The sequence below is a fragment of the Rissa tridactyla genome, chromosome 3, assembly GCF_028500815.1.
Source record: "Rissa tridactyla isolate bRisTri1 chromosome 3, bRisTri1.patW.cur.20221130, whole genome shotgun sequence".
Classification (NCBI taxonomy): domain Eukaryota; kingdom Metazoa; phylum Chordata; class Aves; order Charadriiformes; family Laridae; genus Rissa; species Rissa tridactyla.
This window is the reverse complement of record NC_071468.1, coordinates 96,645,532-96,789,710: the sequence shown is the minus strand read 5'-3', so window position 1 is coordinate 96,789,710 and position 144,179 is coordinate 96,645,532.

Genomic DNA, 144,179 nt, shown 5'->3' with positions numbered 1-144,179 from the left:
GAACTTCAGTGTTTCCTGACATGCAACTTCAGTTACTAGGTATGAATGTAGAAACAATAAGTGTTTCTGAGGTAAAAATGATGGACCTTCTAAGCAGATGAACTTCTGCTAAGGACACACAAGTTTTGCTTTGCTTAAATCACATCTGAGTTTGACCTCAAGACTTTTAATCTGTAAAAAACTGCCACTGTTGCTGCTGTGCTTTCATTTGATCCACAGGCTGTTACAACTCCCCATCCTAAAAAGGAAGTGCTATGTGTGAGGTAAATGTTAAAACATGAAACTGCAATTCAAAGGAATTCTGAGTATGAATCCCATGGCACCATGGCAGCGCTTAAAAGCCTCTGTTCTAGAGAAGGGGAAATGGTAGGATGAAAGATACAGGATGGTGTAATATTATTGTGCCTTTCTATAGACCAAGATCTAAGCAGAACATGTTTGCTTCTCCCAAGAGGCTTAATTCTCTTATAGCTAAGGGAATTGATGGTTATAAAAGTCAGCAAGGACAGGAAGGAGTACCACAGCACACTCATCAGGGAAATATATACAATGATATTTGTATTCCTGGTGCCAATATCCAGTAAGAAGTGAAAAAAATAACACGTGCCAAGCACTTATTTATTGTGCTGTTTCCAGAGCTAATGCATAAATCAGTGAGCACGGCGCATCAATAAGGGATAGAAATCATTAAGGTGTGATTGTAATCAGACAGGGAACTGTGAAAACATTACGTGGTACTTCACACTGGCTTGCCCTCAATGGCATCTCTATCAAATTTACTTCTGTTTGAAGTCGAACTGCTGAGCCTGTATTCCTAACTTGGAATTTCACCTTTGTGAGTTTTATTTCATTCATAACCTGCACAAGGTTGGCAGCTGTGTGGAAGATGTGCTAAGAAAGTACCCACTTCCTTTTCCACATAGGTCTTGGTCTGAAGCGCTGCTCTTAGAAAAAATGTGTCTTGTCACCTAAATTGTGAGGCAACTACGCAAAGCCTTTGTTTTTTCATTTAATACAGAAAATAATTGATTTAATCTAGTCTTCAAGCACAATACAAACATTAAATAAGAACTGGTGGGAGCCAAACAAACACAGCAGTAGGGAATATAGAGAAAAAAATTCCACATCTACACAGTAATTTTTATGACTTTTAAGCTAATTCAACTTCTGGGCCACCCATAGGTTTACCAGAACCAGGGCAACGGTACATGGGCCACAAAGTTTGGAAAGGTTAAGTGAGGTGTACTCTGCCTTTTTAGTTTAGTCTAATTGCAATGTAGTACAATGTATGCGACCTTGAAGCCCTGTGGAAGGTTCCCTCACAGCAGATGGAGGCAAGAGGGGTACGGGTTATGCACAGCGATGTCACTCACAAAAGGCTGTGAATCTTTGTCGTGGAACTTGCCTGAGCGGGAAATATCCGTGATAACTGTCGGACAGCCGGGTGCAGATGTAACTGCAGTTCTTTCTGGAGCTGTACGGGGTGACAGTGCCCAGCCGCTGGCGGGGGGTGGGGGGATGGGGGGAGATCGACCTTCAGGGCGGCTTCTGTGAGGAGAGGCCGGGGCTGCCCCATGCCGGACACAGCCGGTTCCAGCCGGCTCCGACCGACCCGCTCGCGGGGCACGGCTGAGGCCCGCAGCCACCGTGTGGGCACCTTGGGGAAAGCATATGTAAGAAAGGACAGAAAACGCCACAGGGGGAGAGCGGGGGAGCAAAAAAGAGTGAGAAACAAGGGAGGGAACACCAAGGTGATGAAGGGAGGAAGAAGAACAGCAAGGACTCTGCACTGGAGGAGAGGGAGGGAGAAGGACAGAGGTGCAGAGAGAAGCTGCTGCCCCCTGACCGCAACAGCCCTTGCACCGCTGGACGCCTCGAGGGGCTCTGTGTAACTTGTCCCTTGTGCGAGTGATGTAAAAGATGGGACAAGAGGTACTCGGAGTGATAAAAAGCCTGGGAAAGGAGGGGAAATGTGTCTTCCCCAAGCGTGTAATGTTTGTTTCTTGTTTCCCAATACCCAAAACAGTAATTAAACATTTATATTAATTGACAATAAATGAAGCTAATTTCCCAAAGTTGAGCCTGTTTTGTCCGTGGCAGTATCTGGTACTTGCCTCCCTGTCTTTACGCCCTGTCTTTATCTCAAGCCACAAGCTTTTTCGGTCCTGTTTTTTTTCCAATTTTCTCCCCCACCTGACTGACGAGGGGGAGTAAGCAAGCAGCCGGGTGGGAGTTTGGCTGTTAGCCAAGGCTTACCCACCACAGGCGAAAACCTCGTATCTCTGTATAGTGCAGGCAAGTAGCAAGGCCAAGAAAATAAATTAATTTGAGTGTAAATATTAATATATAACTGTATGTGTTTGTACATACTCTATATATAGTTAAGGAAAAACCAGAATGTTAAACCCAGGCTACGTTATTTAAATCAGTAGAACAGTTTTACAAATGCTACTACCAACAGGAATAATTTATTTATGTTTTAGTAGAACCGAGAGAGGAAAGCAGTAACAAGTATTGAATCTAAAAAACAAGATAAATGATTATTTTTATTTTTTTTTTACAGATAGGGTAGATTAGTTGGTCTAGGTTCATGGTATTAAAGACCACATGAGAAATATCACTTAACTTGTGAGATGGTATCTTCTCAGCAAATGTTACTTCACTTTGGATTATTCAAATATTTGCTTCTTTCCTGCTAGAAAGATTATATCTTTTATTACTGAGCCAGTATTTATAACTATGAACAAATTCAGAAAAGTTATCACTTGTTCAATTTAAATTGAATTTGTGTTGACTGTGGATGTACTTAAGTCCAAAGTTTGGCACAGTTCTAGCTGTTAGCATACTTTCTAATAAAGCAAAAAAAAAAAAAAAAAAAAAAAAGATAAACTTTGAAGCCGTTGTAAAATCAAATGAGAGTTTAACCTTATCTCATTGCATTTATTGTCATAAGGATGTCCGCATTCCAGAAACAACTATTCTGCAGGACACCAGAATACTTTCTGACTACACATGGTTTAAACTCAGGAATGTAATTAAAATAGCTCTTAATTCTTTCTTTTTAACTGAACAAAAAAAAATATTTCTGGAGCTAGAGGAAACTGCTGGGTATTAGAGGAAAAAGAAGTTTTCCAAACTACTATAAATGTGTTTACTAATCAGATTTCCTTTTTCAATATAAGTGCTTAATTGCATAAATATTCCTCTAGTACATCTTTGCTTTAAGGCCATAGGAAGCAAGATTAAATTACTTTTCTCAGTAATCATTTGACAATTTAAACATGCTAAGTTAACAAAAGATTATTCAAAGTTTTTGCTCAGATATGTAAAATATCATATTATGAATCATTTTAATCTGACCCCAGGGAGGTGGTGGATTCACCATCCCTGGAGGTGTTTAAAAAAAGGGTAGATGGGGCACTTAGGGACATGGTTTAGAAGTGGCTTTTGTCAGGGTAGGCTAAAGGTTGGACTTGATGATCTTAAAGGTCCCTTCCAACCTCAGCAATTCTATGATTCTATGATTTAATGCATGGCATTGTTAAGTCCCAGTGCATGGTATAAAAGACAAATTTGAAAGACTTTACAGTGTTTGTATTGTAGTTGACAAAATCTTCCCACATACTAAACTGATAAAATAAAGCTTTTATTGGAACTCTTAGTTAATGAATGGAAGAATCCATCCCCACTCAAATAGTATTTAAAAAGCAAGAAACAGAAATGTCACATGCTTCATGAAACCTCTCAATATAAAATAGAAAACTTCACCTAGGTTGAGAGCTGTCTTTTCCTGAAGTGAAAAATTTTGGTTCCACAAAGAAAATAAAAGCTTTAGAAAAAGTTTTGTTAATTAAAAACTACTCTATAGTCAATCTATGACTGTATGAACAGTGTCATAAAACCATTTGACATCTCTGCATGATAAAAGGAGAAAAATAGTGAACACAGGGTATGACGAAAATCTGTTCTCACTTTTAAAATCTTTACTTTATTCTCCATGCAAGCTATATCATTGTCTGTTCTCTAGATTTTTATATATATATCTAAGACTATTTATATATATATGCCTAATGTCACTTCGAATCTATGAAGAAAACTGGAAATTTTATCATATTTTACTTGCATAAACAAAAGCAGAGATGATGAGATCCAGAGAGAGTTTTTGTGTAAATGTTTTTCCACAGTTCATAGCATAGAATACTAGTTCATTTTTTGGTTGTTAAAAAAAAATCTATTGCTTATGTTAGTAACTCTGAAGACGGGTGCATTATTTGGGCACTACATCAGTAATTACAATTTTTATGTGAATATTTCATTTTTTCTAAGAAGTGAAACAAATTCCATGGAGTAGATAAATGTGCATAGTACCGAAAGCAGAAGCCACAAAAAATTCAAATGCAAATGTAATTTATTTTAGATATGGAAGAGTGGATGTGATCAGAAAGACTGTCAAAGAAGTGGCCTGTTTAGAAAGGTGATAAAGGTCAGAGGTAAATTAGGCAGATGCGGATAATATTTGATTTTTGTTGTTTGAGTCACTTCACCAGAGCTCAGGTAAGTGTAGATTGAAATGTGTTTGTTGATTAAAGCAAACACCAAATAGTTGCAAATACACCAGCCTCCGTCAAGCACTTCTTCAGCCAAGGGGTGGAGATTTACTTCTAAGCCTGGTTTGGAGGCTTTGATTCTCACAGTAAGAGTTGTCAGCTGGAGGAAAGGCCTGCTTGGAGAAGCGTAGAGAGACAGAAATTATTTCTCTGAAATGAGGCTGGCTTATTGTTTACCCACGCGATTCAAATCCAGTACAGACCAAATAAAAATCTTGGCACATAATTATGGAAAAAAACAAAGCAACACAAATATAATTGGTTTTGGCTTAGGATGCAGTTGAACCGAGTCAGACACCATCCATCAAGCCTGGCTTGAGGTCTGCCCACGTGAGTTTGCTTAAACATTGTCCAAGTAAGATCAGAGCTGTTAGCTGAAACAACCATTCAGTGATAGGTAATTTCTCTGATGCTGCACAGATCTTGGTCGTTGCTTTTTGAGCTATAGCTGACAGTTGAAGAAATGGTTTATTTGCTACATCGTGCATGCTTCCTAGTACTGAGTTTCTTAACTGCCATCCAGATTGCAATTAAGAAGTTCAAGATCTGGGGAGAGGATTGGTTTTCCTCTTGCTCCTGCTCCTGGAGGGTGCAGAAAGAAAGCTCAGAGTGCATCTCTGATATCTCCCTGTAAACTACCTCAGCTCTACCAAGCAAGAGCATGCGCATGTGTAGTTACTCTATAAACTAAGGGACAACTTTCATGGGATTACCTGTTATTCTCCAGTAACTTGCTCAGTTATCAAAACTATTGACATTGTTCCTTAATTCGTCATCTGCAAAATGCAGTTAACAGTATTTATTTACCTTGTGGAAGTCTTGTGAAGGTAAAACACTGAAAACTTGTTGGTAGTCCAGATAAGTTTAAAACCAGAATCTGTGACAGAACCTAAGATAGCTAAATCTTTTCCCAGCAAATCCACTGTTACAATGGGAGGACACTCCAACTGCAAGAAAAACTGCATTTAACAGCATTCCTTTGTTGTATTTACATTAGTAAGTAAAACAGGCCAGCAACTATTTGGCTGAGAAGCCCATGTGGCATAGCACACCTATACCTCTATACTCCTGAAAGCAGTGTAGACATGTCCAAAAAGCTGTTCACAGTTTATGTTAATATCCATACACAGACTGTCTGGACTGAGCTGACTGACCTGCATCAAAGCTGTGCTGGAGACCACCTTAACAATTGAACAGTATGACCAATTCCATTTCAGTTTTTAAGCCTACACCCTTGTCTTGTTCAGTTTATTTGTATAGATGTAAGCTCTCTGTGCACTTTATTCACCTTTCCTAGTTCACTAGAGGGTGCCTTACCATTTCATATCATGTAAGAGCCTATCTGAGTAGGACTGCAGCTATCTAGAAATTTATTTTGACAAGACAAAAAGAAAATGTGAGTGAAAACTACAGAATTTCATGGAAACATGCAATTTTCATGGTGGAGAGGTGAAAGAGTTTGTAGATAAAAATGAGGGCATAATCCTTTGCAACTGATGTTAGACTGTGGCACTTGGCTAGGGAATAAATGGCCTGTATCAAGCCTCGCTACTTAATACTACATTGAAAGTAGTTACCCCTTAACACAGGCATTGACATGTGGCCTTCTGTTTGCTTTACAATGAAAATAAATTGCAAAAGCTCTTAATTTTATTCAAGAAACCAAATAAATGTAAAATCTCAAAAAGTCTTCTAGGGTGAATTTTTTTCTGACCCAGTAGGTTAGTGAATGCCTTCTAAAAATGTTACTAGATGTTGCACATTAACTTGTAAGAGCAAATATACCTTCATTGAGGAGCCTTCTTGGGAACAGTTAATCTGTAACCATCCTTGAATCTAGAATGGTGAGTGATCTGAGCCTGGAGAGCAATGAAATAAAAAGGAGAAACAATTGTAATTTTAAAGCAGCATTGGTACCAAAACTAGAGGAAAAATACTCTCACAGGACAAAATGTATTCAGAATACTTCAATTTAGATAGGAAACTGTGTAAAGGTTAAGAAAAAAAGGGAAAAAAATAAAATAATCAAAATATTTAAATACTGAGATTATTGTAAATCAGTTTCTGAAGAAAACATGAGAATATAAAGTCCTACATAAGATACAGAAGTACAGATATTAGTAGTATGGCACATGTAATTAAATGCTTGGGGTATATTTTCAAGTCAAAAGACAGTGGAGATATAACCCGCTCATTTTAACTAAGGTAAGATGGTAGTTTGAGAGAGCATTGATCCAAATCCATAACCATCACATTAAATATCCATAGAAAACAAAATGTGGACTCAATGGAAAAAAAAACACTTTTAATGTTTAATTAATTAAACTTTTGTGGCACTGTAATTTGTAAGGAGAATTGAGATAGCTATTCTTAATTTCCCAAGGATCTGAAACGAACAGAATCTAAACCAAACATGCATGTTTCAAGTAACTTTTCTTTTAATAGCTACTTGTTTAAAAATATGAAGGTAGAGCATCACATAGGTTTTTGCAAGGTCTCTATGGCAATAGCAAATCCTGCTAAATTCTAAAATACTTCAGAGAGAGTAAGTTTTCAGTGATCCCCAGCTCTTCAAAGAATAAGCCTTTCCTGACCTGAAAGCTCTCAGAAATCTTCCCTGTAATAAACTAGCCAGTTTTTGAGGAAGCCCCTGGCAGCAGAATGTGGTTAAAAGAAGTCACCTTCATAATATGAAAATTGCCAAAATTCAAAATTTGTTTGAGTAGCAAGAAAGTCTTCAAAAAAGCCCTTAACTTATTAAATCTTTGAGTAGAAATTCCTCTCCCTTTCACAGTAACCCACTCACCCTCTTAGGTATAAGGAATATTTGCGTGGTAATGAGGAAGAAATAGTTTCCCCAGGGCATTCTCAGTGACAGTATTCTTTATGCAGTGTGAATTTTCAGAAAAGTGCTCAGTCAGAATAAGGATTGTCCCATATTTATACACCTGATAATTTTTAAAAATACAAGAGTATCTGGAAATGCATGTTGAAAATCCACATAGATGGCAGAATAATAAACATAAGCATATTTTAAAAGCATAAATATAAACATAACTTCTATTGTCAAGTTAAATGCCTGGGACTTGCACAATGAAGTTTTTAAAGAGTTCCTAGGTAATGAAAAAGTAAAATAAATTACCCTTACTCTCTTATTACCAAAATTATCTAAGTATGCCGGTAGGGAAAAAAGAAGTCCCTAGTATAAAACAGATTTTCGTGGTAAAAGAAATAGGATTGAGAAAAGGGGTTTAAAAGTATTAGAAATTCCATTTGCTGGTAAGAATTATATATTCCTTATTTTCTTGTTCTCTTATTATGCTTTTATGAGGTAGTCTCTTAGAACAACAAAGGTAATCTCTTAGAACAACAACAAAAACAAAACAAAGAAGGAACAGAAACATAAGACTCAGCTTAATACCAAATGTGCGTAACATTTGTCACCTCTGGAAACTTGAGGTGGATAAACAGCATAGATTATTTTAAGAGAGGAGGGACTGAAGTTGGAGAGGTGTGATCACTGCACAAAACTACATAGCAGGTCAGGAGACAACCCATCAGAGAGAAAAGGTATCAGATTTTTTGCACTGCTTCAATATCAGCCTAATTTAATTTGCTCAATTCTGATTTATAGCACTCCATATAAGAGAAGAATTAGGACTTCTGTCTTTTGATGGACAGTTCTTTTTCTTATTAATCATAAAATAGTTCCCTCAGTCTTAGCTTCTGTGAAGCAGAGCTCCAAGTCAATGTTCTGTCCTTCCTGGAACAATCCTTGCCAGAATGCCAAATATTCAGCTGATGAACACTTGCAAGTTATAAAGGTGAAATTTACCATACAGAATATTTGAAAGATTTAGGTAACTGGAAAATGTGTCTTGATACACTGGAGGAAATCCCTAATCTCAATAGAAGTGTTAAAGCTACAAAAGTGAAAAATCCTCGTAAGAACTGATATTTGCATTTTAAGAAGAAATTAACTAATTTTGATCTTAGCTACCACGTTTCTCCCTTGTGTTAGCCTATTCACTTCTACTAATACCCAAATTATTGTACACTAACACCATAAATATGAAAACTTTCTTCAAATATATCAGAAGTGTTCTGCCAAGAAGTCTGTGGGGCATTAAGATGTTCAGGGTAAGATAAAGAATAGTCAAAAAAGATAAAACCATGATAATTAAATGTATTCTTTGCCTCTGTTAAGTGTGGAAGAAACTGATGAAGTTCCCATATTGGAAACCTTTGCAGGGAATTTAGAGGAGATATGGAAATAAAATGCTTCTGAAAGTGAAATGCTAAAATAGAACTTACAAAGAAAATTTATGAAATGAAAAACAAATCACCAGGACCAGATGCTATATGTCGATGAATTCTAAAGGATTAAATGCTTTCTCTTAATTGTGGTGAGTGATATCTTACTTAAACTGGCCTTTCAGATCTGGAGGGTGGCAAATATAATGCCTCTACAAATTGAATATAAAGGGTTACCTTATAGCAAATCGTCATCTTTGCTTTCCAAGGGTCTGGTGGGAGAAATAAAGCATGGATAAAGCATCTGCATTTTGGTGCTAGAGTAGTGCCTTGTGACACAGTAGATGATTGCACAAAAACTGAAGAAAACTTTGTCTGCTGCAGAGTTTACAGATTGAAGAAAAAAAAGAAGAAAAAAACCCAAGAAACCCAGGAAATTGTAATGTGGGTTTTCCATGAAATGGGGAAAAAACAAAACAAGGATTTTCCACTAAAATAAAAAATAATAATAAAAAAAACATTAATAGAGTTTTTGACAGAATAACACATCACAGAATATCTCAGTCTGGAAGGGACCCATAAGGATTATTTAGCCCAACTCTCTGCTCCTTGCAGGACTACCTAAAGCTAAACCATATGACTGAGTGTCATCCAGATGCTCCTTGAGCTCTGACATATGGAAAATATTTGTCAAAAGACAAGGATTAGTAGAAAGAGCATATAGTTGTTAAAGACAGCCTACAAGAAGACATTAAAAATCAGTATCCACAGGAAAAGTTTTAGGCAGAGGAAGCAGCCTTTGAGGATTCAAAATGCATCTCAGCTGATGTTCTCCCATCACTAGCCTCTCTGTCTTTCATCCTTAGTCAACTTCTTAGTCATTTGTAAAATTTGAAGGTAATGTTAAACTACCTAAAATTTGCTCAGGTATTTGCTGACTACCCACACTTTCTTTTCTTTTTTTTTTTTAATTCACTGAATCATTTTAAGTAATCATTCTGTTCTGTAAATGTTATTAAGACTTGCAACAAGAGATAAGTTTTGAATGTCTGAAATAATGTCTGAAGGAGGCAAATACTGAGTTAGTTTCAAGAGTTATGTAAGAAGTGTCAAGCTTCTTAGACCCTGTGAAAAAATAAAATAACCTTTAGACAAAGTTACTCATGACACAGTCCTTGTTACAATAATAATTGCAGGCAAAGTTCCTTTCTCTCTCCACACCATTTCTTTTTTTAGTAACATTTCTTAGAATGAGTAGCTATGAAGTAAGACAAAGAGTCAGGAAAGAGTCCAAAGCTATTCTGAAAGGAAATTCAATTTAAAGAGAATTCAGAAAGAGTACAGGCAAAAAGAAATCATCTGATGATAGGTGTAGAAGAATAATAGAATCACGTATACTGTGTAAACAAGTTTGGCTATCTTGCTATGTAATGAATATGCAGCTGCATATACACTGCTCTCATCCAAAAATTTGCAAAGACACATTTGTGAAGCGTATCACACAATCCATGCTATATGTTCATGTTAAAATTTTAGTATAAGATACAGTTCATTTTTTTCTAGTGTGAAAATAATGATTTAACGTTAAGAACCACTATCAGCTACACGGAATCTCGCTATAACTTTGCATCCACATAACTCCCGTTGGCTGATAAATAAAACAGGCTTATATTAGTGTCATATGTGGAAATGAACTTTGCTAAATTTTGAGTACATTAAAGGTATATTGAACTATTTGAAAGACACTGATGTAATTCTCTGAAGATCCTCATAAGCTGATTTTCAAATTATTTTTTTTTTTGCATAAACCAAAGACATCTGTGGAATATGAAATTATAAATTTTCTTTTACATAAATTTTAAAACATGGCACAAAATGGTGGGATGTGTGCTTTCTGTCACAGTAACATTATTCTGTGTACCATTTTCACTGTGCCCATTTTAAACTTGAGTGGACTTTCTGCAGGATCCTGACTTGTAATGTGTATTTAAATCTCAGTATACCATTGTCTAACTTTTCATACTTCATTAGTAAGAAAAATTTCAGGTTCCAGCTAAATTTTTGCCATGTTTGCAATTTTCAATTACTTTTAATATTTTTATTTAAAAAAATCAGCGTAATAATAAATCTTGACCCTTCCAAGTATTCCTCACTGAGGACATTTGTTAGGAGCTTTTGTATGGACTAAGAAACTGGGTCTTTATATCAATTTGTTTGTCCCAAAATGATTTTACCATTGAATTAATGATCATTATCATAACCTTAAAAATAAAATTGTTTGTAATTTTCCTCATGTTTTCCAAAGGCTGGGTATGATGACCCTTATAAACAATGTGAGGGAGCTGATGCCCTTACATGACTATTCAACACTGAAATACCTCATATGATTATGTGAAACACTGAAACATTATTCTTTCCTTTCCTTGGACACCACTTGCTTGTCCCATACGTCCTACAGTACAGACAAAACGAGGCTTTTAATGTGTGGAATAATGCTGGGATATATGGCCATGACCAAAGGAGAGATTATGGTTATTTTCCCTCAGAGAAGTGAGAGAAGAAATTAAGTAAAGTGATCTTTCTGTTTTTACTGTTGTTCATAGTTTTAGATGATCTTCAGACTGCAAAAGAAATATTCTCTTACCATTAACAATCACTAACAAAAATCCCTGGAGAGGGCTTTTCTGACTGAAAAGGCTGCATTTACATGGAAAGAAGGTGCGTTTGTTTTTTTGGTGGCTTTTTTTTTTCTTTTTTAATGAAAGCACAGATAGATGGAATTAATCTGGGGAGTCTTTTCCTGCCTGTCAAATGCAATACCACAAATAATAATGTTATTTATCTTCTAAATAGGGTAAAATTATTGTTTAACTTAAGTTTGTGACAAAACCAAATATTTTGCATAGCATGGAGTATCTTAAGATGATACTAAATTACCCATGCTAAAGAGAAGAAAGGGGGATAATGTGAGGGAGTGATCTTTATATAGACTCAGAAAAAAAGAGATTAAATTAAATGATTTCCCAGGCATACTAAAATATAGATCTATGTGACAGGGTCTCTATGGAATGATGGTGGTTTGGTTCCTAATCAATAGAGAATGTTAGTATCTGATTGATTTACTAATCTCATTCTTGTGAAATCAGTTTTAGTCTGCTGAGAATTTAATTGCATTTACTGTATGATTAATTGTGTCAGGGTGCTTGGAGCCTTGGTCAGGGTTTGTAATAATTTACATCTGATTTAAACCAAAAATATTAAGCATATTTTAGGAACTTATAATAAAAGAAAACAATTCTTGAAATCTGGGAGAAAAATTATACCTCTGCTGTAGGATATGCATCATTAAAGACTGATTTTTAATTATTTTTTTTTTAGTGCAGAGAAAGTAACAAAGTTTAGGTTGAAATGTTTGCTGTAGAAAGGCTATTGCTTCTTAGCTGCATGATCACTGAATTTTGTGTAATGTTTTCAGGAGCCATATGCTTGCTTAGTCCTCTTTCCATGTATTTATTATTCCTCCCAGCACTTTAAATTGCCTTTTAGTAGGATGTCTCTGCCAAATCAAGCATGAATTCACAAATATGCATAGACTCAGTTGTAATGGATCTAGCTGGGATGGGGTTAACTTTGCCTATAGCAGCCCATATAGTGCTGTGCTTTGTAGCTGTAGCTGGAATGGTGCTGATAACACACCAATGTTTTAGCTGGTGCTGAGCAGTGCTTGTGGAGCATCTGTGCTGTCACACACACCCCCACACACACGTGCAGGTGTGCCAGTAGGCTGTGGGGGAGCAAAAGGCTGAGAAAGGACGTAACCAGGAGACCTAACCCAAACTGACCAAAAAGATTTTCCATACCATATGGTATGCTCAGCAATAAAAGCTAAGGGAAAGGGGCACAGACGATTTCATTATTAAGGTGTTTGTCTTCTGAAGAAACTGCTACATGTACTGAGGCCCTACTTACCAGGAAGTGGCTCCCACTGATGGCAAGTAACGAGTAAATCTTTTTTTCTTTTACTTTGCTTTTGTGTGCAGCCTTTGCTTTTTTACATTAAGCTGTCTTTATCTCGACCCATGAGTTTTTCATCTTGTTTTCTCCTCCTGTCCTGCTGAGGAGTGAGAAAGTGGCTTGGTGGGCATCTGACAGCCAGCCAAGGTTAATTGAACACATCAGTGAAAAAAATAAACCAAAAAACCCAAACCAATATCCGCCTTTACTTCCTGTATGAAATTCACAGACGTCGGATTACTTGTGATATCAAAAAATTGAGCCCTTTATAGTCCCATTATAGGACCAGGGGGCACAGAGTGGCCACCTACATTGTTCTGTACACTAAAACATATAACCCTTAAAACATCAGAAGCAGCCATTTGTGGAGGGGGAAAACTACAGGACGCTGCTCAAGATACGAAAATTAAACATGAGACTGTAAAATCCCTGCCCTTTCAATTCTCTTGTCATACCCCAGCTGCGATTTCTTCAGGGAAACCAAATATGTTTGTCAGTCTGTTTCTCACCTCCATCCGTTATCTGTGAACTCTTTCCGACAGACAGATGAGACTGATTGTGTAATCTCTTCCCACCTGAATCAAATGAACTAACCAGACTTTTCAATTATTTCGTAATTTCCAGCCCAGTGAAACCTCATTTTGAATGAGTATCAAGTCTGCATCAATCCATACAAAATCTAGTTTAAGTGTCCCTTCCACCTCTAACCATTCTATGATTCTCTGATTTTTTTAATTATTCCTTTGCAAAAGTAAATAGTACATACTTCAGTACAAAAATCCACAGAAAAACCTACATACATGTATAGAAATCCTGATGAGGAATACAATGTTTTATATTCTCATGTCATGTAAAATCTCTGTACCGTCTGATTTGTGAACCAAGGCATCTATAGTTTAATCCCTTGGACAGTAGAGACAGAACGCACTCAGAGAAATAAACACATCTCAAGATCTCCTGTTGTGCACATTCAATCACTCAATTATTCTTCCTGTTAAACCTTCATAATTTGACTCGTTTTTTAATCTTTTCATTTTTAATAAAAAATGTGCTATGACACAATGTAAGGCTACAATTTTATCCCAGTCTTCCTTTTATTTATAAGAATAGCACTGTCTGACATGTCCTTCCGACAGATCTCTTTGATGTGAGTTACAGATCACACCTGCCACCAAAATCACTCTTCCAGTGATCTATCTTGGTGTTATATGTGGACATCACATGTAGAGTTAGTGTAAGAGGGTAACAAAGACGATTCACTTTGGTGATATTTCCCTCCTGTATCCCAGTCAAAAATAAAAACAAACAGCCCTCCCCCCTCTCCCCCCCCCGGCAAAATATCAAAAGCACCAGAGTAAAAATATTCTCTAAATGAACAAAACAGTAAGTAAAGAATGCAGTTTTTTTTTCAATGCAATTACCTGCTGTCTTCTATGCACTTCATTGTGAAAACAGTTTTATCATAACTTTCTCTGTCTTTGGTGATGTTCTTTTTCTTGTTTTTTCTTTAACCACATTTTACCCTAAAATCTGCCTGCTTTTTTAATTAATCATTTTGCACAGCATTATCATAAGCCTTTAACTGTGTGTCAGCTTAGGCTTGGGCTTTTCTCTAGATTCTCACATCCAAGCTATTCAAAGTTAGCCAGTTTCTTTTGCATAATGGCTCAAAGACATCTTTTCTATGAGTCCACATCACTAGTAACCTTGTGCATCATCTCTCATCTTGATTATCTAAAACATTCTTTCCACTTACCTTCATGAAATGTAATCATGGCTGTCTGATAGCTAGCCAAAAAGCTAATGCATAGCTTTTTTTCTAGTCTGTCACTTTTAACTTTATAACCTTTTTTTGAACTCTTCTGTTGGCTGCTTTTCTGACAGCAGAATAGAAATAGATTTCTTATCTTCACAGTCAAGGATCTTTTTCTATCAGCTATTGATCTGTTTCTATCAGCTCTCAATTATTAATCAATATCAAGAGAAGGATTCTTGTCTTTGACCAGCAGTTGAGTCTAGTTTCACAAGTTTTAAAAAAAAAAACAAACAAACCAACAACGATAATTATTATGAGGCAGAAACTACATGAGTTCCAAAAGGAGGTGGGAAATTACCTTAACCTACTTTGCTGATGTTTTAACAAATGATTCCCATGAGCACTTGCCAGCACATCACACAGACTAGCACAGTAATGGATTTGACTCTCCTTCTGACTAATTCAGTTTTCATGAAATGGGAATTAAGTCATAAGAAATACGCAAGCTCTTTGACAAGTAGAAATAGTTTAATCTTCAACTACTTTTAAATCAACTGTGGCAGTACATGAGCTATAAGATAATGTTTGCTGAAAAATGCTTCAATTTCTAAGTATACTCTGTGAAATGGAAACTCTTCCTTCCTACTGCCACCTTAAAGAAAAAGAGTTCCTTGAGGGATTGCTCTAGTTCTTTTTTCCTATCCATTAGATCTTTTATAATAATATTATACATTTAATCACTTATTTAGAGAAATAATTCTTTCTTTTTCACTTTGCAGACTTAATAACCTAGTATAAAGAGCTCATGCCCTTTATCCACACAGGCAAAGTGCTAGTTGTTCACCACGATCGTGTTCTAGAAAATAATCAGTTGCTGAAAGTATTTTCCCCTTGAGATGTACACTATCAAAAAACTTTATCATCTGTGTATCAAAAAGAAAAGCCAATGAAAAAAAACCCACCCAAACCCAAGCCCCCAAAACTAACCCGAAAACCTAGAAACCCTCTGGCATAAGATTTCCCGCAGAAAATATAGAATTTTAGACCATTTGTCATCATGGTGACTGTACAAATAAGGTAACTTTAACAAAAGCTATTTAACAAAGGACTACTGTTAGATAAGGGGAAAGAGTAATAATATTTAAATATTGGAACATAATGTAAGAAAAAAAAACATTCTTAGAAAGAAAAAACCCTCTGGACTTTTCTTTATTCTGGAAATCATAGAATCCTAGAATCCTAGAATATCTCAAGTTGGAAGAAACCCATAAGGATCATTGAGTCCAACTCCCTGCTCCTCACGGGACTACCTAAAACTAAACCGTATGACTAAGAGTGTCTTCCAGACACTCCTTGAACTCTGACAGGCTTGGTGCTGTGACCACTTCTCCTAATGCCCAAATGCGCATAGTGTAGCTGATATCCTTGTGTTAAGCTCTATAAAATATTCTCAGATGTTCTTCTTTTCTTAACTAGATATTAGCTGATGAAAGTAAGTTGCATAGTGCACAGAATGCTTTCCAAAATACCCTATTTAATTTGTAAAGATTGTCACCCTGCTAGCTGTTCCAGATCACATGACTGACAAGTAGGCATCTGACCTTTTTGGAGGAGAGAAATGTCATTTTGGTAACTGCTGAAAAAATACAAACTTTTTTAAAAAAAGGGTTGTTTTGGGAATTACACATGAATTATTGTAAATAATTATGAATTTTAATGCTTTACTGTAATTGGAACACATCTTTCTTAAAATTGAAAAATAGCTGGAAAATGAATAAAAAACATCTGGGGATGGTGTATGACAAGAAAGGGGGCCTAAAGGGGTGTGTGATGGAATTGTCTCTATCTCAATCATTAATATTTAAAATCCTCATAAAAAAATCAATGTACTATATTTATTAAGTGAATAACAATAGAATGAAAACAACATGTGTCATTATTTGCCTTGAAGTTAATTCAGAAATTTTCGTTAACCTTGAATTTCAAATAATTTGAGCATCAACAGTTAAAAGTACATAGTTGGTTACACTAATTATTTTTAATAATTAAATACCAGCTACAGTACCAGAAAGGTATCCATAGGGAGTTTTTATAATAAAAAAGACAAAGAGCATAATTCTGTATTGGAAAGTGCTGTTGCATATTTATAATAATTCTCTAAAAATAATTTTGAATCATTACAAGTTCTATGCATGTAACAGATGAAGTACACAAAAATTTGCAAGGCATCAGAGTGCTCATATTTTTTCTTTAACTCTTCCATGCTACATCAATCGTTTTCATGCCCTTATCTATCAAAAATCAATTTTTTTGTATAATAAGTAGTCACTAGCCCATTAGGGTTTCTGCTGTAAACAAAGATGCTTTGTAGTGTGTCTTGCGTATGTTGTAGCAATAAAACTAAACTGCATTTTTTAAGAAAGTACCGTAAATGTTGCCATAAGCATCAGGTTCAATGAGCATGTATATACCATACAAGTCTAAGGTCCAGGGATATAACTGGAATTCTGATGTTTTGCTTGTCATTTGCTAAGTCATCAAAGTTGTTTTGAACCACGAGAATTCTTCTGAATCCTGTTGAATAATTCACCATTTTTTATCTGAGTGATGGATTCTCTGACATTATCAGTCAAGCAGAGATACATGATCCCGTACTGCAGCTTCATGAAATGTCAGATGATACTTCAGCATAAACATTTACTTCAAGATGGGGTGGGGGAAAGTACTCATAGAGTGCCTAGTTTCAGGAAGTGAAAATTTTCCAGGTTCAGGCTTGATGTTTCTCTACAGGTTTCTCTACAACTATTATAGAATCATAGAATATCCTGAGTTGGAAGGAATCCATAGGGGCCATAGAGTCCAACTCTGCCATAGGGGAACTTAAACCATATGTCTAAAAGCACCGTCCAAGCACTTCTTAAACACTGAGAGGCTTGGCACCATGATCACTTCCCTGAGGAGCTTGTTGTAGTGCTTGACCACTCTCTCAGTTAAGAGCTTTTTCCTGGTATCCAACCTGAACTTCCCCTGATGCAGCTTTAAGCCATTCCCTCATATCCTATCACCTGACATCAGAGAGAATCACAGAATCACACAGAATCACAGAATGGTTTGGGTTGGAAGGGACCTTAAAGATCACCTTGTTCCAACCCCCCTGCCATGGGCAGGGACACCTCCCACTAGACCAGGCTGCTCAAAGCCTCATCCAGCCTGGCCTTGAACACCTCCAGGGATGGGGCACTGACAACTTCCCTGGGCAATCTGTGTTCCTTACACTAAAGAATTTCTTCCTGATATCCAATCTAAATCTAGCCTCTTTCAGTTTGAGGCCATTACCCCGTGTCCTATCATTACACTCCCTGATAAAGAGTCCCTCCCCATCCTTCCTGTAGGCCCCCTTTAGGTACTGGAAGGCTGCTATAAGGTCTCCTCGGAGCCTTCTCTTCTCCAGGGTGAACAACCACAACTCTCTCAGCCTCTCCTCGTAGGAGAGGTGCTACAGCCCTCTGATCATCTTCGTGGCCCTCCCCCACGTTCCAACAGGTCCGTGTCCTTCTTGTGCTGAGGACTCCAGAGCTGGACACAGTACTGCAGGTGGGGTCTCACCAGAGCAGAGCAGAGGGGCAGAATCACCTCCCTCGATCTGCTGTCCACGCTTCTTTTGATCCAGCCCAGGATGCGGTTGGCTCTCTGGGCTGCAAGCGCGCATTGCCAGCTCATGTTGAGCTTCTCATCCACCAGCACCCCCAAGTCCTTCTCCTCAGGGCTGCTCTCAAGCCATTCTCCGCCCAACCTGTCTTTGTGCCTGGGATTGCCGTGACCCAGGTGCAGGACCTTGCACTTGGCCTGGTTAAACTTCATGAGGTTCATACAGGCCCACCTCTCAAGCCTGTCAAGGTCCCTCTGGATGGCCCCCCTTCCCTCCAGCGTTTCGACTGCTCCACACAGTTTGGTGTCATCGGCAAACATGCTGAGGCTGCACTCTATCTCACTGTCCATGTCACCGACAAAGATGTTAAACAGCACTGGTCCCAGTACTGACCCCTGAGGAATGCCACTCATCACCGGTTTCCATGTGGACATTGAGCCATTGACTGCAACCCTTTGACTGTGGTCATCTAGGCAGTTCCTTATCCACCGAGTGGTCCATATATCAAATCCATGCTTTTTCCATTTAGAGACCGGGATGTCGTGCAGGACAGTGTTGAACGCTTTGCATAAGTCCAGGTAGATGATGTCAGTTGCTCTCCCCTTACCTACCAATGCTGTGGCAACATCATAGAAGGTCACCAAATTTGTCAGGCATGATTTGCCTTTGGTGAAGCCATGTTGGCTGTCACCTATCACCTCCTTATTTTCCATGTGCCTTAGCAGAGTTTCCAGGAGGATCTGCTCCATGATCTTGCCAGGCACAGAGGTGAGACTGACCGGCCTGTAGTTCCCCGGGTCATCATTTTTTCCCTTTTTGAAAATGGGGGTTATATTTCCCCTTTTCCAGTCAGTGGGAACTTCACCAGACTGCCACGACTTTTCAAATATAATGGAAAGCGGCTTGGCGACTTTATCTACCAGCTCCCTCAGGACCTGTGGATGCAGTTCATCCGGTCCCATGGACTTATGCACCTTCATGTTCCTCAGATGGTCCCAAACATGATCTTCTCCTACAGTGGGCAGTTCTTCATTCTCATATACTCTGCTTTTGCATCCTGCAACTTGGGTGGTGAGGTTGGAGCCCTTGCCGGTGAAGATCGAGGCAAAAAAGTCATTCAGCACCTCAGCCTTCTCTTTATCCTGCGTGACCAGATCTCCTGTCTCCTTTCTGAGAGGGCCCACATCTTCCCTAGTCTTGTTTTTACCCCTGACATACTTACAGAAGTTTTTCTTGTTATCCTTGATGCTCCTAGCCAGATTTAATTCTATCTGGGCTTTAGCTTGCCTAATCTGGTTCCTGGTCGCTCGGACAGTTTCCCTGTATTCCACCCAGTTAACCTGTCCTTGCTTCCAGCCTTTGTAGGCCTCCTTTTTGCTCTTGAGCTTGTCCAGGAGCTCTTTGTGAATCCACGCAGGCCTCCTGGCACTTTTGCCTGACTTCTTCATTCTTGGGATACACTGCTCCTGAGCTTGGAGGAGGTGATCCTTGAATGCTAACCAGCTCTCTTGGGACCCTCTTCCCTCCAGTACTTTTTCCCATGTTACCCTGCAAAACAGGTCCCTGAAGAGGCCAAAGTCTGCTCTCTTGAAGTCCAGGGTAGTGAGCTTGCTGCGTGCTCTCCTCGCTGCCCGAAGGATCTTGAATTCAACCATTTCATGATCACTGCAGCCGAGGCTACCCTTGAGCTTGACACTTGCCACCGGGCCCTCCTTGTTGGTAAAGACAAGGTCCAGCATAGTTCCTCTCCTTGTTGGCTCCTCTACCATTTGAACAAGAAAGTTGTCATCGACACATTCCAAGAACTTCTTGGATTTCTTATACCCTGCTGTGTTGTCCTTCCAACAGATATCAGGGTGGTTGAAGTCCCCCATGATGACCAGGGTCTGTGGACGCAATGCTGCTTCTATCTGTCTATGGAGGGCCTCATCCACTCTGTTGTCCTGGTCAGGTGGCCTGTAGCAGACCCCCACCGTAATGTCCCCTGCCCCTGCGTTCCCTTTAATTTTGACCTGTTGTGTCTTCATCTGTGCCCAGGTGGAGCTCCATGCACTCCAGCTGTTCATTGACACAGAGGACAACACCCCCTCCTCGTCTTCCCAGCCTGTCCTTCCTGAAGAGTCGGTATCCATCTATCCAATGCTCCAATCATAAGAGCCATCGCACCACCTCTCTGTGATGCCAATAAGATTGTAACCCTGGAGGCACGCGCACATGTCCAACTCTTCTTGCTTATTTCCCATGCTCTGTGCATTTGCATAAAGGCATTTCAGCTGGGTGCCCAATGAAGCTGTCTCACTGGCTGGAGCGTTTGCGTTTCCTTCATGCTGCTCTTCAGGTTGTCTTCCTCTGGGGTGTTTTATCTGTGACTCCCCAGTTCCTGTCTACACAGGGGCCCCTGTCTTGTCCCCATAAGACTTTGAGTGTGATGCAGCATACCCAGTACCTCTCGGAGCAACACGTTGAGGGCCTTCACTAGAGAGCCACCTCTCCAACCTTGGAGCATCGTCCCTTGGCTTGTCACAAGCAAGCCGGGTAGCATTCCCCTCCCCCAACAAGCCTATTTTAAAGCCCGATCAATGAGCCCTACTAGCTCAATGAGCCCTACACACTCTTCCCCCTTTTGGAAAGATGAGCCCCGTCCAATGCCAACAAGCCTGGTGCCATGTAGGCCATCCTGTTGTCAAAAAACCCAAAACTGTGGCAGTGACACCAGCCACAGAGCCACATGTTGATAGATTGCACATGTCAAAGCACCTTCCCTTCCACTCGCCCTCATGACAAAGTTGTAGACATCAGTCTCCTGATGTCTACATCAGTCTCCTTTTCTCTAAGCTGAACAAACTTAATATCCTCAGTCCCTCCCCAAAAGTCTTGCCTTCTAGTCCTAGTATGATAAAATGTATTATCATACTATGTTTCTCAAATACCCTAAATGTAGTAAGTACTCCATAGAGAACATACTTCCTGAGAAAATACGCAAAGCACAGTCAATATGGCAAAACTTATATTGGAGAGATAAACAGAGGAGAGAAGAATGGGACCGGTAGTCATGAGATCATACCATTCACAGAAGGCCAGAAGGCCACCCGCATTCACATCTCCATGGCTGCCACGATAACTGCCATACATAACAATTATCAGATCAGAATTCCAGGATACTGTGCATTCTTTTCAGTATAGTTCCTAGTTATTCAATGACTTCTTGAAATAAAGGAGAGAAGAGATGATACTCAACAACTAGAATGACAAAAATGGCATAAAAAACCAATTACAGTCACTCTTTCAAGCACTCCATTTCTGATCTCTCAGTCCTGGCTCCTCAAAGGAGAACCCAAATCTGGAAAAGCAGACTGAAATGCAAGACTATTTTAAATGAAAAAGGATTCAACATAGATTATCTTTGTGGCATATCATAATTGTCCACAATATAATTTGCTGCCAAATTGTCGGTGTTTCACAATGCTACTCCATAAAGACTCACATTATATCACAAACTTCATTACTGTCCTCATTGCCACATAATCTTTTGCTTTACAGGTGTGAAAACCCCTTTGTCTTTTGTTGTCTAATCAATTGATATTAATGAAATTAATAAATTATTTTGAACTATAGCCAGAATGCCTTATGTATCTGAAAACATGAGAAGTAGCTGGAATATGGGACTGGAATATATAGTATGTGAAGATCTAAAATGTCCTATGTGATTAACTTTACTTTATGTAATTTCTACAACACTGGCAGGAAAAAAAAAAGATGAGTAGTTTTAGAAGCTTTAGAGGAGGAGAGGAAAACATAAAATATTTCTGGAAGCTGATCCATGTATAATGGAAGGAATCATAAACAATTTTTTTTGATAGAAATAAACTAAACAGAAGGTGAAAAGAGGAAGTAAAGACAGTGTAAACAAAAATGACAAAATATAGAAGCAGCTTGTTCCAAAAGTGGCCTGTCTTGTCAAATTCAAAAATTAATCAAGATGGATTGAAAATGCAATGTAAGAGAAAAAACACAACGTACTGTAAGACGGAGGGATATTGCCGTAAGCAGAATAGATGACAAAAGAAATATCTGGCAAAACTGTTTGTCCAAAAAGTGGAATGTGAAAGGTCATTATCAGAACCCTAGATACAAACAACAGAATTGTATCAATATTGGGCATTAGCAATATCTCTAACCAAGGAACCTCCTGATGCTGCTACACAAACCACAGCAGAATCTGTCCACATCCACTACTTTATTTTTATTGCATATTCTGTATTTCATTCCACTTTCTTTGACTTCATTGTTAGCTCAGTTATGCTAAGATTTACATTAGCCAAGGATCTGGACCCGAACATTTTACAGCTGGCATATGACCAGCATAGGTGAATACCATAAGATGTAGAAACTTGTCCTGTTTTCATTAAATAGTAAAACTGTCACTGATTTTAACAGAGCCAGGGCTTTGGTCACAGTTCTTAAAGTTTGCCAACATTATTTCTATGTATAAAAATCACTGGAGTGTGACATAACAATACCTGTTCAGCGATACCTTACAATGACTGATAAAAGTATGGCTTTTTTTTTTTCTCTCCTTTCCTACAGTGTATAGCCAATCAAAAATAAGTATCTTTGAATTACATAGACAATTTGTTGGGAAAACGGTCTTATTTTTTTGAAGTGATTTTACTATCTGTTCTGGAAGTTTCCCTTAGAAACCACAAAATAAATGGTGCTGCTCCATTAAGAAAGCTCTACTTGTATTCTGCAGGCACCAGTTTTGTTTTACTCTCAAATTCCTAATGGAGTTTAAAATTAAAATTAATGTTTCTGTTTACTTTCTAGTGTATTCAAAAGCCTAATCAATGATGTCAGCACATCTCGGTAATAGTGTTTCTCTATTAATGTCTGATATAGGCAGTAAAGGAAGCATGGGGCACTGTTCAGTAGGCCCATCGCTGGAGGATTTTTTTTATGTTGTCAGCTGTGAACCAACTGAGCTGTAATAAATAGTACAATTAGTGGAAATAAAATAACACTCTGACAAGATTGAGATGATATTGAGCAGGACACTTTGCCAGTGCGTAATCTTTTGCCTGAAATGATTAGAATCTGAATAGAAAGGGGAAAACAGCAGTCTGCTCAGAAACTAAAGACATTCCTGGTCTCTCAATCTCATTTTAGCTTTGTGTCTTCTAAAACTCTTTATCTCACTAACAGTGCAGTGTTCTACCTTCTGTGGGTGCCCATGTATTCATATATTACTGAATGCCTGTTTTTGATACATTCTAGCATTCACAAATATTAATCAGTTATCACTTAAAGCTTTTCTTAAGATAATTTTTCATATGTACTTCTGCCCCTGTAGCTGCCGCTCCATCATTTAATCTTGATAGCTCTATATGTGGACCATTATGTCTCCTCCATTGACATTGCTTATGCAGCGGCTGTTTTATACGAATCTCTCTTGTTCTCATAGTCTTTGCTATCACTAGCACAGCTGTCTTAGTTGTACACTGGCTTCGTTGGTTTCAGGTTAGTGAGCCTATTTAAATTGGTTGACGATCTGGATCTAAACCTTTGTGATTAACATAAGACAAATATTTTCCAGGGAGAAACAAATAAAGGTACTTGAGCATAAGTCTTCCTTTAAAAATACAGTTTAAAACATAATTTATTGATGACTTACCTTTGTAAAACAGAAAAAAAAAGAAAATCTTCTAAATCTTTTCTTCTGGACAGCAAATTTAAAGCATGAATCTCTGGGAATTTGGATATATTATACTATATGCACATAAGAAGCATTGTAAATTCAATGTTACTTCATCGTTTTATAAACTAAGTATTTAAATTCCCACCATCTATAAAATACTAGAGATTACAACTGTAACTGCCATTTGAAACAGATTCCTCTGTTAGTTTTAGCACATGTGCGTTATTTTTCCATGAATCTTAACTTTAGAGATCTTTTAAGTTACATATGCAGGTCTCTTAGAAATACTGCATGAATTCACACTGTACATCAGATTCAGTTTGCGGTATCATTTCCTGAGATTTGAATATTGTGCAACACTTTCATGACATTAACAGAATTTACGAAGTCAGAATACTATTGAACTGTCATGATGGTTAAGAAAAACAGTCCCCATTGATGTACCCCTTAAAAGTAGCTGAGAGCCAAACAAAGAATTAAATTAATACAGCATGCTCTTGATCAATATACCTGCTGGCCATTAAGCCTTTATTATGGCCACTAGTACATTCATTTCCTGCCCTATTGTGGTATTATGAAGTTGTCTTAAATTTTACTTTAGTGGATTACAAACCGAAATAAAAAAAAAGAAATTAAGATATAGCACATGAATATTTGGCTTTTAATGCTGAAGAGTATTGATATTCTGATTAAATTTCATTAATAACTTAACCTCACTTAAAGCACAGACCAACAGATTTGTACAAAGAACCTCATTACTCTTATAATATACAAGTAATTGATGAATATTTTACACTATATATTAAGAAAAAATATTTATAAAGGTATATATAAAGTTCAAAATATATTCAACCAATGTTAAACTAGTATTAAATATCTACTAAGATAAGAAATTTATTCTGAAAGAACACACTGCAGTAAAATATGAAACACATCACTAACACTTTTTAGCAAGGTATTCAGTATAACTGGGTTCTCAGTTGTCATGGTTTAGGCTGGGCCGGCCAATAAATGAACAACAGATGCTCTCTTTAACCTCTATCCCTTCAGAGAGAGAAGAGAGAAAGAGAGAGAGAAGTTCTGGGTTGAAAAAGAAAGTAAGCTACTTTAATTACTTAATAATAAAATAATTAAAAGATAATAATAAGAAAATAATTAAATATATACAATATACAAAACCAATATTGAGCTCCCAGGATGACGATCACATCACCGGCAGGCACTGGGAAAATCCCAGGCTGGACTCAGTGATAGATGGGAACTGATTCCAGATCTAGATTCAGGAACATACAGATGGGAATCAAAGGCAGACAGACAGACAGAGCCCTCCTTGGACACCAGCCATTGGAGAAAGAGGCTGACTGCTTTGATCCCTCAGCTTTTATACAGACTGTGATGCAGATGGCATGGAATACCCCATTGGACAGTTTTTGGTCACCTGTCCTGTCCGCTCCTTCCCACAGGTGTGGCCCATCTACACTTTTCCACTTCCGATCCTCCAACTTGTTACACAACAAAGTTAGCTGACCATTTTTACAGCAATAAGTGTAAGTAGGAGCCTCTCTGCATACCATTCCTTGGTATTAACTATAAATATCAGACTTTATCTGCTAGAAGCAGACACTGTCTGAAAAATGCGCTGTTAATTTCAGTGAGTGCAGTTAGTTAGAAGAGACTTAAGTGAAAAGTAAAATTACTGAAAAGAAAATTGATTCTGTTTTACCTCAAACCAGACATCAATATAACTCATCAGCTCACAGTTGACAGAAGAAAATAATACCAAGGTTGTCAAACCCCAGAAAAGAAAGTTAGAAAATGAATGTTAATAGGAAACAGTTCTGTTTCTTGCACACGGAATTCTTGTTTCCTCATTCTGATTTATTTTTACTATTTTCTGTTACCTTCATATCTGGATTAAATCTATTTTATCTGATCACAAGCAAATTAGAAAATTTGTTCTGATCAGAAGAATGCCGTATCTTATCAAAACAGGAGTCAAATTGGTGCATGATGTCATCAAGGGACAAATAATTCCACCTATGTCTTTATCACCTGGAGATAAACTGGTGCAATAATTAGCTGGGAGACTAGTGTACAGTTAATTGTGATTAGTTGCATAATTGTGACTTTAGTCCTCCATATTAATACTAGGATTACTTTGCTTGGTGTATAACTACCATTACTTCACAAGGAAGAGAGTATCTGTCAATATCCTCTTCAGATATTTCATCTGAACTCTGTAACGATGAGTTCTACTCATTCTTTTGGGCAATAAAATGTGCAACTTTGCAACTCGCATCAGAGATGCCTGGGGCTCAGCACCTTTTCTTATTTTACGTAGATCAAAATCAGTCAATCTGTATCTTATAGCCAAAAAGAATGTAGTAGAGGATTTACAAATGATTAAATCCTCAGCCAAGTTCATGGATCAATGATTGGCAAGACCTAAGGTGGATAATGCTAGAAGGTCAGATCCACCTAGGCTTACATGGTTATTTTTTCTTCTCTTCCATCTCTTGCTGTAAAAGCAGTAACTCTAAGAAATAATCTTGAAAAACCCTCTGGTCTTGTACGCACAATGTTTTTGATTTACATTGGCAATAAATTTTGATCTTAAAAAAGAAAAAGTTTGTGCCGTTTACACTAAGTTTCAGGAGGGATAATAAATGCTTGCTTTTTAATACTAGTATGTGATTTTAAAATCTCAACACATTAAAATATAAAATATGAAGTTAAGTTATTTGTTAAAGCCTTTATTGAGGAAAGACTGAAAGCCCACTACTCTTGTATGCGCATGCTTGGCAGAGATTTGGGGCTGAGACAGTGGACATCTGTTCTAATATTAAAATGTCCTGAAGGAGATACAGTTGTCAATAAGGATTTTGATTTTTTTTTTCAGTTTGCAATAACAGGGCAGTGACCTGGGTTGAATATCTGAAAGGTAAACTGGTCTTATAATAATAATAAAAAAAAATCTGAATGTCTAAATAAAGAAACATATCAGTCCTGTGAATTGCAGGTTGTTTTAAATTCTGATTCAAACAGTAACTGTATGATCGACTTAATTCTGCAATCCTAATTCTACTGTTCACACATATTTATGCTTGATATTTCAGAAAGATGACTACTACAAGATTTCCAGAATATCTTACTACTTAAAGTTACTTGAATGCTTGTTCTTTGAAGATCATCTTTGATTGCATATACATTACTTTGATCAGCTTCGTATTCAGATAATAGACCATTTAGAGATGAAAAAGGTATGGTAAAGCTACGTAAGGTTGAATTGTTCTCACAAACGTCTGGCAATTTGTTTTTCTTGCTTGCGAGTTTCTTTTAATACAGTGATTTATGTCAGTAGTTTTAGAAATCATATTTTCATGACACTACTACAGGATATGTGTGAAAACTATAAGAAAATCATAGTTAAAGATTGTAGCTATTAAAGTTAGCTATTAACTGTTAAAGAATCATTATTAAAATGAAGTCTCAGTAAGATTCCTTAGGGGCCTGTACTGAATCCAGTGTTAGTGGATTTTCAGTAATCTCAGTAATCATATAGATGATGGAATAGAGAATAAACTCATTAAATTTGCAAAAAATATTAACCTGGAGGAGGGGAATATTTTTTGTAAATAAGGGTTAGAACTTTAAATGATTTAAAGAAATTGGAGAAAAAATCTGAAAAAATGTAAGTTACAGTTCAACAGGGACAAAAAATGACTCATTTTGCACTTAAGAATAGTCATCTCTATAAATGTAGGATAAGGACAAGTAGCAGTTTCATAGAGATTAATATGGGGAAATAATCAAGCTCCACATAAATCAAACTGTTAGTCTACCACCAAAAAAAAGCAGACAGTGTATTGGCAGATAACTGAAAAACCCGTCTACAAGGTATGGAAAGAGAATCTTCTGCACTACGCTACATTGCTGAGGTCTGTGCTGGGGAACTGCATCCAGATTTGGACACTGCACTTCCGAAAAGAGCTCAGCTCGTGGATCAAAATGTGAATAATGTAAATTAGTAGTTGTATAGGAAATGGAGTGCATGAAGATGGGTTTATAAAGGGACTTATATAATTTCTAAAACTTAAGACTGAGCACAGAAATGTTAATGCTCTCCAAATTCATCAAAAGCTACTGCTGGGGGGAAGGGAATAATATGTCCATATTAAGTGGGTTTCAATAAAAGCAAGGGAAATTCAGGTTACAGTCTAAAAATAACTTTCTGATGGTAACAATAATTAAACACTGGAATAGTTTAATAAGGGGAGACTGTGGATGCCTTTAAAAAGAGGTTATATAAACATCCATTGGGTGATTCATAGCTAGAGATAATATTGCCTTAGATCTGTCCTTCTGTGTGAAACATACAGAAACCTACACAGAAAAGAGAAGTTTGCCTAAATGTATTTAAGACAGCTCGGTGGGGGGAGGGAGGTGGGGAGAAACCTAGCGGATGTATTGATGTATACTGTATTTAATGCCTCACATTTCATTATCATATTTTTACATTTCTACTAGCACAAACTCTTTGTATTAGTGACTTGTTTGAATCTTGTTTGAAATGTATGTTTATATTTATATGATATGCATGTGATGATAAGAAAAAAATGTAGCTTCAGGAGCTACAGAAGAATAAAACCAATTTGAAAAGACAAGTTCCATTGTCAAAGGGTGTAATGACCAAATACTTATTTCTTTGGTAGGTGTTCCATGTTCTTACATTCCCATAATTTTTTAAAGCACTGTATTCCATCATTCATTTCACTTTCCATTCATTTGAAAGATTCGTTATTTTTCCATAGAAAAGTGTTAGACAACTGCATTTCCCGTTTGCTTTATGCCTTTGAGGATTTGGCCCAATCTGAAAATACATATAAATCTTTCCTACATGATGTTTATAACAGCCTAAGCAGAAGTTAGGGCCTATGCAACAGTAACTTTCAGATGTTTTTCAAATGCTTCAGCACTGAGCTAGACTTTATTTCAGGTATAAAATAGATAGAACAGGTGCTATCAAACAGTTTTATTTCCTTTGTGACATAAAGCATCCATCCCATGAATGAAAGCCTAGGTCTTTTCAAACAGTAAACTTTCTGAAAAATGGATTTAATAGCTTTATAATGATAACCTCAAGGCTTAAAGGAGACAGCACTATAGAGAGAAATACAGAAGAAACTAGCCAAACTTAATGGGGAAACAAAAAGGGAAAATTCTGTGTTTTGAATAGGCTGAAGGGTAGGAAAATTTCCCTACCATATACTTTTTCCTTATAAGGAGAACATTAAAGAAAGCAAAACAAACTTACTAACCAACAATATTTACTTCAAAACAAAACTCTAAATGTTATCACAGAAAATGTTTAGAGTAAGAAAAATAACTTTTCTTCAAGTAATTCTGTTTTGCTCTTTATTTTGCTACACCTTTACAGAAATGTATAGAATAAGAAATTAATTCATCAGTTCTTACTGTTATTCTTGATCTCTTTGATTAGAAGGAAATAAAAGTAAATTGAAAAATATCTTGTACTTTTTTACGTCTAAAACTGCATGGTTCTACACTAGATCAGAGTCAACTGCCAGATGTCATGGAATGAACCATTTGAAGTGTCATTTTCCTACTAGGAATTGTCTATATTTTAAGTTGTCTGTGTAGACAACCTAATATAAGGTATCTTTGGTTTTGGTCAGTGTTCTAGTCAAGGATCTATTCAACTTAAGCAATAACAACAAATTAAAAAAATGAAGGGGCTACTGTGTCACTCCTTCTAACATACTTACTTGTATGTGACATTTATTGATTAGCTGTATTTTTGAACCAAAATTTTTTTCACTTGATCAGTTCTAAACATTTATTTCAAAAAACCAGAACAAATAAATTCCAAAAGATAGCTGACAAAGTCTAGAAACCAGTTGCCTTTAAGAGCAAGGGGAGCACATTCTGTCACATTGAGTAAAGTTTTTAATGCTGTATTTGATGAACTAGAAAAACAAATAGGGTAAGAACCAAATCTGGAAAAAAAATAAAAATCATTGAAGTATAATAATTTATTCTGGAGTTTCCAGCCAAACAATTGAAAAGGGTAAGTAGTGCAAGACAGGCAAGATAGTGAAAATGAATACAGGGGCCCATATTCATCGTATCTAATTTTTGGTGCATAAATAATGTACAAAGTTAAGAACTTACATGCCTAAGGATCTGTACAAAGTCAATGTAGAAAAATAGACTCCTCTATACGGTGCTTCACTTCATCCCAGATCTTAAAACACTTTATGAAAGTGCTGTCTCTCGCAAGCTATATAGAATAAATTTTGAAGAGACAAAACTGGGACAACCAATATTATCTCAGTATAATGAAAAAAGAAAGCCTGCATGCAAATCAATGACAGCAAAAAAAGAAGGCCAAGAAAAGGGTATTTTGAACATCTTTCTCGACAGGAATGAACAGAAATTATTCCCAATGAAAGCAAAAAAAAGTAAAAAAAAAGTTTTACTGAGACAAGCTTCTGTGGCTGTCTGAACATGACTTTCAACTGTATAGGTATGCAAGATCTAAGCATGCAGAGTTCCAGAAGTGTGGCCCTATTGGTCCAAGACAATTAACCTGTAAGTAATTAGTCTGCATATTCAAAGCTTTTTGAAGTTTTCTAGGCGTTCCTTGAAGTGCCTCAGATGTCTCACACCTTAATTTAGGAAGTCTGAAAATGTGGGAAAAATGCGATTCAAAATAGTAGGGAAAACACTTGTCAATATTTTATATTCCAGATTTATATTAGTTTAGAATATAAAACTTATCCACTAATTTATATTCTTTGCAAAGAATACAAAATCAGAACTAAAAAAATTTAATCTTCATCCATTAACATTTTTCAGGGAAATGCTTTTTTCACGTTTATAGGCAATAGTAGTATTGGATCTGCTTTTCTATTCTCTTCAGTTTACAGTGACTCCAGCAGAATGTTGGACTGTTAAGTAGATATCTAGAACTCCACCATTACTTACCTTTATTGTAGTTCTGGTAAAGAGGAGGGTATTTTAGAGACTGCTCTACTGTCATCTGCTGTCAGAAGTTCCCAAGAAAAAGTCTTAAGTCTTGTTTCAATTCATATACATTAAATTTCTTTTTTTTTTTTTCCTCTAAAATGTATCATAATTAATTGTTGAAACATGCTCAGGATTGTGCAAAGTGGAAGAATCTTCATCTCCACTTCCTTTGTACTGCTGGAATATAAATAAATAGTAAAGAATACTTCTATAGCACCTTTCATTACAACAACGTGTATACTGTAGAAGTACATACTAGATTATTTTACAAATTTACAGATCATCTTACCAGTTTACCAACTGAGGAAAGGGGAAATCTAATCCCAGTGGTATCAAATGGCATTTTCTGCTGGAACAGCAGTTTCCCCAAACAAATGAAAAAGAACTTTTAGTATGTAGTCCTAACTTGACAGAATAATTGTCAGACCATAAGCATTTCAATGCATATTACCTATGCCTTTCAGAGTCCTGTTTCTTCTGATTTTACCTGGTTTCATAACAAAGAGGATAAGACTATTCCCAAGTTTACAAAATTATGATAAATCAGTGAATTATGATAAATCCAGTGAATTCGATTTAATAAATTAGGTTTATATTTGCAGTGATTTCACCTTTTGTTTTTTTAATACATTCCATTCTGATTTAATTTTACACTGATGTGTTTTAAACATTTCCTACCAACATTAACAACTTGACCATTAACCTTTTAGGTGAGTGTGACCAAACTTATGTGGCTCTCAATGCAGTAAGATTTTTAAAAGTAGGAAGATAAGAATTTTTGAAAAATCCTGTTACTTCTTGTGAAGACACAAATAAGTCAGTACTTCTCTCTCTCTCTCTCTATATATATATATAATGTTTCAAATGGCATATTTCATATTTCAAACAGTTAATATTTCAGATGTTTCTGACAGCTGAAGAAAAAAAAAAAGTAGTAGAGTATGTGATAAGTTTAGGTAAATGCAGCAAGCATAAATAAAAGGAGAAATATAGTGCTTTTTTTGTCTTGATAGTACTGTGTTTCTGTATATGAAAAAAAGCCAGCAACAAAACAACCTAAACTTTCTTTGATTGCACTGTTGAATATAAAATACAGTGAACTAAACTCTATTCCTTCCATGAGTAAAACTGTCACTAAAGTCAATAGGAATCCTGTTGTGTGTGGAAAGGGGATATTTGGCCCTTAGTGTCTGTGAGCAAAGTACTGTGTGGCAGTAATGCTCAACAAGCGTGGAAATGACAGCTGGAAGATGAATATAAGAATATATTGGAAGTGACAGTGAGTCTGACTATATGTACAATCCTTTTTGTAGAAATGCGCTAAAAGTAACATCTCAAGTACTGTCACTCTTCTTGCCACTTGCAGCTATTTTTATAAATCCAGAATAAGCAAAGTGGCCTATAGGCCACATGTTTCTATAGAGAATAAAAATTTAATTATTTCCTGAAGCTGAATACACTACCCAATTTACGGTACCAATAGCAAAACATTGATGCAGAAGTTTGGGAACTGAGACTCTCAAGAAGGAATACTCACTAACACTATCCCTCATTTCTTGCTAGCTGTAAGCAGACTCTTGATTTCATTTTGGAGGAAGAAAAAAGATATACTTAAGATACATATACATAAGTAATGGCATAGAATCAGAATTTGAGTAGCTTTAGACTGTGCCATTCACATCTTTCTGTCTGGAAGTAGAAATTTTTATAACATTTGGTGTTCCTGAAAATGCCTGAAGGGAAAGGCATTTGAGTTCTTCAGACATCTTTGTTATTTTATAATTCAAGTGTATATAAGTTTAAATTAGTACAATTGAACTTCAGACAATGTGTAAATAATTTTAGTCCCATTTAAGTCCCCTGTATTGATACTCAGATTAATTTTAATTTAAGATTATTTTTTTTTTGGGTGGAAAGATAATGTGTCAATTTTGTAAAAAGGATTCTCTCCTTGGAAATTAGGTATACATAAAGATATCTAATGCTGTTGAGCATCTGTACCCATCATATCATTTTCAGTGCATTTTGCAACTAAGCAAATTTAACTATTGTCAAGAGAAACAGCAATATAAATTTGGGTGGGACTAAAAGTCTGAGACTTTTGGTCTCAAGATCTCATACCTCTAAAGAGCACTATTAAATTAAAATTTGCCTAGGGCTTTTTACATGCTGGTCATAAATCTTAAAAAGAAGAGGCATTATCTACTTCATGGATAACTAGGGAAATCTGCTTTTGGAAGGATATTTCAGAGAGGGCCTTTTAGACCTGTTCCTTGTGGGGAAGGGCAGACATTAAAGAACTTTGTATATAGAGAGGTTTTATCTTCTTCCTTAAAGAGGAAGTCCTTAAAGTGCTTTCTAAGACTATAAGGCTAACACTTGATAAATGTTCTTATTTATATATATCTGTATTATTCAAATTGGTTTTACACATTTTTGAATATATCTTCTTATTTTCTTGTAATTACAGTAAATCCTGAGAAAAACATTTCACATTTCATTCATACAGAACTGATGTAGGTACCTAAACAAAGTAGACAGAATTTAAACTTGGTTAACTTCTATTACCAGTATATGAGAAAGGAGACAGAAAAACAAACGAACCAAAAACCCAAAACAGCCAACCACCAACAAACAAACAAAGAAAGAAAAAACCCAAACAAACATACAAAAAAAAAGCAAGCTAGATACTGTGTTTCCAAAGTGTTTTCAGGAAGTAATCTCAGTAGCAAAATAATTTCCTACACTAATTTTGAATGTTGAGTCTTTCTGCTTTTTTAATAAAAATTGAAGACTTCTGGTAACTGTTATTGCTTCAGCTCTTCCTAAAATACTGTAATGTGTGCTCTTTAATAAAAGAGCTCTGGAATAATATTCCTCTAAGCAAATTTAATAAAGCTCTAGCGTGCATTCTGAAATCCTTCCTCCAGTCTGCAAATAAATGCAAGCTGTTTCTGTAAAATACTAAAAATACAAACCTGGAGCCACTCTGGATTTGAATGGCTGCAGCTGAGAACAATATTTTACTTTAAAAGTTAGAATTCAATTTGTACAATAGAGACCACTATAGTTATTTGTTAGCTACTAAATTATCCTTTTGTTTTATAGTATGCCAGCTCAGAAAGTATATCTTTGTTTCATTGACACAGGTTCCACAAATTCATAAAAATAACAAAGCTTTTAATTAATAAGTAATTCTAGAAACAAATTTTTAATTTTCTTATCCTTTTGCATCTCATTTGTAAAATAGGGATAATAATATCTGCCAAACCTGACAAAACAGTTTTGTGACTATGAGTGGTTTTTAAGGATAAGCAGGGTGAGGGCTGTAATCAAAAAGACCTTCAGTAAAATACAAGATTCTCTACACAGGGCAATATCTGAGTGAAGTACAAGAGATAAGTAGGGATGTGGAACTGAACAGTGCAGACAAAAGGCAATATTGAGAGTGTGCCTCATTCTGTAAGCATTTTCTAGCTTGAGGTATTGATCTTGAACATAGTTATTCAGAATTTAAGTCAATAGAGCTACTAAATGTGGAGAAATTAACATATCAACAGTGTTAACTAGGGAGCGGCTTGAACAAGGAAGGGTTAGAAAACCAAAGTATTGTGTGAGTAACTCCTGAATTGAAAGGAATATACAAAAAAGTCTGAATTGATACTGTACAGGCAACTAGGCAAAATTTGAATGCATCCTAACTTTTAAATGATTGAATTTGGAAGGGAATTTGTAAGCTCTACAGCATTTTTGATCCTTTTCAATTCACACATGTTTAATCATTTAAAAAAACCCTTATGTTAATGGCTTGGAAATTTTCTTTCTGTAACATTGCTATATGTGGTTAATTATTGATAGTAATTATTTGTAAGAGAAAAAACAGACATACATTTTCTTTGGTGAAAAAAGTATATATGAAATTAAACTGACTCCAAAGACAAAGTTAAATGAAATCAGTATGACAGCATCTATAGGTGATTTATTCCATGTTATAAGAATTTAAATAGTTGATTTTTAAAATGTCTGGATCATAGTGCAGATTTTTATACCAATGTTTATAGAGAAAAAAATAGTCATTAGGAGACATTGGTCCCTATGACAGATTTCCAACTTAGAATATTACATCAGAACAACAGAACTTAATATGTCTACAACCATTCTGCTCACTCAAGGCTTCCTTTATTTTAGACATAAAGATGCAGCTGCTTAAGGTGAGATGAATCCAATACTATAATGGCAGTCTGTATGTTTAAATTTTGAAAGATACATCCAGCCATGGGAATCTGAAACTGAAATTAGAGGTCTTATGAACATTTACACAATAACAAAGATTAGTTCCCTGATCTTTGACTCAGACAAGCTGAACCTAAAGCTAAAATACATTTTTTTTACAGCCTGCAAAAGAGGTATTTAACACAATCTTCCTAAGATTATATCTAACAGAGGACAGAGTTAAGTGCTCCTACCTTTAAGAAATACGGAACAGCAGGATACCATTTTAATTGCATTTGAAAGGTAGTGTACTATGTACTATATACTAAAAAATCTCTATTATTAATACTTTCTCTTGCAGCTACTGTAAGTGTAGTTAGTCCACATTGTGCAATTATCTTTTTTGTTTCCATTAACAATCAGGAAAAAGAAGGAGAGTTTTGGAAAGACTAGAGAGTCAAATTGCAGCTTCTAGAAGGTACTGAAAGAATGAGAACGTAATCACATCATCACTTTGGAAACAAGAACAGTTTAAGATACTACTGTATCCCAATGGTTCAGTAACAGAAGTTGTAGAATACCTAGAATAGAATATATTGTAGACAAAGTCAGCCAAGTTGCCATGAACCATCTCCAGGACTACCCTAAGACAAAATTATTTGATGTTGCACTGAAATGGATTAGAAATGCTCAGTGGGTTTTTCTGTTGGCATTATTGTAGGTGTGATAAACTCCAGGTAAGCAGCAGTCATCAATAGCTGTCAAGAGTAATGTCTTCAATTATACCTGTTGCATTCATAAGATATGTATTTATGCTGTGAAATCCTGACAAGGTACATTTGTTTTCTACCTTTGATAAAAAGCTGAATAGAAGTTGCTACTCAGTGTTTCAGTAAAGGAAGTATATGTCATTCTGTGGCAAAACTCGCAATGATTTGTCAGTGTACTTAGCTCTGTGTTAAATAGAAGTACTTTTTCATCAATGCTCTGTGAATATTGTTTTTGGTGATAGCACATAGCATCCTGAAAAAAGTTAGTATTTAAATAGATCTTAACATAACGTATGGAACATTTTACTGTTATTGCAAAATAAAGGAAAGAGTAACAGCCTCACTAGTCATAATTGTTAAGTGCTTTCTTCTGTGATGTTGCACACCTGAAGAAAAACAAACCCAAACTTTTAAAAACTGTAGTAGAGCAATTTAAATGGCAGTGATTAAATTTGAATTTGGAATGAAACTGTAAGAGCTGCAAATTACAAATAAATGTAATTCTCATGGGAAGGTAAAGTAGAAACTATTCAAATACTCGGTGGTAATCTTTCTGTTTCCAAGGTTTTTGTTCTCATTATCATTTTTAGTTATGCTTCGTTACCTTGAATGAGCATTTTTAAAAATATCATAACTATGTAAATAACTTTTGTTGTCTGTCCCTCCCCTTCTATTTTTATGAATTTCTAAGGTTTGGTGAAGAGGTCAGCAGCACAAATTGTAGTACTAGTGCATAACTAGTAGATTTTGTTTGGTGAAGTAGTAAGAAATGTCGCAACTGTATAAATTTTTATGGATATATTTATGAGTATGTATGTATGTCAAGTATCTAGGCACGACTGTGATGAGAAGTTTCAAACATAAAAAAATAATGAATTTTGCTAAATTTATTCATTAATAAAACATTATGCTACTGGCTAGTTATTACATGATATTAATAATTATTACTGCATTTTAAAAACTTTGTCTTTAGCAGTTACATCTTAAATAATCTCTGAGCATACAAGGCTATACAGAGCTGAAGCTGCTTAGTTATCATTGATACCTACAGTCTTTGGTGACTGTTAGTCACGGAGGCCCAGGCGATCAGTCTAGGGAACTCATTGCTGAAGAAGTCAGAACTGAAGTGAGCCCATCCTCTTTCGTCTCTGATTTTCCTTGCTTATACCTGATGTTTCTGTATTGTTGTGCCCTTCACAAAGGGGCTGTGAGGGTCTCTTATCTGCTCCTGATATTGTTTTCACCATTTTTGATTTTGCCAGTCATCTTTCTTATGTATTTGGATGCAGGATGTATGCAGAATGCCTTATTTGAAATCTCTGGTTTTGTTTATCTTGTCCTTATACTATCTTATGTTGCTTGAATGCTTCCTACGTACAACTACATGAATTTCTTTGCCTCTTTGGTGGTCATGCAGATCATATACGTATGCAAAATGTCTTTACCTATGCTATGACAGTATTACAGAATGTTTATATACTATTGCTGTTTACACTACTTTATACTCCTTTACTATGATTACATTCAATTATGTCCTGGTTGTTGTATTTATAATTTATAGGCCTTTCTTTTTGCTACAAACTCTCTTACCTAAAAGAATAATAGTAATAGAAAAAACTACACAGACTGAAGCAGTTTCAAATTTACTTTTCAGTGGCAAAATTATGCCACATTTCTAGAATTATTTTGGGAGTACCATTAGCCCTTCATACATTTTACAGGCCTGATTCATGAGCTCATTAAGGTTAGTCAAACTTTTAAGCAGTCGTTTAACAGTAAGTACACTGTACAAGTTAGTGGGGCTTCTTAATGGAGTTAAACATTTGCATAGGACCTTTGATGAAATGAATTTTAAGGCCACATGTACACTTTGCAATAATGTACAGGAGAGGCATTTTTACATTTTTTTCATCTAGCAGCCTCCAGCATGAGAAGTGGCATATACTCATGAGTGTGACTTTTTCTGGCTGAATGAAAGGTGTATAGCCAGTGTGAAAAATTACGTTAATGGTTACGCTGCATTTAAGAGCCCAACTTCAATCCCTGCATAGACCTGACATGGTTAAATTTACCAGCTGGTGTCTCAGAGCTGAGACAGAATATATTCTTTCTCTTGAAATAATTGTATTTATCTTCTTTGTGTTGTTTCAGTTGGAAAAGGGCTACCTGAACCAAATTTCACTAGAAATGTAATGCAGCTTCCCAGTATAACAAAATCCTTGGCTATACTAGGGTAACAGCCCTTTTCCTATCCACGTGCAGCAAGAAGAGGTTCGACAAGCAAGTGAGGTAAAATGGAACATCAGGTCAGATATCTCAAAAATCTCTCTGAACTAGCTGAATTTGGTGAGTTAGAACTGAGCTTATCCATTTGGTCCCTCAGTTACAAGCATAGCATCAACTAGCTCTAATACTTTGGACACTAAAAAAAGCAAGTCTAAAAAAGATAGATAAATGACAGACAACTGTTTTACGCTATAAGATGGCTTCAGAGTCATGGGGGATGGTAGCTGTGTCAGTCTGACTTCTCTTCCTAGCAAACAATTTCCTTGGAAACACAGTCATGATTGCAGTACAATTATGCTTGTTAATTACATCAATATAAGATTTAAGGTCTGTGATTTACATATCAAGTATTTATAGGCTGTTATTAAATCTACTTGAAAGAAGTACAGACTGCTCATCCATGTTAGTCTTCTACTTGTCCATTGCACAGATTAACAGTGATCATTAAAGATAAGAGAACCAATGAAGCATGATAGTCCCACAGAAGATGTATCTGAAATGTATAGGAATAGCCATAGCTTTCTATTATAATCTTTCTGTCTCTGTGGTAATATTTTCAGTCTTGCAAATGACTAAAATAAACAATGAAAAGCTCATCCTGATTTGTTTGCTCATTAATTTAATAATGTAGTAAAGCCGTGTGTTTACTCAGTTGAAAGACTGGTTGCTTAGAGTATACTTTTACAATGTAACACTAAATGTTTGTGTACCTCTTTTCACGTACAGTTCTGGTGTGGGCTAGGGTCCTAAGTATAACGAAGAATGTTGTTACTTTTTGTCAAACTGTCATCTACAAAAAAGCACGTTTATCACAACAAACATGATGACATTTTCATAGCATTTTACTCCTACGGTGTTATCAGTGGAAACGTGAGGAACTCGATGAGAAACATTCCTTTGTTTGCTAGTTTTATTTCCAGCAGAGAATGAATTGAGAATCCTGTGGTAAAGGTTGTGCTGATATGTTTTGAAGGCAAATAATTTTTCTGTGCAATTGTATCAGTTGTAGTTTGGATGTTTCAATTTCTCGGACCTGAGAAGAGAGTTAGAGAAACTGATTGAACATCTGCAAGGGCAGAATCTAAATAGTAGACATTGTTTCCGAGTCATAAATGTCTTTAAGTAACTGAAGATTGACAGAAATATGGATGAAAAGCAAATCTGAGTAACACTGTCAAATTTTAAAATACAAAATATTAATTTTATTCTAAGTTAAACCATCAAACATAGATGCTTAAAGTTTTTTTATCAAAAAATAAACTGACAGTGAGATTTCCATAAAATGTCTGAGATTCTACAATACTTAAAAGAACTCTTTAAGTTAGATATTTTTTCTGCAGAAGAATTTTTTTTATTATCCTTATTTTGTGTCATAGAATCGTAGAATTATTTAGGTTGGAAAAGACCTTTAAGATCACCAAGTCCAACTGTTAACCTGTCACTGCCAAGTCCACCACTAAATCAGGTCCCTGAGCACAACATCTACCCACCTTTTAAATACCTCCAGAGGTGATGACTCAACCACTTCCCTGCCCAGCCTGTTCCAATGCTTAATAAGCCTTTCAGTGAAGAATTTTTTACTAATGTCCAATCTAAACCACCCCTGGTGCAGCTTGAGGCCATTTCCTTTCATCCTATGGCCTGTTACTTGGGACAGTTGACCCCCACCTCGCTACAACCTCCTTTCAGGCAGTTGTAGAGAGCGATAAGGTCTCCCCTCAGCCTCCTTTTCTCCAGGCTGAACAACCCCAGTTCCCTCCTCTGCTCCTTGTAAGACTTGTTCTCTAGACTCCTCACCAGCTTTGTTGCCCTTCTCTGGACTTGCTCCAGTACCTCAATGTCCTTCCTGTAGTGAGGGGCCCAAAACTGGACACAGTACTCAAGGTGGGACCTCACCAGTGCTGAGTACAGTGGGACAATCACTTCCCTAGTCCGGCTCACCACACTATTCCTGATGCTGTTGGCCTTTTTGGCCACCTGGGCACACTGCTGGCTCATATTCAGCTGGCTGTCAACCAATACCTCCAGGTCCTTTTCTGCTGGGCAGCTTTCCAGGCACACTTCCCCAAGTGATGTCCTTAACCCAGGCCCCAGGGAGGCAGCAGACTTCCCTAAGAGGAGGGTCTTGCAGGAATATTGGACCCTCTGTTCCCCTCAGAAGGGAGTTGCCTACAACTATAACCCATCTTTTCTTCCTCATGGTGGTGGTCGTGATGGAAGTCTTTCTGACCTTGGCAGCACCTCTGGTGACAATGGACCGTCATCCACATCGTCATCCATTGACTGGCCTTCCACATGCAGAGCCTCATATCTGTTTATAGAGGCACCTGGAAAGGTGGGGTGGGTAAGGAGGGGGTTCGCCTGCCACCCCGAGTGTGGACTTGCTTCCATTCACTCCTTTTCTCTAAGCTACTGCCTTCAGCCTGGTGGGGGGAGGATACAAGATCTCCTTGATCTTGTTTTTTTTTCTGGTGGCTGTTCTTGTTTCGGCTCTCAGGGAGGGCAGAGCACAGTTCCACCAGTCTATCTCTTTCTCAGAATCCCTGATGCTCCTTAACCTTTCTATTACCTCTCATAGCTCTGCCACCAGTCTGAGCAGCTCGTCCACCCGGTCACACCTCACACAGCTATTCTCACTACTGCCATACTTTACCAGCCCAAGACCTGGATGGCTGCGTGTTTTTGTGGGAGCTCTGTCTGGGTTGCTCTAAATCCTCAACCATCTTTGTTGTTATTTCAATGATATATTTGGTAGTCCTTCATTAACATTGGTATATACCAATTATATTGCAGGATTATTATTCCTAAGACTTGTTAAGTAGAGTTTATTATTTACTTTTAACAAGTAACTTCTCAAGTATCTGTACAGCATCAGGACTCTGCAAGAAAATGAATAGATTAAAGAGGAATAGTACAGAAATAAAATAAATATTCTCCAACATAGAACTAGGAAAGGATCGTTGACAAAGGATAGTCAAAACCTTACCAACATTTATATAGCATAAGCTTTTGACTCTGAAAAAAAATGTTAGGTCAAATCTTGTTTTGCATGATAAAAGTTTTATTGAGTATCTGAAAACACACTGAATATGAAAATATATTAAAATATGCCCACATTTCTTTAATAGACGGAGGGAGGAAGAGCAGCTGGAATGAAAGTAATCATAGGAGAGAAGAGAGAGATAATGGGAAAAGGAGAAAAAATACAGTAGTCATGAAATGTTGCAGAGAGGAAAGAAAAAGAAGGGAAAGCAGGAACCGTGAGAAATTTGCAGCCTGAATTATTTAGAGCTGTGCCTTTAACTGTACCTTATTATTTTGATAGCTATGAATACAGGAAGTCTGGAACAGATCTGCAAATGCTTGTGATTTTATTAAACTAAAATAGTTGCTCACTGCATCATTTATCTCATTTACCTCATGCCCAGAGCGATTACTGAACCCACAAATCTAATAACCAATCAACAGTGAGAAAAGAATACTTAGAATAAAAAACTGAGATATTATTTTGATTACATCACACATCTGCTGACTGTAAGAGGTCATTATTGAAGACAGATTTAGGCTTATGCTTAGACAAGCCTTTGATCCCTTGGACCACCTTTGGTCTTTAAATGAATATTTTTATTCTTAAGCTCATATGGTTTAGAACTGAGGGATGCAATTTCAGTAGGACAGAAAAACATAACAGTAGGATACTCAACAGCTACGTAAATATACGTACTCTACCCAGCATTTTGTAAAACAATACACCTAAACATGATCAAAACATCAGAAACAGCAATATCATGTATGAGCCAAGAAAACATACTGGGACAAGCTGTGGCTGAACTTAGTAAAGAAAAAAAAAGGAGAAAAAGTTTACACACAATGATAAATTACCTGAACAGTGCTACATGCATAATGCCAGTCAGATACAATGTATTGCATAAATTCTGCAGAGAAAAAGGATCTTGCACCATAGCCCTGGAGGGGTCTGGGCTTTCTAGGACCGTGTTGCTTAGGCAGTCGTGGAAATAATGCTTAAAGAATATTTTTTTGTGATTCTTTGCATAGGGATATTTACGTATGGAATCAAATCTTTAGAACAAGATGGTCCCTGTTTGGATGACGATAGCTGTCTGTTGAAACATTCATTGCAACATCATGTCCAGCTGGTCCAGAAGAGACTCCGTGAACCTCTGTTTTGCTGAATTCCCATAGACAGCTGGCCTGTGGTCCCATCGTGCTACCGGGAATATATATGATCCATCTTATTGATTGTCTTAAAACTACGTGCAAAACATCTGACTGTAAAAAAGTCTGACCTATGTGACCATTTCTGTGTGTGCAGCAGAGGTTTCTATTGAGTATTTACAACTGCATTACCTGTGCTCAGTTACCTCAGTTCTGCAGCAGAAACTGCCTGGATGTCGAGGCAAACCAGTTTCTCCATCCAACATGTTAATCAACCCATCTGTGCACATACATTGTGCCTATAGCTATAATTCTGGCGTGGCAAGGTCACTGTGTTTTAGGATTTTTATTCCCTGTGTGGGAATAACATATCGGAGATAACACATGTCTATCTAGTCTTTTCAGGGTATCTTACATGTAAGAGGGCAGAAAAAGAATGTGTAGAAGTAAACACACAATTTTCATTGAGAGTTATAGACAATGCATTTTGGGGATAGATGAACAGTCTGGAGTAGTGCAATTTCAATTAGTTTTAGAAGGAATGAAACCAAAAATTGTTCTGGAACAACTTTGAATAACCTTTTTTTCTATACTTGACATCATAATTTGCAATGGGGTAGAACTTAAAAATCCTAGTACTAAGCACTTTATCCTCACAAAAACCAACAACTGCCATGTTTAAAGATCCTCTAAGAATGGAAAACAACACCTAAAAATATCTATGTATTAATAATCAGACACAATGTATAGCAGTAGTGCAAACCCATAATGCTAGTGTGAGATCTAGTACAAAGAAAAAATGCATTGTTGTTGATTCAACATATTTTGTTTTGTTTTGTTTTTGGGCTTTTTTTCTGTGTGTGTGTATGGTTGGACTCGATCGCAAAGGTCCTTTCCAACCATGAAGGTTCTATGATTGTGTGATTCTATTTTACAGTAAACTGTGATACGTGCACAGTGTTGTCTTTTGAGATGTCGGGACTTAAATCTCCAAGATGTACTCATGTAAGACAATAATAATTATTCACCAGCATAGTTTTGTCAAGTTACAGAGGAAAATTTTCATTACATTTTATTGAGCACTATATTACATAATGCTTAGAAAATATACTTTTCTACTTTATTAGAAATTAGACTTGCTTAGCTTTGTCTGTGGCTCTTACAAAGTTGTCCACAGGAATTTCTCAAATAAAACACATAAGGATAAATGAAGAATGGCCAGAAGTTAAAGCATTTAAGTTCCAATATTATGATAGAAGCAAATAACCTGGTATTTTGCCATCATCTTAATTTCCTAATTCTGTTCTTTTTATTAGTTTCACACTTTCTGTTTCTCTCATATTCTCACATTTTCTCCACCTGCGAGGGTAAATGATATATTTTTCTTTTCAAAATGTTGAATTTTTCAAAGTTTTTCAAAACCTAATAAAAAACATCTTAGAAGTTTCTGAAGTTCCCATTAGAGCATCTCAACAGACTAATATAGTGTCCTTCTGAGGTTCTAACTTTGTTTGAATAATAACAAAATAAATCCTCATTTTCTTACTTCTCTAATAAAGCTAAAATCAGGCTGCCGATTATTTGGCACAATGACAGTTGTGTTTCATACATGATTTTTCGCAGACAATAAAAAACCATTGGTGTCACAAGGCATTAAAATTACTTTGCAGGATAAGTTTTGCTGACAGAAAACAGCCTAAACCATAACAATGACTATAAAGTCTAACCTTTGCATCCTTTAAAAAGCTGAATTGCTTTTTTTTTAAATGCTAGTAAATGTTCAGACCACCTATCATATATTAGTAGTCCCACTGACTTTGATGTTACTGTTAACATGTTCAAGGATTTTAGAGGGCTGCTCAGTAGTTTTGGAGCAACTTTAAATACTAAAAACTAGGATTTCTGTCTCTGGCATGATTCTTGTCATCATTCCTTGACGGGATGGAACACTCTTCTGCTGGCACATGCCTGGGATTTTGTTCTGGTAGATCATACAAACCCACGCAAGCCTCAGTGTATCCACCAGTAGTAGAAGGATGAGCATGGACTGTTTGTGTCCTGCACATTTATGTCCCCTTATTCTGAGCAGCTTTATTGTGATATGAGAGTGTGCAGTTTGACTGGATGCTTCCTGTTGGCTGATACACCCAGAGCTGATGTCCTGCACCACCAGAAGGGCATATTAATTTCAGTCCCATGTAACTTTTTTGAGATAAAATGAATGTGGTGAGAGAGTCGGCACGTTAAAAAAATCACTCTGATGTGTATATAAATTACAAAAATAACAAAATTTGTGCAAAATTATGGCACCTCACTTTTTCATTTCTATTAAGAACACAGATCTCTAAAAGCAACAGTAACCATGATCTCAGCATTGTATCTCTCTCTACCATTTCCTCCCTTTCAAATCACCACCACTCTCCACCCCAGCCCACCCTCTGCCTCCTCCTCATACATTCCCTCCCGCTAGATTTGTTGATGCCTTCTTAGGTTTTCTGTGCTAAGTTATTGACAAGTACAGAATGAGAGGGAGGCGTGCGTGAGGGGAGTGTGCTTTGTTTTCTTCAAGGCCACAGACAGCTCTCAGAGGTCCTGTATACAAACCATGTCTGCCAATGTCAACGTCAAAGCACAGGGCTCTGGGGGAGATTTGGATCTCAGAGTCCGTGTGCCATTTGCCTGAAGGTGCTTTCTTCATCAGAAGAGATGCCAAGTGGCCTAAGAAGAAAATGTTTCTAGAAGAGGTATTCCATAAAAAAAAAAATAAATAGAAAGAAATAGAAAAAAGAGACACTTTTGAAAGTGAGCATTTAGCTATCATTCTCAGCAGCATACTGATGAGCAGCACTGTGATGAATGGACAAGGAAGAGAATGAGGCACATACAGTGTATGGGCCAGCCTGCAGACAGCCTCAAAAGAAAAAACTATGCCTGCCTTCATGTTCTTACACGCATGCACATACTGCATTCTGTTCAAATTGAAAAACTTTCAAGATGCAGTGTTTGGTTTCTTTTCTTTGGTTGTTGGTTTTGTGGTTTGTTTTGTTTTTTATTTTTTTTACTTCCTCCTCTCACCTTTTTTCTCTTCAAAGACTCATTTAAATGTAATCATAAACAGAACCTCTCTTAGATGCTAGATACAGTTCTGTGTGAAAACACGATGGGAAAAGATGCTCTTAATTATTTATTCCTGAAGGAGTTTTATGGAGGAGTGGAGTTCCTACACTTGGTGCTCCACACCAAGAGGGAATGGAGTTTGCTGAAAGAGATTCCTCTTTCTTGAGCCTCATTCTCCTTTTCTCAGGGTGAAAGGGTGGCAGGATCAGGTATGTGGTGTCAGAGATTGGTCATTAATGTGCAGGAATATTAGTGTATTAGAAAGATGCACTTAAAGTAGTGACTCTTGGTAGAGGAAATGTCATAATCTAGCCATAAGGGTGTATTTAAGAGGTTTGATGGTTTTGTTTGAGAAAACATCCTTATTTTGATGCAGCCAGTGAGAGGGTTGACATGAAAGAACAATACCTCAGATTTAGAAGTTCGGCACATAATAGCACTGAACTTTTTTCAAAACGAGGAAAGGATAAGAAGCATGTAAAATAATCTCATGGAAGCTGGAGTCTATCATGAATAATAGCTGCAAGAATAATATTTTTTATAATAAAGAGATATATTTGGGGGGATTAATAGGGAGGAAAACTGAGACATATACATCAGAAGCATGCTTTCATCTTGGACTGCAACAGCTGTGAAAGCTGTGGATATGCAACAAATACATTATAATTTATATAGTGGTAAATACTCCTATACTTGAAACTTTAAAACCTGCCAAGTTTCACATGAACATTTCTACCTTAGGGCACCTGCTAAATATGTATGTTTCTTCCTCCAGTGAATACAATCTACAGTGCAATAAACTGAATACTGTTAATGAAGTATATATACTCTTATCTAGTTTTATTAATCTTCACGTGTTGAGAAGACTCTCCAGCTGACAATTTACTTCTTAAATAGGCATTGACACAAGCAAGCCATGTACCACTACTAGAGCAAGAATGAAACGTATTATATCATCCATTTCATTTTATACAGTTGCCTCTGTAATAATTTAACGTGCATAGAAGCTATGCAGACTGCAAAAATAGTCTTCTAATAAAGCTTACAAACAATAGAAATGTGGTTTTAAAGATCACTTGTTGAAAGACACTTTGTATCCATCACAATATTTAGCTGTTCAGATTACTGTACAAAAAAAATAAGATCAATTTAGGAATTTTCAAAAATGCAAAAAAAAAATCCTCCTGTAAAACTCTATGACATTACCCAAATATTTCTATGTATTCTGATAATATTTAAAGGCTTTATTTATTTTTTTTGTGTGTTGCTTTTGTTTAATTTAACTTCAAATGTAGTTTATCAGTAACTATAACAAAGACAGTTCATGTGGAATGCGGTTAAAAAAATTCAGGTATATTAGATGCTGGGAGAGTAGCCTGATTAAAATTAATTAAAATTAAAATTAATCTGAGGAATTCTCCAGATTTAGCGAGGGAAAACAAAAAAACCCCCCGAAACAAACAAAAAAAAAAACCCAAACAATCAAACAAATAAAAACCCCACACCCCTGAAAAAGAAATCTATCCAAAACAGAGCTTGTTGGACCTTGATATTGATATATGCTAATATGTTCACTAACATAGTCTCTCTAATATTGAACATTCCTCTTAAAATGAAAAGGTACAGTCATTATACAATAGTTTCCATGAATCCAGATGCCATTATCTGCTTAAGCTTTCTAGCTACTTATAACTTTGGATGGAAGCACATTCTCACAAATGAGTTACTGAATTTTCTGAGACTTCATTTGCAACAGATATTCAAAATAACAAGTTTATTTTGTAAATTACTCTGTTTTCACAAAATCACATAATAATTTCTTTTTCAAGTTTTGTTATTTTTGTCGTTTTGGTTTTTTGTTTTTGTTGGGTTTTTTTGTTTGTTTTCGTTTAATTGCTTGTTTGTTTGTTTGTTTGTTTGTTTTATTCTATGCCCTTTTATTAAGCCCTGGCATCTACTGTCTTCCTATTCTAACCATGTTGTTCTGTCATACAGTGTTTCCATTCCCAGAAACAGGCCATAAGCTTTATACTGAATTTACCTCAGGACTGAGGTTCATCAGGCTTGCTCTCTCTGAACTTTTCTTGATCTGCCTGCAGCTTTATTTTTCTTGGTTTAGTTCTGACAGCAATTTCTCTAAACAACCAGGTGTCTTCACCGTATTTATTTTAGTTTTGTTGTCTTTGTGTGGTACAACCGTGTGTAACAATAGTAAACATATAAAAATGACCAAAACTAGACCCTAGAATAAGGAAGACAACACCATCAGCATGAATATCATATTCCCCCGCTGTAAAAGATTCCAGATGCTAGATTGCAGATGCTGACTACTCACTGTAAGACCCCTGCCTACACCACCAGGATGAAAGCACCAACTTTAGGGTCAAGAGCAGAAAGAGAATGGGGAGCATAACACCAGGAAAAGGGGCAGAAAATAAAAAGTATGTTTATAACAGTTTTAACTCTATTATTAACCTTGCTTTTTCTGTAATAGATCTAGGCCAATAATGTTTAGATTAATCCTAAAATTTCAGTTATACTAAGAAAAAATTATTTGCTTTCTATATATATAAGATGTGTTTCGTCTTTACCCATACACAAGATTGTGAAAATAACACTATGGGCCATCTTTGAAAGTCTACTGCTAGGGCTATAGTCATAAGCAATCTGGTATTTATTACAGAATGATTGCATATTTTTTCACTAATCTGTTCAAGTAAAGATTATTTAAGGATTGCTCAATATATCTAATCACCTGATGGACGAAAAGAAAGATATGAAAAGATACAAAATGGAAAGCTATACAGACAGAAAGATATTGGTTAGATAAGAATAATGACTAGAAATTGCACATTAAACTACAATTTATATATGAATGTATGGGATCCTTGAAATGTAGGTGTTTGATCTATACAACTCTCCAATTTTAGATCAGATAGATGAACCTTGGACATCTAAAAGAGAAAACTTGCCTGTGAAGATATTAATGATAAAACTCTAAAGTAAATATGAAGATTATTATATTCTATTGGTCACTGTAGCAGTATCGTTTCTCCTTTGCTTTCAATCAATCAGTGCCAAATAATATCTACACACAAAGTCTCTCTGTACAGTATCTCTGTACAGTCTCTCTGTACTGTATCAAATACAGTAAACGCAGGTACCAGATGAGTGAAAGCAGACACTTATAAGCACACACAACTGTATGTTTAAATTTATTTTAAATGCCTGCCTTTCACAGCAATAGGTCTCATTATTGTTAGGACATGTATTTTCTGAGTGACATGCATGCCAGCCTTGCACTATAGAGTCAATGTGCTGTTGCAAGGCAAGTTAACTGCAATGATTTTTTAATGTCTATGACTTTTCCCAGAAAGGTCAAATCCATCAATATAAGCGTCATGAAAAAAAATAAATTGTCCCTTATATATTGCTACATATATCCAAATAATCTGTCATCTTTTCAGTCCTTTGTATAAATTGTTGTGCAGTAGCAGTGATAAAAAGTACTTATTTTAATGGAAGAAAACCCCACTAACATATTAACTTTCTTTTATGACTATCATTTGAAAGCCATTATAAATCTGTCTAATAGAAGTTGTAAATGTTGAACTATATTTGACTTTTAAAAGGTAAAATACTGAAACATTTAGCCCTGCAAGATGAAACGCAGATTTCAGCCAATGTATTTGATTATTAATTTAGTCTTAATGTTTTTAGGTGTGATTCCAAGCATTGGTTATGTACTATTACCTTAAACTGTGTCTCCCAGATATTCTATTTCAGAATACATACTCAAGGTCATTTCCCTAATATGTAAGCATAATAAACATGCCACCTCCAATTTTTGAATTTTCACCTAATTGCAAATATTATAAGATTTTTAGCATCAAATAGTTCATACATGATGTGATGAAAGAGGCCAAACTATTTCTAAAATAAAACTACTGAATTTTTTATCAGTAATTAGGATAGTAAATTTTTAAATACTATTTAATTTTGAAACATCTGTGGAAAAGGATCTTACAAAAAGATTTCTTCCTTCAGGCTTTGGAATTAGGCATAGTGCAAAATATTTTTTCTCATAAAGTGATAGTTCTAATAATTTATTTATGGAAGGAATCAAAGTTGTAGTTGGAATACAGTGAATTACTAGCACTGTTGGATCTTGCTTCAGTGAAGCAGAGCATGTGATACTTCAGTGTGTTTCAATACTAATGTTGCTTTCGATGAACAAGTTTTTCTGAAACAGTGAAAAATTACTTGGAAATTTGTGGTATGGGTGTGGGAAGTTTCTTCTCTCAGCCTTGTTTGTTACACTGGTTGCAGTCTAAACTATAACACTCAGAATATACTTTATTGAAGGTGGTTTACAGTGGCCTTAGCAGCCAGCAAGCAGCCAGTCATTTCTAAATTGCAGGAGAAATCTCTTTGTGCCCTGAAGTCATGACAAAGATCTAACTGCAGAGGAACAGGTATCTCAGCCAGTGTGTGTATTTCAAGCCATTCCCCTGTACTGGAATCATCCTAAAGTCATGCTAGCATGGTATCAAATCATTGGAGTGCCATGTGACATAAAGAAAATGCGAAAATCTGGAGCATTTTATGCAATGACAAAACAATGCTGACTTTCACTTGACATTAATTGTTCATTGCTTGTCATGTCTCCCCTATGTGATAATCCATGGTTATTGAACAACAAAACAAAATCACTCAAGTGTTTGAATATTCATTACACTACGCTGTTAAAAGCAACTTTTACCCAGAAAGAATACAATAAATGAAGTCATTGATTGAGCAGTCTAAGTGATGTTAATAACGATCAGTCAATAGCATATCCTTTACTTTAAGACTAAGTTCAGCAATTCCATGTGACTACAGACAAACATCAAATTCACAAAATTGGTAGGCTGTCCTTTGAAAAACGTTGGGAAATATCAATCCTACAATGCACTTTTGCTTTGCAAAAGCACATCCTCATTGCTGCCCTCCTGTGCTGTAGTTGCATTAGCCATCTAGCAACAGACGGCAGTTGCCCACAACAGCTCCTTTCAGTTACTTTCTTCAGATGGTGGTTAGGCAGGTTCCAGCCTAATAATTTATTTATGGAAGGAATGACTTGGCTAAAAATGCTATATTTTGAGTATGTCTAAGACTTGAAAATTCCTTGTTTGCATTGTGAATATGCAAATTACCAATAATTAATAAAGGTGATTTAATAAAGTTGAACAATGTCCCTGCCCATGGCAGGGGGGTTTGACTAGATGATCTTTAAAGGTCCCTTCCAACCCAAATCAGTCTATGATTGTAGGATTTTAACATGTTTGGATATTAAGGACTCTTTCTAATACTTGCATATTTTTACCAGAATTTTTCATACAGCCATTTAGGTTAATCTTCAAAGGCAGAGGCTTACTCCTAGGTGAGCTCAGCTCAATACTTTTACACATCCTTTTTCTTCTTCTTTATGCTACTCCAGTGTTGTAGTATCCTCAGTCAGAAAGAAGACAGTGTTACCGATGAAGTGTTTTTAATAAACTCTGTGCTGGAGTCAGATGTATTACTTGAAAATAAGTTGAAAACAGTAGCGCAACAAAGCAGCACTACGGTCCTTACTGACATCATGTTTCCCTGTACCAGCCTGATTGTAATCTCTTGACAGTGTTTGGAATATGCAAAAAAGCTGCAACTCAGTAGGCAGTGTGCCCAATCACGTGGAGTAAATGCCTTCCTAGAACTACCCACTTTATTGTTGGATTTAATGCATAATTGATTGAAGCACCATATTTTGACAAGCTCTCATGATGGTATATTTAAAGCAAGGATCTGCCAACGACTACAGCACATTTATTTTAGAGCCAGCACAAAGCAGTTTATTTTAATGCCCATAGCTATAGCTGCTGAGGCCGGGGAGAAACATTATCCAGGTACTCAGGACTCCTCCTGAAGATCATATGGAGGCTGAGGCACTTGCCTAGGACAGGCACAGTAAAATGCAAGTGCGCCAGCCTGTTTCATTCTTCTGCAGGGAAGCACTATCATTCCCTTAATAAATTCTGGGCACCGCAAAGAGAAACGTGCACCTAACCTCAAGTCCTTCTCCCACAGAGCGTATAAGGCAGGTTCAACTATTATGTGATAAAAGCAGATGGCTGAAAATAATTGTTCTTTGGGCTGAACTGACGATCAAGCTACTAATTGGATTAAGCTGGAGAAGGAACTAAATATGGCTCTTCAAGTCAAGAGGTCAAAAAAATCCTCATTGTGACCTCAGGAAAGTCACTTAACCTTTCTGAGCCTCAGATTTTCCAATTACTTCCACTGTCATTCATTCTGTACATTTAATATAACAGCAAAGGATGATAATAGTTCACCGAAGACTTCAGAGTTTTAAATAATTAATGTTATCAAACTTTTGAACTCATCAAGGAGGAAAAAGGTTGAGCAGTCAGAATGGCATAGGATGACATTCCCAGCACATTGTGAAGCCTGTTTTTTCCTTAGAGAGAGGTAACTGAATAGCAACTTGTTATTGGAAAAGTATTTTTTTGTTAGAGGAACCTGCTAGAAATTTGCCTTCCCCCTTGCCCCCATTTTAAACGTACAACTTAAAGTTGGAATAATTACATTTTTTTTCACTATATCAGCAATACCACTTCCATTCAAGTGATTAAAAAAGGATAGTTGGTGTACACATATGTTCATCTGCGTTTTTATAACTAGTTTGTGCTTTGGTTTAATACTAATTTATACACAGAAAAAACCACATGTAAACAGGAAGAAGAAAATCACAAGAGAATGAAACAGCAAATGCAGTTTTGTTAGTTGTATTTATTCATGAACTTTGAAAAGTTTTGTGTATACATTTTCTTATTCTGGGCACTATACTTCCTGAGTTTTGTCACTTGGTAACTAATGCACAGACTTTTATGATTTCATATATTATTTAAACATAATTTTTTGAGAAAAATATTTGTGTCAATTGTCTGAATGAAGCTGGATGACCAATTCTAACTGCTTTTCCAAAGGAATTGTTCAAAGAATTCAAAAAGTTTTGAATATTTTTCAGAGATTCATGAGAGAAGGAACAGGGAAAAAAAAGAACAGAAAGTTACCAAATGGAAATGTAAAGCAAACTAACATTATTTTTTTTAAATTATATTTTTAGGTTTTCTTAGCTTTATAAAGTCTTCTCATGACCTTCCATGAGAAAAAAAAAATTAAATAAAAGGGAAGGAGGACAGGATGGCAAGGGGGGTTGGAACTAGATGATCTTTAAGGTCCCTTCCAATCCAAATCATTCTATGATTCTCTGAATATAGGATCAGAAAAGGGGAATAGCTAGAAAAAAATATTATTTTATGATTTTTTTGTTTGCCATTTTCTTTTTAAAATGGTTATTTCTTTTTCTTCTTAATTTCTCCCCCTAACAGCCCTGTAATGAATGATACCATTCCATTAAAACAGAAAAGCTTAGTCACTTAACATAATTATAGTGTGACTGTTTCAGTAAGTACACCGCTTATAATATTCCTAATTGTACTGAAAATCAGCCTACATGTATATTCTTGAATCCTAGATTCAAGATTGGGGCCAAACGTGTCCTGGGCTGCATCAAAAGTAGTGTGTGCAGCAGGTCAAGGGAGGTGATTCTGCCCCTCTACTGTGCTCTGGTGAGACCCCACCTGGAGTACTGCATCCAGCTCTGGGGCCCTCAGCACAGGAAAGACACGGACCTGTTGGAGCGAGTCCAATGGAGGGCCACAAAAACGATCAGAGGGCTGGGCACTTCTCTGATGAGGACAAGCTGAGAGAGCCTTCTCAAGCTGAGAGAAGCTGGGGAGACCTTATTGTGGCCTCTCAGTACTTAAGGGGGCCTACAGGAAAGATGTGAACAAACGTTTTAGCAGGTCCTGTTGCAATAGGATGAGGGGTAATGGCTTTAAACTAAAGAGGGAAGATTTAGACTAGATATAAAGAAAAAGTTTTTTTACAGCGAGGGTGGTGAAATACTGGAACAGGTTTCCCAGTGAGGTGGTAGATGCTCCATCCCTGGAAACATTCAAAGTCAGGATGGATGGAGCTCTGAGCAATCTGATGGAGTTGAAGACGTCCCTGCTCATTGCCAGGGCGCTGGACTAGATTACTTGTAAAGGTCTCTTCCAACCCAAACTATTCTATGATTATTTTATAACATCTGATCCAAAAGGAAAAAAAAAAAAGTAACATTTGGGATTTTTGATCTATTTATAAATTAGATCAGTGGATGGTTTGCAACTACATGCTGCAGCTCAAAGTTACACTAACTCCTATAAACATTTATTATGTTATTTTGGAATGGATATGAGTCACTCATCATTAAGTCAGATATTTTTGTGTAGAAAATAATTCTTGCCACTATATTCCTTGAAGTTATAAAAGGAATCAGACATATCTGCTGTGAGAAAAAGAATATTCCTTTCTGCATTTCAAAGAGCATGAATTCTAAAGCAATTGTAGTAATTGTAAAATATTTTCAAAACTATTTAAGAGCTCAAAATGATAAATTATAGACTACAATTTTTGTATCACATATAGTCCAATCAATCTAAATGGTATGGGACTGCCAAAGTTAAAGAGAAAAAAGTTACGCTGATAGCAAACAGTCAAAGACCTTTGAAATCTTATTCTAAGTGTCCATCTGGGGCCTGATTCAAGGTAATGGAAAAAGGAAAATTCTCCTGGACATCAATGCTTCCTTAGAGAAGGTCACATGTCAGTTTGCCCTAGTTGCATCAGCTTTGCATTTTCATTTTAGGCATAAAAAGCATACAGTAAAAGCTAACAAACAACAACAATTAAAATACATCTTTATAAAAACACTGATGTTACTCAACCAAGGAAACTGTATACATAATACGGGATGCTCCCAATACAGGTTATATCCTACTAAAATAAATTTACTGGGAAATGAACAGTTGCTCTCCAAATTAAAGAAACTGGAAGAGTTGATATGCATTGTTTAACCTCAACAGCTTTTCCACATTAGGGACAGAAAAAAGGTAAAATAATTGTACGTATCTGCCCACATTTCTGTGTTTGTGACTCTCATTGGATCTTTACACCAAGTTCGTGCCCAAAAGAAAAACGCTTCAGTGGAAAAGACTGTTGGCAGGACCATTATGACATACAGAAGAGACAGCACTGGCCTTCCTTCTCTTCAGCCAAGGAGAAGACAACAATGTCTCTGATCTGCTTACATATGTCAGAGACAGGCGACTGCTGGATGATTTCTTAGATCCACTTTTGCAGATCTGCAGTGACTCTCCTTGTCCACCCGCAGAAGTAAATATGGGCTACACTCAAACTGTGAAAGTCTTGCTGCAAAGTTCAGTTTCATTAGTCCTCTTTATTCTGGCTCTACAGTGTGAATTGGGTAGTTGAGGGACATCAGGTGTTCATTAATAGGCAAAGTAGGATTATGTAACCCAGGGAGAAAGTCTCCAACTGTTTTTGATGCTTTAAAACAAAGCCAGTAATTACTTTTTTTGCTGTCGTTGCATTTACTGTATCTAATTTATGGTCGTGTAGTTGGTAGACTTATTTGCAAACAACTATTATTTTCGATCAAAGTGTTTTAATTCTGAAAAAGTGAATAATTTCCAAGTAAAGCGCTTAATATGGGAAGTGATCTAAGTCAAAAGAAATCTCAAAACAAATGAGACATTTTTTCCCATATTTTTAAAACATATGCTTTGTAGCTGTGCTATCATGTCTTACAGTCCCACCAGTCCCGTAGAAGTTCATTATCTTCAGAACAGACACAAAAACCTGGAAGGTGGCTGATAAACAAAACCATTAGCCCAATTTTTCCATTTACTTTGAGGATTCAGAAACAGGTGCTGCAAAAATAACCCTCATTAAACAGCTGTTTGTTTCATTTCCAGTAGCAGTATGCACCACACTCCTTCATCTCAGAATTCAGTATGCCACTGTTAAACAATTTAGTATAATTTAGTGAATAAGTGACCATCTCCTTTGAAAAACTTCAATCTGATCTGGAACACATGCAATGTGAACATGACAACTACGAGTCCGGTCGGATTCTGATGTGTTTGCACAATATCTTGTCTATAATTTCCAAGTAGTATCCAGTAATACCAGTGTAGGTGCTTCACCTATTTTATTGAAAGTTAGAACTAAAGCATATTTTCATATGCTTTTCCCTTGATTTTAATTTTTCATCTCCTATAAGGTATACTATAGCACGTAGAAGAGATGCTTCAGAGATCCAGGCTATAGGGTGTTAATGAAAGAAATTCTGCCTTTACTAAAAGGTCATTTTGTAGCACTGTTCAAAACTTCCTATTTTGTACCTCAGTACAAACTAGACTTATAACAATTTAAAGACTTATCCAGACTTATAACAATTTAAAATTATTTTTAGGCTGATTTGTAGATGCAGGCAACTACCACGTCACTTAAATTTTAAGTTTTGGATCAATGCAGTTCATTTTGTTGGAAGAAATGAATTCTCACAATTAAGAAAACTCAGTTTTCTGAAGTTACAAAGAAGACTATACTGTCTTCTGTATACAATTTTCTCTGTAAAAAACCATAAATTTGAGGGTTTAAGCAGTATCATTTATTAAAATAACACTATGGTGTAAATGTGCATGTGTATTGTCTGATATACAAAAGAATGTGAAAATAAAACATAACTCAAACATAATTCAACATAATTCAAAATAGTCCAATAAAACATAATTCAAATTTGATGGGGCCCTGTATCTTCATCTTACTTTTATGATCTCTTGGACTTCATGAAGTTATTTTCTTGCCTACTAAGTTGAGAAATAAGCAATGATGTGCTTGCAGTAACTTACCCTGTTTTGCTACTGAGAAAGTGGCAAAGCTTCCATGATCCTGGTAGTAACAGTTGTCATAGGTAGCTAAATATATTTGTTATGATTCATTGAGAACTGCTGATGTAGGAAGTTACATAAATAGCTTTCCAGAAGGGAGTATAAAATGAGTGAGAATCAGTAGTTTGTGTCAACTCTTACTAATACAGGCAGTGCTGCACTGCTTAAGGCCTCCTGCCTATGGTGGACAATACCATGATATATTTGCAGATGCTGGCTGCTTACAGTTGCTTTTTGTTTGACTAAATGCTGAAAGTGAGAATATCCCCAGGCAGAAAGAAAAAAAGAGTTGATTTATATATAAGATATAAATATGAAACCCGTGTCAGATTAAGCATTTGATCTGATCATAAATAAATATTCTAGATAGATGAAGGATAATTTGCAGTCCAACGTTACTCTCATGCTAACACATTACATCTGGTGAACATTGCTATTATGAAGAATTTCAATAGTTCTTCTACCCTGAAGTTTCTTATTTCCTCTAAACGTATGTTGACAATAGCTAGAATGATGCCAACAATACAATAATGGCCAAAATGCATTTCTCATTAATTTTTTTTCCCCTTTCGTAGCTTTCCGTTTTATTGGATGCATTGCACTCAGAAACTTGCTATGGGCAAAAGGGAAAATATCATATATGGAGCTAAGAATTTTTTGTTAGTCCAATTAATGTTTTAGTAGTCTCATCAAAATACAGTAAACAGATATTGCTGGTCCAGTTAGTAACACTAACACTCACAGTCCAAATTAGCGCAAACAAGTCTTAAGAATACAAGGGTTAAAACTGTTACACCAAAACCAAACCAAACCAAAAATCTCTTCCAAGCATCTACTCATTTTCTCAGTTGTGACACCCGCCAGCCCCCCAAGTCCCGTGCACACTAAAGGCTATGGTTTGTCAGGCAGTGACTGCGCTGGGGAGAGGTGTCACTCCCCTGTTACGCCCAGAACTGAAGCTGGGGGCAGCAGCCACTGGCCGCAGCGCAGGTGTTAAACCAGCGACACCCAGCTCATGGAGAGGCTGAACCCCTGCACTGCCACGTCAGCATGCAGCTGGGGGCCTCCTGATAGCAAAATCATATTTACTTGGAAAAAAAAAAAAAAAAGGTGCTGCATTGTTTTGTTATGAAATATGAAATGAAGAAGATAAACTCCTATCTGACTTTAATAGGAACAATAATCTGCCTCCGTTCTACAAAATAAAATCAGTGTGTCTAATACTTATGAATTGTAATTTCATTTTCTCCTAGTATTGCTGCCTGCCAAACTTTCCATCATTCAGTGATGCATTATCTGTCTATTGATACATTGATCTATGAATCTACCTATTACCCAGGCATAAAAAAAAAACATGATAAACTGTAACTTTTACTAGTTGAATTAATCTGATAATTATCTAGTAAGAATTTGTGAGCTGCAGTTCATCATTTTCTTTCTTTCTTTCTTTCTTTCTTTCTTTCTTTCTTTCTTTCTTTCTTTCTTTCTTTCTTTCTTTCTTTCTTTCTTTCCTTCTTTCCTTCTTTCCTTCTTTCTTTCCTTCTTTCCTTCTTTCTTTCCTTCCTCCCTTCCTCCCTTCCTCCCTTCCTTCCTTCCTTCCTTCCTTCCTTCCTTCCTTCCTTCCTTCCTTCCTTCCTTCCTTCCTTCCTTTCTTTTGGTGAAAGTGAGTGCTAGTTACCTCTACATTGTTATTGGACCTGGTGTACAGACCAATGCAAGATATAGCAAAAAAATTTGAAAACTGTTACTCCTTTGTACAGAAAAGACCAGCCCTTTCTTAGAAGTCAATCCATGGCTTTTTATTAGCCTGATCTACAAAAGGAAAAAATTAAAGATAATTATAAATCTTTTCTGATTTTCTAATTAGATAAAACTGTCTTCATATCGTCAATATTCTAGGGTTCCAAACCATCCGTATTTTAGATTATTATATTGTATCGTTTCTATGCATGATGTAAAGACTAAACAGATATTATCTGTAATTTATTAATATAAATGCTTGACAATGAGATATATTTTCACACATCATCAATATTTTACTGTCAACTCTACTGGTATCCCAAAAGCTGATGGACTCAGCTGTCTTTAGTAGTTGAAACTCAATGCAGCTACTTTTCATAATGCCTTCTTTCCTATGTTTTTATATTGAATGCTGATAAGGAATTGCTTTCTGCATTCGCTGAGAAGAGGCTAACAGTCTTATGCACTGCAGATTACAAATATTAACAGCAGCATAGCCATTCTGCCTAACAACAAGTGTGTATCATTTATTCCCACACGACTGGCAATGGTAGTTGACATAAATAGGAATTGCCTCTACTTTAAATGTCAGCTGAAGGGGAGCTTAGAAGAGCATAGCTATCCATTACTGTGCTAAGAATATCAACAAACCCCACATATCTGATGCTGAAAAAAAAGCTCATTTTTAATTAGTGCCTCATGAAAGCAATTAGAATGCCTACTGGGGAAAAATGTAGAAAAGCAGGGTTTTGTTGTTTTATTTTTTTCATGTATTTATTCTTTGTAGCATGATTATGCAAAACATCTGTTGCATTGTGAGAGACACCAGAAAGGAAAGAAGAGTATGAGAGAAAAAAATATGAAACATTTTCATTTATATATTTTTAGGTGGTACTTAATTTAAAAATCCCTTTCAAGAAGCTCCAGTCTCCCTAATACTTTCAACAATGATTTCTTAATTTGCAAATGATATTCAACCAGCAGCAAAACCTATTGATGCAAATTTAATGAATGAAATCTCTCAGCCTACAAATCAAAGTAGAAAAAACCTCTTCAGCCACTTTTACCTGGGACGTAGCTTATATTCCCTGAATATCTTTGAATAAGGATTTGCAGAATGACAGCCAACACTATGGTACAGATCTCTTTTAGGTATAGATCACCACTAGCTAAGGAGCATTTATGTAGTGTTTATTTGGTTGGGTAAGAGGACTATAATATTGACCTGTTCGGTTTATGTCCATGTTACATAAAACTTTTTGCTTAAAGAAGCTGATTATTCAAGTTACAATGTAAAAATGAATGTTAGCACTCAGAAATAATTCCAAAGGAAAAAAAAAGTACCTTTTCATGGATCTTCCATTCTTTGTGAAACTGGAACATAAATTTTACAGATTAGGAACTTTTGGCGTGATTCCCTAGTCTTCTGCACATCTGAACATCTCGAAGAAGGGAAAAGTAAATAGAAAATACTACTGTATTTATTTTGTCAGTCTTTTACATGTACTTTGAGCCTATGTAAATGCCTTTAAAAAATGGAGGAATTAAGCTCTCTATTTCCTGTGTTCTGTAAAATTCTTAAAACAATTTTTTTTTGGAGGGGATAGGCCTAGAGCTTTTTGTGCTTTTATGAAGGAATCATCAAGAAGCAGACAATTCAACTCAATACTACAGAGTTAAAACATCACTTTTAGTTCTCATATCTCAGATGCATTCTTTGGAACTTTTGAAAAATGTAATACATTTGATGGAAGACTATAAAATATGTAGCGTTCAGGAAAATTTAGGGAAAACAGTAAACGCTAGTTTCTATCTGTTAAATGCAAAAGATGCAGGAGATAAATAAATCAATAGAACACCAAATATATATGTGTGTGTATAAAATAAGTACTTGGGAAAGCCTGTTTAGAGAACTGTTGAGATGCAAGGGGCTGATAAATAGAGAATTACAAAGTATACAAAAAAAATCAAAGAAAAAATAGCAATATGAAATACAGATTTTAGCTCTAAATGTCTGGGCTCCTTTCTAGTATCTTCCCATATTATTAGACCAAGAGTTTTATGCAACAGCATTGATTTTTGAGGATATATATTTGCAAATATATTCCCAGAAAGCCAACGGCATCCTGGGCTGCAACAAAAGAAGCGTGGCCAGCAGGTCGATGGAGGTGATTCTCCCCCTCTACTCCACTCTGTTGAGACCCCACCTGAAATACTGTGCCCAGCTCTGGAGCCCCCAACATAAGAAGGACATGGAACTGTTCGAGTGGGTCCAGAGGAGGGCCATGAAGATGATCAGAGGGCTGGAGCACCTCTTCTGTGAGGACAGGCTGAAAAAGTTGGGGCTCTTCAGCCTGGAGAAGAGAAGGCTTCAGGGATACTTTATAGCAGTCTTCTAGTACCTAAAGGGGGCCTACAGGAAAGGTGGGGAGGGACTCTTTATCATGGAGTGTAATGATAGGACCTGGGGTAATGGTTTTAAACTGCAAGAGGGTAGATTTAGATTAGATATTAGGAAGAAATTCTTTACTCGGAGGCTGGTGAGACACAGGAACAGGTTGCCCAGAGTTCTGGATGGATGGATGGGGCTTTGAGCAACCTGGTCTAATGGGAGGTGTCCTTGCCCACAGCAGGGGGGTTGGAGCTAGATGATCTTTAAGGTCCCTTCCAACCCAAACCATTCTATGATTCCATGAAAAGCTCAATCTCTAGCCATTTCAACTAAAGCTAAATAAAGAATTACATAAAAAACTAATGTTACCTTTAAGTATAATCATAGAATTGGATCATAGAATAATTCAGGATGGATGGGACCTCAGGAGGTCTCTTCTTCAACCTCCTGCTCAAAGCAGGGTCAGCTATGGGGTCAGACCAGGTTGCTCAAAGCTTTATACCACTGGGTCTTGAAAACCGGGGATGGAGTCTTCACAGCCTCTCTGGGCAATCTGCTCCATTACTGGGCTGTCTTCATAGGGAAAGAGCTTTTCTTTATATCCAATCTGAACCTCTCTCTTTTCAATTTATGTCCATTGTCTGTCAGCTTCCTACCATGCACCACTGTGAAGAGCCTGGCTCTGTCTTCTTGATTTTGTCAAAACCATCTCTTTTCCAGGTTAAATGAATTTGCCATATCTAGATTGAGTCTCAATAGAGCAGCTATAACAAAACATACACTTAGTTCCTTACACATGCAGCATTTGTATAGGCATAACTCCAGGCCTGTATTCCTCTTGCATACTAATTTAAACCTTTATTTTCTCAGTTAAAAAACAAGCAAGAAATGGAATCTAGCCATCCTTTCAGTGATATTTGTACACTGCTTTAAAAAAAAAAACCAAAAAAACCCCACAGACCAACAAAACAGAACAAAGAAACAAAAAACCTACTTAAAAAGAAAATTGGAAGGAAGCTTAGCAGTGTTCACTGAGGAATAAAAAACATTTTTGATGGCATTTAAAATGAGATGAGAGTCCATCTCTTTGTAGCAAGAGTAAGTCTGCTTCACAGCCCTGTGAAGGAATTATGGTACACGTGTCAGGACTCATATGCTCTTTCATAGCATCATAGCTTTTACGTCTACAGTATAGAGCACGTATTTCTCCGTACTCTTTACAAAGAAAAAGGTACCTCTAAGGGATGATTCATTCAACCTGTGTTAGAGTTCTACCTTATGGAGGTCAGGTGAATCCCAGCTAGGGAGTATATAACATATACAGGATGGCAGTAAGATATCTCATCTATATGTATAAACAGGAGGCTATGACATGGCATGTGCAATTGGAGGCAAATTTCAAAACCAGACATAAAGTATACTACCTAGTTTTATATATACGAACATGAATTGGATTCTATGAAATATGACAATATATTTCATTATACAATATACAGTACATATTTTCATTCTTAGAAATGAGCTTTAAGCAGGAAAACAATTCTATGTTGATTTTGAAGGTAAATTGGATAGAGATCTGGAATGTACGACATACAATAAAGTCATGGACATGTATATTATGTAGTTTTCTTCCCAAACCAAATTCTTTGTAAGTACTTAATGTTGGAGAATACGTTAATAAGACACCAGAATATAATTATGTAGCCCATAAAAGCCTGACAGGACTTCTATTTCTGTAAGTTAGTAGTGATTTATATGTCCTTTTTTCTATTGGAACCTAACATATATTATTCACTGGACTGATGCTACATGCTCTTTTGTGTTAGACAAAACATGATTTCCATATATATGGTTTTGTTAAAAAATAATAGATTCTTCTTTTATGTAAGACTGTGGGACCACCTCGTTTTCTGGTACAGAAGCTGAATCACTGACTAAACACTGAATCTGCATCCAACTGAAAATAACTTTTTCTTTCTCTGGATGAAACAGCCTACCAAAATATTTTAATGTAACTCAGTTTTAGTTTCAGAAGAATGCGGTGTGCCATCTTATACACATACTGTAAATAGGCCACAAATTAAATAAATTTTCCCCAACTAGAGTCTGTTTTGTCTGTGACTGTAAGTGATCTCTCTGTCTTTATCTTGACCCACAAGCTTTTCCATCTTCTCAAACTGTCCTGTTGAGGAAGGAGAGTGAGTGACTATCTGGGTGAGTGCCTGACAAGCAACCAAGGTTAACCCGCCACACCTCAACAACGAGACCAAGGAGACAGCCCTCTCCCTCTCACAGCTGCAGCCTGGTTGTGACCACCAGCCCCATCAGCCCCAGGCATACAAAGAGCTATGGTGTGTCAGGCAGTGACTGCGCTGGCGACCCTGTCCCCAGTGGGGTCACCCTAGAGCTGAAGCTGGAGCAGGGGAGGCAGCAGTCCTTGGGGCCGACACAGGGATTAAACCAGTGACACCCAGCTTAGGCCCCAGCGAGTCTGAGATGGCGCACTGCTGGGTCAGAAACCATATTTACTGGGCTACAGTCTATTTTGTCATCTAGGAACTCTTTTGATTTTCCCCATCCTTGCATTTTTCTCCTTACCTCTTCTATTTCTATTACATCCTTTCTGAGAGGTGGTGACATAAACTATAGCCCATACCAAAGATGTGGATTACCACAGCATCAAACAGTTATATAATGTCACGTTAAATCTTAATTCCCATTCCATTTGTAGTAATTTCTGAAATTCTGCTTGCTTTTTGGGCTACTTGTGAATTTTGACCCTGAGAGACCTAATCATAATGGGTAGAAGGACTCATGTCTGAATGTTACTAAGTCAGTTCATCATGTATGTATAATTGGAATTGGGTTTTCCTCGTATACAATTCTTTATACCAACTCTAAATATCGTCAGACATTTCATTACCCAGGTACTTAGGTGTCATGGGATCATTCTACAGCTCTTCATAGGTATCTTTAGATTTTCTATATTGAATAGTTTTTTAACAGTCGCAGACTTTACATCTACATAATTTTCAAATCATTCATGAGTGAATGGTAACTTCTGACCCTTGTGCAGCTATTCTTCTGTTCAGGTCTCTATATTCCTCTTAACCAACTATGAATCTATTCAATAATCATTTCTATTGTTGTTAATCCCCTGTAATGAGGCAATTTTTCTTTTTTAAAAAAATGTAATTATTCAATATTGATTGATCAATATCATCATTTACTTCTTCGAGAACATTAATAGATTTGTGAAGCATGACTTTCCTTCACGAAAGCAGTATTGATCTTCGCATTAGATCACGTTTATTCATGCATCTACTGATACTATTCTTTATTATAGCATTTATTATGTTTCCTTGTAGAGTTAGGTTTATTCATCTGCACTTCCTAGAATCATTGCTAGAGGCCTTTCTAAAAGCTGATGTCAGTTCACATTGTCAGCTTTCATTCCTTTGGCAATGACTCTGATTTAGGTAGAAACGAAATATACAGATCCAGACCTGACAGAACAAACATGGAGACAAAGACAGGAAACAAACCCTGCCAGTCTGCCAGTTACACTAATTAATGGTCTAGGAGGAAACTTAAAGGCACAACTTCCAGAAAGGTTAACTTTGACTCCGGTTAGGCCGGGGTAACGGGCAATGGTCTGTGCTGGTATGCTTAGGGACACTTGAGTGCTGTGTTGGCTAGTGAGCACCGAGATGGACTGGCCGGTGAGTAGGGGACCTGTGGGCCAGGTAAGAGGGTTTGGGGTCTGGGCAGGGGTGCCAGCTGGACATAGGGGTAGCAATTAAGGGATCCTTGAATATGTGCGCGCTTGTGAAACTGGAGTGTTGCGCCTGCACTGGTGACATTCTGTCTCTGCCAACTGAAAAGGAGGAGGGGACTTAGCTGTCTGTGTTTATGTATACATAAACACAGCTGAAAGCAGTTGCTGTTGAAAGCGCTACCTTGTTAGTGGCAATTTCTGTGACCAGCCATGTCAGTGTCCTCTGTGCCTGTCTGTCTGTGTGTTTCTCTGAGATATGTGCACGTCTTCACTATGGATTGAACCTGCACACATGGAAAAGGCAGACACATCCCTCAGCCTTCTGAGAGACCTGGCAGAGACTCCAGGTTCCCAGGGCACTGGGCTGGGCTCTGACGGCCAGGCAGGAGGGAGACCTGGACTGGAGCAGCTGGGGAAGCTGGCCACATTCCAAACACCCCTTAACATTTTTAAGTCGCATCACTTCTGTTTTGTGAAGAATCGGTTGTGGGGTTTTGATGGGTTTCTGGTTTTTTGTTTGTTTCTTTGTTTGTTTTTTTTTTGTTTGGGGTATTTTTTGTTTACTTCCTTTGCTTAACTGGTTATTTGGGGAGTATGTTTTTTAAATGCAACTGACCAGTCATATGCATTGTATGCAGGCCTCTGGTACAAGACCTATTTTGATGTCATATTTTATGATGTAGTTATAGCAGAAACAGAAATAGCAGAGTAGACCTAGGTGTAATTAAAAAAAAATTAAAGAGAAACCACAGTGCATTTTCCTTTGTAAAATACTCCAGAGCTAAAAATGTTTATTGGAAATGAAAGATCAATATTGGAACTCAGTTTGAGACTAATAGCCTCAATGTAAGTGTCTTTAGCAACGCTTTCTTGTTTAAATTTCTATTTTAAACATGGAGATCTAGTGAAAAACAAATATTGATTTTATGTCTCAGTTCATTTGTTTTAGCATAGGCTTCTGGTGCCACTAGGTTGTTCCCTGCTCTTCTAGACAGACAGATGGAAGCCAGGTGGGCCCCCCTAGCCAAGTTCAAAGGGCTTGAGGTGACATTTTTTCGGGAATTGAGTCTTGCTTTTAATGGCTTGGTCTTTGGTCTTTACTGACTATAAAAGGCCTATAAAACATACACTTTTAGTCAACCTTATGAGGGTGTCTGAATCCCAAATTGAATCATGCTTTTGTCCTCAGATCCCTTTTCTGATTGAGGGAACTTGAAGCAGGACTTGCCAGGATGGTGTTTTAGCTACCACAGGAGAATATATTCAGAAGACTTTTAAAATCATTTGTGCTAATGCACTAAAGCTTAGGAAATATTTTAATGTTCTGTAAGACAAAAAAAGGGACAGAATATAGCTGTAATCTCTATATTTGAGGTATGAAAAAAGAAGGAGTATATAGAAAGAACAACAGTGTCTGTCAGCCTGTGGAAGATCCATGCTAAAATGACATATTGGTGATTTCATAGGATAATCTGATACAAAGGTGGTATTCAAATCCATAGAAGTGGACGTCAGAAGAGGAAACCTAAATCTTTTTCCAAGCACTGGAAGATTATAAAAACTCTTAAAGTATTATGTTAAAAGGGCTAATTTGGATTTGGAGACTAAGACAAAAAATCTCCAAACATAAAACATGGCTAAAACCATACAGGGGTTATAGCCTGAACTTTTGAATATTTCAAAGACTATGGAAATGCATTTTTCATCAAATTATCTGTTTTTTCCAAAAAGATGTCTCAACTGTGATTCATCGTCAACTGTGGATCAGTAGTTTTGATTTTTTTAACTAATGATTTGTTTTAAACAAGCTTTTTGTTTTCTTTTGTTATTATTTCTCTCTTGTACTGATAGATAAATGCTTTTGAATTTGATATAGAAGATTACATTTTCATTTTATAAAATTTGGTATGTTCTCCTACTGTGTTACACAGCCAGAAGCCTTCAAATGAATTATTTTTTTATTGGGTTACTTTCTCTTTTTAGGGTTATCAATAGGGTTTTCAATATCTTTACAGTATGGTGAACTTAATGAAGCTGTATGTGGTGTACACCATGTGGTAAAGGACTGCTTTAGTAGAAGAGTACTCTCGGTCCCAAGTACTTATGCTACTCAGGGGTTTCCCTAGGTATTATGATGTAAAAACTCTACAAAGAGTAGATTTTTCCAAAGCCAAGAGCCATCATAGTGACTTTTTAGCCTGTGGATTAGTTCCTTTTTTAATTATATGCTGCATACCTTTGCCAGTAACTTCTCTATTTCACACTTAATTTCCTTCACAACCCTCAGATGAATATTATCTGATTTTAGTGATTTACTACACTTAAGTTTTTAAAGTTGCTCTATAACTTCCTCCTTGGAGGCTATCATTTTGTTAAGGCCGTAGTATAATTTCCCATGAAAATTGCCCTTGGAAGAGTGATTTCCCTGTAGCCCTTGATAGTAAAGACAGATGCAAAAAATTAGTTTAACTTCTCTTCTATTTTACCATCCTGTCTAATTGCTCCCATCATTCCTTATTCCAATACACACAGTGTCAGGTATCTTCTGCCTTTTTATGTGTTGCATGATATTATTTATATTTATATACCTACCAGTGCACTGTGAAGTGCATGCTATGGAAAAGGTGCAGAGAAATCTTGACGTTGCTCAACAGAATACCCATTGTGCCTTCTCAATGACCTTCCATTTTGCTTAGTTACATCCTTCCAAAGAGGGTAAAACACTACAAAATAATAAAGGTAGCTTTTTATAACTTCTGCTGCATGGATGTGGAGCAAAGCAGGAGAAAACCTGTTGTTGATGAACAAAAACCTTGTGGATGTAAAGGTAGGTAATCTTGACCACTAAGGATCCTTGAGAAATATACTTTAGGGTTTCTTTTTCACAAAACCCTTGCTAGCTGACTGCTAAAGGCACTTTCTTCAAAGTGTATTCAGTGGAGACATGTTTAAACCTTCTTAATACTTTCTTACCGACTTCTTACAATGTGCCTCCTTCTTAAAGAGTACGGCAAGGTGAAGGGAAGAGTAGAGGCTGATGTAAGATGAATGCTGAAGTAATTAATATTCAGTCCCCTCATTCTACAGTCAAGATTTTCATCCCTGGGTTGCTGTCTCACTATGAAATGTCCAGCCAGAAGAACTCTGCCTCTTCACTGGCAACAAGGCCTGATTGGCAGGGCAGCTGGTGGAGACTGTAACCCTGTAAATAAGATTTCTGCCCTCAACTGGGGGAAGCCCCAGCTGTGCACTGACCTGGCAGTCCATGGCCTCAGCTGGGTGTCACTGGTTTAACCCCTCCACTGGGACCAGCAACTGCTGCCTCACCTGCTCCAGCTTCAGCTCCGGGGTGACCCCGCTGGGGACGGGGTGACGCCCACCGGTGCAGTCACTGCCTGACAAACCACAGCCCTTTGTGTGCCTGTGGCTGTGGGGCTGCACGTCATGGCTAGGCTGCAGCTGGCAGCCTGGGATAAGGAAGAGGACAGTGACAGGGAACTCATAGATTCATAGATTCATTTTGGTTGGAAGAGACCTTTACGATCATCAAGTCCAACCGTTAACCTAGCACTGCCAAGTTACCACTAAACCATGTCCCTCAGTACTACATCTACGTGTCTTTTGAACACCCCCAGGGATGATGACTCAACCACTTCCCTGGCCAACCCGTTCCAGTGCACAAACATAGGGATGGGTGGACCCTAGACTGGGGGAGATCCCCACCACAAACACCTCACTCCCCTGATAAAGGCCTCAGGACGCAGCAGCTGGTTTGTGCAACAGTTCTTCCCATTTTATTCCTGAGGTTTTCCTGTGCTAGACAATCAGGACTCTTCAACTATGAAAAAGTTAACAGGACCAATAAACAGCTGTTATCATTGGATATGTGGTGTGCTCCCTTTTACCCGTAACTGTATACTGAATGTAACAAACCCCCTACCCTGGTCTGCTCTGTCTTTACTTCGCTTGGATGTGGGGTCTGATGTTAGGGAAAAGAAGATCTGTGCAGGTTACAGGATGGAGAAGACAGCCTGATGATACATCTACACTACAAGTTGAGAGGCTGAGATTAGTTCTGGAAAAATATCTCTATGAACGGTGTAGTTTCAACACTGGTATAAATAACAGTGTTTGTTATGTGATTGATAGTTGTTTTATGCAGAGAAACTACGTCCACTCTAAGGGAATCTGCTTTTAATCTGGAAGCAATAGATATGGGAAACTAATTTCTACTGGCTTCATAGTTCTGTTCTTATTCATCTCCTTCCTTGGAAAGTTATATTAATTACTACATATGAAAATAAGGAAGGGATAGGCTCATGACACTTTGAAAATTTAATTTAATAGATTGCCATGAAATCCTGTTGAAGATGTGAAGTTAATTGAAGTCTGTTGCCAGGTTCGAGCTAAAATGAAATTAGGAATTTTGAAAGAGAGATAAACTGAGCGAAGATTGAGTCTCATGGATGTATCTGTAACTTTTAAATTAGGTATCTACACCAGAAGGAATATGCTTTAGATAAATCCTTTAGATGCGTGCTTCAAAACACAGCTGGACAAGGTCCTGAGCAGTCTGATCTAAGTTAATCCTGCTCTCAGCATGGGATTGGACTGGGTAGCCACTAGAAGTCTCTTCTAGCCTAAATGATTTACTTGGTTTATGCTGTTATTTAAATGTTATTTTTCTCTCTTCACGTCTAAACTATGTTTAGAGAAAACAGACAGATAAGACACTATTGGGTCATGGAGTGAGGTCCCTCCTGCTAGAAACAAATATTGCTGCTGGTTTTATCGATACCCTTTGGAAAAATGAAAGGGCAGTCTGTTCCAGAACAAGATTTCCCTATTGTAGAAGTTTTCAAATAATATTAATAATAATAAAAAAAAATAATCATAGATCATCTGTAGAAAGAATCCCTTTAGTAACTTTATTGGTCAAGGTCCTTTATAGTGGACCTATTTAACCCTAATTTATAACTGGTGAGCTGGACACTTTTCTGTAAATGATAATTCTGTAATCTTTATCATCAACCTAAATTACTCATTAGAAATCCCTTTCCTGACATGAGGCTTGAACAGACTCAATTGTATTTCCATAATAATTACTATACTAGTAAGAGAAATACAATATCATTGATAATAGAAAACATATATCATAAAACTCAATCTGGACCTTCTGAAAACAGTAAGAAGAGGATTGGATTGTACATCAGTAATATGCACTGAAATTATTGCTTGTCATTAATAAGTTCATAAGTGGAATTGAAGAGGTTTTTTGGCAGTCTATATGATGAAAGTCAAGCACAGAATCTGTTGTGTGCAATGGTCTACTTAATCTTTTCTTTAATGGCCAGTGTTAACCACAGTGCTATATATATATGTGGTACTGTATGGTGGCAGTACAGTGCCAAAGAGGTAACACGGTTTTCCTCTGAATGACAAAAAAACCAAAGCCCTATGTCATGTCAAATGGTGGAACACAGAGCAGAAAAGTCAAAAGGCAACATGAGGCTTTCAACACTGAGTGCATTCCTGCAAGTTTAATGCATGTACATCTATTACAATCAAAATAAATCCAAAATATACGATAAGGAGAAATATATATTTTAATAATAACTTTAATGTAGATATTCTAGATTACAACAAAATGAGTGACAAGTGTGTTTTAGGTTTCTTCTGGACAGGAAGTAAATGTAGTGTGTCAGAGAACACATGACTTGATGAAATAGAAAAAAATATTGGAGAAGGAGGGAAAGCCTGTAACCTACTTCTCCCAAACTTTAATTATTTCTTCAGGTTTTTAAAAATATAATTATCAAATTAAAATATCAGTAACCATAGAATAGGCAACAAAATATGATAGCTCTAAGACCTACATTGGAAAAGAACCTCAGACAATATTATTTCTCTGTGTCAATTCTCTGCAGGGCTGATGATATGTGTTACATATATGCTGCAAACTCAACATTTGATCAAGACTTCAAAAGAAAAAGGGAACTCACAGAAAGTATCCAACTATGGGAGACATACGACCTAAGACAGTAACTCTACTCTTCTCAGTTGTATGAGCACATAGGAAATTTCCCTTTGGCAACAAGAAAAACAAAGTGACAGAAAAATTGTAATAATATACAAACATGGATATTTTTGTGTCACTGGATCAGTATAGCAGCAGTACTAGTCGGTGTTCATTGTCTTACTAGTACTGATGTACAGAAATCTAGGAATATAGGCCCTGCTGGATGGGAAGTCCCAGGGTATAGTGGAAAACTTTAAATTCTGCAATAAACAAGAATCAGTAATATTGCTTCCACAGTCAAAAGGAGTCCTTCTAAAACATTGGTGAGTAACCCACTGAGTGTGATAAACCTTAATAAAAGGGAAAAAAAGTCAGTTTATAATTAATTCTGTCTATAAAGAAAAAAATATGAAGTGTAAATATTCCTGTATTAGACTTCTGCATGCATATCTAAGACTGTGTATCTGAGCATGGTGTGTACACAGGCAAATGCACATCAAGAGACAAAAACATTGACTATAATAATATCTCACTACACTTGTGTCAAGCATTTACATTTTGATCCAGCCCAGGCAGGTTCAGATTAGAGTAAAATGTTATGCCTGAAGTATTGCATATCCAGTTTCTTGAGATTTATATATATCCTGGCAAAAGCTTATTCATAGTAGTGCTTGTGGGGGCTGACTTAATACATATTTTAAAACAAAGTTTAAATATCCCTTTGGGTAAAATGAAAGACATGGATTAAGACAAAATCATTGAACTCATTGCCCTTAACTTATCCTTTTATGTATAAAAGAGGAATATAAGTGTCTGTATTGAATGTAAATGTGAAAAAATCCACATTTTAAAACCTTTGCCTACTATAATTTAAGTCCCTAATATCTAACATTTCTAATCTCAAGTTTTATCAAGTCAATTCTCTTTGTCTTGAATCACCTCCCTGTCCTCGATGTGCCTTAGCTTCAAGACAAAAAGACATTCAGTTTCTCTCTTGCATTGTGTTTTCCAGCCTGTCATTTCAAGAGTTACAGAATTCAGAGAAATTACAGCCTTTATTGTTTCAAATGCGATACATTCATTCCAAATTAAACATATAAAAATGTTCATTATTAACTATTCCCCTCAGTGCCCACTGCAATACTGCCCCTCAGCAAGATCACAACAAATTATGACTAGGGAGTATGATAGTTTATTTTTATAATGCAGTTAGCAAGGAAATACTGGAACAGATAATTCTCTGTATTCTCTGTATTCTCTTTAATATATTTTAAGCAATATCATTATTCTTTATAATTTAAAAAGTTAAAAAAACCAAATAAATTCAAATTTTCTCAAATATCAAATGCTGTTACTTTCCATTTCATATCCTTTCATATGCTTCTGTTGGTGGAAGCATTGCTGGAGCAAAACAGATCTCCGTATAACTTGGGAGAACTCTGTCTGAAATTAAGATAGCTTTTATAATATATATATATTTTTTATGATGGAGATAGCTTTTGGTTCCACTCAGTTCTCAAAGACCTACATCTGTTCTCATTATAATGTTTTTTTTTAAAGAAAAGAAGAAGAAAACCATGAAAGAATTCATATCCTCTATTTTAGGCATTGAGCTTTGGGTTTCTAAATCACATGGAGATGTCACTCTCCCTCCAGCTCTTGTCCTCTCTCTTCTTTTGCTTCCTCAGTCTTCACTGGCAACAGGGAGTATACAAACTTTTAACTTTAGCAGCTAAATGGGATTCTTAAAATCAGGTAGGGAATAACTTTTACTTATTTGAAAATGAATTTTCTAACAGAAGGATGTATAAAGGAAAGCCATGGCAGTCAAGTGAAATCCCTGGTGACTGGAAAAAGGGAAACATTGCACCCATTTTTAAAAAGGTTAGAAAGGAGGACCCTGGTAACTACTGACCTGCCAGTCTCACATCTATGCCTGGAAGATCATGGAACAGATCCTCTTAGAAGTTATGCTAAGGCACACCAAGGACAGGGAGGTGATTCAAGACAGCCAGCGTGGCTTTACCAAGGGCAGGTACTGCTTGACCAACTTTGTAGCCTTCTGTGATGGAGTGACTACATCAGTGGACAATGGAAGAGCTACAGATGTCATCTATCTGGACTTCTGTAAGGTCTTTGACATGGTTTCCCCAAATATCCTGCTCTCTAAATTGGAGACATAGAGATTTGATGGGTGGACTGTTTGGTGGATGAGAAATTGGTTGGATTGTTGCATCTAGAGGATAGCGGTCAACAGTTCAATCACCAGGTAGAGATCAGTGATGAGTGGTGTCCCTCAGGGGTCTGTACTGGGACCGGCACTGTTCAATATATTCATCAATGACATAGACAATGGGATCAAGTGCACCCTCATCAAGTTTTCAGATGACACCAAGCTAAGTGGTGCAGTTGACACATCTGGGGGATAGGATGTCATCCAGAGGGACATGGACAGGCTCAAGAAGTAGACTCATGTGAACCTCATGAGTACAATGTACCTCAAGGTACAATGCAAGGTCCTGCACATGGGTCAGGGCAACCCCCAGTATCAGTACAGCTGGGGGATCAAGAGATTGAGAGCAACACTGAAGAGAAGGACTTGGGGGTGCTGGTGGATGAAAAACTGGACATAAGCAGACAATTTACGCTCGCAGACCAGAAAGCCAACCGCATCCTGGGCTGCATCAAAAGAAACGTGGCCAGCAGGTCAAGGTAGGTGATTCTGCCCCTCTACTGTGCTCTGGTGAGACCCCACCTGGCGTACTGCATTCAGCTCTGGAGTCCTCAGCTCAGGAAAGGCATGGACCTGTTGGAGCGAGTCCAATGGAGGGCCACAAAAATGATCAGAGGGCTGGAGCACCTCTCCTATGAGGACAGTCTGAGAGAGTTGGGGTTGTTCATCCTGGAGGAGAGAAGTTGGAAGGAACCTTGAAGATTATCTAGTTCCAGCTCCCCTGCCGTGGACAGGGACACCTTCCACTATACCACGTTGCTCAAAACCCCATCCAGCCTGGCCTTGAACACAACCAGGGATGGGGCATCCACAATTTCTCTGGGCAACATACCTCCATGTCTCACCAGCCTTGGAGTAAAGAATTTCTTCCTAATATCTAATCTAAATCTACTCTCTTGCAGTTTAAAACCATTACCCCTCGTCCTGTCACTACACTCCCTGACAAAGAGTCCCTCCCCATCTTTCCTGTAGTCCCCCTTTAAGTACTGGAAGGCTGCTATAAGGTGTCCCCGGAGCTTTCTCTTCTCCAGGCTGAACAAACGCAACTTTGACAGCCTGTCTTCATAGGAGAGATGCTCCAGCCCTCTGATCATCTTTGTGGCCCTCCTCTGGAATTGCTCCAACAATAACAGTGTGTTGAATGTAGACCGAGGAATTGTTACTTCACTGACAGTAACATAGTCATCAGGAGCACACCCTTATAGTTGCAAAATTCCTGTAGAGTTTAAGCATATAATGCATCTGCTAAATATCCTGAAATGCATTAGGAATGGAGCTCATTAAAACTATTCACAAATAATGTTAACCTTTTTTTCTGTCAATCATCAAATATGTTACTTTTTAAATATCTTTCCCTCACTTATTGAATACTTCTAAAATGAAAATATTTGATGTTTTTGCCGATTCATTATGACTTAAGGCATTCAGAATTCTTTGGTAAGCACATTCTGTGAGAATTTATTCCAACCCCTCTTTAATGTTCTTCTGCACAAAGCTGTAATCTGCTCTGAGTTGGTTGTTTAATTAAAATTCGTAGAGAGAAAGTAAAATTTGATGCTAGACTTCAGAATTATGATGCATTCTAATTAGCTGGAAAATTAATACCATTCTTCATAGTGGAAAAATAGAAAGGGACTGACACTCAGTATGAAATATAGCTGATTCATTTCAAGTTTGACTAATACAGTTAGATGTTCTTCATAAGAATTTCATCTAATTACTTTACAGTAAGATTGGTTTTATTGTAATAAAAATATAATAACATGAATTTTTGTAAACTTGGTAAATCACAACTTGTTTGGTTTTTTGTATCATGATTTACATGACAAGAATATTTTCAGTTTCATTCTTTATTATGCATTGTTTGATACCGAGAAACGATTCTGCAAGTAAAGATGAACACATACATATACCTTTTTCTTATGCATCAGGACAAATAGAAAGTTTTAAAAATATGTTGCTGTATTCCTTGTTTATAAATGACCTGGGAAAGGGGCAAACAGGGACACAGTCTGCTATTGGTACAAACTTTTTTTAAAAAGCATGACCAAGGCAACACTGAAAAGAACAGCAAAAACACTTAATGAAATTAAGTCATGGAGATCAGGGGATACCACTGATGATGGGAAGAGAGCAAATGTCTTACCCAACTACAACAAGGGCCGAAAAGAGGACACAGGAAACTACAGGTCCACTGGTCTTACTTCAGTTCCTGGAAAAGTAATGGAATAAGTCCTCCTAGAAACCATTACTAAACAAATTAAGCAGGTGACTGGGAAAAACCAACATGGATTTGCCAAAGGCGAATCATGCCAGACTAACCTGATCACCCTCTACAAGAAAATAACACCTTCTGTTGACATGGAGAGCAGTGGATGTTGTTTACCTGGACTTCAGCAAAGTGTTCAACACTATTTCCCACGGCTTCCATCTGGACAAATTGGCAAGATACAGACTGGATGTGTCTGCAAGATGTGTATGAGAGGGTGGTGACCAATGGTTTTTACTCAGGCTGGCAGCCTATCACAAGTAGGGTCCCCCAGGGATTGATACTGGGCCCCATGCTGTTCAACATCTTCATAAATGATCTGGATGACGGGACTGAAAGTCCCCTTACCACATTTGCTGATGACACTAAACTGGATGTTAAGGTGGACACTTCAGAAGGGTGGGCCATCTTACAGAGAGACCTGGACAGACCTGAAGAACGGTATAAAGTTTAATAAAGCCAAATGCAAACTCCTGAACCTGGGCTGACATAACCAAAGATCCCAGCTGGGGAGCTGCCTTGCTGAAAGGGACATAGGGGTCCTGGTGGACAACAAGCTGAACATGGGTCAGCAGTGCAGTGCTGCAGCAACAAAGGCAAATCTGCAGGGTCATTACTAGCAGAGATAGAGATGTGATCTTCCCACTCTACTTAGTTCTTTTCAAGCCACAACTGGAGTACTGTGCCCAGGTTTGGTACCCACAATACAAGAAAGATGCAAACAGACTGAAGAGGGTCCAAAGGAGGTCAAAGGGCTCGAGAACGTGCCCTGTGATGAAAGACAGAAGGAGTTAGGTCTTTCTCCTTGAAGGCTTAGGGGGACTTCATCACAGTATGCCAGTACTTAGACATCAGTTATAAAGAGAACGGAGGCTCTCTTCACAAGGAGCCACATGCAGAAGACAAGGGGCAGTGGGTATAAGTTGCACTGGTAAAGGTTTCATCTCAATATAAGAAAGAATTCTTTTACAGTGAGAACAATCATTCCCTGGAACAACCTCCCTAGGGGCATGGTAGAATGCCCTTTGCTGGAATTTTTCAAAATGTGACTGGACAGTGTGTTAGATAATCTCAACTAGGCTCCCTTTCCCATGAAATATTAGAGTGGATGATCTTTTGAGGTCCCCTCCAACCTGGGCTATTGTATGATTCTATGACTCTATGAAGTGCTATTAATTATTATGTATGATTAGTTAATTATTTAATAAGGAAGGTTTGTGGAAAAGAGACACCTTGAGGTGTGTGTGGGAACCTGTGACAGAGGTTGTCAAAATCACAACTGAATAAAGAGGTGTCCAGGAATAATTGTCTCTCTCAATACATGAGGAGTGCCAAATAAATCTGGTAGGAGCTGCACCTAGATCAAGCAAAAGACGGCTCTTCATGCAATAGGTAATATATCTGCAGAACTCCTTCTGGGTGTAGGTTGTGCATCCAAGGAGTTTACATAAATCTGATGGCAGACTGGATGAGGGGTCCCATCAGGTTTCACTTCACAGAAAAAACTCATCTGTCTCAAAAAATTCACTGAGCTGAAATAAGTCTGTGAGAATCTTTGGAGGGACGTGACATACCATACCATACCATACCACACCATACCACACCATACCATACCATACCATACCATACCATACCATACCATACCATACCAGTGTGTCATGCTCTTCTTTTCCCTGCAACATGCTTATGGTCACTGATGAAGGCAGAAAACTGTTTTAGATGGATCAATTGTTTGAAACATTTGGGCTGGTCTATGTACCTGCTGTGGATTAACCCTGGCCAGCAGGTAAGCAGCCATATAGCTATTTGCTCATTTCCCCTTCCAGCTGGATAGGAGAAAGAATAGGTAAAACAAAATTAAAATGACTCGTAGGTTGAGACAAAGACAGTTTAATAAGTGAAGAAAAGTAGGGAAACAAAGAAGTGATGCAAAGGCAGTCATCCACCACTTCCCACAGGCAGAACTATTGCCCACCCATTCTGCAAGAAATGGCTGCTTTAGAAGACAAATGCCCCCAGTTTTATTGCTGAGCATGGGGACCTCTGGTATGGAATATCTGTAAGGGACGGACTGTAAATTCCCTGACGAGGGGCAGAAGGCCCTCCAAGCCTTCAATGGAATGCCTCAAACACTCACAAGGAAATAAATAATGCAGGCCTGGCCTTCAAAGAACTGATAAGGCTAACACTCTGGCACCTGAAAGTGTGGGAGAACTGTCTTGTGAAGACAGGATAGTTCTGCCACTAGTGTGGTGAGCTTGCTAGTTCTCAGTTCTCAACGCCATTGTGTCCGATGAGTGACTTTTGCTTCATTATCCGTGAAATGCATATGAAAGTGCACACCCCTGCGTATACTAATGAAGATTATAGAGATCATGCTAAACATGTATGACTATGGCACTCGTCTTTCCACCCAAATCATGCCACACGTCACCTGGGAGAAGGGAGAAACCTGGGACGAGGCTGTCCTCAGCAAGAGGGGTGGACCATGCTGATTCAGCAAACATAAAAGGGGAAAATAAGTGCCCCTAGGGGGAACAAAGAAGAAACAATAGAAGAAGATAGTGCCTGGAAAGATTCTTCCCAAGAAAGAAGACTGTGCCTGGGAAGATTTTTCCAAGAAAGAAGATTATGCCTGGGAAGATTCCCTGAAAAAGATGCTGGAACGAGGACTGGTGATCTCTTTATCTCTGTCTTTTTCTCCATCTTTTCCTTTCTCTATCCCTCAGTTTCTCTTTTCTCTTAGAATTGTTAAGTGACGGTTAGAGTTGTTAAGTAACAACCTTAAGTACAACCTTAAGTACCGCTTGCCATAAGTTGTCCTGTACCTGTTGTTAAGTAACACGATGCATACCTCACCACTTGCCATAATTTGTTATATACCTAACCAATTATCATGGACTTGTTAAGGCCTATACTAACCATTTCGGTAAGCTAATAAATGTTTCTATATGGACCTTGAGATTTATCTCACCTTACTCCACACCGCTGAGAATTTACGAATCTGAAGTCACTTACCCTCCCTCTTTACTGAGAGTGGGATGTGACAATATCCCTTTGGCCATTTGGGGTTGACTGTCTCAGCTATGTCCCCTGCCCACTTCTTGTGCATCCCCAGTGTGCTCTTTGCAGGGGGTGGAAGGGTTGGGGCGAGGGAGAAAAAGAGAAATCCTTGATGCTAAGCAAGGACTGTTCGGCAAAAGCAACACACAAAATATTGGTGTGTTATCAACTTTGTTTTAATCATGAATCCAGAATCCAGAAGCTTATGAGCTGCTATGAAGAAAGTAAACTCCATCCCAGCAAGACCCAGTACAGTAACGCAGCTGTTTACTTCATGATCCCCTTTAAGATTATGTCTGTTTTAAGCATTTGCCAGCTCTTTTTGATATTCCCAGGCAGGTGGGCCAGCTGCAGCACCAGATGAAGTTGCCAGGCTAATACCAGTTATTCATATTCTGAGAGTGCAGCTGATGGATATTGCTACTCTGCCCTCTTTGTCATTTCAGTGGACCACAGTTCTATGAATTGCAATGTACTGATTTTCACGTCACTTTTTCACTGAAACAGTTTTAATGCCTGAGATACCATTACCATGAGGAAAAAGAAGGGAATGAGATGACACAGTTTGGGGAATGCCGACACTGAGCATTCTTTAGCACAGTAGTCATGTAAAGGCATGGCCTTGATTTAGTTTAATGATATATAATATACATAGTATGTACTTTAAAGGATCAAAACCAAGCATAAGCAGATTCTGCAGTCTTCCATCAGTTCTTCCACAGTCCAAACATGGCTGTAGAAGAGACAAAAATATTTGACCTTGCTGTAGTTTTCATACAAAATATTGAAAGTGATGATCAATGTGTACTCAACAACTTAAATATTGAAATACCAATCTCTAACTGGAAGATTTGGGTTAGTTTTCTTTCTCTGCTTGTTTGGGAATCAAACTTGCATTTTCTTCCTCCCAGGAATGTGCATAAAACAACAAATTAATACATAAGGATACTATCACTCTGTCTTGTTGACACTATTTACTTGAAATAAATACGTAGACGATATTCAGTGAACTGTCTGATGTCACAGAAGGTAAATAACTGAACCTCTAGTCTAGTGAATCTCCTCTTGATATTTTTGAGAATGACTTTTGAAATATTATATATGAAATAAAACAGCTTCTGTAGAGGCAGAGAGATATATTTGTCACTCCAGTGCATACTCTAAATCTTATGATACTCATTTGCGAAAAAAGGTTGAAATGTCCCTTAGGATAGTTGTAGGGTTTTAAATTTGTGTCTTCTATTCCTTGTACAACCAGACACCAGAGGACTCAAAAAAATCCTCAAATCTTTATACTAGAAATATGTCACTCATAAAATATTTAACAAAACACTGAGAGAAGCAGAGATTTCTTACTGTGATTAGGACTTTTGACTAATAGGTGGGACATGTGTATTCTGGTTCTTTTGCTGCTTAGTTTTTAATTGATCATAAAAAATATAACAATATCAACAAGTAAGTGTAAGATCATACTCCTTGCAGCTTTCATAGGTGCATAAGAAATGTGTTTCAATAATTTCAGGTAGATGAAGGCATAGAATCTGTATTACTGTGACAATCCTTTTACAGTAGGATAAGATACAGGCACACCTAAAATAATTCTTCTAATTTTTCTTGCAAATTATCCAAAAAAGAATACTATATTTTGGGTCATATTTGGAGTTCCATGCTGTTTCATTTTGATGAGGAAAATGAGAAAAAAAAATCCCTAAAAAACACTGTTAGTTGCCGGGCCGGTGTTGGGGTTTCCTTTTGGTATTCTTTTTTGTTTGGTTTGGATTGGGTCGAATTTTATTTGGTTGATGGGGTTTTTTTTTTGGTTTAACAACTGAATCCAAAAATTGTGTGTGTTCATAACTCTACCATATACACTGTCTCCTCCAGTTATTCATGACACCTCAATCTAATGTACCATGAATGGCTATGGCTGGCCTAATTGTGTCTGTTTTGGCCAAATGGTTTAGACCGTTCATAAATATGTCACTCATTAGAAAAGTCAGTAGTGATAGAGAAATCAGGAAAAAATCTATCCACAAGCTACTGTTTAAATCAAATGATGGAACATGTCAGCTCCTTCTTATAAGTAATAATTATTACTTGTTTCTAACTCAATTTGACCTTCACTTATTGAAGACCTATATTACTGTGAAAATTGCAGCCTTCTAAATGTCTTGCATCACTCAGTCTGTAGTCAGCTATTCAGAATAATGTATGTGCTTTGATGTTTCTGCTATTGGTACTGACAACAATTTAGAACTGGTAATATTGTTTCCTTACTTCTCTAAGAGAAGAACAATCTCGTATTTCTTTTCTCTCCTGTAATATTCCCATTGTCAGCCGAAGAAAACACAATTTTGAGTTTCATATCCAAAATAAGGTACTGCTGAATGAATAACCACAGCAGGAAATGCTGTAATGATCTCTCACCAGATGCCCATGACATTTCCATTTGAGATAGTCTTAAGTCTCCAAATCTTGGTTTTTAATCTCCTTCACATATACACTTATCTGTGCAATCTTGCTGTCTGTTCCTTAATACCATTTTCTTCCCTCAGAGATGGATGTGGTATGCCTCTGGCTTTTAGGGATTATATTGCAGTCTGAATCTTACCCAGTTTATCCAAAATAATTCCAGATGACTCAGTTCTGTCATTGTTCCTGACTTTAAGCTAAACAAATCAGATTTTCCTTTAGTCTCATTACTTAATGTAATTTAAACTTCAATTGTCATACAAAGTCCCTAAACTCGCACAACGGCCAGTAAAAGTAGTGTCATCTCCTAAATGGGTCCTCAGTTACCTCAGTGGAGCCTTACATAGGCTAAAACATTAGTTAATGAGGAACAGTTTGCTACACTGATCTCAGTTGGCACATAATTAAAATTTGGTCACTTGGTTGCACAGATTTGATTCTGCAAGAAGGCCTGCAACCCTCAAGGATCTGGGTGCAGGAGCTGAATGCACCATTAACAAGTTTGCTGATGATACCAAACTGGAAGGTACTGTTGACTCTTCTGAGGGACAAAAGGCTTTGCAGAGGGACCTAGATAGATTGGAGCATTGACCAGTCATTAATGAGATGAAATTCAACAAGTGCAAAAGCTGAATTCTGCACCTAGGACAGAGTAATGCCAGGCACAAGTATAAATTGGGAGAGGAGTGTCTGGAGAGCAGCCCTGCAGAAAGAGATCTGGAGATGCTGGTTGACAGCGGGCTCAACACAAGTCAGCAGCGTGCCCTGGCAGCAAACAGGGCAAACCACATCCTGGGGTGCATCAAACACAGTTTAACCAGCTGGTCAAGAGAGATGATTATCTCACTGTATTTAGCTTTGATGCAGCCTCACCTTGAGTACTTGAATTGTAAACACTGAAACTTCTGAAGGACCGGCTGTAAAAACATAATTTAGGAACCTGAATTGAAACTTAGAAATTTTAATTTTGACACCACTCCCCAAAAGTCATCAGATGAAATGCTTAAACATGTAAGATGCCTCATTCCCCACAAGTACCGTCTCCAGAGATATAAAGTTCAGCTGTTTATGAACAAAGCCTCCTATTCCTCGCAATATTGAAACTTTAACAATGCTTTGGAATCGATGCATTCTTTTACCAAAGGAGATTCCACTATTACATTTTTAAGAGGATGTCAAAGGGTGGAAGCCAAATTTGTTGGCAAATTTACTTAAAAATGAAGAATGATGTCAACTAAGGAAACCTGCAGTGTACTGACTTTACTACTGAAGATTAAATGACTTAAGAAATAGAATCATAGAATCATTTAGGTTGGAAAAGACCCTTGGGATCACCGAGTCCAACCATCAACTCCACTCTACAAAGTTCTCCCTTACACCATATCCCTTAACACTACATCTAAACGACTCTTAAACACATTCAGGGATGGTGACTCCACCACCTCCCTGGGCAGCCTATTCCAGTGTCTGACCACTCTTCCTGTGAAGAATTTTTTCCTAATGTCCAGCTTAAACCTACCCTGCTGCAGCTTGAACCCATTCCCTCTTGTCCTATCGCTAATTACCTGTGAGAAGAGACCAGCACCAACCTCTCTACAATGGCCTTTCAAGTAGTTGTAGGGAGCGATGAGGTCTCCCCCCAGCCTCCTCTTCCTCAAACTAAACAGCCCCAGCTCCTTCAGTCGCTCCTCCTAAGATTTATTCTCCAGGCCCTTCACCAGCTTCGTTGCCCTCCTCTGCACTCGCTCCAGCACCTCGATATCTCTCTCATATTGAGGTGCCCAGAACTGGACACAATACTCAAGGTGTGGCCTCACCAGTGCTGAGTACAGGGGGACAACCACCTCCCTCCTTCTGCTGGTCACACTGTTTCTAATACAAGCCAGGATGCCATTGGCCCTCTTGGCCACCTGGGCACTCTGCTGGCTCATGTTCAGCCGCATGTCAATTAGAACCCCCAGGTCCTTTTCTGCCAGGCAGCTCTCCAGCCACACTTCCCCCAGCCTGTAGCGATGCATGGGGTTGTTGTGGCCCAAGTGCAGGACCCGGCACTTGGCCTTGTTGAAGCTCATACCGTTAGCATTGGCCTATCGGTCCAATCTATCCAAGTCTCTCTGTAGAGCCGCCCTATCCTCATGTAGATCAACACTCCCGCTTAGCTTCGTGTCATCTGCAAACTTGCTGATGGTACACTCTATGTCCTTATCAAGGTCATCAATAAAGATGTTAAACAGAAATGGTCCCAATATGTAGAATTATAGATGAATAATATATATAGATTATAGATGAATTTGGTTTAAATCCTTCTGTCTGGGGAAGACTTAAAGCCTTATGTTCTCTCTTCCAAATAAAAACTTTAGCCACAAGTTGATATGCTAGGTTGGAAAGTTAAGAATATGGTCAACAGACTTCCTCTTGAAGCTATTTTAACTGACAAAAAAGAAACTACACATTTGATGATCCAGCAAAAGTGTAAATATGAACCTGTCTGTCTAATCTGGGGATGACAGCACCTGAATGAGGATGATGTATAAACCCTTATCCTACAGGCTGTTCACTGTAAAGTGCATACAGTAAACAAGCACTGAATAATAACCAACTTGCACTGCTTGGGCACACTATGAGATGTGATGTGTGTGAATTTGATACCCATCAGGTTGGAAGGACAACTGAAACCCCCTGTCTCAAATCATGGGTGAACACTCTAACTACAGAACTCTTGAACATAATAGAGCAGGAGAGAAGGCTGATCCTTCTGTTTTGTTTCAGAAGTAATAATTACCATTTGATATGCTTAAAAAAAAAAGGAAGAAGATTATAGTTGTTTAACTTCAGGAGAGATTTAAAACTAGGAATCCAAAGTGGAAGGAGATACAGGTATTTTCAGATGCTGACAAAATGGCTGTCCCTTAGAGCGTAAAATTTTTAGAATACTTTGTACAACAGTCATAATCACAAAGGATGTCTAACATATCTAACAGTTATTTCCTTCTTATGGGCTGTGGTTGGGCTGCCATTCTTGAGTATTAGATTACAGTCAGGTAATAAGTAAAAAAAATTTCTTGCATATTTGCAAAGTAATTCTTTTTCTTTCGCCACTGTTTCTTTACCTCAGGCATACACAATTTATATTTTTTTATGGCGATATGCAAAAATACAGTAATTTGTCAATCATGAACTGTAGAAGGAATCTGAGGTAATCTACCATACAAAGGAAGAATATTGTCATTTAGACCTTTAGTTCTGAATCAATGAGCTTAATTCTGTATGGTCTTATTTGGTATCAAACCATTTACTATAATAGAATTTCATAGGAAATAAATGAGAATAGCAGTGGCCCCATTATATCCGTGCAAATTTCAACAAGGATAGTTCAGCAGTACCTGGAATCTTACTAATTTTTAAGATCCAACTTATTTTCTCTTAGAAAGAAAAAGCACAGTAGGAATATAGCTTCTTAATACTTGAATTCTTCGTTTATAGTTTTGGTCAAAGAAAATAAGATGCTAAGGAAGAATGTATTTTTTTCTCAGATCTTTCATACTTTCAGAGAGCCAAAGGAAGTTATGCTTCTCTTACTGAACAGCATTAAGTTGTCCCATTGAAAAATGTTAATTTGAAGGAATTTGCATTAAAGGTTATGCTCCTTAACTGGTAACATGTACATAGATGTACTAAGCCTTGTTCTTTTGCCACAATACAACTATTTTTAGTTAATAATATACAATTTCAGTTTTTAAAGTCAATTTATAGTTTGACTGACTTATTTATAGGCCAGGCTCATCTCCAGTCATGATCTGACACATTTAGTTTGCTTCTAAGAACATTTTATCCCTTATTAAAACATGTTCCTTGGTAGCAAGACAAGCTAAGACTATCCTGTTGATATAATCTTCATAAATTATTAAAAATCTAATTGAAACAATAGTATGTATCATTTGAGTGCAAGCATTTTTAGACCAAAAAGAACTAGTACAATGTAACTTTTCTACGTCTATGGAGATAGGTGTTGTCAAAGAATGTTTTTGACAGTATTCAACATTTGGCAAAATTACAAATGAAAACTTTGATTAATACAAGAGCACCTTTTCAATGTAACCACAATTTAGCTGTCTAAATCCTCAAAACTTATTTCTAGCCCTAGAGATTCCTAAGACATTCACAGTAAAGTGAATTCTCCTATTGAGCATATGCAGAACTGCTTGTGATATGTTTTATGTCTAAACTGAATCTTGAGTTCCCTTTCTGCCTCACATACATTCACTAGGCACACTGCCTGTGTCCTTCCCTAACTGCTAAAAGGATGGCAGAGGAGGATGCTCCTGCTCACAAACTGTATCTGAATGTGGGAGGTCTGCTTAAATCTCTCTTTTTTTGCTTGATTGAAAATGGGTAACGGGAGCAAGATATATCCTGCTACTTGGAGCTGGGATATTCTCTGTGTTTTCTTTTCCCTGACTCTTTTGCTGTCCTGCTGTGAGAAAGAGTAATTATTCACACTATGTCTATGCCAGCAAACAGCACTGAGGCACAGAATCAAGTTCTAGTAAACAATTGTCTATACTGGTTACACCTGCCTTAACAAGAAGTTGTCATGTTTTCAGCTGGGATGGAGTTGACTTTCTTGCTAGCAGCTGGTGGTGTGCTATATTTTGGATTTTGGATGAGAGTGGTATTGATAGTTCACTGATGGTTCTGGTTGTTGCTAAGCAGTCAAGGCCTTTTCTGGTCCTCACACCACTCCGCCACTGAGTAGGCTGGGAGTGCACAAAAAGTTGTGAGGAGACAGGCCGAGACAGGTGACCCTAACTGACCAAAGAAATATACCACAACAGAACAGTCAGTAGCAGCATATCAGTAAAATAAAAGAATTGGTGCCGAAGACACAATCATCACACTATGTGGCAATGCCATGTCCTTTGTTCTCATGTCTTGTTTAATGGGGTAGGTTCCAATTCTGGTTTTGGTTCCAGGAAGCAATTACTTTTATGAAATGGACCAGCTTTTGTAGGAGTCACTTAAAGATTCTTCTTTACACTGGCGAGGGCAAGCCAGTGAGGTTATCACTCTTTCAAGAGCTGGGACTCGTCTTCCTGAGTCTCCCACATCTTAGGTAAGTTCTCTGAGTAGTAGTGGGCTTAGGGAGACCACCTTCCTCTGAGAAAGGGATGATCTGCCTTTGGTGGAAGTAGCTACTTTCAAAGCACTTTTCTTCCCCATGTTACCAAAAGGAAGCTACTTCCCTCCCCCAGCTGCTGGGAATCTGGATGCTTCCTCTGCTCAGGAATTAGACACTGTCATGCTAAAATGAAGTCATACCCACCATTGTAGCTGTAAGTGTACAGAAATGGTGAGGAAGTGTGCACTGATTTGTGCACTGATGGCAGTAAGGAAAATTGCCATCAGTGTTTACATTTTAAAATTTATTATTTTCTATTTTTGTTAACATATAGTGCTATTCATGAATTAACAGTATTCTACATAGATTTCTTAGCTATGAGAATACAAACCTCCAAAAGTCAACCTATTTTCCTCTTTATTCTCATAATCTTAATTTTAAAGTATTTATCACATTATTTAAATATTACCTTCTTTACTAAAACTGTGGTTGCATTTGAGCACTTTTCCCACCTTCTTAAGACTTTAAGTCCATAATAAAGAACGAGTAAGAGCTTGCAAAGGGCCACTGAGATACCCTTTAAACCTGAGCTTTTAAAACATTTCTGCTTTTCTCTCTTCTTGTCTTTTATACATAACATTTATCTTACTTAGTTCCGTACTTTTTCACACTGACCTAAAACGCTTTTACATTCTAAAGCTAAACTCATAATTATGTTTGAGGCACATTAGGGTTTTAAATTCCTGACAATATCTGCATCATCCATTTTTGCTTACGGTAGCAGCCTGCAATTTCTGCCAACATTTTATTCCTTAATTCCTTTTAAACCACATATCAATTTTCTTTAAAGACATTTTTTTTTTTTCTGGTAATTTATCACCAAAGACTTCTCAATTTTCCTACTAAATACTTGGGTTTTTTTACTTGGTTTTCTTTCATTTAGTCATTTTTTATGGGCTGGACACAGTAAAATAATTTTGTCTTTTACATTCAACTCAGACCTATATAAGTAGTCTTGAATTACTTCTTTCCTGTTCTTCTGTTTTCCCATTCTCCATGCTTCTCCCGTTGTTTGATATTTGTGGACCAAGTGCAGTATTGAACAGTATGTGCAGAAAATGGAAATACTACATTTACATGTCCTTTAAAGATGAGCATGTTGCTTTTCAGAGGGCTAAAATGTTGCTATAAGCAAAGATTTTAAATCCACAGACTAATTTGTACTTTCTCCACACATGCTCATATTTCCTACATATCTCAGTAGCAAATCAGTTTACGCTTAGGCAGCCAACAACCCTATGCAATACTTGCTCTGGGTAGAAATAATTAGTGTGTAAAATCGGTCAACACAGGGATTTGTCCAACTGTGAATAACAAGGCAGTGAACAGAGAGAATAAGGATAGTTTTCACCTGCACATCTACGCTAACTATTGGTGAGGCTAAGACATAACAAAGATGCTTTAGTAATATTAGTTTTATTAAAAAAAATTGTAAATATTCTGTTGGGTTGTTATTGATTTCCATGGTCTAATGTCTCCTTTCCTTCTCAGTGAAGTGTTGTACATACTGATTTGATATTTGCAGGGATGTTTATGACAAGTACCCATGAAAAGTATTTTTGGGAATTGTCTGGTGAAGGTCATAAAGTTTTACAATTATCTGAAGATATTTCAATTTGCCCCTTAGAAGCATCAAGCAGCAGGGTTGAACAGACATCATTAGTTGTTTTGTAGAAAGATTACATTTCCTGCAGATAGTCAGGAGTATTACGTGCCAAATAAGAATATCTTCTAAGAAGATATTGAGTGCATTCATATCTCTCCTTATCGGACATTCAGTAATCCAGACATATAGAATATCCGGTGACTCAGTAAAAATGGAACCAATGCACGTTATAGGGGTTTACCCAGTTACCTGTATTTCATTAAATCACAGAGTATATGAATCATCAATAAAGGAATCATCAGTAAAGGAATAAGACTATGTCCACTACAGAATTTGGCACTTGACAGGATAAGAAAGAAGCAGAAACAGGGGGTTACAGGAAAAATTGTAGTAAATTGTTGGAAAATACTAGAAAAATACTGTTGACATCCATATGGCCATAAGTAAACATGACAGATAAGAGATCCTCTGAAAAACATTCAGAGCAATTTTTACTGAGAACAAAGGAGACATCTATTTGAACTCTTAGAAATCTGGATGACAGATAGATAAACCCATAGTATAGTTCTTACTCATGCTGACTTTAATCTTGGAGGCGTGGCTTGCCTGTTGCTAAAGTAAAAACAGAGAACACATCTGATTATTTCATAAAAGTAAGGGAAGTGGTGTTCTATTTAAGTAAAGATCTAAAAGTTCTATTCCACTTGTTCCCATAATTTCCAAGGAATACTTAATTTACTGATTTTCAAATTCATTACTTTCTCCTTTTGTACAGTAACAAAAGTGGAAAAGGCAAGAATGGATATATTTTTCTTTCTGTAAAAAAAGAGAATATTTTGAGCCCAAACAATCAAAAATAATTATAATGATTCTTTATCAAAGGATGTTTTTTCTTAGTTTTAATAATGCTAACAAAATTTAGAACCTGACTTTTGTCTGGAAATACAAAAAAAAGACCACTAGGAAGCAGTGTTAAATTTTAGGGTCCATAAAAATAGGGTCAGAACTTTTCCTTTGGTTCAACAAGCTTTCGAAATGTCAATGCTAATCTCAACTTTCATACATTTTGAGACGGAGAATGCTACCAACCCTCTTTGTTGTGGACACAGTCTCAAAAATGTCAGCTGTTTGTCAGAGGTGTAAGTTATGTTCTTTGAAGTGTCATCCATAAATGTTACGTCCCTGGCTGCTGCTGTGTTGGATGAACGTATTTTCTAGGGTAGAACAGACATCCTTCCTCCCCAAGAAGTCTAGCACAATAAGAACCATAAAAGTTATACCTCCTGTAATACACTTTCTTTATTCACACAAAATGTCTCACCACAGCACCAAGGCAAGCAGTCCTGGGAGTAGCTCTGTCTCTGATATGGTTCCCTATATGGATTTCACTCAAAATCTGGTGCTTTCTAGATGACAGACAATTTCCAAAAAGTACAGGACTGACGTGATGCTACCTTCAACATATACACAGTTTTTAAACAGCATGGCATCTTAAAAATGTTCCACTACCCTTGATAATAATCTCTTTCTAAATTTTGAGCATAATGTTAGCATTAGAATGTATAATAGGAATGTTAATTATCATCTTCAGAATATATCTGAACCCCAGAAGTAAGAATTCACTCACAAAGTGGTAACACATGCCATTAGACAAATTAAATTGAAGTGTATAGAGGAATGTTTTCATTTATTATGGGTGAGATCATTTAACTTTTTAAATCCAAGTCTAACAAAATACAATAGCCTTGGGAAATGAATAAGATCATACACAACAGTACAACACTACAACCACAGCACTGAGGCTTTAAGGAACATTTTATGAGAAAAATTAAAAATCCAGCCTAAAACTGTTGATTATGTTCTACAGGAAACCAATAGTTCTATCCCAAACAATAATTATTTTCATCCTTATTCTTATTGTCATTCTGTGACACAGAATACCAATGCCACAATGGCTTTAAGACTGAGACCTGTTGACCACAACTGATTTAATGGGAACAGTAACAATAAAGGACGCTACATTCACATCAGTTTTGCAACTGACTGTCTTATGAGAAAAGAGAAAGGTCTACATTGATAAATATTTTAAATCTTCTTTACCCAGGAGTTTTTAATCTTTCTAAATGACAATTTCAAGGGCTATAGGGAGGTGTTCTGCATATCAAACACTTACACATACAGTTATAATTTTTTCCTGAAGGATAATGCTTTTTAGTTTGAGACAGTATGAATAGTACAGCTACATTTGACTTGTGCCTTGTATTCAGACTTCAACATACACACTGTACAGGCACTGAGGCCAGCTGATGAAGCACTGTACAATGTATGTTTTAAACAAACCACTGAAACAAATACTGAATTCACTGAATTCACAAATACTGAAATTTTTCATTGTGAGAATTAAAAAAAAATAAAAACAAACCACAATCAAAGCTGTTAACATTCCTACTGTGAGTCATCGAGACTTCCTCTGCAATTTACAATGGCATTTTATCAACTTCTGCAAGCTTTTTTTCTCATTTTTAATTTGGAGGATGGGAAGTAAACTGGTATAGCTACATTAGGCATGTTAAAGTGGTTTTGCTGTACTAAACTATCAATCTGAAAGTTAGGTATGTACTTCAAGCTAATTTAAACAGTGGAGAAAGAGAGGCGCTTCTTCATAAAATAAGCATCTAATACAGTTAAGTTCTTTCTGTATTGACTACAGAAGGTGGCTGGACAGCTAGTTTACACTATCTCTATGACTTTTAGAAAACCTAAGATTTTAAATCATAAGTAGTTGGTTGTAAGGCAAATGTAGGCAGCTCAAAGCATTTACTACTAAAATGAAAGCAAGAGAATGTCTCATGTGAATGCTGGGCTCAGAGAAAGGAAAGCTTTTTTACCTAATTTTCAAAATTTCTCTGTTGCCTGTCCCTTGTGAAATGGTTTGACATGCCATCTGTAAATCTTTAATGTACTGACAAAGCTTTTGTCTTTGAATTTCCTTGTTTGGTTGGTTGTGTTGTGTTTGTTTGGGTTTTTTTTCTGAACTTAATGCAATGTGTATTAAGTTCTCTATATGCAGACCTCAAGAGCTAGCCGTCCATCATGCTAATGGACACAGCGTAGTAAAGGGTATTCAGAGCGCTAGCTTGTTTTTTATTTTAATTTGTAATGTCTGTTTTAGGAAAAAGAGTAGGAATGCGACCTCTTGAGGTCCCTTTCAACTGGAACTATCCTATGATTCTGTGATTTTAGCTTCAAACTGAAATTTTTCTCAGTTACATGCTACATTTCTGAGATATAACTGTCTCCACTGAGTGAATTTGAGAATTCTGATCAGTAAGACTGAGAATACCTGGTTACTGTTTCCAATTAATTGAGTTAAATAAGTCACGGTTACTGCAAATATTGCCTGTCTTATATACCTTGCCATAAAATATTAAAAAAAATCCAAAACCCTAGTAGTTTTTTGTTGTAGTTAAAACTACATTGTTAAAACCAGTATAAATCAGTGGTAAAATAAGCTGCCAACAAAAAACAAGGTAGATCAAGTTTCAAAAGGGCTCTAATGCACTGCAGGGGTCCACGTTTTTGTTTGATTAAATATTTCTAGTGAAAGTATGTTCCTGATTTCAGATGTTCATGTTGTGAAACCATGCCTGATACATAAATGCATATAACAAGTATGAAATATTTATCTGTAGTGATGACATGAAGTATTCTACTCTTACATCTTGTGTAGTGTCGTGGTTGAAACCCAGCTGGCAACTAAGCACCGCTCACCAGCTCATTCACTCCCCCGCCAGGGGGACAGGGGAAACAATCGGAAAAGTAAAAGCGAGAAAACTCATGAGTTGAGATAAAGATAATTTAATAGGTAGAGCAAAAACTGTCCACAAGAGCAAAGCAAAAGAAGGAATTAATTCACTGCCTCCCATCAGCAGGCCGGTGTTCAGCCTTCTCCAGGAAAGCAGGGCTCCACCATGTGTAATGGTTACTTGGGAAGACAAATGCCATCACTCCAAATGTCCCCCCTTCTTCCTCCTTCTCTGCAGCTTTTATCACTGAGCATGATGTCATACGGTACAGGATTTGCCTTTGATCAGTTGAGGTCAGCTGTGCCAACTGTGTCCCCTCCCACCTTCTTGTGCACCTCCAACCTACTCGCTGGTGGGGTGGGGTGAGAAGGAGAAAAGGCCTTAATTCTGTGTAAGCACTGCTCAGCAATACCAAAAACATCGCTGTGTTATCAACACTGTTTTCATCACAATTCCAGAACATAGCACCATATAAGCTACTATGAAGAATTTTAACTCTATCCCAGCCAAAACCAGTACATGTAGAGAAATTTTGTTTCAGTTTTTAAATTGCCACACCATACCATATTCCTGGTGAAAGAAGATATAGTAAGGCAAATATTAAGAATTTTGAAATTTAAAAATGTGAAATATTGTTAAACATTCCTGAATATTTAGTGCCCAGAAGAATAATGCCTTTTCTGGCAAAAATTAATACTGGCAAAAGTTAAAAAACTGTCTACTCTGTTTTCTATTTAATAAATTTACTCTTATGTGAGACTAAAGAGTTAGGAAAATACTGATATTTATTTTATGTCCAAGATATTTTAATTTCTCTGGGTAACAGGAGCTTGACCAAGAAGGCTGTTGTGCACAAAAATGAAACTGAGCTAATGAAGTATGCTAAAAAAGTGTTGCTATACTTTAAAATTAAACATGCAAACATGAAGATCACTTGAAATACTTGATTATGTGAAGATTTTATAAAATCATATATATATTTTTCAAATGTATCTTACAGGCATTAACATTCATTCTTTAAATGCACAGCTTTATGTTAGTTTAAATGTTCATTCATCATCTTGGCACCCTTTTAAAAGGAGGACAAAGTCGCAAAACCTCACCCAATAAATGACTGCTCAAAAGCAATTAATAAGAGACATTTTCATCTTTTCACAGTATTAAAAACTACTCAGCCAGTAAACAACAGGATATCACTTGTATTAAATATACATGAAAGTCTCTAAAGCATTTTATACATTTTGAAAAATGAAGTATGTTATCCAGTGCTGATAAAAAAGAAAATGTAAATTAGTTTAAAGCTGGGGGGGGAGCGGGGGGCGGGAGGGGAGAGGAGAGGGAGGAGGTTTATTAAAAAAAACCTTCTTTCTTAGTTTCTTCCAGAGAATAATCACACATCAGAACAAATCACACAAAACCAGACAGAACAATTGAGGATTACTGTCTCAAACAGAAGTAAAAACACTGAAATACTGAAATGATAAGAATATATCGGTCATGTATGACATGAGAAGCACCTGCACTTTTGAAAAGATTCTGAAAGCCATAAAAGTCTGAAGAATTAAAAAAAAAGGAAAAATATTTGATCTCATAAATTTCTCTGGTATTTTACAACTCAATTGAGATTTTTTGTGCACTCCCGGCCTACTCACTGGCAGAGTGTTGTGAGGATCAGAAAAGGCCTTGACCGCTTAGCAACAACCAAAAACATTAGTGCACTACCAACAGTATTCTCATCCCAAATCCAAAACACAACACTACACCAGCTGCTATCAAGAAAGTCAATCCCATCCCAGTGAAACCATGACACTGTCCTTCAGGTTAGTGTTTGCAGATACTCTTCAAAACGTAAACAGATTATAAAAACTATAGTATGCTGTGTTAAACTACTTCCCATTTTTTATGAATATTCTTGACAGGTGAAATGTGAGTAACAGAAATCTCTTTCAGATGTTTAGACTGCAGGAGAGAGTTTAGAAAAGTGTAAAGAATCCTGTAAAATATATATTTGGCATTAAGAGTTATGCCTTTGAATTACATCAATTTTTATGTTGATAGAAATTCTTCCTAGCAGTATTAAATTTGGACTAGGTTTAGCAATTTTCAAAAGTATTTTCTAGAGGGAGGGTGATATAGCAGAGCTGAAGATTTTGGATCAAGGACATGATATGATTCCTCTCTTGTCACTCAGGTATTAAACATGAATTATAGAAGGTGATTACACTTGTCACCTTGCCTGAAGCAATGATATTAAGGTTTTTACAGAGCTATCAAAAACATGCTGTGTCAGATATTAGCATGATTTCAAATTATTTTCAAGCACATGGAACATGGGAAATAAAAGTAGCTTCCATACGTCAAAAGGTCTACTTAAATGGCAGCTGTTACCAAAAATTGTGGTTTTCTTTTCACTGATTTTTTTTATAAGTATATAACTTTATTTCTTTGCTAACATAGGAAAAGGTATTACAATGTGTTTTAAGAAATGTTTTAACTCAAAGCAATTATATAGAAAAGCAATATTTTCTGAGGTAGGTGTAAAGCAGATGGCTGTCACTCAGTCTAGTAACAAGGAAGGTGAAGATAGATTGTGTTTGTTATTTAATAATTTCCAAGACCAAACTGTTCAATTTGCAAGAAAAAGACTAAGCTGGTTTATTTCCTTGCTTTTTCTCTTACCAGCTTATATCATTCGGGCATATTCAGCTAGAAAACCAAAATTTTCATCAGAGTGGTGGAAATAACACTTTTTAATCAAGCTAAACTGAAGTGGGAAAGTTGTATGAGACAGCATATGACACAGTAGTAAAACTGAACATCTAGTCACTAAAGAGAAATAATACCTTTCCACATATAATGACACTCAGACATATTAATTATCTGAACCTGTTCATGACCTTTGCATGATCAACTTGTTAAGAAACAGGTTGATAAAACTGAAGTAAATATGACAAGACAGCAACATACTTTGTCATCTTTATATCAGTAAAACATACCAGTATCTAGGGTCTAAATACAGGTATGGGCTAGCTCCTCTATTTCACCAAATAGGTGAAAGCAGTTAAACATACTCAAAGTCTTTTCAGAAACTCGATTTCTTCACTTTCTAAGTGTCTCAGTAGATCAGAATCACTATGCTTATTTTACAGACTGCAAAGAGAAGGTGTGATTCTCCTCAGCTAAATGTGCCTACCTGAAAGTTGGGTGCTTTAACTAAGCTAGTCCCATAATTTTCTTCTGCATTCAGAAATGCGAATTATGCACTTCCAAACAAGTGAACACAGACCTCTGAAGCAGAGCGTGAGTCACCCTCTGCAGACTGAAGCATGATCATGGGTTGCTCTTCAAAGACAGTGGGCTATAGCAGGGACACAGGACACACTTACCAAAAAGGGACAAGGACACCTGTGCCAATAGGTTGGCTAATTTAATGAAGTGGGCTTTAAACTAGGTTCAATGGGAAGTGGAATCCAAAGTCTGGAGACAAGTAAGGACCCATGTGACGAACTGAAAGTGTGTGTGTAGCAGAGCAACAGAGAAGGTGCCCACACTCCCCTCAAAGACTAGGGGAAGATGGAAAATCTCAAGTGCCTGTCCTCCAATGCTCTTAATCAGGGAAATTAGAAGAAATAGAACTCCATGTGCAGTCACAGAGTCACAATACAATTGGAATTACAGAAACTCAGTAATATGGTTCATGACTGGTATGCTGCAATACATAAGCTACTCAGGAAAGACAGAGGGTAGAAGAGGAGAAAGGCGCATTTTCTATGTAAAAGACCTGTGTGAGGACATAGAGGTTAGCTATGAAAAACAGGACAGGTCTGTTGAGTGCCTTTAGGTCAAATGAGAGGAATCACTGTCAAGGGGCACCTTGTGGTAGTGGTCTGCTATAGGCCACCCAGTAAGGAAGAAGTGGTGGGCGAAACCTTCCTCAAACGATTCAAAGACTTAGGTCTGCACGCTCTGGTTCTCATGAAGGACTTCAGTTAAACTGATATTTGATGGGAAAGCGACACAATAGTGTTTAGACTGGACATTAGGAAGCATTTCTTTACCAAGAGGGTGGTCAAACACTGGAACAGGCTTCCTAGAGAGGCAGATGATGCCGGTCAGTGTTTAAGAGGCATTTGGACAATGTGAGATCACAGAGTTTTAAGATCCTGAAGAGCATGAAGAAAAACAGTAGAACAAAGACCTGGATTTCAGAATGGCAGATTTGAACTTGTTCAGGGAGTGATCCCTGGTAGTCTGCCTCAGCGGTCAAAGGGAGATTTTCAGAAACAGCTTTCTTGAAGGATCAGTCCACCCACTCAGGCAGAAAAGGAGCAAGCATAACATAAAAACCAGCCTGGTTAGAGTTAGTAAAAGACTTTAAAAAAATTCAACCCAAACTCGAAACCAACCAAAAAGAAACCAAAAAAGAAAAACCAACCAAAAAGAATCCCTCACACCTAAAACCAAAGTAACTTAAAACCTCACCAAAAAAAAAAAACAAACCAAAACCAAAGCAAAACAAAGAAAAAAGACATATGAGAAATGAATGGACAGGCTCCAAAAGAGGTATATAGAAATATTGCTTGAGCATTCAGAGCTGACATCAGGAGGCCAAAAGCTCATCTGGAACTCAAATTGGCAAGAGATATGTAAAATAATAAGAAGGCATTCTGTACTTACGTTAGTAGCAAGCAAGCAGACATACAAGGAATATGTAGGTCCACTTCTGAATGGGACTGTCAAGGTACTCACAAATAGCGTAAAAAGGCTGATATACTTAATGCCCTCTTTGCCTCAGTCTTCATGGGTAAGGTCAGTCCCAAAGTCTCTTTCCCAAGAAGCAATGATGAAGCAAACAGATGATCATCAAGACAGAAGTCCTCCAAAGAATGGAGGACAAGGAAGTGATTTGAGACAGCCAGCATGGCTTCACCAAGTGCAGGTCCTGCCTGACCAATCTAGTGGTCTTCTATGATGGAGTGTCTACAAATGGACAAGGGAAGGGCGACAGATGACATCTCTCTGGACTTCTGTAAAGCCCTTGACATGGTCCTCCACAGCATCCTGCTCTCTAAATTAGAGAGGTATGGATCTGATACAGACTGTTCGGTGGATAGGGAATTGGTTGGATGGATTGAGAACAGCTCTGCTGAGAATGGCTTGGGGGTACCAGTGGATGAAAAGCTGGACATGAGCCGGCAATGTGTACTCACAGCCCAGAAAGACAATTGTATCCTGGGCTGCATCAAAAGAAGCATAGCCAGCAGGTTGAGGAAGGTGATTCTGCCCCTCTACTCTGCTCTTATGAGACCTCACCTGAAATACTGCATCTAGCTCTGGAGTCCTCATTACATGGACTTGTTGGAGTCCAGAGGAGGGCCACAGAAATGATTAGAGGGGTGAAACACCTCTCCCATGAGGACAGGCTGAGAGAGCTGGTGTTATTCAGCCTGGAGAAGAGAACCCTCTGTGAAGACCTTATTGTGGCCTACAATACTTAAAGGGGACTTATAACCCCTATAATCCTTATGGGGACAGACTTTTTGTTGATTGTGAAAGGGCACATAATATGTCCATCTAATACACAGGGCAAACAGGAAGATCCAGGATACTGCAGACCAGTTACCCTTAAATTGAGGAAAATTTAGGAATAGGTCATCATGGAAGATATTTCCCAGCGCATAAAAGACAAAGCAAACAGCAAAAAATGATGGGAAAAGGCAATACAGAATTACTAAAGGTAAGTTGTGCTTGATCAACAGGATTGTCATCTGTGATGAAACTATTTGCTCAGTGGATAAAGGCAGAGCTGTGGATGTGTTTCTTGATTTTAGCAAAGCAATTGACATGATCTGGAAGAACATTCTTGTTTACAAGCTGGTTAAGGTATGGATTGGACAGGCAGACCACAGGATTAGTGGAAAACAAGCTAAATTGCTGCATTCAAAGGATGGTAGTTAATGGTTCAAACTAGCACCCGTTCACGAGTGGAGGGGCTCAGAGGACGATACTGCATCTGTTAGTATTCTGTTAGGAATGTTAGGATGATGGGATTGAAAGCAGCCTCATCAACTTTGTGGATGATACCAAACTGTGAGGAGAGGTAGATTTATCAGAAGGAAGAGACACCATACAGAGAGACCTTGACAGGATGGAAAACTGAGCCAACAAGGATTCCATGAAGTTCAACAAAGATAAATATAGCGTCCCGCAACTGGGAAAGAATAATTCCAAGCATTAGCAAAGGTTGAGGTATGAAAAGCTGGGGTGTAGCTTTGCTGGAAAGGCCCTGAGGATCATGGAGGTGAGCAACCTGGACATGAGCCAGCAGTGTGTGGCCTGACAAACCATATCCTGGACTGCCTCAGCAAGAGTGTAGTGAACAGATCAAGGAAGGAGGTTATTCAGCTCTGCTTGTTAGGTTGCACCAATTTCAGTCTCCCCAGTCCAAGAGAGACATTGAAAATTTGAAGAGGATCTCAGGGAAGGGAATTAAGGTGATTTGGGTTGGAAAATTTGACATATGATGAAAGACTGAAGGAAGAGGATCTACTCAAAGCAGAGAAGAGAAGGCTTAGGGCGACTGTAATTACACTCTTCCAAAAGCTAAAAACAATTACAGAGGAGGTGGAGATTCCACCTTCACAAGGATACATGGTGATAGGGTAAGAGGCAACAGGCACAAGCTAATTCAAGGCAAATTCTGTCTGAATATAAAAAAAAAATTATTTATTGTGAGAACAATTAAACATTGGATTAGGTCACCCAGAGAACTGGTGAAATCTTCCTCCCTGGAAATATTCTGGACTCGGCTTGACAGGACCCTGGATAACGTAATCCAAGGATTTGCTTTCAAACAAATGTTGGACCAGATGATTTACAGATGTCCCTTTCAACCTAGACTTTTCTATGATTCTGTGATATCCGCAAGGAATATCTCTTACAACTATAGATGATGAGAAGGTGAAAGAATGTGGCTGACATAGGTGTGACACTTGTTCATAAGCCTTTCTGAAATTCAGGGTATACTTGCTCAGATTTGGTGTCACATTAAACTTTTCATGTAATTACATCTCTTGTTCAAAGGTAGACAAAGTTGTTGGGTTTTTTATGCTCTTGTAAATCACTATGGTAACACTCTTATGTAAAGCACCCTTGTGGTAGCAAGAGGGATGATAATCTCTCTGCCTTCAGCTTTCAAAAATTAGGCATCTAATCTAAAGTAGCCATCTAGGATCTCATCATAATTAGTGCAGAGAGACAGATGTCTCTGGAAAGAAAGATCCTAGACAACTATCACAAGCCAGATGCCTATCATTTAGGCATGGCTAAAATTAAGTGAGATGAATTGCTTTTTAGGTGGCATGCCCAAGGAAAAGTAGTTATGTCTTGCATAATAATTGGCTCAGAATTTTTCTGAAAAGGAATAAGTCTGAAAAGGGAGGCACCATGTACAGATTCATGTTCTGACTCTAAGAAAATAAATGAGTTCAGATATTTAGGTGGTGCTTTTTTATGAGGTGTACAACACAGTGGTCCTAAAACCATTATGGGCTGTATAGATCCTTCTAGTAATTGAATGAGAAACTCACTGAATAGAGATAGAAAGATAGCAAATTTAAAAGTCTTTGACAAGAAAATGCGTTGGGCCTAGGAAAAAAAAACACACAACTGTTTTGTGCTGAATATTGTGGCTCAGTTTAATTTGTACTATTCCAGACTTCTATGCCCTTTTAGTACTTTTTTTATACCTAGCATACCAGAATTTATCACTGTTTTATAGTATAATAATTTTGATTAGTTTTAAGCAGGTATTCCACTTTTTTCATCATCTGTGACTTCTTTAAAAATAGAAAAAACTCTTTAGCACAGAATAGTCTCAGCCTTGTGAACTGCTTGATTTATTCCTTGCCAGCAGCACTGCACCTAAGGTCTTATTTAAAATATGTTGTCCACTGTTGCTGCCTTAACTCCTTTAGTGTTTTAATGTTATTTCAAGGGGAGCCAGAACTGTTTACCTTGGGCTTTCCACATGATTATGGTCCTCTGCTTTTCAGATCAATTTCTGAGGCAAGAGATATAACCACTGCAAATCTTTAGAAACAATGCTTTATTGGCTCCAGACATATCTGCCTTATTTTCAGGAACAACTACAAGGCAGAGCCCATAGAATTGGTGGCTGCACAGATCTGTTGGGCTCAAAATGCTATCATTGCTTCTCCTGACTTTGGAAGGGGGTGTGGAACATAGACAAAATGAGATCTCTAAGTGCTGCTGTTTTCTTTATCATTTGTACTTCAGTTACCTGAATGGTAATTCTAAGAAATATTTAAAAAATATACCTGTTTTGTGAATTCTTAACTCTTGAAAACAGAGTTCTGTGTCATTTTTCATCCATGTGCAAAACAATGCTTAAACTTACATACACTCTGTAGTTCTCTTAGATACATAGATATTCTCACCCTTGGTTTTTTAGTCAAATCAGATAAATCTGAAGAAATGAAATCTATAAATGTAAGACAAAAAAATAAAGACAAGGAAAAGAACAGTGCATTTACATTGTTCAGTTTCTTAGCCTTTCTTAGCTCACTTCTTAGACAAACTGAAGATTATATTATGATCTATCTGTTCTCATATGCACAACACAACATTCTTTTGTAATAACTGAGGCCTACAGTTCTATTGTAATTTGAGCTAAGCAAATTAGTTTGTGAGTAAACATCTTCTGAATTAATTTCTTGTTATAACAAATGTTATTAGAAAGTACAAAAAAGAGATGTAGCAATAATAGCAAGAACAAAACTTTCCAGTTATTATGGTGTTGTGGGTTGATTTGGGCTGATTTTAGCTGTCCTCCAGGTGCCCACAAAAGCCACTTCATCACTGTCCCTTGTCAACAGGACAGGTGGGAAAATACTATGAAAAGCTTGTGGGTCAAGATAAGGACAGAGATGACATACCAATTATTATCACAAGCAAATCAGACTCAACTTAGGGAAATTAATTTAATTTATTGCCAATTAATCCAAGTAAGATAATGAGAAATAAGAACAAATCTAAAAACATCTTCCTCGCACCCTTCCCTTCTTCCCTGGCTCAACTTCACTTCTTATTTCTCTGCCTCCTCCCCTCTGAATGGCACAGGGGGATAAGGAATGGGGGTTGTGGTCAATTCCTCACACATTGTCTCTGCTGCTCCTTCCTCCTCACACTCTTTCCCTGCTCCAGCGTGTCCAGATCCCACCCACTGGACACAGTCCTTCATTAACTTCTCCAATGTGGGTTCTTCCCATGGGCTGCAGTTCTTCAGGAACAGCTCCATCATGGGTCCTTTCCATGGGGTGCAGTCCTTCAGGAATGGACTGCTCCAGCATGGGCTCTCCACGGGTTAAAAACCTCCTTCAGGCACACCCACCCACTCAGGCATGGGGACCTCTACAGGCTGCAGGTAGATATCTGCTCCACTGTGGACCTCTGTGAACTGCAGAAGGAAAACCTGCATCAGCCTCCAATGTCTTCTCACAGAAGCCACCTCCATCCCAACTACCAAAACCTTGCCACATAAACCCAATACATATGGACAATGCGTAACGACTGTGAGGAGTATTTAGCCTATAAGAAAGTATAAAGAGATGTCTATAGACTAAAGCGGACATATTAGATACAAACCTAACTTGTGGATGACTTATTCAGCCAATGTCATATCTGCTTTTTTTTTACAGAAATAAAAAAAATAAATCAAAGTGGTTTTACAAAGAACCACTTCTCAGTAATGAATCTCCATTATTAAATAGGCAACTTATAGGAACATGATATACAGGTTCCACATCTCTTGAGAGCCCTGTATCACCTTCTCTTTTGACTATCGCACCATACTCATAGAAAATAATTCCCACTTAGAGTGATCACTAAGAGGACTTGCTTGACCAAGTAAAAGGCACAAGTATTCCAGTGCAGTTGTAGAATAACTTTTACTTTGCTTTCCCAATTTTCTTGCATGTATTATATTCAACAGGTTTCTTAAAATTTCATGGCATTTTTTATTGTGAAGTCAGAGTACCATTCATTATAACAAGTAGAACTGGACAGGCCCAAGGTATTCTTCTGGTTTGCATATATTACAGGGTAAACACACAGCACAGATGTGGACCCTTACCAGCAACAGATACAGTATTTTTATGGACAAGTCTAAACTCAATGATCAGCCTAAATGTGAGAAGAGGTTTGTGTTTATTTTCTCTGTTGGCTGCATCTGGTACTTGTAAGGTTTTTATTCTCAAGTGTTAATTTACATCAACAGAATAATTCATAACTGGTGTTGTGAGTTATTTGATAAAATATATCATTGTATTTGAATTCTGACACAGCCCCACAGTGCTGGGTAAAACTAAATATCTTGCACCTGTGATCCCAATTTATGCAAATTGTGACAGGCTGTTAAATTAGCTGTCTCTAGGCTACTTTATGTGACTACATGGGTTGCTTCTTTTGTGTGTGTGTTGCAGAAGTGAATGACAATGTGTTTTTGTTTTTTCTTTCTGAAACACGTTGCTGGAAAACAGAGGAATACTGTGTTCTCTCATAAATAACACTGACACATACAATTGAATACCTGCACTTTTTAGTTTTCCTATTCTAGCTGCTAACAACTGAGTGCTAATATGATATAAAAACTATTTTTGAAAAAAAAGCATATTTATATATTGTCCTGTTTATATTATCTTTTATAATTTCTTAGAGTTGGTAGTATAGCCATAAGAAAAATTACTTTTGGAGCAAATAATCTCATGTGGTTTGGTAATACATGTATATGCCTTTAAACTGTTTATTTTATTACTCAGGATTTTACCACCTCAGCATATTTAGTTTAGGAGGAACTGTATTGTGTTGAAGACAGGAATATGTCCTCTTCTTCTCTCTCTTCTGTCATGTCCAGCATTTCCAAATCTGTGTATAAATTATCCTTTTTTTTTTTTTCTCCCCACCAAGGATTTTCTCAAGAGGGATATTTATAAAAATATTTTGAATACTAGCAAAATAATAATTTATAGATTTTGAGGCTATGTCAGTCTCATCTGAGGTCAAACGTGATCTGAAATGGGTTATTCTTTTTAGTAAAATCCTTTACATTTTAATTCCCACTGCTGGAGGAAGAGATGGAGATTTGAAACTCCCTTTTTTATTGATCAAGCCTTCGATGGGTGAGTTTATTATGAAGTTCAGAAGCCATCAAACAGAAAATAATTCAAAGGCATTTCTCACTTTGTTTAGATCCAGAAATAATGTTTCCTTGTTTGTTTTGCTACTAAAACCATCATAGAATTCATCATGGAAGACTGCAAGTTTCTTCTTACAAGTTTGCAAAGGTTTTCACCCAATTCCTCAAGACTTCCTACAGGACAGCTGTATTTATTAGCATTGATATCACAGTTGCATGGAGAAGAAAATATATTTACATAGAAAAGAAAAGAATCCAGAAAAGAAAATATATTAAATGGAATGACTAAGCAATAGGCACCTAGATGGTTACAGCATAGAATTAGATTTTATGAATGAAAAATAATAGCTTTCCCACTGATTTATGAGAGCTGGAATGCTACCCAGCATTTGGGAACAGTAAAGCTCCTATATTACATGAGAGGATGGAAACAAAAAAAGTTGCATTGTCTTCAGGCTTAGCAAGATAAAGAAGACACAGCATTCAGTGAGATAAGTATAAAAAAGCTTTTGCAAGGTAGAGAGGAAAAAGCCACTTTAGACGAAAGAATATGTATTAATTTTTGTTGATAATTTATTGAATTTGCTTTTTTGGCATTTTGTCAGTTTTTAAATTCTTTTCTGTTGGCTGATAGTTTCAATTCCTTCTCCTCCATTACTTAACCTACTGTCAGGTATTTATTCTGCATGTGCATACTACTGCTACAAGTTAGGCTGGTTTCCCTTTGTATTTTTGTGATACCTTCTGAGAGGTAAAAAGACTGATGAATATGTGAATGACAAGCATAATGTTAGTATCCAGCAAAGGTAATAAACATTCATTTTTCCTCTCTCATCCTGATTCCATTCTAAAATTCAGTGGAAACTACTGGGCCTAATATTCTCTCAAAAAAACCTTTACAATTTAAATTTAAATTTAAAATGGGTCTTTGATGGGAAGCTAAACAAAACTCTATACACAGCATACAGGGAGTATGTTGCAAGGTGTTGGCAGCGGGGGCTGCAGGGCGGCCTCTGTGAGGAGAGGCCGGGGCTGCCCCGTGCTGGACACAGCCGGTTCCAGCGGGTTCCAGCCTGCTCTGACCAACCCACTGCAGGGCAGGGCTGAGCCCCGCAGCCACAGTGGTGGTACCTTGTGGGAAATGTATTTAAGAAAGGGCAAAAAATGCCAGATGGGGTGGAGGGAAGATGGACAAAAAAGAGTGGCAAAACCCAGAGGCAATACCAAGGTGAGAGAAGAAGTGGGGGAGGAGGTACTCCAGGCGGCAGAGCAGATTAACCTGCAAGCACGTGGAGAAGATCCCAAGTCAAATCTGTTTTGCCCATGGCAAAAATTGGTAAGTGATCTCCCTGTTTTTGTGTCAATTCGTGAGCATTTCCATCTCATTTTCTACCCCTTGTCGTGGTGAGGAAGGGGAGTGAGAGAGTGGCTGGGTGGGGGGATCTGGCAGCCAGCCAGGGTCAACGCACCACACACATATAAGGTATTTAATGTGTAATAAGTAACATAAAACATGTAGATAAAGCGGAATATAGAACATAGAACATATAACTCATAATATATAATGTCATATGCATTGCCAGTATTCTGACATTGGTTTGAAATTTAGGAAAAAAAAAAGTCCTTTATGGCAGCTCTATGAAAAAAGGAAAGGCAGCTTTGACACAAGGCAGCACATTTGGATAATCATTAAAGGAAAAAAATGGTGTACTGAAGACTGTGATTAAAATAATTTGTGAAAGAGTGAAATTACTTGCAGAGACACATTTTGTCAGGGCCGTGAGGGCACTGCTAGGATGTTGTGTCCTAGCCACCCTGAGGCCTACCTCATCCCTGCCCCCATCCCAAGATCCCATGTCAGCTGCCAGTGGCCATCAGCCCCTGCCCCACTGATGCCTCAGCAGGGCCGCCCTCCAGCTCCCCACAGCCCTGCCCTGCCTGGCCATGAGCCATGGTGAGCTGGACCCACCCATGGGCCCAACTCTCAGCCTGGTCTTGGCCCGTCCCCAGGGAGGTGCCTGATGCCCAGGGTTATGGCTGCCCCGCTGGCCCCTGGCCGCCCTGCTCCTGGCTGGGGTGGTGGAACGGGCCCTGGCTGCCAGGCCCTGCCCTGACAGACTCCTGGGGAGTTCCTGCTGCTCCTGGTCACTGATGCCAGAGAGTTGGTGGTCCTTGCTTCATCCTGACAGTTTTCCATGTGTGAGGAGAAGGTCCTGTAACAGGTAGGAATTTGGTGATATTGAAATAATTTTTCCAGTTAGAAACAGGTAAATTATATCCCATTGTTGTAAAAAAAAAAGTAGCAAAGGAAACAAATAGGAAAGTGTGTGTCTGATTGATAGTTGTGATTGTTGGCTACGGACAGAAGTATTTAAGGACATGAGGCTGGCTAATGTGTTACTTGCATATAAGTAGAGATCAAAGTAGGGTCTGTAAAACTGCATATCAGCAAATCTAGCCCAAACTGTGGGAATATGGGTTAAATTTTGGTATATGTAACATTTTGAAGGTGACTCAAACCAAGGAAGAACTTGCACATACTGGTGGGAACTATTTGAGTCTTTTACTTAACTTGTGCAAAAAAGTACCATAGGTAACTTTTTTGGGTCTGGCTGGTGTGGAGTGAATTTTCTTCATAGCAGAATGAGTGGTGCCGCGTTATGGATTTGTGAGCAAAGCAGTGATGATAACACACCTGTGTTTTAACTATGGCTCGCAGAGCATCAAGGCTTTCTCTGTTTCTCACTCTGTGTTTCCTACAGTGAGTAGGCAAGATTTTGGGAGGGGACACAACTGGAACTGATCCAACCTGAACAAAGTGATATTCCATATCATATGACATTGTGCTTAGCAATGATAAGTTTGTCTTCCCAAGTAAGTGTTACATGTACTAAGGTCCTGCTTTCCTGCAAGTAGATGAACATCTGCCTGCTGATGGCAAGCAGTGAATGAATTCTTTATTTTGTTTTGCTTGCACACATATCTTTGCTTCACCTATTTACCTGTCTTTATCTCCATCCATGAATTTTCCCACTTTTGCCATTCTGATTCTCTCCTTCGTCACATGAAGTGACATGAGCGGTGACTAGAAGGGAGCTTAGCTGCCAGCCAAGGTCAACCCACGATAGTCACATAATCGCCTGGTTGCAGAAAATACTTTTATATTGTACTAGAATGAATACGGAGCTACAAACTCTGCACAAGCAGCATATGAGCATAGAGAGATTTGTGGAGAAATAAAGAATGAGATGGTATCTCTAGCAAGAAATTGAGGTCTTCAACTGAGAAGAGACCTATTTCAGTTTGCTAGATTTTATAAGAACAAACTTGTATGGATTTCTACATCTTGGCAAAGCCTTGAGAACTTTTCCTAATGATTCACACCCTCATTTTACTTATGAACTGGACGATACATAGTTTTGAGACAGTTTGCTTATTGTTTTTTAAGTCCTATTAGCTTATGAACTGCATACAGTTCTTCTAAGAGATGAATATGAATATATTTTGTTTTCTTTCCTTTCTTAGTGATAGGAGTAAATCAATATTTCTTTACATGTCTTTGTAATGCAGAATCTATAGTAGAAGTGTGGTGGGACCAACAATGCCTACTGTCTCAAACATGTTTGACTTCTAGGAGCTGAAGTTCTGCTTACTTGACTTGAAACACGTCTCCTTCACCCTACATTATTAATTTACTTTTGACTACTGACTGCTGTTCATCCTTGTAGTGCAGCAACTCTGATCTTAATCAGGCCAACTTGGTCATCACTGGGAGGATGATTACCTAGGAAAAGAAGGTAGGCTGTGAAGTTAAAACTGGTGTGAATGTGTATATACTGTACATGAATAATATTTTCTGTGCTTTTGCAGATGCTAAAATGATAAAAGAAACATAAAAAATTAAAACCTGGACTAACAAGAAAGGAAACTTGGTATTGTTTTATTCACAGAGATTATGTTCAGATGTGGATTTCTTAACCTTCTAAGTGTAGCCTGATCAATTGTCCAGGCTCTTTTTGGCTCTGTCCACTGTGAAAACTGGGAGCACTACTAACCTCATCTCTCTGGATTTAGTTTGCACACATTCTCACTTTATAGCAAGATCTGAATGCCTACTGCATGCCATACTATTCACACAAATCTTCATGGAAAAGGAACGGGGTGTATGGGGGGAAGAGACTGTAGTAATAGAGTAGGAATAGTAGTAATAGACTGTAGTAATATGTTCCTAAGTTCATAACAGATAAAGATAAGGATACCACAAAAAATTATTCAAGCAGTGCAACAATATATGCAGATATAAATGAAAAGTATTGCTATATAAGTCTCTTCCAAAACATCCACTTTAATAACTTATTAACACCTATTAAAACAGGTTTTAGTTTAAGTTGGGGTATATGTGAGGAAAAAAAAGCAGAGAAAGGGTAGTAATGGGGTTCTTAAAATTTATAAACTGATATAAGCGCAGTGAACTCACAGCGGAGCCTCAGATCTTGGCACATAGGGGGGCTTTCCCAAAGTAGGGAAATGCCAGGGCAGCAGAGACACCCACCAGCAGCCAGCAGCTCTCATGAGAGTGGCAGCTGAGGCCTGGGTGTTGCCAGAGCAATGGCAACCACCCACGTACCTACAAAAAGCAGCCTGAGGAGCACAAACGACCAGGAGCGTTGTGAATAGAGCGGGCAAACAAGGCATGCGGCAGTTCATGTGGAAGAGCGTGCAGGAAGGACACATCTTTGAAGGAGGGGCATTTCACTAGCGAAGTGGAAGACTTGAAGTACAAATAACCCAGCAGCCGGGTAGTGTTCTGTGACCATGTGCACGGGTCAAGGGCACTCATCCTACCTGACCCTCAAGGGAGAATGGTGGGCACTCATCTGAGAGCAAAGGCTGCAGCTCTGGCCTGGGGGTCTGCACCATCTACCTCAGCTGTGGCCTATGCCTCCACCCAGATGGAGCTGCTGAAGGGAGAGGCTGCAGTGCAGATTTCAGACTGCAGGAGGGTTTCAGACTGCAGTGCAGGTTTCAGGCTGCATTGCGGATTTCAGACTGCAGATTTCAGACTCCTGGGGCAGGGATAGGCAGCACACTTGACTGCAAAAGGTGTGCCCAGGTCGAGGACCTCCCACAGCTGGTGGCTGGCTGGTATTTTCACTCTGTGTAATTAAAACCTCTTATACAAATGATAACATATTTTTGTTTTATGAGGTACTTGGGAAACATGCTTTATTTGCTGGTCCTGTTAGTCCTTGAGAGCTGGATGCTGAAATAAGGAAATCCTCACTTGTAAGAAAATAGCCCATCTACGTACTGTTCTCCAGTGAGGTTTTCCGTTTCCCCCAGATTCACCCAACAAACTCTTAGGAAGACATGTAGAAATGTCTTTATATGTTTTTGACCATTATGGTTTTGTCAAATTAGTATATTAGTTCACAAGCTGCAGGTTAAAAATTTTGAAGACTAAGTGAACATCTTGGCTCATACTGAACAGTAGCTCAGAAAAAAGTTTTTGAGCACTTTGTTCTACAACAAAGGAAAAATTAGTGTTCACTGGTCCCTAAAATTCAAGCTTCCATCTATGTGGTCACTATACTTGGCTGCACTGTAACATAGATGGTGTATTATGACACAAACAAGATTGAAAAAGGTTAGACGACTTTGTTTTGTTTTGTCAAGACACACATTTTGGTACTTTACAGATAAATGTTATGAAATATCATTAGAGCTTTGAATGAGATTCAGTGAATGAGATTTTATTTACTGCCTCACCAACTAAGAATTAGGTCGTGGCATGGGGGGGTTTTCTCAGAGAGATGGTGTTCCTGATATTCATGAACATTTTTCTTTCTCTGTGTCTCTCTTTTTTAACATCCTTCGTAAAGGACTTGATGCTCTGACGATATATGATAAAGAAGTTGAAGAAAAATAAGGGAAAGAGGACCTACTTTTCATCTCTGGTTCTCTCTGAAGAACACAGACATATTCTATTCTATTGGTCCAGGGTTTTGAAATTTGGGTGTTTCTGGAGCATTTCTCTTGTATTAACAGCATATAAGGCTCATAAAGGGTACTTTATCAACATTGAGAACAGGAGAAATTACTTTATAGGACAATACACTGCATTCTTTTTATTTAAAATATTCATCAGTTTCATTATGGAAACTCTAAAATAGGCTATAATTTGCATTCTATAGCAGTTAAAAATAATTATTATCTTTTGTGCATTTTCTCCGGGCTCATTCCTTTTTTATTTCTTATTCTAGCTCACAGAGAAGTAACTCAGAGACAATACATACTAAGGTGGCATAACCACCAGATAAATCAGGTGTCTGGAAAAGGGATCATGCCTAACTATCCTTTAGCACAAAGTTGTGCCTCGAAGGAACGTCCAAGCCTTTAGAAAGCTTTCCTGTTATCTTCAGTGAGAGTAAGTCTGAAGGCAAAGGCCTGCTCTCAGCAGGTGCTTGACACCTTGCAGGATGAAGCTTTACTGAATAGTTCATCAATGATAGGAGCTCTCTTTCATATAGTATGAATTTTATCACCTGTTTCTAATGATCCCTCAGGCCATATATCTGACCATACTGTTTCCACAGTTATTGCTATGGACTGTGTTTACTTCTTTGTATAGTCATCAAACGTCTTACCATAAATCACATCATGCCAATTAAAGTGTCCTTTTCTCAGTTTCTTTGTGGTATCAGACATTATAATATATTATTTTCAGTCAGTCAATAAACACATCTTCTAATATTTTGTTCAAAGCATAGAAAATATTTTAACTCCTACATTTTTACTTCATCATGGAAAAGTTACATATATAAATAGATATTCTTAATTGTGTCATTATACAAGGAGCAGGGAAGTGGACAAGACAAAATAAAGAGAAGGGCTGTTGATGCCGTGAAAGATTACATTTAAGTTGTGTTTATTTCTACGTTCAGGCCATTTACAGAATCCAGGGTTCAATATGATGAGTTCAAAGTGTGCTGCTGCACAAAACAGCAAAAACCAACCTACACTCTGTCAGAAATATTGATTGTTAGAGCCTGCTGAATCCTGCCTCAAGCTTTGTCTGCTTGAAAGCCCCGCTCAGTTTGTTAAGCTCTCCTAGTAAGCTACTATTCCTTAAAGAAAAACGACCTTCGAGCTACATTACACCTTCAAAATTTTGTGCAGAACTCTCATTGACTTGCAAGGGAGTTCAGTGTGCAGCTGAATGTAGCTCACAAACGTGTCAGGAGACAGTTAGTTGGAGCTTCGTAGTGAAGCTTCCATAAATCAGTTAACTACTGCGGGATTAATAGAGAGAAGCTGAGCTGGATGACAAACAAAATATTAGTCAAATAAATAGTTTTTTTTAATGAAAAATAGCAATATCTAAAAAAACAGTGCTCAAATAACAAAAATATATTGTTCTTTTTGTAGGATGTAATTAACTGTTTTTACTTTTGTTGGCTTTCATTCTGACCAATACAGATAGAATTGTCACAGAAAGACACAGTTCTATTACAACTGAAAACAAGTAATGGGGCTGAGGTTTTTTATTGCAAAATCAAGATTGCTAACTTTGTTTATCTGAATGTAGTGTGAAAAACACCAACATGACATGTTGTCCAAAAATATCAACTTGTGGACCCTGAAAATACATCTCCCTAGACATATACTTTGCATTTTAGTTTATTTGCATTATTTACACATTTTTTAACATCTTTTTGCTGTATAACGACAAGAATTCTTTTAAACGTTAGGGTAAAATCTTACATATAGGTAATATTCTTACATATAGGTATAATTCTTCACATATTACTTTGTGGTTTCAAATTCACATCAGAGCTTACTGTGTAACACCAATTGTAGTATTACTACAGTTTGGTTTTGTATTTACTTATGAATCAAAAATAGTTGTAGAAAGCAGTCTTAAAAAAAAATAATAAATATTTTCCTTTTTAATCAGCAAACAAGGTCACTACAACATATCTAAAGAAAAGATAGATTCTACGTATCAGCATACCTGCAATACAATTCATTTACCTCAAACTTATAAGTCTGATACTTAGCTTTCACTTCTGCAATGTTAAAGTAAGTTAGTAGAATGACCTAACATATCACAGTTAGGAACATACTGAATTTATCTGGAAGGTGGTAACCTTGAGCCCAGGCAACCACTAATGAAGGCATAGTTGAGGGGCAGAAAATTCTGCCTGATGTTTACAAACCACTTCAGGGCATAGAGGATATGCTGTCAGTGCCATATTATAAAACTCACCATTCTGGTGAGCAGCAGCATAGCTCACACACTTCAGACATTTTAAAAAGTATAACTTCAGACTTATTTCACACACTGAACGGGAAAAGTACACTCAAAAGATAGTAATTCTTTCAAACTTTATGGGCATTGCGTGGGCCCAGAGAAGACGCAAGAAAAATGCTGGGCTGTATGACCCTTGTCTCAGGCAAAGTGTTAAAGTGCTGATAGATCTAGTCTGATGTAGTGGAGCTAGCCTTAAGTGCGGTGTATAGAACTTTTTCCCCTGACTCTCTTCTATTTAGCGATGTATGCATACCCATGGAGTACAGTAAAAGGAATTTGATTTGTCAGAAATCAGCTGCAGGTTGGCCACAACCACACAGAAAGAAAGCTTACTGGCTAAAGCATGGTGACTTTGCTATATTTAGGCTTATTATGTATCTATCTCTCCAAAATATTGCACTGCACCAAGTTCAGGAAAGTGGATGTTAATGTGTGAGAGTTTGCATCATGACTCAGGTGGCTTGAACACATTCTTCCTCCTCTTATCCAAGAGAATATGTATATAAAATATGTATATAGAATACGTATATAAAAAACTTAATGATCTCTATGCAAATTTTGATTTAATCCTTTAAAATTATTTTACATACATTCGCTTGTTTTGGACTATACTATAACTTAAGGTACCTCAAACAACAAGGCTAACTGCTCTGGGATTTCTGTACTCCCAGTAATCAGTGATTACTCTAATACCAGCTGTCTTTTGTACCTGATCTAAGAATATTTCCTAGGTCTGGTTCCACCTACTTGGCACTCTACCACTATATTTACAGTGCCCTACTTCCTGTGCAAAGGTACTCAGTCTACACAGATGTAAAAAAACTGTATCATAATTTAGTATGGCCTTAGTCTACTTAGGATGTAGAACTGTTTTGGGAAAAAGAAAAAGAAAAAAGAGAAAAGGAAAAAAAAAAAGAAAGAAAGTGAGAGAAAGTGAGGCCAACACCCACCTCTCTCCAACCTCCTTTCAGATAGTTGTAGAGGGCAATGAGGTCTCCCCTCAGTCTCCTCTTCTCCAAGCTAAACATGCCCAGCTCCCTCAGCCTCTCCTCATATGACCTGGTCTCCAGACCCCTCACCAGCCTGGTAGCTCTCCTCTGGACACGCTCCAGCACTTCAATGTCCGTCTTGTACAGACGGGCCCAGAACTGAACACAGGACTCGAGGTGAGGCCTCACCAGTGCCACGTACAGAGGCACGATCACTTCCCTACTCCTGCTGGCCATGCTATTCCTGATACAAGCCAGAATGCTGTTGGCTTTCTTGGCCACCTGAGCACACTGCTGGCTCATGTTAAGCTGGCCGTCCACCAGCACCCCCAGGTCCTTTTCTGCTGGGCAGCTTTCCAGCCACTCTGCCCCAAGCCTGTAGCGTTGCTTGGGATTGTTGTGACCAAAATGCAGGATCCAGCACTTGGCTTTATTAAACCTCATACAGTTGGCCTTGGCCCATATATCCAGCCTGTCCAGGTCCCTCCGTAGAGCCTTCCTACCCTCAAGCAGATCAACACTCCCACCTAGTTTGGTGTCATCTGCAAACTTACTGAGGGTGCACTCAATCCCCTCATCCAGATCATTGATAAAGATATTAAACAAAACCGGCCCCAAAACTGAGCCCTGAGGGACACCACTGGTGACTGGCCGCCAAGAGGATTTCACCCCATTAATCACAACTCTCTGGGCACGGCCATCCAGCCAGTTTTTAACCCAGTGAAGAGTACACTCGTCTATGCCATGATTTGCAGGCTTCTCCCGGAGAATGCTGTAAGGGACGGTGTCAAAGGCCTTACCAAAGTCCAGATAGACAACGTCCACAGCCTTCCCTGCACCCAGAAGGCGGGTCACATGGTCATAGAAAGAGATCAGGTTGGTTAAGCATGACCTCCCTAGCTAGGAACCTCCCAGCCTGCCTGCTCTCTGCTGTGTTATATTTCCAGCAGATACCCGGCAGGTTGAAGTCCCCAACCAGAACAAGGGCTGGCAATTGCGAGACTTCAGCCAGTCGCTTATAGAATACTTCATCTGTCTCCTCATCCTGGTTGGGTGTCTATAGCATACTCCCAGCACAAGATCTCCCTGATTTGCCTTCCCCTTCATCCTTACCCATAAACACTCGACTTTATCATCACTGGAATCTAGCTCTATACAATCAAAACACTCCCTAATGTACAGAGCCACACCCCCGCCTCTCCTTCCTTGCCTATCCCTTCTGAAGAGCTTATAGTCATTCATTGCAGCATTCCAGTCATGACAGTCATCCCACCACGTTTCCATGATGGTCACTACATCATAGCTGTCCTGCTGCACAATGGCTTCCAGCTCATCCCGTTTGTTGCCCATACTACGTGCATTTGTGTAGATGCACTTGAGCTGGGCTACCAATTTCGTCCCCATCCTTGGCCCTTTATCCCTAGGCTCATTACTAGTGGGCCTGGTTTTATCCCCTTCCCCTTTCGAAACTAGTTTAAAGCCCTGTCCATGAGCCTTGCTAACTCTTGGCCTAGTACCCTTTTGCCCTTTTGGGATAGGGTTTTTGCATTCTTAGCGAGCAGGCCCGGTGTCCTGCAGATCAAACTATGATCATAGAACCCAAAGCCCTGCTCATAGCACCAGTTTTGGAGCCAGGTGTTGATCTGTCCGATTTTCTTGTTCACCCATTCGTCAGTTCCCAAAACTGGAAGGGCAAAGCAGAACACAATTTGTACTCCCGAACCCTTGACAAGCCGTCCCAAGGCCCTGAAATCTTTCTTCATTGCCCTCAGACTTCTACTCTCCAGCTCCTCACTGTCTGCCTGTAAGATGAAAAGAGGGTAATAATCTGAGGGTCGTATCAGGCCAGGAAGCTTCCTTTTGTTAGTTTTTCCCTAGTATTTTAATTTTGCATTTATTTTAGGTAGGCCTGTTTGCACTGTTTTTTGAAGTTATTCAACAACTGTCAACTGTGGAAAAATAAAATGAAAACTATTCAGTCATTTCCAAGAAATTAGTAATGAATAAAATATTTTTCTGTGTGATGAAGGCATCTGTCTGCTTTCTTTTTAAACAGTTCTAGTGTTTCCATGGTTCAGAACAAGGGAACCAAATTGCAAGGGGGCGATAGTTCCTTTTGTGTCAGCTAGATGCTGGCCAGTCTTGAAAACTGCAATTTTTACTTGCTAATAGGAACTCTAGTTTTTCTAACTGAGCTGCCTAAGATTTTATTTGCACCAAGCACTGTCAAACTTCTCACAAATCAGACTACGTCTATAGTCTATCAGAGTGAGAGAGGACTGTGAGTTCCTTTGTGTCACCAGTCACTAATTTGAGCAGTGACAATGATATTTTCTCAGGCCAAAATTGTGCTCAGACCATTGTAACAAATTCTTAAAAAACTGAGATGCTGTAAAATCTGTTTCTACATCCTGAAAGTTAGAGGATTACCTCAAGGTTTACTTCTTATATGTTCTTAATTACGGGTCTCCATGTAGAAAACGGGGTAAACTGGAAGCCATAACTGAAACTCAGAGAGAGAGCTGGGAAAGAGAAATGAAGACTGGAAAGAAGACTTGAAGTTAGATAAGAAGGAAGTTGGACACGAATGGGATTATGGTGTAGGGGAATGGAAGAGTGGGAAAGGAAAAGAGGGACAATAGGATGGTTAGAAAGCTTCATCAGAGCAAAAGTAGTTAATCAATGGCAAGCAGAAGAAAGGTATAATCTTCCTAATTAGCACTTTTATGCAATATGTATAATGGCACTTTTACCCAATATGTGCAATGAAAGCCAAGATTCCAAATCCATATAACAGAAAGCTATACAGCAAACCCAGGCTTACAGCCTTGCTGAACCATTAAGTGGGGGTCAATGCAATGGTATTTTTCTTTTCTATCTTCTTGCTGTTGCTTAAATCTTGGAAAGCACATATGCAAAATCTCAGTACAAGATTTTTCTTCCCCTCAAGCTCTAAACTTTTAGAATATGTAAGACAAAATTATGATTTTATTATATTTTTTTTTTTTTTACCAAAGTCTAAGGACCGTGAGTGTCAACATCCAGTCCAGTTTTCTGAAATTGAAGGCAAGAGGCTTATTCTCCTTTACACACATCTAGAAAGCTTCAACATGAAAGTAGTATTGGGGAAGTAGTTTTGATTGCTCATTTTAGACGACTGTTTGAGAACAGCTTTAGAAAGTTCTTATCACTAGTACAGCAGTAGACGAGCACTGAGCAAGGTCTTTCTGTCAGTCTTTTTTACACAGGATCTCCATTTCCCTATCAATCATCTTAGACTTGGTCTTGACTCTTATGGGGTGGAATTATTTATTTTGAGCATGGTTGACATGTTCCAGACATTGTGTCACCAAGGCCATGTAAATAACAACAGGCAGTTCCCAAGTTCCTTACCTTACACATCTTGAAATACCTTGTTTAATGCCCTGTTCATTCTGTATCAAGTATTTTTCTGTGTAGAGGAAATACTGGTATCACTTCTTAAGGAGAAAGAGAGTTTTAAATTAAAAAGGTGAGCTAGTAAGAAGATGTGGCTTCTGAAATACCTCTTGCCAAAATATTAAAATCCTGAGATAAATTATTAAAGTGAATAATAGAATTAGAGCCTGGGACTTCTAGAAAGCAGATTTCACTTTATTGAAGGATTTGTTTGTCAGGATCCTATGGAAAACTTCCTAGAAGGTCAAAGGACCGCAGGAGAGCTGGTTGATCTTCAAGGACAACTGTTTCAAAGCACAAGGATGGTCCATTCCAATGTGCAAAAAGTTGAGTAGGTGTCAGAAAGGGCAGCATGAGTGCACAGGGAACTCCTGACTGAGCTCAGACACAAAAAGGAAGTACAAAGAAGGCAGAAGCAGGGATAAGCTACATAGGAGGAATACAGTGACATTGCCTGAGCTTGCAGGGCTGGATTCAACAGAAACAGCCTGTAGAAAAGGAGGCTAAAGCAGGGAATCAACAGCTTGTAAATTACATGAAATAAATTAATCACATTTTGCAGGAGATTAAAACCCAGAAATTTACATTTTCTTTGCCCCATACATTTTTACTGTAGTAGCAATTTCTTAATGAATGCAAAAGTTAGATTTTGATCAAACCACTTGGGACAGTCTTTTAAATATTGCTTTCTCAATAAAGTGTTGACCTTTCACTATATGTTCTTTCATCAGAAGTTCTGTCAGATCTAGTACTCCAAACAAAATTTTTTGCGCAACCTATTAGGTGTTCAGACTAATGCAATGCATTTTACAGTTATTTTTAAGTCATTTACAGTGAGAGGCATAATGGACATAGTGTCACATTTCCTCTGAGTAAAAACTATTGTTCTCAGATAACAGCTGGATCACCTCAATGCAGGGAGGGGGAACCCAATTTTGATGCTCTTCACATCTTACAACACCAAGAAGGATGCCATTTGGTGTTGGTGGTTTAATGATGGAGACACCTGTTCACTTTCAGCTACTGTGGATAGATAAAACCCCATAACTCACTCTTCATAGACAGTAACGCAGAACAGCTGTCAGGTGGTAATGACTTGCAGTCACAACTAACATGGAATTAATTTAAACCAGAAACCGAGCAGTAAAATCGTGTACTCCATTGTCAGTCAGGGAGCTCATTAAACTAGACTAAGGTCATACAAGACGACAGTGGTAGATTCAAGCACAGAGGCTTCTCTAACAATTAGACTCAGTTGATTAGCATTGAAGAAGGGACCAGAACATCAGCATTTATCTTGGTTTTAAACAGGAAAAAAGTCAAAATTATACATCTCAGTGTCCTTAATTTGATGAAGTTAGGAACAATATATTCATTTTTTCTTAAGGAGCAATATAAATTACTTTTTTACAAAACAAGACAACATATGGGAATTTTTTGTTGGCATAATTATATGGGCTATAGACACTCATCTTCAGAGAGAAAACAAAACTGAACAGAAATCAGGGTAGAGATAACCTCCCATCACTCTGAACAATCTCTTCTGTCTTGACAAATGAATAGAAGTGCTTTAAAGGAGTTGAATTATTGGATATTGTATTAGAAGTTAGGTGTGTAAAATATGGAGGCCATCTTCAGTTGATGAAACCACCTGTAACCCTCCTACCAATGCTATCTCCACACACACAAAAGGGAAGTTCATACCTCTAGGGTTGTTATTTTGAACTCCTGTTTGAGAAGTAAGAAAGGTTAGAAAGTTAGGGAAGTTAATCTAAACATTTCTGAAATTAGTATATAACACTACTCATAAATAATAATGGAAGAAAGGACAAGATGCTCATGTAGGTGTCTAAGAAAGTAATAAAATACATCGGGGGGGAAAGCAAAATCATGTGAAGTAAAACAAAATATAAAGAACACTGAGAAGATCATGAAGTAAAGCCAAATGGTTTATAAAAACTAAAAGTGGCATGAGAGGATTTCCCAGGAAAAGAATCAAATAATAAAATATTTTTCATATATAATGTTTTCAACAGGGAAATACAGTCAGCATGCAAATCATGGGAATCCAAATCATGATGCATGGAGAGCCCTTGGAATCTTTTGCAATACAGAGACTGATCCTCCCACAAGAGTCCATTGTGTTGTAGAGAACTCTTCTGTACTTTTGATTTGACTTCCTTTTCCCATGGTGTTAAATATCTCTTGTAGTTCTTATTTCTCATTTTGGTCTTCGTAGACTAAGACATGAAAATATTTTCAATGCACAAGAAAATTCATAAACAGGAACAAATCATGTTATGTCCCCTAAAAATTACATGAAAATAAAATAAAATAAATCTCCAGTGTCTAGGGCATCCTTCCATAATGGATTTATGATGAAGTACAGTTTTCAGAGATCAGAGAGCACCAAAATAATTTCTTTCCCTGTCTGTCCTCAGCTTCCTCATACTGAAAAATTCCAGGAGAATAAATGAGTAAGGCATTACATTTCTTTGAACCAAGTAGCTCAGTTTACATTTCAGGGTATCCTTTATGTACTTTATTAGGATTTAAGTCTAAGTCTTACCCCCTGTATTGATTACATATTTGTAATAATATTGAATCCCTGCCCAATCTAAAATCACTAGTAAAAATGAGAAAGAAAAGCAGAAGTAAATAACACAGAAATATTTATATTAACACTTGTTATCTGTATGCTATTAACTTTGCACTTATTTCTTGACCTTCTGTGTCAGTGGGGTTGACACAGAGGTTTGAAGCAGCTTCAGGGACAAGTTCAGCAAAGTCTTTCCATAAAGAAGGGAAGGTCTATTAGAAAATGTGAAGATGGTTGTAAGTGACAATGACAGGAATGGGCAAGTAAGCAGTCAAATATGTCTTTGCTAGCATAGCAATGCTGGAGTAGGGTGATATAAAAGTTATAAAGATCCTTTATATTAGGAACACAATACTTAGAGTAGAGAGGTGACTTCTTCAGAATGAGATCATTAACATAGTTACTTTATTGCAGAGTGTGTGCATGTGCGCATATGCACAAGTGTGTTTGTCCTGGTTAATAATTCCCCTTGACGTGGCACAAAGTCATAGTGCAATAGGTACAAAGGTCACAGGAATACCTTGAAGAACTTAGATTTTATAGCCATTGGTCCAGTTTGCAAGCACTTATCAGTGTAGAATACTGTGATATACATGACCAGTTGAATTGGATTTCACAGCTGAAATAAAACTAAATTATATTAGCAAGACTGAGAACATAAGAATCAGGATTAAGGGAAAAGTGTATTTTATACCTTTATAACTACCCGGGAATTCTAGTTGTTTAAAAATTCTGGCTATTAATCCTAAATCTATAAACTAATTCCTCCCCTGTGACCAATTGTGAAGATTATTAAATCCATTAGTGTACTGTCAGGACCTTTTCTATTTTCTATTATTCTGTGGCATATAAGATATCTGTAAAAAATGTGAGAGTGTATTTGATACCAACAGAATCTTGGTCTATTATACTTTATTATTACACGCTCAGTTTCTAAGCTAATTTGCTTCCTTTTTTACTATTTTCCTTTTTTTCCTTCCACCCTTTGTTAGAGACAAAATTCATAGTAGAATGGAGTTAAGAGTAGGCAGAGATCTTTATATTTTGAAGATCCTAAATCTTTATATATTATTATTTGTAATCTAAAATCTAAATAGGTAGTCCAGAGTTAAAGTAATCCAAATATGTTAAGGTAAGAAAGAATTATTAGAAAGGAATTAGATTTTTAACTGCATATATTGCCACAAAATTATGATTGGGTAGAATGGAAAACATTTTGTTGGGAAGTTTTGAAACAATGTAATTTTATAAGGCTAGAGCATGGCATCAGACACACAGACAAGTATGACACATCAAATATCTTTGGCCTTGCAGGGGTGGAAAACATGTTTAAATGATCATTAATATTGGACCAGCTTACGTCTGTCAAAATGCCAGTTAATATGGGTCTGTCTGCACTATTTTACTACTATTTAGAAAATTTCTTAAATTAAATATGCAGAAGATATTTATGTTTTTCAGGCCTTCCCCTTACCTTTGAGAAAAAGCCCTTATTTTTGTTATGTTTCTAATGTGTTAGAATATGGTATATACCATGTGGTATATATGATACACATATCTAACCTTGTCCTGTTTGGCTTTCTTGTCTTTTTTTTTTTTTTTTTTCCTTTTTTCTTGGCACCTATTATATTGAATGTAAATTGAACCTTCTTTGTAATGAAGCTTGAAAAAAAAGGTTTCGCTTGTTCAGGAGCATATGATCTTCCTGAATCATCCGATTTTTGATATTTATACTACTTCTTCCTCCTTCTCTTCCTCCTACTTCTTGTAGACCTGTAGGAACATATGAGACAAGTCTTGTTTATTTTAAAAGTATTAAGATGCAATGAGCAAAGTAGATCTGGCATTCTTGGAGCATGAGTCATTCTCAGTAAGGGGTGCTATCTACCACCATGACATATGTGTTTAAAAACACCTTTGTGTCAGTGTGAGCTAATCCTTCTCAGAAATATTGCACTTTTATCTCTGTCACTCTGGTGGGTGATATAAAGCAGATAAAATGACAGTTAAAAGTGAGTCATGACTTGATTTTTAGTTCTTTTTAAGCAATTTCAACATTTAGTATTAAGCACCTCTAAAACACTACTAGAAAGCATTATTGTACAGGGTTTTTTTTAAAATATTGTTCCCCTTTTCTAAATAAGTACAGCACAATTTCTTACATTTCATTAACTTGACTTTTCCCATGTTGTTTTGATCCACATACAGTAACATAAAATTGACATTCCAGAAAAACAATTTACTGTAATAAAAAAGCCGGTTCAACAGATAGCCACCATTAGCAGATATCTAATCCATTACTTTATTAATTAATTTTTCTAAGTCTGTGAGCAACTAGTGTACAATTGTCCTCCTATGGCTTCTGCACAATTAAGAATTTTATTTGGGAACCCTTTCGAGGTGAGAAACACTTAAGAGGAACAATAAAATCCTCTCAAATCTACATTGCAGATCTTGCTTGCCTCTTCTACACATTGAGTTGCACTAAGGAAAGCACTTGCTATTTGATTCATTTAGGCAAAATTGCAATTTATATCACAGAAAGATTAAATTTAGTATTGATAAGAACATGTATGCATACATGCATAGATACATATCTGTGTCTATATGCATATATATCTATATGCATATATATCTATATCTATATGCATATATACACATCTGTATAAAGGTCTAAAGAATGGGCATTGGATCTGAAATCTTTTCCACGTGTCTGTGGAATAAAAAAACCCTGCCTAAGGTTAAAGTCCTAAACTCATTTGCTCCAGTGATTTTTCCAGCAATGGTAAGATAGAACTATTTAATTTTGATTACAGAGTATGAAGTGGGACAATATATGGCAATCAAGTTTACTTCTTTGTAGGATGGGAAAGAAAGATGTTTCCAAAAAGAAAATGCAAGAATGGAAATCTGTTTTTCTTCTTTTTTTTTTGAAAAAATATCTTTTTTGGAAAAACTTTTTGCTGGGTGGCAACCTGTGAATAAAAGTCAAATTCCTGTTGAAGGCACAGCAGTAAAATTTTCTCGTACTAGATGCTTGTACTGATTGATTATTTTACACATGACTGCATGCAATTGCTGCTGTAAAGAATTCTGTCCAGTATATTTTGACTGTGAAAATTTCGTAGATAATTATTTTTAAAAATGTACAGGCATATAGTGTTTTACATAAAATGTCTATGAAATTTCTTAGAGAATACATACTGCGAGTGCACAGCAAGCTGAAGTCTGGAATGTTGACAGAAAATATCTCTTTCAAATCAAACTGATCTAGTCCCTCCCTGAAAACATAGGAATATAGTCTTCATTATTCTAGGAGAGGAAATGAAGAATCTAAAGAAAAAAAAACAACTTAAAAGACAAACACAAGTAAAGGATTTTGAAAAAGCTAGTGACATAAAGAAAAAGCCAATCCCTTCTAATTTCTTTTAAACTCAGTAATTCTGAAGAGCAGAGGAAAATGAAAGAAAATAGTTTTTTGCCTGTTTTCTGGTTTACACATGAAATGGCTTGCTACAGTTAATTCAGGGAAGGAAAATATTTGGAATAAAAAGAAATAAAAGAAAAAAACTTGGTACTTTTTAGATGTCTAGTGCCATATTTTAGAGATATAATTTTCTAATATAAAACCTACTATGCTTAAAAATTAATATAAATATTTGTTATATAAGAGGTATTGTAAGTTATTTTTTATTTTTCAAAACTTCCAGTAGTATTCCTGTGATTGTACAACTCTCTCCATTTAATTCACTACTGATGTTAGTAGCATTATGCATAACAATAAGATTAATGTGATCTGACCTCTGTAAGATGGAAGACTAAGAAAAACTTAATTCAGAGAGAATACTGGAAGAGGTCATTATAAATATCACTCATTGTTTTCCTGCTAGTCTTCATAGAGGCTGTAGGAAAATAAATGACAGTTTATTTACCATATCAAAATCTGTAGATATATAAGCGGCAGCATTGCACCATTTTCTGCTGCTGCAGCAAATTTAGCCATATAGTCTCCACCAGTGCCTCATTATTTCTCATTTTTGAAGGAAAAAAAAATGTATATTACACCCTAATTCAGTCATCAGCAGAGATGACTAACTCTGGGTCCTGAGCAAGACTCAGGTGTTCTTCATAAATTGGATATGGGGATGCTGTTGCTTTGGATTAGGAAGTAAATAATTCATAACAAATAATTTGAGAGATGTTGACAGCCAATTACAATATTGTTGGATTTGTTTTTCTAAAGTAATTAACAAATCATGTTCATGTTCTGTAGCTGGTTTGGAAGCAGTTGATTAAAATTTTTCAATATTTGGATTTTTAATTCGGTTACTTATTTTTTATTAAACAGATTGGCAACGTAGTATTTTTGAATCCACACAGAATGGTGCAAATAGTTTGGAAACAAAAGTGGAGTAAGGCAGTGCTGAGGCTGGGAAGGGTTTAAGTTTATTGAGAAAAACTTTGCAGAGGTGAGACCCAGGTGAAAAGTCTTATGTTTTTCTATTGCTACCTTTTCCTCATTAAAATCTCCCTTAAAGATTCACTGCTATTGTGATACTTACAAACTAGGTATTTATATTTATGAAATATAAAACCTGATGGCTTTAGTGCATATTGTCTTTCCTGCATTTACTGATTATTTCACAAGCTCTTTGGGAAAGGTGTTCTTTGTGTCTTTTACCAGACAATGCATGTTATTGATCATGATCAGAAACAGAAACAATACATTTGATATAGACAGTGTGATATTCAAGATTGCCTTCCAATTATAATCACACTATATAAAGTGAAAGTGAAAGTGAAAGCACTGTCGCTCCTAGTTTTCAACTGTTCTGCTTGCCAGTGTAGTTAATGGCTGAGAATTAGTGACAAGTTGCCATGGAGGAGATGGTAGCTATCTGAAATAGGATTTCACGACCCCAGTGGCTGCCTTCGTCAAAGAGCAGAAAATGAAAAGGAGTAGATAGGTCATATGTTCCACCACTTTTCATTCCCGAGCATCTAAATCTAGGCCAGCTGGAAATTTCTGCCTCCACTCAGGTATGAGGCATCTCAACTATAATTCAGAAAAAAGGAGAATGCAAGCCTAGCTTTTTAATGTCCCAGATAGGTTTTAACTGAAGAGGTTTTGACAAATGCATAACAATGTAATAAAATATGCAGCCATGTTCTCAACTGACTTTGTATGAGGCTCAGTCAAGATATCCTTTTAGAAGACAAGCTGTAGACAGCATACCAGTATTGAGGTATGTGCTAAGTGTACCTTGAACAAGGGCTTTTAATGGTGTGGAGGTGGGTGGAGCTGGATCCATCTCCATCATAACTTAAGGCAGAAGGAGGGGGAAACACTGCTGTATAGTTTTCATTCATGTAATAATTTTAAGAAAGGCCACCGAACCACATGGCACTATTGGTGGGACTAGAATAACCTCATTAAATCTGCAAATGGAGATTCAGCACTATCAGAAACTTAGATGGGTTAAAAAATTAAAGCTGCTACAGGGGAGAAGCTATAAAGTAGCTGTATGTATAAGCAGTTCTGAGGATTTTGGTGTCATGTATATCTAAGTCCTTCTATCCGTTTAGCTTTGAAGTATTATTTTTAGTTAGGAAAGTATAGAAAGGCCTAGAATGAAAATGTATAGCACATATAATTATTCTGTGAAATACTTTTTTTCCCCTCATATTTTCTTCTTTGGATATTTCTTCTTTCTACACAATATAGACTGTCTATCTATTGTTGTAGGGAAAATGGAAGATACGTAGATGAAGCACTATGATGTGTGCACTTCATTCAGATCGTTATATTTCTTGAAATCGCTGTATTTGATTTTTATTATTACAATTCAGGATCACAGATGTTTATGTGTAGGCACTTCATCTGAATGCAATAAACATTTCACTGGTAGAACAGAAAGCAGTTGTTGTTCCAGGCAGCATTTCAAATAGTCTGAGTCATCTATTTGCAAGCCACCATATGTGTTTCACTCACATCCTTCTGAAAACAAAAGGGAATATATTTTTAATTCTAAATGAGATCTTCATTTTTAACAAACGCTATTCTGATGCATCTATGTGTGTTAAAAATATGAGTGCATCAATATTATAGCCTACGACTTTGGCCTTACCACCTTCCTTCCTTGCTACTGTTACATCTTTTTCCAATATATCAATCACAACTAATTTAGCCAGATTTTGGATTACCTTCATTAGCTCATTTTGATGGATAAATTCCACTGTACTTGACAGCTTTCTACATTGTCCACCTATCAAATACACAGCAAGTAACTGTGTTTTTTTGCATGCCATATTTGTGAATGAGGGGGAAAAAAAAATCAAGCGTGCCTTGGCCTTAATACCTGCACACACAAAAAAGCACATCTAAATATACAATATTCCATGATATTTACTTATAGTGGTTGTAATCACTCATTATTTGTTCTAATAATAATGATTGGATTACATTTTGGTTATATATTTCTAGTATCACATTTTGTGCTGCAAAACAGATAATTAATATTTTTTCATTTTGCATTCTGTATGAAAACAAGACTTCCCATTACAGTTATACATTAATGTATTCTCTTCTTTGTAATCTCCACTGCTGCTGGAGGAGAAGAGTGCATTATGCAGAAGAGATAAAGGGATTAAGATCACTTTTTTTGCAGTAACAAGGCTTTAGATCAGCTTGTATCTGGGCTTGAAGTGGCATTTCTTTATTCTACCTTTGTTCTACCTGTGGACTTGATATCACTTGCAGATGTATGTAGTATCATAGCCTGAACTGCTTTCTTTTTTTTTATTTTTTTTTTTTAAGTCATAGACCCCTGAAAGTCTGTCATTAGGATATGGAAAATACTGTCTCCTAAGACAACTGAAAGAAGCATATTTTTTTTCTTAAACTGCTGGTAAATCTTTCTCTTTCCAAATGTATTTTAATTTACCTGTGATCCAGACGTGTCTCATTCATTTGAACAAAATGTACTTAAGAGCTTCTGTTGAAGTCAACTGAAAGGTATGTTTTCATAATGAGAGAGCTATATGTTCTAATAATGAGAGCTCATACATGCAAAGAAAGAAACCGATCATAATTCTGAGTCAAATTCTGATCAAAAGTTCTGAATTAGAACTGATATGTTCAGCTGGCATTGCAGTTTGGTAAAGAGTGTATAAACTAAGGCTTTCTCATCTTTTTCTGTTGTTTCATTTTTAAGAACCTTGGCTTTCTGGAGAAGATGTATGTCAGCAAGGAATTTCTATTTTTAATTTAGTTTGATTGTGAGGTATATCTTATTCCACCCACCTTCTCAAGGACAATATGATTAAAGTAGGCCTTAGCAGAATGTGTTTTTTTAAATTGCTTTCAGAGACAAATTCTGGCTCCACCAAAATGACTGTAAATTTCAAAAATATCCACAATAGGTATTAATTAGGAATTAATTAGTTCATATTCAATGAGATAATGTCTTTTGCTATGTTCACTATAGTATAAAATATGATAAGTAGTATAATTCTGGAGAATGTTTTAGGAAGTCAATTTAAAAAAAAAAAATTGGATCTGAAGCTGGGGGACTGTTTTTTACTTCATTAGCAGATTGACTGCAATTTTTGAAATCTTTACTTAGCTTGTCACTGTCTTTCATGTACCAGGATCTGGAAATATTTTCCTCACCCTCACTGGCTTCCTATGTATTTTATAATTTATTAGTGAATGTCCTTTTTGATTCTTAAGTTGATCCCTAGATGTATTCAACTTGCCAATGATCGGCAGAGTTCGAAAACTCATCAATAAAACTTATTTCTTCTCTTTATGCTTTTCATGCCATCATGTATTTTGAGTAATGTCAAATTTTTTTTTTAATGTCATTTTTTCTCAATATATTTAAGTAAGAAGATTGAGAATCCCAGACACTTCTATCCAGCTTAAGTCTCCTGCCAGTGAATGTTAGACAAAATGTTTCTTACATAGTAGGCTATAGAAGAGTATTCTGTGTTTCAGAAAAGATTCTCACATCACTGCTCAACAGTTAAATGAATGCTTTAAAAATCAGGAGAAGTTTCAAGAGAAATACTAATATCAATTTTACACAACTGTATGTAATACAGTGGTTGCTACAGTATAGAGTTGACAAAAATTGTAACCACAATGGACCACAGTATAACACATCGTGTTAAACTGCTCTGAATTGCCTGTATCCTTGTATGCTGAAGAAGCTTCTCAGATTCCCTTTGTGGCCTTCCAACACTCCTTTTCATCATGATGCCGTTGATATAACTATTTGATGAAGTGCTTTGAATTCTGAATGAGCAGATGTTAGCTCTATAGAAGTTATGTTATCCTTCTTGGTGGTTGGGCACATAAGTTCTAAGGGGAGCGATTGTTCAATAAATAATTAATAACAAGAAGCTTTCCTAGGTAAATGAGAGACAGATCCTATTTAAAGTGATTTTGTCTCAGTGGTTGATCTGTCTAACTCCAGGGTTATTTTATCTCAAACTTGTATTAGTTCTGCTTCAATTAGCATTTTAGTCCCCAATGGGGCACTGCTGATTAATTAGTTATTGTTCAGTAACTTCATCTTCTGGCCCTGACTCCAGCCACTCAGTCTAGTGAGTATTGATCCACCTCTAGATCTGAAAGCATATTTTTTTTAAGGTTGCTTAAAAACTGATTGGTCTGAGTGAACCAGATATTGACCTTGGCCTCAATTCAGTAACATACATAAGCACACGCCTATATCTACGAAGGAGAATAACGCAATAAATTCAACTAGACTACTTCTTCCTGCTTAAAGTTAGGCAGATACTTAAATACTATGTTGCAGTCGGAGCTTTGGCTTGTTGTCTTGTTGGTGAGGTATCCTAGGAGGTTAGAAATGCAAGAACACTGAAACTTGGACAATTTTTGAAATTAATCTTATCTGTCTCAAACACTGAGTCATATCAGACACCTCTTTTGTACATAAGAATGTACAAAAATTTTTGCCATGGATAAATAACTTGTAGAAGATGGTTCTTTCTAAAAATCTGATTCGTAATACTTTGTGAAGGCCTCAAAACAAAATGGTTTCAAAACACCCTGAATATTGTCTCCATTCATGAATGAGTATTTTCAGAAAAGTTTTGTGATGGTGTAACAGATTTGATGGGTTTACTAGGCACCGTATGAACATGGAAGGTTCTCTGATCACTTTTCAACCTTTAACTTTCTCAGATATTCCCAAGATTTCTTGTAAAGAAAGGTGTGTATATATATATAACACTGACAGTAAAATGCTTTTTGTTTGAGTGTGGCTGTATAGGGAATGGTGAGTTAGAATTAGTAACTTCTGCTGTCCTCATATAAAAGAGCTCACCGTAGCTGGAACATTCTATGCAAATTTTAGAATGGTACAGAAAAGTGATCTTGGTAATTCTTAATGTTTGACGTTTTCTGCTTTTTATGTACTGAACAGATATCGTAAATTAACTTCTATACAACTGCTTTATTTGCATTTTTCTTCAAATTGTATGATAACAGTTTCAATTTTAAAGCTAACAGGCGTTATAATGGTTAAGAAAGAGCATAGAATCCAAAGATAACAGAAGTTTAGGAAATGTCAAAGTATTGCTTTGACTCTGCTTATGATCTTTAATATATTTTTATTAAAAATATTTTCCTTTACTTCCTTGATGTTATAACTAAAATTTTAAACCTTGGCAATGATTTGAGATAGAGAAGACACAAAGTTTTGATCCCAGGCAGAGTAGACCTCATGTAATTTGATATCATGAACTACCTAGGGCCCATCCAATCCAACTACGGAAATGTAATTGAGGCATCTCAGTTAGGAATCAGAGTGGTTCTGACTCCTTATATAAACAGTGCATTTATATTACGAAATGAAGACGTGCTCTGAGAAGGTGGCAGAATTTCAGGGGAATGTGATTTCTCTATAAGTGTAGCTTTCTCTATCCACTGTCTTTGGTTGTCAGAAATACCTCTTTTCTGTGCTTTTATGTGCGTTTGTGTAAATGGCTACTACAGTTTATCCATAGCTTCGGAGAGAGAAATTATTGCCAAAGCCCTGAAGCCAAAGACTGAAGTGAGGAACCCTATGTGCTGAGAAAGCAGTGTGTGAACATTTCCATAGGATTTATAAGCTCAAGAGAGTTGCGGATTCTGCAGGAATGGATAGTCTCAGCAGACCAAGAGGTTGCTGACCACACAATGGATGCACTGATAACTGTAACTCAGGCTGCAACCAAGAGGTCAGGGGCTGCTGAATGCAGATGAAGCCTGTCGGGTATAAATGTACATCATGAAGCAAACCTCTGAGGGATTTTATAAACACCTGCATAGAAGACACTGGTGTGCCTGTGACTCTTTGCTCTTGAATCTACAATTGGAAATGGACTCCAAACTGAGACCTGGACAGATAACTGTGTCTGTATGCATGTGTGAATGAAGTTTGTGTAAGTGAATAAGTATATTTGTTTTGTTAATAACCATGTTACTGATAACAAAAGCTTGTTTCTACCGATAATAACAACTTAGTGTATAAAAGCTTTCCTAAGAAGTATTGATTGTTATCTGTGTCTGCCCTTTGACTCAGAGAAGAGAAGATGTGTAGAATGGAAGTTTTCCCAGCTTCAAAATCTTAGTTAAATATCTACATTTAGGTAGAGTGAATTTAAGCCTTGCTACCTAGGAAACAACATATTGGAGGAAATGTTGCCTTCATTTAGTACTGCAGTAAGTAGGTAAAGTCTAATCAGCTACAGAAGAAAGTGAAAAGAATTCTGCAGTAGATAGGTGGAGAACAATCTGTCATCCACATTTTTCTGATCATTATAGCCCCCATTAATTTTAGAAATTACCTTGCACCTTGAAGTGTTAGTGGAATCAAAAAATATGTGTAAGATTTTCTTAATTGGGATAGTGTTTAACACTGAGCATCTGTGCCATCCATTTAAAAGTCCAATTTAGCTTGAGTATTCTCTTGTAAAACGTGTTGTTTATGAGGGAAATCAAATTAAACAATGCTCTTCAAAGATATTTTGATTATGTGTTTATCAAGATAGGTTTTTCATGATCATGAACATTGAGGAATTAAGCCTAAAGAGGATAATTCTTGTGCTAAATTGTTCTTTTATCTATGAAGTGGAAAATCTAGTAGGAGTCATAGAAAATAAGAAAGCAAATCTCAACTTTAATATCCTTGTAAAATGTCCTAAACACTTGAGTTACTGTTCTTTTGGAATTGTCTTCTCTGATGTGTTGTAAAAAGTCTTGAATTACAGAAGGGGAATGGAAACCTCATCCAGATGCAGTCCAATCCCTGTCTAAATTTGTGTGAGTCCTTTGACTCAGAGACTTTGTGTAGAGATGGATTTCAGAACCCAGTCCTGTCTTTTGTATCCTGACTATTCCCCATTCTTGTTTCTCCATCTTACCTTTTGCTTATGTATTCTACATGGATTTTTGCTGCTAAAAATACAAACAAAAAATCCTTCCCCTACCTTTTATGCAACATCCATAAAGAAAATAGTTGTTAAAATCCAAGAATTCTCTTAAATCTTAAACTTCATAAAAAGATTTACTAAAAAGGATCCTTAGGGATAGTTAAGAGACCGTGTAAACAGATGGACTGGGTTTTTTGCATCCTTTTTGGATTATTTTAAGGAATTAAAACACCCCATAGCTGAACATTTTAGGAGAATCGTTTAAACAATTTTATTCTGCAGATATTTGCTTTGATTTTCTCATTGTCAATATGGAATAAATTATATCAGAGACACCCACAGCATATTAAAAAATGAAAATTTAAATCTGGGGTGTGATAGAATATTTGGCTTCACAGTTTAAGTTAATAATACTGTACTACATATAATAATTTTCACTATCCAGACAATGCAAATATTGCAGGTCTTTTTCATATTACTGCTGATTCTTTTTGTTAAGTAATCATAGTTGAAAACTTGACCATCAATGAAGAGTGTTAACTGTATCTTTATGGTTGCTGTGAGGAAAGCCAAGAAACAGCACAATAAATAAAAATCATGTTGATTTAAATCAGTGACACTCAACCTTGAACTGCTGCAAGTCACTCTGGCATTAAGCAGAGCCATGAGGAGCCACAATATATGTTTTACTAGTCTACTATACAAAAATGCATGTAAAAATTTATTATAAAATAAAGGTTAAGACATTCATCCATTGAATTACATATAATTTGCTGTACTAACAGGATTATTTATGATAGGTTTGAAGTGGTTTCTTACATTATAAATCAGAAGCGAAATTCTACAGCGCCATTAGATGAGGGTGGTTACTTGTATGGCTGGACAGGCAATCGACTGAGTGCAAGGTTTTTCCTTTCTGATTCAGTGAGAGCTGAAAATATAGCTTCAGTCTGCAGAAGTGTCTGCAGATAGAAATACTCAAATGGGGACTTGGAGACTTCCTTATATGGAGAAGCAGGTTTCTGCAAGCCTGATGATCAGATTCTTTAATGCTATAAACTGTATTTTGGTGGGAACTGTTATCTGAGAAATTTACTTATGTAGGACTTGGCATTGTGGACACTGATAAATTTTTGAATAATTGTTACATTGTTCTGTGATGTGATTACTTCCTGGAGAGCAACAGCAAGCCCAAAAAAATCTGGATCTTAACCCACATGAGTTCTTGAGACCGTATTGACTTAGAATCTCCCCCAAAAGGTATCAAAGAAACAACATTTCTGACCACCTTTGCTTAAACTCTGATCAATAAAAGGCAGGGTAAGCCTATTAGATTGGAAAACATATTCAGAAGAGGTATCCAAGTTTCCTCTTCCGTTGTTGTCCTGGATTGAGCAACACAGGACTAATTTATCTTCTAATGCTGGGGAAAACTCCACTTTTGGAAGACTCTAGTGTCTGAATTTGTGAAAATATTTACTTTATAGCCAGCTAGGCTAGGTGGGATTCAAGATCTCAGTGTTTTCAAGCCTTGCCAGGTGCAGGGATGAGGCATTTGAGGCATTTGACCCAGGCTGGCCAACAGGTTTATTTCATACCATGAATGTCACATTCTATATAAATTAGAAAGTTTGCTGCATAGTTTCCCTCTCCCTTGATGGTGGCAGTCCAGAGAAACTCCTTCCCTGGTGCTGGACCCTTGAGGCCTTCCCTTCCTCCTGAAGCTGTTGCGCTCGCAGTGTCCGACATTTACTGTCCACTGCTGGGAGCGCAGAGCTTCCTACTGGTATAATTGGCTGAGTATAATTCTTGTATATCTTATATTAGTATCAGGATTAATACTGGTTCTTTAGTATTATTATTAATTATTTAGTCTTATCCTATGATATCTATTTGTATTTCAGCTCTTGTGTTTCCTGCTTTCCCTGATTCCCCTTTCTGGGTGGGGAGGGGTCATCAGGTGATAGAATAATTGTCTGAACGACAATAAATTGTTATGGGTTTTCTCAAACCATAACAGTTGTAAAACTTTAATATAAGTTCATGAACCTCACAGCAGCTGACATTGCTCTGCTAAAATAATAGGCATAGCTTTTCTGGCTTTAGTTACTTTCTCATTCACCTGAAAGCTAATGACATCGCAAAGCAAACAAAGGAATGTTAAGAATGATAAGATGGAAGAAAGGGTAGCCCTATCATGAATTAATAACAGTGCAAATGACAAACCTCAAAATTACTTCTGGCTATGCTCTCCCCTCATTCTGAATCTTACATAGATAGGTGGAATCACTACTTGTTTTTGCTCCTGTTCCACTGGTACAGTTTCTGCTCCTCACCATAAGGTGAGATCCAATGAAGGACATCTACTCCAGTAAGTAGATTCTTTGGATTCTTTGATTTCTAGAGGATAACCTCATCTCTGTGTTTATGAAATTTCCTTTAGAGCTTTTATTATCAGTTACAATTTCTGCACTGTCTTGTACCCGAGAAAAGTTTTTGTCCTGGATCATGAGTGTTCTTGGTGAAAATATAAACATAAAGTAATGAATAAACAAAAAAAGACCATAACAGCTGCAACTTAAGTTCAAACTATTTCACTTTCAGATTTTCTTATTTTTAGTACCTATTGTTAAGATACTGAGTGATCCATGCTGCATTTTCTTGTTCTTCATCAGAATATTGTTTACACAAGCTGAGTATTTCTCACATTTTAAGAAAGGAATTTTAATATTTTGAATGTTAGACTGTTAACAAGTTATGAAATAATGCTGTTTCTGCACTTCCAGTTATTTCTCATTTATTTGGTGAATTTTCTTTTCTTAAACTATGCATATTACAGTGTTATTAATGCCTTAAGAAACGCACATGCCTGTGGATATTGTAAAATAGCTCTGGAAGTAATATTTTTATGTCATCACAGAATCAGTTTGTTAATTATTTGAAAAATTTGCTATTAAGCCAATAATCTCTATCTGATCCAAAAAACACCCTTGTAAAATAGCTAATTAAAAAAAATAAATTATCAAGATGCCTGATAGAACCAAGTGTTATAATTTTTGCTTTTATAAACATTATCTATGTATTGCTGTGTCATTTAAGTTTTAAACTACAGACTTAAAGTTATTACTTCCTTTGCAGTCTGCTGTCTCCATGCAGATCTCGATAGGTGAAATAGACATGTGTGAAGGACTCAGCTATAGAAAGTGAACTGGGGCTGGAGTAAGTCACTCAAGTGCAAAACTTAAGATTTCAAACTCACACTTTTTTTCATTATTTTTTTGACGCTAACTGTGGAGGCACTTAAAGTAGGATTCATCACACAATGCAAATATATCTTCAGTGACATTTGAGGTGCTCTCCCTAAGTTTCTTTTATAGTCAACTGACAAAAATAGATGCTTCTAGACTGAGAATTACATGAACTATGTTAGATATGTACCCGAGGATGCAATGAATAGTGCTTTAAAACTGCTTATTTCCTTCTGCTGAATATAAAAGCAGTCTACATACAAGTCTGATTATTTCAGTTGTATAAATCTTTACAGCAGATTTATCAAATCAAGTGAAATAAATACTGCTTTTTGGTTGGTGGGGATGTTTTTGTTTTGCTTTGGGTTTTTTTGTATGGGGTTTTTTTTTTATATTAGAGATGGCTAACAACAATTTCTAGAAACAACAAGAGTGTATCAGTTAACACAAAGCCAAAAAAGCTTGCTTAGCTCTTTTTTTGTAGCAAGACCTGTTTCACATTCATACTTTAGATATTTCTGGACTTCATTTTTGCCATATCTTATGATCATGTTTTCAAGTTTAGATACCACACATATTGCACCTGCCACATTTCTGTGAGACATAAATTTAGACCAAAGGAAGTGATTCTTCTTTTTCCCAACTAGGGATATAGCTCTGATGAGATCCATTGCCTGGGAACACGATTAATTTCCTTTGTCTTGAGGAAGTTCAAAATGTTATCATTATAGACATCATCTTAATCACTGCCTTATAGTGGAGAAACAGTTACATAATGAAAATTCCAGCTGCCATGCAAACAAAGAATTGAGATCTACCAGATAAGAGAGGAAACAATGTATGATTTTGTCTATAACCTTTATAGTTAAGGCAACCATTTATGAGGGTGGGCTGAAATATTTTTTCATTTTATTCCTGAAGTTATTGTGTAGAATTCAACTGCAATGCCTCAAGCAAGAAAAGACACTCAAAATTCTTCCTTCCAAATTGGATCATCTGACCTCTAGTCATATTCAATTGCTTCAACCACATTCAACATGGACATCTCTCCTTCATGTCTTTTTTTCTTTTTTTCTTTCTTTTTTTTGAGTGGAAGAGTCATAATGGGTATATTGAGGATAACTGTACCCCACAGTATTTTACAGCGTGTAGGCTGCAGTCATTTCAAAGGAGAATGAAGAATTTGTGTCAACGTCACAAAGAAGCAGGCAATTGGTTCTCTCTCATGTACTTGTCCCAGCCATGATAAACCTTGACTGCTGGGGGAAAGATGGTGTCTCATGTAGCCATTTAAGAAAAGAAAGATATTGATGCTTAGTCTCTGAGTGTGATTAATTGTACCCCAACTTAAGGGGATGGTTCAAGACCATGAGTCTCTAGAGAATCATAGAATCATAGAATGGTTTGGGTTGGAAGGGACCTTAAAGATGATCTAGTTCCAACCTCCCTGCCATGGACAGGGACACCTTCCACTAGGCCAGGCTGCTCAAAGTCACATCCAATCTGGCCTTGAATACAAGCCCTTTCAGATTTCTTGACTAAAGGCAGCTGATCCCCAGAAATCCATCCTTACTCTCAGTGTGCTAGTTATAGTTGACAGTCAGGAATACATTTATTTTGGTTCAGAGACCAAGCAGGTCCAAGCCTATTTTTTTTTCCCTAAACTTGCTAAATTTCACTCTGCCTACTAGTTGAACTGGAAAAAAACAAGTTTTTTGACTTGATATTTTGAATTAATCCAAATTTTAAAATGAGTATTGGAAGAAAAACCTAATGTGTATAGGACCCCAGTGAAACAAATCTTCTAGTTCTACATTGACTACATTTAGTTCTGCATACAACAGCATGAGGTGGCAGTGTTTCAGAGTATTGCCATCATATAGATGGATATAGACAGAATAGACAAGCACAGATAACAGTATTAATATATCTTATTCATGAAGGTTAAAGCAGTGCTTTACTGAAGGGTGCACAGCTCTTGATACAAGATGAAAAGGCAAAGACAAATTAAACCTGAAGCCACATCATTTCTTTCACGGACTTTAAAACCATGACAATACACTTTAATGAAAGCAGACAGGTACTGAGTTTCTCTATCTCTAGATAAGAGACTCTGAACTTTTAGTATGTGTGTAATTCACAGTTGTACTCATTTCATTTCCAAAGGATGTAATATTCCTGACGTTATAGAAACTTGTCTGTCGTTGCTAGTATGCTCTTCATAGAAAAAGTAAAATCCATTAACACCTCAACTATTTAATGGTGTATTGAGGTATACATATTGAGGTGTGACTTCAAATACTGTTTATTGAATTGGCTGGATGTTGATTCAGCGATTTAGTTTCACAAAGTTAGGTAAGGTAAAGGCATTTTCTGACACTTTCTTTTTTAACAAGTTCTCTTTAAAATCAGAATCTCTTTTAAGACAAGTACTTCGCATAGCTGGCAAGGAGGGGAGAATTATTTCTGCAGAACAAAACTAAAGACAAAATCTCTAATAAATAGTTTTCTTTCTTGCTGAATTGTTCAAGGAAGCAGAGCTCAAGGAAACTACAAATAAGCATCTGCATTAAATCCAGTAAGATTCTTTATCTAAATCAGAAAGAAGTGGTCTGTGTCAATACCTGTATAAGCAGATAAGGGAGATTGCAAGAGAAACAAGTTATATAAGGTAACAAAAAATTATATATTTTTTATCAATTATATTATTAAAAAAAACAACAAAAAACCAAAACAACAACCTTCATCTGTATGTCACTGTCTCTTCAGTAATGCCAGTCAGGGGAACTGCACATTGATTTAAAAGAATTTGTTACTGTGAAATAAAATTGAATGTACAATATATTGACAAAATCAGGCCAAAATTCAAAATTATTGAATCCTTAGATATTATGTAGACAAAGAAATGCAGAAAACAGAAACAAAACCAAGACCAAAACAATTTTGTTTAGGTGAGATGTTTCTACAAATTCAAATATCCTGAAGAAATATACCAGAGATGCAATTCAACTGCACTGGTGAACAACTCACAAGAAAGCGGGTTTTGCACAAAGCTGATTGTGTTGAGGACCTTGATGTTTGTGAAATAAATATGGCGCCTTCAACTTTAATATACTCTGTTTTGTTCCTATACTGATGATAATGTGAATTCTTCCTACACATTTTGTAGATGACATATAAAACATTTTAAGCACCAGAAAGCATGAGGCACCAAGCTCAGACCTCAGCTGAACTGTTGTCTATCCTCTTTGAGCCAAATGAATGCACATGGGTTATTGCACCTAAAGCTACCATTTGTGGCAAAGCAAATATGTTCTCTGATAGCTTTTTTTTTTCACCATCAAGTTCAGTCAAATTTCACTACATAGTATCCAGTGATAACCTATCCACAGGTTCTGGCCTTTTGGTGTTCTCTAATGGATGTTGTGATTTATCCATTTCTAACTCCATGTACACCTAAATGAGAATGACCCGTGGAGTCATTTTAATTAAAACTCTCATTGCCCACTTGCTTGCCTCTCTGATTCATGCATCTTTACTAGTCCATTAACACGACAAGACAGATATCTGTGTGAGTGCAAATACTACAATTTAAATGTCATTGATAGAAAACTTGTATACAAAAATCTCTTTAAGAAATTCATGCTATTTCCAGCCCTAGGAAACAATCTGATTTTCTCAAAATTGGAAATTGTTAGCATTGATTATTTTCCTGTTCTTTTGAAGACATTTATCTTCCTTTCTTTTTTAATTTTCTTTCATAGAGTACCTTAATCAATCCTTTCATCCAGACAGATAAAAAGATCACTCCATTTTAATTACCAGCTTCCTTATTCCAACAATTTTCAAAGGGGTAAGATGTGTATTCTAAAGACTGAGGTAAAATTAGTACCACCTGTTCCATCAGTATTTCTACATGTAGCCACAAACAGCAGATCATAAGCCCTTTCAAAAACTCTTTCAGAAAAGAAAATCTTTTAGAAAAATTAGTGTATCTTTACTTGAGTAAACAACATTCAGAGAATATGTACAGAAAGTAAAAACTTTTCAAGTAGAAGCTCAGATACAGAGAAAAGAAAGACTTCTCATGGTTATTGAGGCAGTAGTTTTTATATCACCTGAATTACTTTTCATACTTTTGTCAGGCAAAATACTCATAGATAATGTAAAACTATTGTGCATACCTCCAGTTGATGGTAAAAAAAATGCAGTAAAGAACTGTATGAAAATAAATTAAAGTACAACTTTAATTTGATGTCTACAAAGAGACAGTGGAAGTTCTGTCTTACTGAGAAGAAACTCCTGTAATTGGTTTCGTTCAAAATAGCAGAATAGATCTTTCGGCTCAGACGTTAAAAAGACAGAACCACTGATTAGGACTAGCATTTAGAAATAATAGAGTACGCAAAGAATGTCAAACGTGCCACTATGCATCACACACAGACTGACACTGCTAGAGCAGGGGGATCGGACCAGATGATCTCCAGAAAGTCTCTTCTTACCTCAACCTTCCTGTGATTCTGTGCTTCTCTATTGGTTAAGGGATTTGTCTTTTATGGCAATGTAATTCTTTCTCAGGATCAAAGAATCCACATGACCAAGTGGGGCATAAGCATTTTTGCCTACTGCCTAGGCAACCTAGTGGGAACAGCATTAAACAAAGAACGTCTAAATCAGTGGACAAGGGAAGAAATACAGATGTCATCTGTCTGGATTTCTTTAAGGCCTTTGATACTGTCCCCCATAACATCCTGCTCTGTAAATGGAGAGGAATGGATTTGATGGATGGACTATTTGGTAGATGAGGAAATGGTTGGATGGTTGCATCCAGAGTGTAGTGGCCAATGGCTCAATGTCCAGATGGAGATCAGTGATGAGTGGTGTCCCTCAGGGCTCCGTATTGGGACCAGTACTGTGTAATATTTTCATCAATGGCATAGACAGTGGCATCAGTGCACTTTCAGCAAGTTTGACACCAAATTGAGTGGTGCAGTTGACACACCTGAGGGACAAGATGCTATCCAGAGGGACCTGGACAGGCTCTTGAAGTGACCCATTGTGAACCTCATGAGGTTCAACAAGGCCAAGTACAAGGTCCTGCACGAGAATCTGGGCAGCTCCTGGTATTAATACAGCTGGGGAATAAAGGAACTGAGAGCAGCCCTGCCGAGAAGGACTTGGGGCTGCTGGTGGATTAAAAGCTGGACATGAGCCAGCAATGTGCACTTGCAGCCCAGAAAGACAATCATATCCTGAGATGCATCAAAAGAAGCGTGGCCCAGCAGGTTGAGGGAGGTGATTCTGACCCTCTACTCCACTCTCGTGAGACCCCACCTGGAGTACTGCGACTAGCTCTGGAGTCCTCAGCACAGGAAAGACATGGACATGTTGGAGTGGGTCCAACGGAGGGCCACAAAAATGATGAGAGAGATGGAGCACTGTCCTATGAGGAGAGGCTGAGAGAGTTGGGGTTGTTCAGCCTGGAGAAGAGAAGGCTCCGGGGATATCTTATTGCGGCCTTTCAGTATTTAAAGGGTACTTTATAGGAAAGATGTGGACAAAATTTTTGGCAGGGCCTGTTGCGGTAGGACAGGGGGTAATGGCTTCTAACTAAAAGAGGGTAGATTCAGACTAGGTAGAAGAGGAATGTTTTTATGATGAGGGTGGTGAAACACTGGAACAGGTTGCCCATAGAGGTGGTAAATACCCTATCTGTGGAAACATTCGAGGTCAGGTTGAATGGGTCTCTGAGCAACCTGATTGAGTTTAAGATATCCCTGCTCATTGCAGCGAGGTTTGACTAGATGACCTCTAAAAGTCCCTTCCAACCCAAACTATATTATGATTCTATGAATCTATGGAAGACAGGGGAAAGAGATGATCATCCACAATCAAATGAGGAAGTAGTAGACCAGGTTGGCAAACAAAGGGTGCAAGTTGATGTGGACCAGAGAGACCTCATGATCAACAAAGTGAGGTTTTATGGGCTCTGCCCAAAGTCTGTACATAAAAATAAGGAAATGCCAAGAGACTAGGATGATGGAGAAAAGCTTTCTAACTTTACCTGGAAAATCACCATAAGCAGGTGCCTGTTGCCTACACAGTAATGCATACTGCTTGGGCATAAACAGAAGGTATACATGCTGTTGCAAGACTCTTACATTTGGATTGCTGGGACATGGTCGCATAGCTCATGTCTGAAGTGCTGCAATGGAAGTGTTGGCTCTTTAGGAAGGACAGGCTAGGAATTTGAGCAACCTGTTCTAGTAGGAGGTGTCCCTGCCCATGGCAGGGGGGTTGGAACTAGGTGATCTTTAAGGTCCCTTCTAATCCGAACCATTCTATGATTCTGTGATTCTATGATTCTATGAACTCAGGATCCTGAGATGGGGGAACAAAGCCAAATGCAGGATCACAGCCCCAGACTTCAGAAGAGCTGTATTCGGCATGTTCAGGGACGTGTTTCAAAGTATCCCATGGAATACAGTCCTGGAGAAAAGAGAGGTCTAAGATACCTGACTGATCTTCAGGGATCACCTTCACCAAACTTAGTAACTGTCTTGATATGTAAGAAGTTAAGCAAAGGTGACAGGAGACATGCACAGGTGAACAAGAAGCTCCTGTCAAAACTCAGAGGTAAAAAAGAGGCACACAAAAGGTGGAAGCAGGAACAGGTGACCAGGGAGGAATATAGAGACACTGTCCAAGCATCTGCATATGGAGTTAGTCAAAGCCATACTGAAGATGAACATCGTGAAGGACATAATGAGCAACAAGAAGGGCTTCTGTACAGGTATGGAAGGAAGACTAAGGAAAATGTGGGCTGGCTGCTAAAGGGAATAGAGTAACTAAGAACACAGAAGTGCTTAAGGTACTCAGTGCCTTCTTCACCTTAGTCTTTACTCATAAGAAATACTTGCAGGAATCTCAGGTCCCTGATACCTGTGGGGAAGTTTGGAGCAAGGAAGACTGACTCTGGGTAGAGGAGTAGCAGGTTTGGGAACTTTTAAACTGACTGGACATAAATCCATGGGACCCAGTGGTCCTATGAGTACTGAGGGAGTTGGACAATGTCATTATGAGGCCAGTCTCAATTATCTTTGAAAGATCACAGCAATTGCGAACAGTTCTTGACACATGGAATAAAGCAAATGCCACTCCTCTCTTTAAGAAGAGCAAGAAGTAGGATACAGAGAACTGCAGGCTAGTCAGCCTCACCACAGTCCCTGAGGAGATCCTCCTGGAAACCACATCCAAACACATGAAAGACAAGACTGTGATTGGGAGTAGTCACCATGTATTTGTAAAGGGGAAATTATGCTTAACCAACCTAATAGTTTTCTGCGATGAGATGAATGGCTTGTTGAATGAGAGGAGAGCAGTGCATATTTTTTATCTTGACTGTAGCAAGGCTTTTGACACTGCCTCCCATAGCATCCTCACAGACAAAATGAAATGCAAATTAGAAAAGTGAACAGTTATGTGGACTGAAAAGTGGCTGAACTAATGGACTTAAAAGATTGTGATCAGTGTCACAGACTCCACTGGTAGGCCAGTCAGTAATGGTGTACCATTGTTTAAGCTCTTCATAAATGTCCTGGACTCTGGGACAGAGCTCACCGCCTGCAATTTTGTAGAGGATATAGTATCAGGAGGAGTGGCTGATACACCAGAGGCTTGTGCTGCCATTCAGAGGGACCTCTACAGACTGGAGAAATGGGCCCACAGGAATCTTATGGTAATCTCAGCAAGTAAATGCCAAGTTCTGCCCTTAGGAAAAAATAAGCCTGCACACCTTGGTATGCTGGGGAGAGGTGGGGAAAGGAGTGGGGGAACAGAACAGACTGGTACACAGCTTCAAAGAAGTTCGGTAGAGAAGTACTTAGGGGTCCTGGTTGAACCCCAGTTGAACATGAGCCAGCAAAGAAGGTCAACCACGTCATGGGCTGCCAGGAAGAGCATAGTCAGCAGGTTGAGGGAGGTGATACTTCCTCTCTGCTCAGCACTGTTGAGGTCCTGTACAAGAAAGAAACGAACACACTGGAACAAGCCCAGCAGAGAGGCAAAAAGTTGTTGAGGGATTGGAGCATCTGACATACATGGAGAGACTGAGGCACTTGGGCTTGTTTAGTTTGGAGAAGAGAAGGCTTGAGGGCGAAATTTATCAAAGTGTATAAACACCTGAGAGAGGAAGTAAGGTATTCTAAACCAGATTATTCTCACTGGTGCCAAAGGAAATGATAAGCAATAGACAGAAACTGAAATACAGAAAGATCCATTTAAACATAAGAAATTTTTTTTACTGTGAGAGTGGTCCAACACTGGAATGGGTTGCCCAGAGAAGCTGTGGAGTCTCCATTCCTGGAGACAGTCAAAATCTGACTGAACACAGTCCTGAACCTTTTCCAGTTGACCCAGCCTTGATCAGGGGATTAGACTCCAGAGATGCCATCCAATCTCAGTTCTGTGATTCTGTGATATGCTTACAGAACAGCTGTACCTTATAGGGGAAAAAAGACTATGAGGACTTTCTGGAAGCCTGCTTTTGTAACAGAAGTGTGACATTGAAAGAAATCCTGAGGATTCTATTTGCTTTCAAAATAAAAGTAGGGTCAAGTTAGTTAAACCAAAGGGCTGGAGCCAGACGACAAAATCCTTATAGTGACAATGAAGCTCAACAAGAATTAGGCCTCTTCTATTCTGCTTCAAACATCAACAAAAAAATTAGTATGTGGAGCACCTTGAAACTGGTCTTCTGTTGGGAAAGATTTACCAAGGGTATCCAATCATCTGGTTTTGCTGCGTGTAGTCATATCAATACTGTTGTAGACTGACTTTTTCACCAGTCTGTAAAACGAAATTAAGGCCTTGCCTGTTAAATCTTGAGTGTGTTAGAGCTGTGACTTGTACACAATAAAATTGTCCTTGCCAGAGCCTGTGGTCATTCCTTGTGAGAGAACTGGAATCTTCAGACAGCAAATTCACTGGACCAGAGGCAATCTGTGATACAACATTGACAAAAGGAATTGTAGAACCCCAGGGAAACAACGGTCATTAACAGAGTACACAAGAGTAGTCCAGGGAATACAAGTCACAAATAAGCATTACAGTTGCTGTTCTTATTAAAAAAAAAAAAAAAAAAAGGCAATTGTAAAAAGATCCCAGTGCCCTAACCTTACAGTAAAACCATTACTGCTAGTATATGGAAGCTGCTGTTAAGGACAACAGAGATGCATGCAGAAATACAGATAGACTGTCTTTTCTCCACAGAATATTTATAATGCTATCCCTGAGGAGAAATACAATGTTTACTTGGCCATAAGCAAAATTAGTAAAAAAGTAACTTCCTAGCCATAAACAAAGCTCAAAAGACTTCACCAAAATTCTTCTAAGCTTTTTAGATTTGCTTCTCTATTGGTCCATACAGTATATAGTTCACATCTGAATAAAGACAATAAAAAGTGAGTGTAATAAGCCACCAGAATTAGACTTTTCATATTCGTTTGCCAAAATGACAGAGTAAACAATAAACCAAGCTTGGATGCAAAATACAAGTTTTAATATTCTAGCTCTGGTTCTAATGAATTATAAATGGGTGAATCTAAATCCCAACTCAAGCTTTCAAGAACTGTAGAGTCTTTTTTTTTCACCTAGGAAATAATCTAGGAAGAAAAACTGAACATTCTTTTTTTTTCCTTCCTTTTTATGATCATCTCTTCTTTCTGATAATGCTTTGATTAGAGTACCAACCAACTCAGGCTATAGTTCAATTTTTCACCACTGTTTGTAGCAGAAGCTGTTTAAGTGTCTGCTCTGCCCCCTCTCCAGCCATTTATTCCCGTGTTACTCTTGCAGTTCCATTCTTCTTCAGCTGAACCTTTGCAACTTACTGGGAGTCTCATATGGGACTATGATTCTAATGCAGATCGGTGAAATAATAAGTCAAAATCTTGCCCTTGGTGAAGCCACGGTAGCTGCTTCGAATCACCTCCCTGTTCTCTATGTAACTTGATGGAAGTAGTAAACTTAGAGTAGAATGTTACCTATTTTGCCTCAAGTGTTTGTACTTTTTGACGTCCAGAAAATGTCAATTCAGTCTTTACAGAGAATGTATCAGAACTGGATGGGCAGAAATGTTTTTTTTTTTTTTTAATTTAATTACTAAATTTTACTGTTCTGCAAATTACCAAATTACTTCAGACTTGAAAGACAACAGATCCTGAGAATGTTTCTGACAATATAAAAAACTTTAAAAATATTTTATAATTAATATTTCTAAAGAATCCAAAGCAGAAAAGAAAATCAAGTATCAGTTCAAATGAACTATCAGTATACTGATTGTATATTCAGTCTAAAGTAAATTTTATAAGAAAGTAAGGGAGCATCAATATTAAAAGAGACTTAATCACATGAAAAGAAATGACACCAATATGACAGCTATACGGTTATGGTAATTGCGTTGTTATGGTTGCTTTATTCTCCCCTTTGAACACAACATCTTGCCCTGTGTTCTCTACCTATTATTATGTTATTTCAAATTAAAAAAGAACCTGGGGAAATGCATGTGGAGCATAACACATCTGCCATTTTAAAAGTTTAATAAGAATATCCTAATTAAGGTATTAAAAAAAACTTAAATTCCTTGTAGCTGGAGTGCATTCGAATTTCTTAACTATGGACTTGGATCACTTTATATTTATTTATTTATTTTTATTGGAAGATTTTTTAATAATTCAAGTATGTCTAGCCATTCATTTAATTAGAGACTGAGATAACATTAATATTACTTCACTCAAAATTTATTTTGTTTAATATATCAATCAGAATCTAAGAATAAGATTTTAAGGATTTCTTGTGGTGATTGTACACAGCAAACATCACCTAGTCAGCAAACAATATTAAAGCTGACTTAGGTAAACCTAAAAAATCTCTATAGGCTAACAGAATAAGATACATTTTAGAACAAAGCTATTAGCAATTTGTCTCTGAAAAATCTTCCAATTTGATGTTATAAGACTGTGAAATGGCTTAGGTATTTGAGAGTTAGATGATGATATTGTTAACTTTCTTTACTCAGCTTTACTCTACATTAATATATGTTTCATTCTTTGCAGTTAGACAGCAGAAAGGAGCGGTGTCTGCCTGGTCATTTCTACCAGATGGGGAACTTTTCTCCATCCTTGATACAAGATGAAACTTTATTCTAGATTTTTTTAGGTGAATTCATATTAGTCAGCTATACCCAATCTAGAATATGAAAAGCTGATTATTCCTAAATAACTGTCTTGCAGGCAGTTTCTTAGATTTTACTCTTTTCCAATTTGTCAAAATCAATTTGAATTCTAACTCTGTCTCGCAGATACTTGAAGCTTTTACTCATTTTATGCTATCTGGAAATTTAATATTCCTTCTCATTCAAGTCATTAGTGCAACTATTGAGTCAAATCTGTAAAGAGAATATTTCCTTACATTTTGACAGCTCATGTCCACATGTGAGGCAAGATTCTTAGCTCCTAACAGTCTCAAGTAAGTGTTTTAACAGGATAATAACCCTTTCATAGAGTGCTGACTTCCTTTCTGAACAGAGACCCTTGCTTTCATAAGATGACTGTGTATTTTTGTGCTTTAAATACCTTAAAATGTCACAGTTGAAATACCTTCTGGGGAGACAGACATTTTAACAGTACAAAATGAAGAATTTGAACCTAATCTTTTACCTTCTAGGTAATTTTATTATTCTTTTTTAATTTTTAGCCCAAAGAAAGGGCTTCTTTTCCAGATACATTTTAAAAGAAAGTGGTGGCTACTTTGTTGAAAATCCAGTCATATCAATGTGTTTTTGAGAAATGTCCACTAGATTGGTCAAGTGTCATCCCATTTGGCT